Raw genomic sequence first — 115,956 nt, 5'->3', positions numbered from 1 at the left:
GTTCACGCCGTTCTCCTGCCTCAGCCTCCCGAGTAGCTGGGACTACAGGCGCCCGCCCATGCCGGCTAATTTTTTTGTATTTTTAGTAGAGATAGGGTTTCACCGTATTAGCCAGGATGGTCTCCTGACATTGTGATCCGCCCGCCTTGGCCTCCCAAAGTGCTGGGATTACAGGCATGAGCCACCGCGCCCGGCCTAAAGAATACAAACTTTTAACCAATCTCCATTCTCAGTCATTCTGCAGGGCCTGTTTTTCTCCACTGTCTAGTTCTAAGTTTTAAGGAGTTAATTGGCTTGCTTCTAATCAGTATTCCTACAATTAGGTTTGAACTTCCTCTGCTGTACTATGTCAGTACCTATTTTCCATCCACTTTCCATCTCCCAAAAGTATTTTGACCTTTTAGCTACCATTCTTTGTCCCTAGAACTTTGTACCTCTAAATGTCATTTTGCTGAAGGCTCAAGACACAACTATAGTATTGAAACATTTGTGCTATCCACCATGTTTAATCGGAAGTCCATGGACCAATATTGTAATAGAGAAAAATCACAAACAATCTAGATATCTAATAGGTTAACTGCCATAAAATATGGCAGCCCTACTCAATGGTCTCCTTATAGTTCAATGTTTATGTAAAGAAACCTTACACAAACCATTCAAATGTTTATGTAAAGAAACTTTAAAGAACGATAATTTCCATGTTTTTAAAAGATGAATATTAACAATTATATGCCCAGGCTGGAGTATTAGCTCACTTGTACTGAGCTAAAAATAGTACAACGAAAGAATACTAAGTGAATTCAAGGAGGTATGGTTAGAGCTTATGATTTCTGAAATGAGCACATTTTTATTACTAAAATTGCTTAGGAAAATAAAAGCAAAGCAAGCAGTTTAAGAGACAGAAAACCTGAGTTCTTAGTTTGACAATGCCAGTCATCATCATCTGGAAGGGCAGCAGAATTTTCAGACCAATTTTAGTATCATGATGCAGGCCCAAACTGTAAGAGATAAAGAAAAGGGGCCAGGTGTGGTGGCTCATGCCTGTAAATCCCAGCACTTTGGGAGGCCGAGGCAGGCGGGATCACCTGAGGTCAAGAGTTCAAGATCAGCCTGACCAACATGGAGAAACCCCGTCTTTACTAAAAATAAAAAATTAGCCGGGCGTAGTGGCACATGCCTGTAATCCCAGCTACTCAGTATGCTGAGGCAGTAGAATCGCTTGAACCTGGGAGGTGGAAGTTGTGGTGAGCCGAGATCGAGCCATTGCACTCCAGCCTGGGTAACATGAGCAAACCTCCATCTCAAAAAAAAAAAAAAAGAAAGAAAAAGAAAAGGATAAGGAAGCAATCTATTCAGGATGCAGTATTTTTCAAATGTGTTGGGAAACAGAGTAGGGAAAAGAGGAGAAATACATAAACATATTTAAATAGTTTAGGGGATGAAGTACTGGAGGGAAGAACATCTAGATGAAGGAAAAAAAACACAACAAACCTGAAATAAGACAATGGAAAGTAGTAAAGAGTACAATAAGTTATCCTTCGAAAAAGAGAAAGCTTCCCAAAGAGAAAAGGCCCAGTGAAGAGTTATCTTTTCTGGAGACAGGGTCTTACTTTGCACTTTATCCAGGCGAGAGAGTAGTGATGCAATCACAGTTCATTGCAGCCTTGACCTCCTGGGCTCAGGTGATCCTCCCACTCAGGTGATCCTCCCATCTCAGTCTCCTGAGTACCTGGGACTGCAGGCACCCATCACCCTGTACGACTAATTTTTGGCTAATTTTTTTGTAGAGACAGAATTTCACCATGTTGCCCAGGCTGGTCTTAACTCCTGGGCTCGCCGGGCGCGGTGGCTCAAGCCTGTAATCCCAGCACTTTGGGAGGCCGAGACGGGTGGATCACGAGGTCAGGAGATCGAGACCATCCTGGCTAACACGGTGAAACCCCGTCTCTACTAAAAAAATACAAAAAATTAGCCGGGCGATGTGGCGGGCGCCTGTAGTCCCAGCTACTCGGGAGGCTGAGGCAGGAGAATGGCGTGAACCCGGGAGGCGGAGCTTGCAGTGAGCTGAGATCCGGCCACTGCACTCCAGCCTGGGCGACAGAGCGAGACTCCGTCTCAAAAAAAAAAAAAAAAAAAAAAAAAAAAAAACTCCTGGGCTCAAGCAATCCACCTGCCTCAGCCTCCCAAAGTGCTGGGATTACAGGCATGAGCCCCAAGAGAGTTTTACTGCACTGAATGGGGGATAGAAAGCAGTACTGGCAACATTTTAATCAACTAGACTTTAACGATTTTTTAATTTTTTTTTGAGATGGAGTCTCGCTCTGTTGCCCAGGCTGGAGTGCAATGGCGTGATCTTGGCTCACTGCAACCTCTGCCTCCCTGGGGTCAAGCAGTTCTCCTGCCTCAGCTTCCCGAGTAGCTGGGATTACAAGCGCCTGCCACCATGCCCGGCTAAGTTTTGTATTTTTAGTAGAGACAGGGTTTCACCATGCTGGCCAAGCTGGTCTCGAACTCCCGACCTCAGGTGATCCACCCACCTCGGGCTCCCAAATTGCTGGGATGAGCCACCGTGCCTGCCCTTTAACGATTTTTAACAAATTAAAAGGATTAACAAAGCATTTGGGGCCAAGATTTTTAGTTGTACTCTCTACGCAGAATCTTCCTACATAAGCACTTTTATCCTTCCTACTCTGCCCTCAATAGGAACCTAGATTTTACCACACCTTGCCTTTTTGTTCTTTTTATAATCTCTCACCTATCCATCTTTTTTTTTTTTTTTTTTTTTGAGATGGAGTCCTGCTCTGTCACCCAGGCTGGAGTGCAGTGGCGCGATCTCAGCGCACTGCAACCTCCACCTCCCGGCCTCAAGCGTTTCTCCTGCCTCAGTCTCCTGAGTAGCTGGGACTACAGACGCCCACCACCACGCCTGGCTAATCTTTGTATTTTTAGTAGAGATGGAGTTTCACTATGTTGGCCAGGCTGGTCTCGAACTCTCACTGTGTTGCCCAGGCTGGAGTGCAGTAGCATGATCTTGGCTCACTGCAACCTCTGCTCCTGGGGTTCAAGCGATTCTGACTCAGCCTCTAGAGTAGCTGGGACTACAGATGCCCACCACCACACTTGGCTGATTTTTGTATTTTTTTTTTTTTTTGAGACGGAGTCTCGCTCTGTCGCCCAGGCTGGAGTGCAGTGGCCGGATCTCAGCTCACTGCAAGCTCCGCCTCCCGGGTTCACGCCATTCTCCTGCCTCAGCCTCCTGTGTAGCTGGGACTACAGGCGCCCGCCACCTCGCCCGGCTAGTTTTTTGTATTTTTAGTAGAGACGGGGTTTCACCGTGTTAGCCAGGATGGTCTCGATCTCCTGACCTTGTGATCCGCCCGCCTCGGCCTCCAAAGTGCTGGGATTACAGGCATGAGCCCCAAGAGAGTTTTACTGCACTGAATGGGGGATAGAAAGCAGTACTGGCAACATTTTAATCAACTAGACTTTAACGATTTTTTAATTTTTTTTTGAGATGGAGTCTCGCTCTGTTGCCCAGGCTGGAGTGCAATGGCGTGATCTTGGCTCACTGCAACCTCTGCCTCCCTGGGGTCAAGCAGTTCTCCTGCCTCAGCTTCCCGAGTAGCTGGGATTACAAGCGCCTGCCACCATGCCCGGCTAAGTTTTGTATTTTTAGTAGAGACAGGGTTTCACCATGCTGGCCAAGCTGGTCTCGAACTCCCGACCTCAGGTGATCCACCCACCTCGGGCTCCCAAATTGCTGGGATGAGCCACCGTGCCTGCCCTTTAACGATTTTTAACAAATTAAAAGGATTAACAAAGCATTTGGGGCCAAGATTTTTAGTTGTACTCTCTACGCAGAATCTTCCTACATAAGCACTTTTATCCTTCCTACTCTGCCCTCAATAGGAACCTAGATTTTACCACACCTTGCCTTTTTGTTCTTTTTATAATCTCTCACCTATCCATCTTTTTTTTTTTTTTTTTTTTTTGAGATGGAGTCCTGCTCTGTCACCCAGGCTGGAGTGCAGTGGCGCGATCTCAGCGCACTGCAACCTCCACCTCCCGGCCTCAAGCGTTTCTCCTGCCTCAGTCTCCTGAGTAGCTGGGACTACAGACGCCCACCACCACGCCTGGCTAATCTTTGTATTTTTAGTAGAGATGGAGTTTCACTATGTTGGCCAGGCTGGTCTCGAACTCTCACTGTGTTGCCCAGGCTGGAGTGCAGTAGCATGATCTTGGCTCACTGCAACCTCTGCTCCTGGGGTTCAAGCGATTCTGACTCAGCCTCTAGAGTAGCTGGGACTACAGATGCCCACCACCACACTTGGCTGATTTTTGTAATTTTTTTTTTTTTTGAGACGGAGTCTCGCTCTGTCGCCCAGGCTGGAGTGCAGTGGCCGATCTCAGCTCACTGCAAGCTCCGCCTCCCGGGTTCACGCCATTCTCCTGCCTCAGCCTCCTGTGTAGCTGGGACTACAGGCGCCCGCCACCTCGCCCGGCTAGTTTTTTGTATTTTTTAGTAGAGACGGGGTTTCACCATGTTAGCCAGGATGGTCTCGATCTCCTGACCTTGTGATCCGCCCGCCTCGGCCTCCCAAAGTGCTGGGATTACAGGCTCGAGCCACTGTGCCCGGCCTGATTTTTGTATTTTTATTTTGAGATGGAGTCTCACTCTGTCTCCCACGCTGGAGTACAGTGGCAGATCTTGGCTCACTGCAACCTCTGCCTCCCAGATTCAAGCAATTCTCCCTGTCTCAACTTTCCAAGTAGTTGAGACTACAGGCGCACGTCACCACACTCATCTAATTTTTGTATTTTTAGTAGAGACAGGGTTTCACCATTTTGGCCATGCTGGTCTTGAATTCCTGACCTCAGGTGGTCTGTCCGCCTCAGCCTCTCAAAATGCTGAGATTGCAGGCATGAGCCACTGTGCCCGGCCTGATTTTTATTTTTAGTAGACGGGGTTTCATCATGTTGGCCAGGCTGGTCTTGAACTCCTGACCTCAGTGATCCACCTGCCTTTGCCTCCCAAAGTGTTGGGATTACAGGTGTGAGCCACAGCACCTGGCCAATCTCTTCATCTTTTAATTACTACCTTTATCTAGGTACCATAGTCCCCTTGTTGCAGTTACTCATTTTCCTTTCCTCTGCCCTCAGTCCAAAGCAATTTTACTTCAGTGAGTAGGTGCCCCTTAACTATACATACTTGCCCCCAAAACCATCTGATTTTCTCAAGGTTTTTCTGCATATGACAGCCCTCCTTTAACCTAAACTCCACTGCTGAGTGAAGATAAAGTTGGGGATAAAAACATGGAGTCAAGAGATAACCAGGTGTAACTGACAGAACAGAAATGAGTTACTGAAACAGGAATAAGCACTTTATTTAGTGATCTGGAGGTAACCTAAAAACAAAAATCCATTATTTAAAAACTGTTCTGTGTACTAATAGTCGAGTTTCGTAGACAATCAGTTTTTTTCACTATGAACTCTTACTACTGACTTTTAAAAAGCAATGTTTATTTGGAATAACAGTATTTTTTTGAGATGGAGTTTCGCTCTTGTTTGCCCAGGCTGGAGTGCAATGGCGCGATCTCGGCTCACTGCAGCCTCTGCCTCCCGGGTAGCTGGGATTACAGGCGTCTGCTACCATACCTGGCTAATTTTTATATTTTTAGTAGAGACAGGGTTTCATCATGTTGGCCAGGCTGGTGTAAAACTCCCGACCTCAGGTGATCCCCCAGCCTCCCAAAGTGTTGGGATTACAGGCGTGATCAGGTGTTAGCGATTGCGCCTGGCCTAATACTTTTTTTTTTTTTTTTTTTTGAGACAAGTGTCTTGCCCCGTCGCCCAGGCTGAAATGCAACGGTGCAATCTCAGCTCACTGTAACCTCCGCCTCCTGGATTCAAGCGATTCTCCTGCCTCAGCCTCCAGAGTAGCTGGGATTATAGGCGCGTGCCACCATGCCCAGCTAATTTTTGTTTTGTATGTTTAGTAGAGATGGTTTTACCTGGTCTCGAACTCCTGACCTTATGATCCACCCAGCTCGGCCTCCCAAAGTGCTGGGATTACAGGCATGAGTTGCCATACCTGGCCAGGAATAATTTTTTTTTTTTTTTTTAAATTTTATCTGGAGGCAGGGTCTTGTTCTGTTGCCCATTCTCATGTGCAGTGGTGGATCATGGCTCACTGCAGCCTCCTATTTGGACTTAAGTGATCCTCCCCCCTTAGCCTCCCAAAGTGCTGGGATTACAGTCGTGAGCCACCACACCGGTGAAGAAAATCAACCATGCTCCAGCTAATAATCACCTCAGCAATTATCCTGAATTAGTGTCATTTTGCAAATTTTGCCATTTGACTTTATCTGATAACCTTAAGTTATCCTTAGTAACTTTCATATTATCCACTAAAAAAAACTAATTCACTGATGATCAAAACAAGTACCAAATGTCTGATGCTCTTTAAATTTGACTATTGCCAGGGTATGAGAGCTCCTTAAATTCTCACTGTTGCCCAGGCTGGAGTTCAGTGGTGCAATTTTGGCTCACTGCAACCTCTGCTTCCCGGGTTCAAGCAACTCTCCTGCCTCAGCTTCCAGAGCAGCTGGGATTACAGGCATGCACCACCATGCCCAGCTAATTTTTATGTTTTTAGTAGGGATGAGATTTAACCATGTTGGCCAGGCTGTCTCAGATGATCCACCTGCCTCTGCCTCCCAAAGTGTTGAGATTACAGGTGTGAGCCACCATACCCAGCCTTGAATTCTCTTTGCTATCCTAGATTTTTAGTACCTAAAGACCCAGTCTTGCTCCACAAAAAGAACACTTTACATTGGTATTCCAGGTCAGGAGGAATTCCATTTCCTGGCAAAGAAACCTATAGGCCTGCTGTTAGTTGGTTACAAATACCATAAAGACACAATCAGTTTTGCCATGTAAAATAATTTGTACAAACCCTGACAAAGTGTCTTCTAATTATCAGCATTTATGGAGGAAGGGGCAATCTACAGATAATAACCAATCAATGGACCTTTGAAATAGACATAACAAAAAATAGCTACTTTGCCAAACAAGAACAATTTTCAAACAAGGTATCCTCTTGGTGGTTTCAGATTAGGAACAGAGTAATCGTTTCATAGTTAAGCCAAAATTTAGTGTTAGAATTATATTAACGTCTATACAAATATATTAAGTATTTTTATAGCTACATCAATCATTTAATTTGAACTTCACAAACATGCTACAAAGTACTGGGGAAATATCTACCTAGATGAGGAAACTGAGGCTCAGAAAAGTCCAGGTTCTCTGCTCTTGAGTAAAAGCTGGGATTAAACCCTGGACTTGCTGAAACAATTCAGTCTTTTTGATAGCACCATGCAACATTTCCAGAAAGCATATACGGAAATAGAATACAAAGTATTACTTAACTAACTCTTAATTACTCTACATTTTGGATTAGAACCTAAGCAAATATGTTCTACTTTTAGTAAGTTTAATTAGAACTAAATTTCAATGTTTTTAAATTCAAAGATCTGATACAACTTACTGCATTTATATGTCAATCACTATGAAATTTGTGAAGGAGAAATATCTGCCTAGTTCTTATTCTTAGAGTAAGACTTAATTGCTTGTCCACAGATGAGTACCCAGAAATAAGATATAAACCATTTTCAGGGGAAAACATGCATGCATTTATTTTTAAGAATTCCCAATAAGGGGGGAAAAATTCAACATCTTTAAAAATGTGTTTATTTTTTAAAAAATCAGTTGTGTACAAAAGTGTTTCGTAGTTTTTAATTCTCAAGACAAATACCCCAACCCTCCACCCACAGCCCACCCTGCTTCAATGGTATTTCTGGTGACCCACCCATTTTCCCCTTACAGGAAGTTAACGGCTCAGAATAGACCCTCCTACAGAATTTATCATCACTAACAGATTGTTTAGAATAGAGATCTAGAGAAGCTAACAAGCAAGGTTCCCTATAATGGCAGTAGACTTCCAGCAGACACCACAACAAAGCACCATCAATTGCTGAAAGCTAAAAAATAGATATTATTTTCAATAATATTTCATTTTCTATTGGAAAAGTTTTTTAAATTACATTAAATAAGTCTCTTTCCCCCCAAAGAAATAGTCTAGCTTTTATTATGATGCCTGTAAAAAGTAGGTAACAGCAAGCAGACAAGGATCGTTAACAGCACAGTGTAATGATTTCTATCCACTCACACCTAGAATCAAACTGACAAACTGTGCCACACCTGATTATATATAGCAGCATGGTTGAAATAACCAAGCAAAAGGTGACACATTCAAGACTCCATTTAGGTGATTGCAAGTTCATGAGGGTAGATCAGTCCAATGAAGCAGTAACAGAACAAATGGGACAAGGGAGATATAGTAACACTCCCCTATCCCTATGCCACAAGATCTTTGATCTATATTGCAGCAGTGCAAATAGAACGTGTGACATAATATGTAGACACTGAAGAAAAGTCACACTTGGGAATAAAGGCTATTTATCAGTAAATACTTCAAGTTGCCTTCTTCCCAGTGACAGCAACTGGCTGATGGTAAGCATTTACTTTAAACTGGTACTAAAAAGAATGGAAACGTAATTTTAAAATCAATGGTTTGTACCCTGGAATTGAAATTCCTTGAACTAGAAAAAGCGATTAATACAACATTATTTTGTAGAAGTCCATGAAATAAAGTTAACTGTAAACAGATGGCTTCCTTTTTCATATCTAAACATTGTTTCCCTCTACATACCAGAAGGTATACCTGTCTCCAGCTGTTCCCTACCCCAATCCATCTTAAATCTTTAAAACAACAACAAAAATTCATAATTTCCTATTTTGCTACATAGGATTGTAAAACATTACCATACACCTACTGCACAGTTTTAAAAGCTCAAATCAGGCATACACTTATGCCCAAGATCTGCTTTTCACATTGGTAAACTTATTAAGCAGCCTCAACAGTAATACAGTATGCTGCATTCTGTAGTGCATAAATAAGCAAAATCTGTTTAAACTGCCAATTCTTTCTTACAGATACTTAAAAAGAATTATTTTGCATAGTTTTATGTGCCACCAACAATCATAAATGTGTATAACTTCTAAAAAATGAAAAACAATCATTCATTTCATAGATTATTCTCTTCAAAAGCAAAATACAAAATCCAAACATTTATATATCCTTGAACGTGTTACAAGGATGTAAGTTAAGTAAATCATAGTTTTAATTCCAAACATTTCGGGGTGCCAACTCAGAGCATCTAATTCAGTACCTAGTCCCTCAAATATTTATATACCACTGAATACTTATTTGGGTCCACTAACTGCCATTCATTCATTCATTCATTCATCAGTACTGAAATACTATACAGCTAATTATTTCTTCTTTTAAAAGAGGCACATACTCAGGAAACAGGCCTGATTACAACAAAAGCCTACTGGAGTATCAATGACTTCTAACAAATCAGCCTGCCCTAAATGGGATTTCACTGGATTTTTTTTTTTAAACATAATTTTTGAGACTTTTAAAACTGACAAACGGAGCCAACTCAAAAATATTAAGAATTACAAAAATAATTTCCACCAGGGTACTTTTCCCCTAGGCCTGATCTTTTAGTGTCTTTTTTTCCAAACATATTTAACAACAGAGGAAAAAAGTAATTGCTTTAGTTTCTATGTTTGGGTAACTAAATCTACCCACAGACAAGAGAATAACAAAAGCAAACAGTACAGTGGGAAATATACCAGAAAGGAAAAAAAAAATCATCACATTAAATGTAAATGAGGTAAATTTTTATAATAAAGAATCTTTTATGAAGATGTCTCAAACCAAATGTTGTACTTTCCAATTTCTTGGGCACTGGGGATGTTGAAGTGTAGTCAGATGAGCATATAACCCTATAGGGCTCACGTGCATAAAAATCAAAGCAGGATATAGCTGCCTCCAAGAGCATGTACGTATGTATGTAATGCCTGACCTTTAGAAACCTCTGAGCTCTCTCACCTTTGTCTAACCACAGGACAATTAAATATACCCTGATAATACAGGCAAAAAATAAACTGGGTAGATGTGTCTGATATTTTTAAACCCAAATTCTATGAATACTACCAAGTTGCCCTCCACTTAAAAAAAGTAATTCTAACCAATAATGGAGAAAAACCATCCACATTCTCACACAATCCCACCTTACTTCAAAATATAAAGTACAAGGTTTCAGGTATTTAAAATAAATAAAGAAAAATCTTGTTTCCTTTGGCATCTTTAGAAAATAAACTACAACAATAAAAAGAGGTGGTTGTATAAAGACATGCTTAAGCAAACATATGGGGAAAAAACAGCAACTTGTGTTTAGTATGCAATAATATCAACTATAAGAGTTTACTGTTAATTAAGAAAGCCTTACAAATTTTTGGAAGAACCTTCACATCTTTAACATTATAATATATTTAATAATGGTTCTTTTATTGCTTCTAGTATCAAGATTATTGAGAAGTCAAATGAAGTTATGCTGACGTTATGATTCAAAAATTATCTTCCAAACACTTAATGATTATAATTTAAGATAAATAACACTTAAAGAAAGCAAACCTTTTATAATATGACTTTCAATATACAGCCTTACTTTAATTCAGTCTGATTCCATTACATTTTTGTTATTTTGTATTGGTCCTAAAAATTTAAAAAGAATTGTATTTCTATATATAGAACTGCCTGCATAAATCCACTTCAACCTTCATAAAATGGTCACATTAGTGTTTGATCTTGCAAAACTAATAATTTTCAAACTTTTGAACTTAGAATGAAATGAAAATTTAATACAAATAGTCTGACTATGTACAAGAGAAGGTAAAGTTTTCAATTCTCATATTATCAGAAACATCATAAAGAAAGCTAGATTTATAACACACTTCTATTCCTATGTGCATCTGAAGTATGTACAATAAAACACCAACACAGCTTTCATGTGTCAATAGGGGAAGTGCAAGCAAGAATGACTTGAAGTATCCAATAAAGCAATCGCTATAGACCCCAAAATCAGGCTAAAAACTACTGGAAACAGCTGACTGCATCCTTGCCAGTTCTCAAAGAAAAATTTCATCGTTTAAAAAACAGGTGTCAAATTCACTGAAAAACTAAGTTGGGTTCTTTCATTAAACCTGGGAATAATGTAACACCAAGTATTTACTATTTTTGCAGGAGAAATAAAATTGGCAGTTCCATTTTTACATTACTTAGGAAAAATTTAAGAGTGTTTGAAGAACTGGGACAAAACATTCCAAACCTACTGACCTAAAAACGAAGCAAGGGATACATACTGTCCTTCAGCACATTTCCCCACCAAATACAGAGAAATTTACAATTAGAATATTAGCTGTGTGTGGCAAGGTGGGGGTGGGGAATGGGGTGGGAAGGGGGGAAACAGACACTATGTCCCAGTCTGTTGACAAGGACAAAAAGGCTCTGAATACGTCACCATCTTCAATTCTGAATAAATTTCATATTTAAGAATTCTCAAATGCTTAAAATGGTGGTCTTTTCAGCTACCCATCCTAAGAAGTCAAGTACAAGCATGCAAGTAAATTCACAGGCACAGAGGATCCATGTTAAAAACAGTTAAGGTAGCTGTGATGCAACACCAACAATTTGAATGGCCCTGACACACTCAAAGTATTATCTTAATTATTCAACAAAATCCTGAAGCAAACTCTTGCTAGTCTTGGTACACTGCTAAACACTAAAGTAGCATGTTTCTTCCATGGTTTTATCTTAGCTCAAGGAATTTTTACACTATTAAGAAAAAAAAATTAAAGTATTTCCCCTTTTTAAATTTACACAGACGTTTAATTAGCTTTATTTACAGAGCAGGGATTTTTTTTTTTTCAGTCTCCAATGGTGCCTAGATAACATCATTAGGCAAGAATGCCAGTTTAAAAGAAATCTATGCAGAATCCTAAAAATAACAGATGTTGGTGCTCCTCAAGAAGAGGCAAGCTTGACTATATCAGCAGCTCTCTATGCCTCAGTTACTCAGAAGCAATTCTGTTGCAGTCTCTACATCCCATGATTTTGAAGACAAGGCCACTATTACTGCATTCTGTAGAGAAGAAAAGGGGACAAGAAATTAAATCTCAAGGAAACACTTAAACAATACTGAATCATTCACTCTTTATATTGGGAATTAACACCTTGTTTCTTTTCTGAAGTTGATTTACATTTGCAGTGCATGAAAAGCTTCTAAAATCAATGACAGTAATCAGTAAAAATAAAAAAAATCACTGATTTCGAAAACAGAAAGTATGTTTACCAAAACTAGATTTTCTCTTATTTTCCTTTTTTTTTTTTTTTTTTTGAGACAGGGTCTTGCTCTATCACCGAGGCTGGAGTGCAGTGGCATGACTATCGCTCACTGCAGCCTGGACCTCCTGACCTCCTGGGCCCAAGGGATTCTCTCACCTCAGCCTTCAGAGTAGCTGGGATTACGGGCACTCACCACCACGTCCAGCTAATTTTTGTAGAGATGGGTTTCGCCATGTTGCTCAGGCTGCGAATTTCTCTTAATTTTCTAAACCACTTTTGTCAGTCAAGAATTTGCAATAATTTAAAATCAATCAACATATCAAAATCAACATGCCCTTATGTACTTACCCTATCAAAGCCCATAGCACATAGGTTTTCTATTTTTTTGGTGTATTCTGGACTAGAAACTGGTGCTCCAGCATACACATGTGCCCAAAGTCGAGCTGTCTGTTTGAACATTTCGGGATTTTGTTTGTACTATATGGGGGGGAAAAAATTGATTGACATGACATTACAGTTATAATATTTGATATGGTATTTCAGCTCTTAATTGCCTACAACCCTACTTTTTCCAAATAAAACAAATCTACATTTAAAATGTGATTCACTTTGCATTATAGACAACCTATGTCACTCAAGAAAAGACCACTTAACCTGAAGCTTTGACTCACAGTGTGTTGACAATAATAAAGACAAGTAACATTAATCTACTTTAATCTCCAAATTCAATAGATATAACTAGCAAAAGACTAAAATTAGATTAAGTGAGGTATTAAGAGATGTTCCAAATACTGTAGAGCAGCAAACATTATACAACTGAACACAGATTACTAGCTTATCAAAATATGTGGACATTAGAATCATTTTTTTTTTTTGAGACGGAGTCTCGCTCTGTCGCCCAGGCTGGAGTGCAGTGGCATGATCTCAGCTCACTGCAAGCTCCGTCCCCCGGGTTTACGCCATTCTCCTGCCTCAGCCTCCTGAGTAGCTGGGACTACAGGTGCCCGCCACCTCGCCAGGCTAGTTTTTTGTATTTTTTAGTAGAGACGGGGTTTCACCATGTTAGCCAGGATGGTCTTGATCTCCTGACCTCATGATCCACCCGTCTCGGCCTCCCAAAGTGCTGGGATTACAGGCTTGAGCCACCGCGCCCGGCCGACATTAGAATAATTTTTTTTTTTTTTTTTTTTTTTTGAGACGGAGTCTTGCTCTGCCACCCAGGCTGGAGTGCAGTGGCCGGATCTCAGCTCACTGCAAGCTCCGCCTCCCGGGTTCACACCATTCTCCTGCCTCAGCCTCCCGAGTAGCTGGGACTACAGGCACCCGCCTCGTCGCCCGGCTAGTTTTTTGTATTTTTAAGTAGAGACAGGGTTTCACCGTATTAGCCAGGATGGTCTCGATCTCCTGACCTCGTGATCCGCCTGTCTCGGCCTCCCAAAGTGCTGGGATTACAGGCTTGAGCCACCGCGCCCGGCCTAGAATAATTTTTTACAATGTGACCAGCTTTTGTATTACCCACAGCCCAGACTAGAATACAACTAGATTCTTCTGTTTTCTTACAGCTGCATTAGTGTACAGTGATTTATGGAAACCTCACATGCAAAGATCTAACTTATTACATAACTTGAGATGATCATAAACTCACAATAAGAGTAATTTCATTAAAAGACTTCCCATATGCATTGGGAAGAGGTAAATTTATCAAATACTTTGGAACCACCACTTAGTAAAGCAAAGTATAAATTACTAACGATTCAATTCACTTTTATTTTTCTTTTTAAAGTACTTTATATATTTAAATCTATTACATATTAAAATGATAAATCTACTTTCTACCACTGATTCATCACAAGAAAGTAAGTCAAATTATTGAACTATCTTAGGAGCTAAAAGAAACCCTTGAGTCTAACCTCAGCCTATAAGGCTTAGAGTTCAACAGGAAAGCAAAAGCTAGAATATAAGCCATGCTTTTAACAACCAAATATGAATAAATAGCACATATATAAAACATGGGAAATCCGAATTGGAAGTACTCTGAGGCAAATAACAGAATATACTGACAAGGATATATACATAAAGTAAGGAGTAAACAGATCTTCAAGGGAAAAGAAGATAACACACAAATTAAAATCTTACAGGTTAAAGAAGTTTGCCAAGAGGAAGTTTCCTCAGGCAGAGGAAATATGGCAGATTGGATACAATATGTAAAAACGAATGCAATGCTTGAAAAAGCATGAGTTTGAAGAAAAGAATTTAGGAAATAAAGCTAGGTTTGCAGAGAGTTCAGATCATGGAAAAACTCTACGAACTAAAGAATTTGGACTCAAGTAGGTGACAGTAGAGCTACTAACAAGTTTTTGTTAGTGAAGATTTGCACTTTATAAAGCTACCTGATAGCAACGTAGAAAACGGAGAAAGGAAGAAAGAGGTTGAGAAAAGATCTATCAGAGCAGTTGAAAAGAATTTTTAAAAAGTGACCTACGGCAATCAGAGTAATTACGTAAATATAGTGACAGAATGATACAGGGAATGGTTATCAACAGGAACAAAGGAGACAGAGAAAAACTCCAAAGGCTGCGACTTGGGTGGTTAACCATACGAATGTTCCTTAGATACCTGAGTGTAACACTGCCAAAACTGAACGCAATATCATAAATCCTGCGAACCTATCATTCTATGATACCATCACCTATCAATTTAGTTAAACACCAGGCTCTTGCGAGAGAGGGCAAGCCTAGGAGAGAGGGCAAGCCTACACATTTCATCAATGTATGGGTGGTAACATCAGTATAGATATGATCATCCAAGTGTGAATGTGTACAGAAAGTAAAGGTAACAAGGTCAGAACTGAGGAACTACATTTAAGAAAGACGAGTAGGAAGGGAAATAATTGTGGGAACTAACAAAGAACAGCTATGAAGTAAGGAAGAAAAGTGGGTAATATCTTAGAAGTCAAGAGAAGAAAAACTAAGGTTAAAAAAAAAAAAGAATGTTCATTATATTCCAATTGCTTAGAGCAGGTGTTGGCAAACTTTTTTTTTTTTGAGAAAGGGTTCCGTTCTGTCACCCGGGTTGGAGTGCAATGGCGTGATCTCAGCTCATTGCAACCTCTGCCTCCCAGGTTCAAGCGATTCTCCCACTTCAGCCTCTCAGGTAGCTGGGACTACAGGTGCGTCCCACCACGCTGGGCTAGTTTTGTGTTTTTAGTAGAGATAGGGTTTCACCACATTGGTCAGACTGGTCTGGAACTCCTGACCTCAAGTGATCCACCCACCTCGGCCTCCTAGAGTGCTGGGATTACAGGCATGAGCCACCGCACCCGGCCAGCAAACTGTTTCTTAACGGGTCAGGTACTAATAACTTAGGTCCAGTCTCTGATGTAATTATTTATTTTTTTTTTTTGAGACGGAGTCTCGCTCTGTCCACCAGGCTGGAGTGCAGTGGCGCGTTCTCGGCTCAATGCAAGCTCCACCTCCTGGGTTCAAGCCATTCTCCTGCCTCAGCCTCCTGGGTAGGTGGGACTACAGGCGCCCGCCACCGCGCCCTGCTAATCTTTTGTATTTTTAGTAGAGACGGGGTTTTACCGTGGTCTCGATCTCCTGACCTTGTGATCCGCCCGCCTCGGCCTCCCAAAGTGCTGGGATTACAGGCGTGAGCCACCGTGCCCGGCCTCTGATGTAATTATTAAACTCAGCCACTGTAGCCAGAAAGTGAAATGAAAAATATTTATTCCATTCAACAAATGACCAGGTCATTGGAAACTGTGCCATGCCACGTCAGTGCCATGATAGGAGGTGATTAAAATTATTAGCAGGAGGGATCATCCTTCCTGAATGGAAGGATAAAAAGATGGATACATACACCAGCATTAATCCTAGAATCTAGATGGTGGGAATATGGGTGTTCACTGTGTAATTCTTTTGACTTTATGTGTTTGAAAATACTCATGTTAGGAAAATAGCATCTATATCCAATTAAACTAGATGTTAAAAGTCTATTAAGTTTTCACTATTACACCTGACAAAATAATCCTACAAGAAAGAAAACCATTTCAAAATTTAGTTTCAATAGAGTATGCTCATGTGTTAATGTGCAAAACATTAAAGCGGTTAAAGACTCATACATAATGTAAGGAAGTCTTTCAAAAGCAGCCATCTTACCTGATTTGCTACTACAGCATCCTGTGGATCATCTGGTTCTGCAGCTGCCAATAGTGCTTGCAATGACAATAATACCGTGCGAAGAGTCATTGCAGCTGCCCTAAAATTCAAAAGATGAAAATATCCCAATTAAGAGGGCTCTGCAGGCAAAAGCAATTAAGTACTTTCTTAACAAAAATTAAAAAATTGTGGAGCTAAAAGTTACTTAGATCTTTATCTTAATTATTCAGTTAAGTCACAGACATTTATAATTATGTATGTGCCTATCATTTATTTTCTTCCTTACTTTACAATTTGCCTATTTCTTTTTTCTTTTTTTTCTGAGACAGGGTCTCACTCTGCCGCTCAGGCTGGAGTGGGCAGTGGCACTATCTTGTCTCACTGCGACCTCTGCCTCCTGGGTTCAAGCAATTCTCCTGCCTCAGCCTCCCGAGTAGCTGGAACTCCAGGCACATACCACCACACCCAGCATTTTTTTGTTTGTTTGTTTTTTCCTTTTTTCGTAAAGACAGGGTTTTGCCATGTTGCCTAGGCTGGTATTGAACTTCTGAGCTCAGGTGATCAGTCCACCTTGGCCTCCCAAAGGTCACGGATTACAGATGTGAGTTACTACACTCAGCCAGTTTTTCTATTTCTTTTTTTTTTTTTTTTTTTTTTGAGACGGAGTCTTGCTCTGTCTCCCGGGCTGGAGTGCAGTGGCCGGATCTCAGCTCACTGCAAGCTCCGCCTCCCGGGTTTTACGCCATTCTCCTGCCTCAGCCTCCCGAGTAGCTGGGACTACAGGCGCCCGCCACCTCACCCGGCTAGTTTTTTTGTATTTTTTAGTAGAGATGGGGTTTCACCATGTTAGCCAGGATGGTCTTGATCTCCTGACCTCGTGATCCGCCCGTCTCGGCCTCCCAAAGTGCTGGGATTACAGGCTTGAGCCACCGTGCCCGCCAGTTTTTTCTATTTCTTTTTTTTTTTTTTTTTTTTTTTTTGAGGCGGAGTCTCGCTCTGTCGCCTGGACTGGAGTACAGTGGCCGGATCTCAGCTCACTGCAAGCTCTGCCTCCCGGGTTTACGCCATTCTCCTGCCTCAGCCTCCTGAGTAGCTGGGACTACAGGCGCCCGCCACCTCGCCCGGCTAGTTTTTGTATTTTTAGTAGAGACGGGGTTTCACCGTGTTAGCCAGGATGGTCTCGATCTCCTGACCTCGTGATCCGCCCGTCTCGGCCTCCCAAAGTGCTGGGATTACAGGCTTGAGCCACCGCGCCCGGCCAGTTTTTCTATTTCTTAAGACAACTCAAATTCTGAACTGTCCTTGTTTTTCTTGTTGCCAAGATCCTTCTTGTTAGTTTTATTCACTCATTTTCTATCCATTTCTCTAAACACAAAGTTAAAGTGATAAATCATTAGTACCAATAGCTTGTGAGACTTTCTTTCAATGGCACTCTAAAAACAAGATACTATGAAGCAAATACATTTTTTCTTTCTTTTTTTTTTCTTGAGATGGAGTCTCACTCTGTTGCTGAGGGTGGAGTGCAGTGGTGCGATCTCGGCTCACCGGAACCTCTGCCTCCCTGGTTCAAGCAATTCTCCTGCCTCAGCCTCCAAGTAGCTGGGACTAGAGGCACATGCAACCACGTCCAGCTAATTTTTTGTAGTTTTAGTAGAACAGAGTTTCACCGTGAGAGACAGGATGGTCTTGATCTCCTGACCTCGTGATCCGCCCGCCTCGGCCTCCCAAAGTGATTGGATTACAGGCTTGAGCCACCGTGCTTGGCCATATTTTCAAGAAAATATGAAATCATTCCATAACATTTTGAAATAGGACAACATTGGCCGGGCGCGGTGGCTCAAGCCTGTAATCCCAGCACTTTGGGAGGCCGAGACGGGCGGATCACGAGGTCAGGAGATCGAGACCATCCTGGCAAACACGGTGAAACCCCGTCTCTACTAAAATATACAAAAAACTAGCCGGGCGACGAGGCGGGTGCCTGTAGTCCCAGCTACTCGGGAGGCTGAGGCAGGAGAATAGCGTGAACCCGGGAGGCGGAGCTTGCAGTGAGCTGAGAGCCGGCCACTGCACTCCAGCCTGGGCGACAGAGCGAGACTCCGTCTCAAAAAAAAAAAAAAAAAAAAAAAAAAATAGGACAACATTTTTGGCTTAAACTACATCCCTTATGATTCTAAATGTATTTATAAGGAAAGTATCTTTATAAAGCTAATATTTGTCTAAAAAATAGTATCTACTTGTCTAGTAGTAATTCTTGGCATTTCTGTTAAAAAGTTGTTTCACTGGCCAGGCTCAGTGGCTCATGCCTGTAATCCCAAAACTTTGGGAGGCCGGGGCGGGCAGTCATCTGAGGTCAAGAGTTCGAGATCAGCCTGGCCAACATGGTGAAACCTCATCTCTACAAAAAATGCAAAAATTAGCTAGGCACGGTGGCATGTACCTATAATCCCAGCTACTCAGGTGGCTGAGGCAGGAGAATTGCTTGAGCTCGCGAGGCAGAGGTTGCAGTGAACCAAAATCACGCCATTGCACTCTAGCCTGGGCGACAGAGCGAGACTTCATCTAAAAAAAAAAAAAAAAAAAAAAAAAGTTGCTTCACCAATTAATAGAGGTATGTATAAATACAATGTGGACATATTAAAAATGTTGCATGTAAAGAGAATGACCATTTTTACCATGCAAATTCGATCTTTTTTTTTTCTTTTTTGATAGGGCCTCACACCGCCTAGGCTAAAGTGCAGTAGAGCACAATCACAGTTCACTGTAGCCTTGACCTCTTTGGCTCAGGTGATTCTCATACCTCAGCCTCCTGAGTAGCTGGGACCACAGGCACATGCCAACACGCCCAGCTAATTAAAAACAATTTTTTTTTGTAGAGACAGGGTTTCACGATGTTACCCAGGCTGGTCTCGAACTCCTGAGCTCAAGCAATCCTCCCACCTCAGCCTCTGAAAGTGCTGGGATTATACGTGTGAGCCACAACAACTGGCCAATTACTCTAAACCAGCCTTTTTCAACCGGTTCCTGATTTGAACCACAGAATAGAAAAGATTAGTGACTGTTCTCTCAATTTTCCCAAGTTTGGTACATAAATAGTACTTCCCTAGATGTCTACAATAAAAGTTAATTTAGGCTGGGTGCAGTGGCTCACTCCTGTAATCCCAGCACTTAGGAAGGCCGAGGCAGGCAGATCACTTGAGGCCAGGAGTTTGAGACTAGCCTGGGCAACATGGCGAAACGCAGACTCTGCTAAAATTACAAAAATTAGCCAGATGTGGTGGCACATGCTTGTAATCCCAGTTACTTGAGGGGCTGAGGCAGGAATCGCTTGAACCTGGTAGGCAAAGGTTATATGAGTCCAGATGGCACCACTGTACTCCAGCATGCGGGACAGAGCCAGACTCTGTCCCTGGGGTGGAGGTGTGGGAGACACCTCCACCCCTAGCCAAAAAGTTAAGTTATTGCCACCAACCAACAACGGACGTCTTAAGGCAATGATCTCACAGTGTTGTTCATCCAACCAGCAGCATCAGCATCCCTTGGGAAGTTATCTCTATCCCAGAGCTACTGAATCAAAAACTCCAGGGTTGTTTTAACAGGTACTGCAGGTGATTCTGATGCACATTAATACTTGGCAAATACTGTTAATTAGGGTGGGCATGGTGGCTCATGTCTGTAATCCCAATACTTTGGAAGGCTGAGGCGGGCAGATCACCTAAACTAGAGGTCAGGAGCTCGAGACCTACCTGGGCAACATGGCGAAATTCCGTCTCTACTAAATATACAAAAATTTTCTGGGCATGGTAGTGCACACCTCTAATCCCAGCTATTAGGGAGGCTGAGGTTGCAGCGCATACCACTGCACTCCAGCCTGGGTAATAGAGTGATACTCTATTAAAAATAAATAAATAAAATAAAACAAACCAAAATGAGATACTACCTAGCACTCGTTAGAATGGTTATTATAAAAACGATGAACAAGTGTTGCTGATGATGTAAGGGAAAGGAAACCCCTGCACACTGCTGGTGGGAATGCAAATTAGTACAACCATTATGGAACACAGTATGGAGTTTTCTCAAAAAAATTAAAAATAGGGCCAGGCGTGGTGGTTCATGCCTGTAATCCCAGTACTTCGAGAGGCTGAGGCAGGCAGATCGCTTGAACCCAGGGGTTTGAGACCAGCCTGGGCAAGATGGCAAAACCCCATCTCTTTAAAATTGACAGTATTATTTTCTTTTAAGACATGAATCAAGGCCGGGCGCAGTGGCTCAAGCCTGTAATCTCAGCACTTTGGGAGGCCGAGACGGGGGGATCACGAGGTCAGGAGATTGAGACCATCCTGGCTAACACGGTGAAACCCCGTCTCTACTAAAAGATACAAAAAACTAGCCGGGTGAGGTGGTGGGCGCCTGTAGTCCCAGCTACTTGGGAGGCTGAGGCAGGAGAATGGCGTAAACCCGGGAGGCGGAGCTTGCAGTGAGCTGAGATCCGGCCACTGCTCTCCAACCTGGACGACAGAGTGAGACTCCGTCTCTAAAAAAAAAAAAAAAAAAAAAAGACATGAATCAAAACGAAAAGCCAAACTCAATCCTCAAATGTTCATTCTTGTCTTTCAACTCGTCTTTTTTTTTTTTCTTTTGGAGATGGTGTCTCACTCTGTCCCCCAGACTGGAGTGCAGTGGCGCAATCTTGGCTCACTGCAACCTCTGCCTCCCAGGTTCAAGCAATTCTTACAACACTTGAGTGCACTACTTAATTTTCCAATGGACTTTCTAAGCAACTTAATTTTGAAATCCATGGTGTTGCCTGAAACAAAATCTTATGTTATATAATTTTTAATAAAATTATTTAAAGGAAATTTACCTGAATAGCAAAGTTTTCACTCAAAGGAAGTATTTAATACTAAGGTAATTATTAAACTCATACTTATTTTAATTTGAAATAAAAACATAAAGGCATGTAAAAGAAAAGCGTCCAAATCTTCCAAGTCCTTCATACTATCACATAGGTAGTCTAACAAATATCTCAACAAGGCAAAACACTTTTCTTGAAAACTGATAATCTCGGGCCGGGTATGGTGGCTCACGCCTGTAATGCCAGCACTTTGGGAGGCCAAGGTGGGCGGATCGCGAGGTCAGGAAATCAAGACCATCCTGGCGAACATGGTGAAACTCCGTCTCTACTAAAATACAAAAAAATTAGCCGGGCGTGGTGGCGGTTGCCTGTAGTACCAGGTACTCTGGAGACTGAGGCAGGAGAATGGCGTGAACCTGGGAGGCAGAGCTTGCAGTGAGCCAAGATCGCGCCACTGCACTCCAGCCTGTGCAACAGAGCCAGACTCCATCTCAACAACAACAACAACAAAAAACAAAACAAAAAAAAAACAAAGAAAACTGATAATCTCTCAAATTAACAAAGTTGGACCCTTACCTTATTATACCATATATAAAAACTAACTCAAAATGGATCAAAAACCTAAATGTAAGAGCTAGGAAGCAAAAACATAGGGGAAAACTTCATGACACTGAATTTGGCAATGATTCCTTGGATATGACATCAAAGGTAGAAAAAACCAAAGAAAAAAATAAGGGAATATGCACGACAACTTTATCAAAGTTAAAAACTCCTGGCCGGGGTGCAGTGGCTCACACCTGTAATCCCTGCACTTCGGGAGACTGAGGCAGGTGGATCACCTAGGTCAGGAGTTCGAGACCAGCCTGGCCAACATGGTGAAACACCATCTCTATTAAAAACACAAAATTAGCCAGGCATGGTGGTGCATGTTTGTAATCCCAGCTACTTGGGAAGCTGAGGCAGGAGAACTGCTTGAACACCCAGGAGGCAGAGGCTGCAGTAAGCCGAGATCATGTCACTGCACTCCAGCCTGGGCAACAAAGCAAGACTCTATCTCAAAAAAAAAAAAAGAAAGAAAATAATAAAAATTAAAAATAAAAATAAACACTCCTGTGAAGCTGGTGTGGTGGCACACACCTGTAGTCCCAGCTACTTGGGAGGCTGAGGTGGGAGGATCACTGGAGCCCAAGAGTTCAGCACCAGCTTGGGCAACATAGTAAGACCCCACTACTTAAAACAAAAAAGCTTCTGTGTTTCAGGAGAAAATATTTCCAAATCATTTATCTGGTGAGGGCTTAATATCCATAATATATAAAGAACTCCTACAACTCAGTAACAACAAAAAACAAACCTGGTTAAAAAATCAACAGGGATGTGAACAGACGTTTCTCCAAAGAAGATATATAAAGTGTCAACACATGAAAAGATGCTCAACACCATTAATCATTAGGGAAATGCAAATCGAAACCACAATGAACTATCATTTCATATCCATTAGAATGGCTACCATAAAAAAAAAAAGTAATTGTTAGCCAGGTTGTGGAGAAATGGAACTCTTGTGCACTACTTGTGGGAATGTAAAATGGTGAAAACTCTATGAGAAACAGTACGGCAGTCCCTCAAAACAAAAAACAAAAAAAACAAAAAAAAACCACAGTTACTATATAATCCAGCAATTCCACTTATGGGTATACACCCAAAAGAACTGAAAGCAGGAACTGGAGTAGGTATTAATATATGCATGTTCATAACAATATTATTCACAACAGCCAGAAGGCAGAAGCAACTTAAGGTTTCCACGGATGGATGAATGGATCAACAAAATGTTTGGCTTTTGTATACGTATATGTGTATGTGTGTATATATATATCCTGACCTCAGGTGATCCATCTGCCTCAACCTCCCAAAGTGTTGGGGTTACAGGCGAGAGCTACCACGCCCAGCCTACTTACTTATTTATTTGAGACAGAGTCTCCTTCTGTTGCCCAGGCTGAAGTGCAGTGGCACAATCTCCGCTCACTGCAACCTCTGCCTCCCAGGTTCAAGCAATTCTCCCTAGTATCTGGGACTAATGTCGCATGCTACCACGCCTGGCTAACTTTTTTGTATTTTTGGTAAAGACAGGATTTCACCATATTGGTCAGGCTGGTCTGGAACTCCTGACCTCAGGTGATCCATTCACCTCGGCCTCCCAAAGTGCTGGGATTATATGCGTGAGCCACCGCGCCCGTCCCTGCTTATTTGAGACAGGGTCTCATGGTCACTTAGGCTGGAATGCAGTGGTGTGATCACAGCTCCCTGTTGCCTCAACCTCAACCTCCTGAGCTTAAGTGATCCTCCAACCTCAGCCTCCCACGTAGCTGGGACTACAGACTCATGCCACCATGCCTGGCTAATTTTTGTATTTTTTGTAGAGGTGGAATTTCGCCATGTTGCCCAGGCTAGTCTTGAACTCCTGGGCTCAAGCAATCCACCCGCCTTGGCCTCCCAAAGTGCTGGGATTACAGGCATGAGCCACCATGCCTGGCCTAGTAAATTTTATGCTGTGTACTTTACACAAATTTTCTGGAAAACTTTTAAGTAGGCCAGACGCAGTGGCTCACACCTGTAATCCTAGCACTTTGGGAGGCTGAGGCAGGCAGATCACGAGGTCAGGAGACTGAGACCATCCTGGCTAACACTGTGAAACCCTGTCTCTACTAAAAATACAAAAAATTAGCCTGGAGTGGTGAGACTGAGGCAAGAGAATGGCGTGAGCCCAGGAGGCGGAGCTTGCAGTGTGCCACTGCACTCCAGCCTGGGCGACAGAACGAGACTGTCTCAAACAAAGAAACAAAAATTTAAGTAATAAGTTCTTACCTTAGAGACTCAAAAATCCTTATTATAAATACTGTCTATTTCCTCTATTTGCACTGTCTTCCTATTGTGAAGACACAGTCTACTACAGACTCTAGATTACCATTGCAAGAATCAGAAACCTGAATGCAGAGGAGGTTAAAGAAAAAGAATCAGCTGGAGGCAGTGGCTCATGCCTGTAATCCCAGCACTTTGCGAAGCTAAGACAGGGGGACTGCTTGAGCACCAGCCAGCATGGGCAACATGGCGAGACCCATCTCTATAAAAAATAATTTTTAAAAATTAGCCAGGCATGGTGGTGTGCACCTGTAATAGGCTGAGGTGGGAAGAATGCTTGGGGCCTGGAAGGTCAAGGCTGCAGTGAGCTGTGATTGTGTCACTGCACTCTAGCCTAGGCGACAGAGCAAAACCGTGTCTGGCAGGGGCGCAAAAAAAAAAAAAAAAGGCAGTTTGCTCTCAAAACCCTCAAAACTGAAAAAAATCTAGAGCTATAAATTTAGATATAATTCATAACAATGTCAAAGAGAAAAAGTTGTCACTTTTCTGCATGATTGAATTTTCACAGAATGTGTGAACACAGCTCACTGCAGCTCTGACTTCCAAGGCTCAAGTGATTTTCTCACCTTAGACTACAGGCACGCAACACCACGCCCAGCCAATTTAAAAACTTTTTGTACAGACAGGGTCTTGCCACATTGCCAGTGCTGGTCTCAAACACCTGAGCTCAGGAAATCCTCCTGCCTTGGCCTCCCAAATGCTAGGATTACAGGTTTGAGTCACCACGCACAGCCAGTTTTAATAATTAATTGTAAGAAAATTAGTTCAGGCCGGGCGCGGTGGCTCAAGCCTGTAATCCCAGCACTTTGGGAGGCCGAGACGGGCGGATCACGAGGTCAGGAGATCGAGACCATCCTGGCTAACACGGTGAAACCCCGTCTCTACTAAAAAATGCAAAAAACTAGCCGGGCGAGGTGGCGGACGCCTGTAGTCCCAGCTACTCCGGAGGCTGAGGCAGGAGAATGGCGGGAACCCGGGAGGTGGAGCTTGCAGTGAGCTTAGTTCCGGCCACTGCACTCCAGTCTGGGCGACAGAGCAAGACTCCGCCTCAAAAAAAAAAAAAGAAAATTAGTTCAATAATTGAGGTCAGGTGCGATGGCTCATGCCTAGTCTCAGCACTTTGGGAGGCTGAAGCAGGTAGATATGCTTGAGTCCAGGAGTTTATAAGACTAGCCTGGGCAATGAGTTGAAACTGTCTCTACAAAAAATTAGCCAGGTGTGGTAGCATGTGTTTGTAGTTACAGTTACTCGGAAGGCTGAGGTGGGAAGACTGCTTGAGCCTAGAAGGTTGAGGCTGTAGTGAGCCACAGCACTTTAGTCTGGGTGGCAGAGTGAGATTTCGTATCAAAAAAAAAAAAAAAAAAAAAAAAAAAAAATCAAAACAAAACCTATTGATATAGTTTGGATATTTGTCCTCTCCAAATCTCATGCTGCAATGTAATTCCCAGTGTTGGAGGTGGGGCCTGGGGAGAGGTGTTTGGATCATGGGGACAAATAGCTCATGAATGGCTTAGTGCCACCCCATTGGTCATGAATGAGTTTATGTGAGAGCTGGTTATTTAAGTGTTTTGGCCTGGCATGGTGGCTCATGCCTGTAATCCCAGCATTTTGGGAGGTCAGGTGGGCGGATGACCTTAGGTTGGTAGTTTGAAACCAGCCTGAGAAACCCTGTCTCTACTAAAATTACAAAATTAGCTGGGTGTGGTGGTGCATACCTGTAATCCCAGCTACTTGGGAGGCTGAGGCAGGAGAATCACTTGCACCTGGGAGGTGGAGGTTGCAGTGAGCCAACATCATGACACTGCACTCCAGCCTGGGTAACAAGAGTGAAACTCTGTCTCAAAACAAAAAAAAGTGGCCGGGCGCGGTGGCTCAAGCCTGTAATCTTTTGGGAGGCCGAGACGGGCGGATCACGAGGTCAGGAGATCGAGACCATCCTGGCTAACATGGTGAAACCCCGTCTCTACTAAAAAATACAAAAAACAAAAAAAAAAAAAACTAGCCGGGCAAGGTGGCGGGCACCTGTAGTCCCAGCTACTCGGGAGGCTGAGGCAGGAGAATGGCGTAAACCCGGGAGGCGGAGCTTGCAGTGAGCTGAGATCTGGCCACTGCGCTCCAGCCTGGGCGACAGAGCGAGACTCTGTCTCAACAACAACAACAAAAAACAAAAAAACAAAAAAACAGGCCGGGCGCGGTGGCTCAAGCCTGTAATCCCAGCACTTTGGGAGGCCGAGACGGGCGGATCACGAGGTCAGGAGATCGAGACCTCCTGGCTAACACGGTGAAACCCCGTCTCTACTAAAAAAAAAATACAAAAAATTAGCCGGGCGAGATGGCGGGCGCCTGTAGTCCCAGCTACTCGGGAGGCTGAGGCGAGAGAATGGCGTAAACCCGGAGGCGGAGCTTGCAGTGAGCTGAGATCTGGCCACTGCGCTCCAGCCTGGGCGACAGAGCGAGACTCTGTCTCAACAACAACAACAAAAAACAAAAAAACAAAAAAACAGGCCGGGCGCGGTGGCTCAAGCCTGTAATCCCAGCACTTTGGGAGGCCGAGACGGGCGGATCACGAGGTCAGGAGATCGAGACCATCCTGGCTAACACGGTGAAACCCCGTCTCTACTAAAAAAAAAATACAAAAAATTAGCCGGGCGAGATGGCGGGCGCCTGTAGTCCCAGCTACTCGGGAGGCTGAGGCGAGAGAATGGCGTAAACCCGGGAGGCGGAGCTTGCAGTGAGCTGAGATCCGGCCACTGCACTCCAGCCTGGGCGACAGAGCAAGACTCCGTCTCAACAAAAAAAAAACAAAAAAAAAAAACAAAAAAAGTGTTTTAAGGCTGGAAGCAGTGGCTCATGCCTTTAACCCCAGCACTTTGGGAGGCCAAGATGGGTGGATCACTTGAGCCCAGGAGTTCCAGACTAGCCTGGCCAACATGGCAAAAGCCCATCTGTACTAAAAACACGAATATTAGCTGGACACGGTGGCATGCACTTGTAATCCCAGCTACTCAGGAGACTGAGGCATGAGGGCACGAAAAGTGCTTAAACCTGGGAGGTGGAGGTTGCAGTGTGCCAATATTGCACCACACTACTCCAGCTTGGGCGACAGTCTTCAAAAAAAAAAAAAAAAAAAAGTGTTTTTTGGCTGGGCACAGTGGCTCACGCCTGTAATCCTACCACTTTGGGAGGCCGAGGTAGGCAGATCACGAGGTCAGAAGTTTGAGACCAGCCTGGCCAACACAGTGAAACACCGTTTCTACTAAAAAAACAAAAATTAGCCAGGCATGATGGCATGCGCCTATAGACTGTCGCCCATGCTGGAGTGCAGTGGTGCAATCTCTCACCTCACTGCAACCTCTGCCGCCCAGGTTCAAGTGATTGTCGTGCCTCAGGCTCCCAAGGAGTAGCTGGGATTACAGGTGTGCACCACTACACGCAGCTTTTTTGTATTTTTAGTAGAGAGGGTTTTGCCATGTTGGCCAGGCTGTTTGTTCTTGAACTCCTAACCTCAGGTAATCACCCGCCTCAGCCTCCCAAAGTGCTGGGATTATAGGCATGAGCTTTTTTTCTTTTTCTTTTTTTTTGAGATGGAGTGTCACTCTGTAGTCCAGGCTGGAGTGCAGTGGGGCGATCTCAGCTCACTGCAACCTCCGCCCCTCCAGGTTTAAGCAATTCTCTGCCTTGGCCTCCCAAACAGCTGGGATTACAGGCTTGTGCCACCATGCCTGCCTAATTTTTTTTTTTGTATTTTTAGTAGATACAGGGTTTCACCATCTTGGCCAAGCTGGTCTTGAACTCCCGACCTCATGATCCACCCACCTCGGCCTCCCAAATTGCAGGGATTACAGGCGTGAGCCACTGCATCCAGCCAGCACCCGGCCTAAAACTTTAAAAAATAAATGAAAACTACAGAAACTGTATCTTTGATAATACAAAGAAATGTGTGCAATTTTGGACTGCTCTAATCTAAATTCAGTAATGTGAAAAAGTATATAATTGAAAACATTCTTTTGTTCTATTTCTTCTTCTATTTACAAAGTAGTGATCAAATCTATATTGTACTGAGATCTTCAGGATCAGTATATACAATCAACTTAAATCTATTATAACAAATCCTAAGAGGCAAACAGGAGTATGAAATTTCAAAAAATGTGTCAATCTTTATAATTTAGTAGATAATGTGAATAAATCAGTACCTCGTAAATCTATCTCCAGTAAATTAATTTTGCTCCAGTCTCAAATTAGTAAGACATAGTTAATGTGGCTATGTAAATATTCATATATTCACTGATAAGGACTCAGAAGGACCTTACTATGCAGAATAATCATGTGAATTGTTCATACCGTTGAGTAAATTTTCTGTTAAGGATCTTCCAACAGATCATCAATAATTAAACCATGTTCATTCAAACCACTAAATGCTACTTAAAGAGAAGGGAAGCTTTTATACTAAAGATTTTATTTTTTAAAGAGATCGGGTTTCACTATGTTGTCAAGGCTGGGATGCAGTGGCTATTCACAGGTGTTATCTCACTACTGATCAGTACAGGAGTTTTGACCTGCTCTGTTTCCAACCTTGTCTGGTTCACATCTCCTTAGGCAATCTGGTGGTCCTCTGTTCCTAAGAGGTCGCCATACTCATGCCCAATTTAATGTGGACACCTGACGGGCATAGCACACTTCAGCCCAGACTTGCTGGGCTTAAGCAATCCTCTTGCCTCAGCCTCCTGAGTAGCTGGGACTACAGGTGCACACCATTGTACCCAGCTGCTATAAATTTTTTTGTTAAAGTTTAAGCAATGTTAAGATACTATGCAGCTGAATGAATTTTTACATATGTATATACCCATGTAACCACCGCCTGGATAAATATACAGAGTATTTTTAGCACTACAAAGCTTCACTTTTGTTCCTCCTACTCACAACTCCTGCCCACCCTCACCACTACTGTATTTTTTTTTTTTTTTTTTTTGAGACAGTTTCGCTCTGTTGCCCAGGCTGGAGTGCAGTGGCGCGATCTTGGCTCACTGCAAGTTCCGCCTCCCGGGTTCATGCCAGTCTCCTGTCTCAGTCTCCCGATTAGCTGGGACTACAGGAGGCGCCCACCACCACGCCCAGCTATTTTTTTGTATTTTTAGTAAAGACGGGGTTTCACCGTGTTAGCCAGATGGTCTCTGACCTTGTGATCCACCCGCTTCGGCCTCCCAAAGTGCTGGGATTGCAGGCATGAGCCATCATGCCCAGCTATCGTATTTTTTTATCACCATAAATTCTGGTTCATCTTCAATTTCATAAAAATTGAACCATACAGTATGTATTCTTTTGTGTCTGGCTTTTGTCACTCAACATGTCTGAGTCTCATCCATGTTGTTTGTGTCAATGATATGCTCTTTTTTGCTGTTACATAGTGCTCCAATGTGTGATCACAATGTATCAATTTTCTTGTTGATGAGACATCTGAGTTATTTCCCGTTGGGGCTATTAATAAATTGACCATAAAAATTCTTTCATACATGTCTTTCAAAAAGTAGGCACAGGCACTAATTTCTTTTAGATATATACCTAGGAATGAAGCTGATAGGGCATATTGAAGGTGTGTGTTTAGCTTTGGTAGATATTACTGGCTTTAAGTGATTAAACCACATTCTTTGTTTTCTGTTGTTTTTTGAGAAGGAGTCTCACTCTGTCACCCAGGCTGGAGTGCAGTGTCCCAATGTCGGCTCACTGCAACCTCTGCCTCTCAGGTTCAAGAGATTCTCCTGTCTCAGCCTCCTGAGTAGGTGGGATTACAGGGGCCCACCATCACTCCTGGCTAATTTTTATTTTTAGTAGAGACGGGGTTGCACTATGTTGGTCAGACCGGTCTTGAACTCCTGACCTCAAGCAATCCACCCACCTCGGCCTCCCAAAGTGTTGGGATAATAGGTGTGAGCCACCGTGCCCTGCCTGGTTAAGCCACATTCTTACCAGCAATGCATGAGGTATTTATGTTTACAGGCATGTAGTGGTATCTAATTATGATTTTAATTTGCATTTCCCTGATGAGTAATGATGCTAAGCATACCTTATTGACCAGGCATCTGCATTCTGTGCCTGTTTGTGTCTTTTAGAAGGGCAGCATCAGGCCGGGCGCAGTGGCTCAAGCCTGTAATACCAGCACTTTGGGAGGCCGAGACGGGCGGATGACGAGGTCAGGAGATCGAGACCATCCTGGCTAACACGGTGAAACCCCGTCTCTACTAAAAATACAAAAAAAAAAAAAAAAAACTAGCCGGGCGAGGTGGTGGGCACCTGTAGTCCCAGCTACTCGGGAGGCTGAGGCAGGAGAAGGGCGTAAACCCGGGAGGTGGAGCTTGCAGTGAGCTGAGATCCAGCCACTGCACTCCGGTCTGGGCGACAGAGCGAGACTCCGCCTCAAAAAAAAAAAAAAGAAGGGCAGCATCACTGAGTGAAATTTTTGTGTTGTCATTTTCTTCTCCAGGTAAGTAGACACCATCAGTCATAGTAAGTGCCAGTGGAAAACATTAGAAAATCGTTTCCACATAGCATAAGTTGTGAAATTAAGAAATAAACCAGGGGCCGGGCACAGTGGCTCACGCCTGTAATCTCAGCACTTTGGGAGGCTGAGACGGGTGGATCACCTGAGGTCAGGAGTTCGAGACCAGCCTGGCCAACATGGTGAAACCCTATCTCTACTAAAAATGCAAAAAAATTAGCTGGGCATGGTGGCACATGCCTGTAATCCCAGCTACTTGGGAGGCTGAGGCAGGAGAATTGCTTGAGCCTGGGAGGTGGAGGTTGGAGTGAGCAGAGATCGCACCAATGTACTCTAGCCTGAGTGACAGAATGAGACTTTGCCTCAAAAAAAAAGATAATAAAAATAATATACTAAGTTGTTAAATATTAATAAAGGTATATCACTATCCCTAGATGCATTAATATAAGACCAAGATTAACCACGTATTTTCTAGTATGCCTGCTGAAAATTATTTAATGTTTACGTAATTCATTTTTCCTATGATTAAAACCCTGTATTTTTCTCTATCAAATTCCAGTTCTGAAACCTAAACATTCACATTTAAATACGGATATGCACTAAATGCCAATTATACCTCAGTAAAGCTCAGGGAATAGTGTAATGAATTCATGAATATCTAGTCTCACCTATTTTATCTAATGTCTTTGGTATATTTTAGTATTTCAATTGTACAGATACAAAACAAGATTATTCACCTGCCTTAGGAAAGGGAACAGTTGATGTAAAAAAATGTTATGTTCTGCCCGGGTGCGGTGGCTCAAGCCTGTAATCCCAGCACTTTGGGAGGCCAAGACGGGCGGATCACGAGGTCAGGAGATCGAGACCATCCTGGCTAACACGGTGAAACCTTATCTCTACTAAAAAAACACAAAAAACTAGCCGGGCGAGGTGGCGGGGGCCTGTAGTCCCAGCTACTTGGGAGGTTGAGGTGGGAGAATGGTGTAAACCCGGGGGGCGGAGCTTGCAGTGAGCTGAGATGCGGCCACTGCACTCCAGCCTGGGCGACAGAGTGAGACTCTGTCTCAAAAAAAAAAAAAAAAAAAATTATGTTCTTGCACATCAGATTAGGAGAAAATGTTTTGATATAAAAATTCAATTTCTCTCTCTCTATACACACACCATAATCTTTCAACTAGCTATATAGGGGGATAATTACAAGTAACAGTACTGTTGGCTTAACTCTGGGCAAAAAGAGAAGTCAGTGGGAAGTTTTCATCTCCAAGCTTTTTCTTTCTTTCTTTTTTGAGATGGGGTCTCACTCCGTTGTCCAGGCTGGAGTGCCATGGCATGATGTTGGCTAACTGCAACTTCCGCCTCCCAGGTTCAAGTAATTCTCCTGCCTCAGCCTCCCAAGTAGCTGGGATTACAGGTATGCACCACCATGCCCAGCTAATTTATTTATTTTTGGTAGAGATGGGGGTTTCACTACGTTGGCCAGGCTGGTCTCGAACTTCTGACCTCAGGCGATCTGCCCACCTCCGCCTCCCAAGGTGTTGGGATTACAGGAATGAGCCACTACACCTGGCTGCAAGCTTTGTTTTTAAGGTTGTCATTCCGGGTGCTGAGAATAGCCTGAGTAGGGAAAAGCCAGAAGCAGGGAGGCAGACTAATGCAATCATCCAGGCTAGAGGTAATGCGTTTGGAAAAATGTGGTAGTAAAGCTGCTGTTAAGATGTTGGAGGTTTTGCCAATAGATCCGCAGACAGGGCATGGGGTGCCAGAGAAAGAAACGCCAAGGATCATGATGTGATTTTGGCTTGAGAAAATGCAAGGATGTATTTGCCAATAACTTAGTTGGGGAAGACTATAGAAACAGGTTTCAGGTTAGGAGACTATCAGTTCAGTTTATGTTTGATACGTTCATTATATAGTCAAGTAAAGATGATAAGCAGGCAGCAGGATAAGAGTCTCAAGTTCAGGGAAGATAATTTGTGAGTTTGCAGTATATAGAGGTGAAGTTACGATGAAATCAGATGAGCTTACCAAGGAAGTAAGTGCAGCTAGAAAGCAGCAGAAATCCAAGACTTATCCCTGAGGCATTCTAATACACAAAGATCCGGGGGATATGCAAGGAACTGGTGAAGGAGTCTGGGAGTGAGCGTGGTGGGAAAGTTAGAACAGAAAAACTAATTTCCTAGAAACCAAATGAAAACAGTAAAATGTCTCTAATACTGCAAATACGTACTCATATCACTGAATCTTAGAGCTTTTAGAGGCCTTGGCGATAACCTAATGGATTAAAAACACTGACACTTAAGACGTTCAATAAATTGGCAAGTCACAAATCAAAAGAGTAACAGAGAAGATAAAAAGTAAGTCTATTCCACACGACTTTATGTTTGAAAGTCTTGATCTACATGCAATATAGAATATATTGAAATATAGATCAAGAAACCAGATCCCAAAAGATGATCTACCGAGGGACAGGATTTACTCAGATATACTACCGGAACAGAAAAAAACAAAACGAAACCTGTAACTCTAGTCTGTTCATCCAGTTAATAAGTAAACCAAATTGGCCATACACTAAATGCTGTCATTCCTATTTCATTTTCTTTCAGGTACCTTTTTATCCCCCCTTTCTTAACAAATCAAACACATAGCTTAGGCCAGGTGTGGTGGCTCACGCCTGTAATCCCAGGACTTTGGGAGGTCCAGGAAAGAGGATCACCTGAGGTCAGGAGTTCGAGACCAGCCTGGCCAACATGGTGAAACCTCATCTCTACTAAGAATACAAAAATTAGCTGGGCGTAATGGCGCACACCTGTAGTCCCAGCTACTCGGGAGGCTGAGGCAGGAGAATCACTTGAACCTGGGAGGCAGAGGTTGTAGATCACGCCACTGCACTCCAGCCTGGGCAACAAGAGTGAAACTCTGTATCAAAAACAAACACCACCCAAAAAAACATAGCTTAAAAATTCTAGTACCAACAGTAATATATAATCTTTAGAAGATCAGGTAGCCAGGCTGGGCCCATTAAACACAGTTTTGGCTCCAAGTGTTCTTACTAACTGCTGTTCTGTTTTGTTCTGTTATACCTTCTCTTGTAAAAGAGTAAAATCAGAAGAAAAGGTCGTAATACACACTCACTCAACTGATTTTTTCTAGTTTTATGGTTTTCTCCCACTCCAATTAATTTTTATACCTTTGGTCTTAGTTTTTCCATTTATAAAATCACGTGCTAGGCCGGGCACAGTGGCTCAAGCCTGTAATCCCAGCACTTTGGGAGGCCGAGACGGGCGGATCACAAGGTCAAGAGATCAAGACCATCCTGGCTAACACGGTGAAACCCCATCTCTACTAAAAAACACAAAAAACTACCTGGGCGAGGTGGCGGGCACCTGTAGTCCCAGCTACTCGGGAGGCTGAGGCGGGAGAATGGCGTAAACCCAGGAGGCAGAGCTTGCAGTGAGCTGACATCCGGCCACTGCACTCCAGCCTGGGCAACAGAGCGAGACTTCGTCTCAAAAAAAAAAAAAAAAAAATCACGTGCTAAATAATTAACTATCATCTTTATCATTGTTAGACTACACAAAGCTTCCAGCCTGGGCAACAGGAACCCTGTCTCTACAAAAAAATACAAATATCAGCCAGGTATGGTGGTATGCGCCTGTATTCCCAGCTACTTGGGAGGCTGAGGTGGTAGGACTACTTGGGCTTTAGAGGTCAAGGCTACAGTGAGCTGTGATTGCGCCACTGCACTCCTGCCTGGGCAACAGGGCAAGACCCTGTCTCAAAAAAACAAAAAACAAAAAACAAAAGCAAAGCTCTATTCTAAGCGAATTACATAAAGTAATTTATTTAATCCTCTCAGCTCTATGAAGTGAGTGTCAACCCATTTTGCAGATGAGGACACGAAGGCACACAGAATTTAGGTAACTTGCTCATGACCATGCAGCTTGGTAAATTGGACAGCGAAGATGTGAACCTGGTGGCTCCAGAGCAGAAACTCTTAAAACACTTAATGCTGTGCAGAGCAAATCAGACAAAAAATGTGAAAGCACAATACTGCTATCCAAATGAAGACATCCCCTACAAAGGTGCTCCTTGTTAGAATTCATAAACCAAAGTCATAACTGTGCTCAAACTGTGCTCAATTAACACAACTTGCAACAATTTTGTAACTTACATTCCATCTAAGGGGGATATGACTACTTCAATACTTACTTTCTACTTTTTTAGTCTTTACAAATATCTTCTTAAGATAGCAAATAATCTAATTTACCAAAATAACAAATGAAATCCAAGACTTTTCAAAGTGTAAAGCTAGCATCTAACATTATCTAACAAGTCTCTATTTAAATATGGATTGTGATCTCAATTATATTGCATTTTCAATTATGTACTTGAGACTTTATAAAGTTACTGTCCAAACAAGATAAAGTATAATATATGTTTTGAGGCAATTACACATTTAGCACTCTTATAGTCTTGGTATTCACATGAGAAGGAGAGAAGGTGAATTCAAAATCTCTTACCATTGATCTTTCAGGATATCCAAACAAATAGCCCCTGTGACGGAACTAATATTAGGATGCCATATTTTAGTGATAAACCGGACCTAGAATATAAAGCACACTTGAGTTTTTCAGTAACAGAAATAAAACAGTTTAAGCAGAACTACAAGAAAAATGAAATCTTCAAACTAAAAAAAGAAAGGTCCCTATATCTATTACATCATTTTGCCTAGGTGAAAGAAGGGATGTAGAAGACAAAGGATCCAGTAAGCTGAATGTTGTCTTTAACATATATTGTTTTTAAACTCTTTAAATGTTCTTCCTTTAAACAAACCCAACAATTACTAGGAGATTACAATTTACCTAGAATAATGGTAGATCCTATGAGAATTCAACAGAGAATAAAATCCATTTTGGTAAATAAAATAGTACATAAAATAAAAACATAAATAGTAAATGGCACCTTCTTCATGTGAGGCAGGGTGCAGAATAGATTTGAGGAAAAAAGTAAGCAAAACCAGTGAACGAAAGCACAAATAGTAAGTGACTGTGCTTTTTTTTCTGTATAATTTTTTCTCAAATTATTTTTATTGAAATACCCATTATGATGTAGCAAACACTGAGGAGATACTAAGGCTTAGAGTTTAAGAAACCTAATCAAACAGCTAAACAGAGCACAATGTAAACTCCCACAATCTGATTCCAGATTCTGAGTCTAATCATCTCATTATTTGTCTCATTATGGAAGAAGAATAAATCAACAAGTGAAAATTAAGAAAATGCTAAAATACCATGACATTAAAAAGTTCATCAGCTCTTACTCATGAACTTTTGGAGGGTCTTGTATTCTTATCTCTGACACATATGACAATGACCAGTTGAGCCCAAATTCTTTGACACTTAATAGATTAATTACTATGTGCCAATTAATGTATATAGTACATTATGTACATTAATATGTAATGGCACATTAATGTTCTAAGAACTTCACAAAAATTAGCACTCATACACTGTAATCTCAGTATTTGGGAGGGGGAGGCAGGAAGGATCCCTTTAGCCCAAGAGTTTTGAGACCAGCTTGGTCAACACAGTGAGACCATGTCTCTACAAATAAGAAAATTAGCTAGGCATGGTGGCACACACCTGTACTCCCAGCTACTAGGGAGCTGAAGCGTGAGGATCACTTGAATCTGAAAGGTTGAGGCTGCAGCAAGCCGTGATCGTGACACTGTACTACAGCCTGGCTAACAGAGCACAACCAACTGGAAAAAAACTGACTTTAATATATGCTCCTCAGCTATTTATGGAAAGAAGCTAAGTTTCCACTTTTCTCTTCTCTTTGTGACTTCTTGATTTGTCTGCACTATTTCTACTTCCTTACCTCCTGCTCACTAACTCATATTCAATCTAAAAAGGCACTTTAATTCGCCAATGACTTTAAAATACCGAAAACTAACAAGATACTTTCCATTCCTTCATTCTTGCTATGCTTGATTCTTTTCAGTCTTAATAATCTTACTACTTTCTTTTTTTTTTTTTTTTGAGATGGAGTCTCGCTCTGTTGCCCAGGCTGGAGTGCAGTGGCCGGATCTCAGCTCACTGCAAGCCCCGCCTCCTGGGTTTACGCCATTCTCCTGCCTCAGCCTCCAGAGTAGCTGGGACTAAAGGCGTCCGCCACCTCGCCCAGCTAGCTTTTTTAAAAAATTTTTTAGTGGAGACGGGGTTTCACCGTGTTAGCCAGGATGGTCTCGATCTCCTGACCTCGTGATCCGCCCGTCTCGGCCTCCCAAAGTGCTGGGATTACAGGCTTGAGCCACCGCGCCCGGCAATCTTACTACTTTCAATGATACCTACTTCTCTCCATCCACCTTCTCATTAAAGGAGACAATCATTCACCATCTAGGTTACTAGACAGTCTCCTTACTTTACTGCCTTCCCTTCTGTTACCTCCAATTTATTTTCCCAACCGAAACTAAAGAGAGCCCTTTGAAGCAAATCTGATTTGCATCACCATGCTGCTTTAAGGACCATTAATGACCTCTCATTCCCTTCACGTGGACCCACTCTCTCTTTTTTTGAGAAGGAGTCTCGCGCTGTCGCTCAGGGAGTGCAGTCGTACGATCTCGGCCCGCCAACAGGGCGAGATGGGGTTTCGCCATGTTGGCCAGGCTGGTCTTGAACTCCTGACCTCAGGTGATCCACCCGCCTCAGCCTCCCAAAGTGCTGGGATTACAGGCATGAGCCATCACGCCCAGCCAAGCCCACACTCTTAACCTGGCCCTAGACTACCCCTGAAATCTCAGTTTTTTTTTGTTGTTGTCGTTTTTTTTTTTTGTTTTGAGATGGAGTCTTGCTCTGTCGCCCAGGTTGGAGTGCAGTGGCACAATCTTGGCTCACTGCAAGCTCTGCCTCCCAGGTTCATGCCGTTCTCCTGCCTCAGCCTCCCAAGTAGCTGGGACTACAGGCACCCGCCACTACACCCAGTTAATTTTTCTGTATTTTTAGTAGAGATGGGCTTTCACGCGTTAGCCAGGATGGTCTCGATCACCTGACCTTTTCATCTGCCCACCTTGGCCTCCCAAAGTGCTGGGATTACAGGCATGAGCCACCACGCCCGGCAGAAATCTCAGTTTTTACCTCTACCCCCCACTCCACTCTCCTGCTCAAAAAGTCATAATAAACTTTTCCCCTGCTCTGGGCCTTCATACATACTTACTTTCTCAGTAACATACCTCTGTGCCCTCTTCTCCCAACTAACTCCTACTCTTCAAGTTTCACTTTCCGTATCACTTCTTCCTGATTTGTTCCACACACCTGTAGTTTCCTTTGTCATAGTATTAATTACATTTCTGTGATTGCTGCCTTGTCTGGTCTTCCATAAAAGACATTGTATCCATCCTACTTAATAAAGCATCCCCAGATATAAGCGACTCACACTAAATGAATGTGCACTTAACCTTACAGCAAAAATGTTATTATAAGGCTAAATATCAAATACAGTGCAAGTTAAGACAGTAATATAGGGCTTATGTACAACAAACATTTCTCCCTTTTTCCTTCTTTTTTTTTTCCACAGAGAAGGTCTCACTCCTATAAGCCCAGGCTTGAGGGCAATGGTGTAATCTTGGCTCACTGTAACCTCAACTTCCCAGACTCAGGTGACCCATCTTAAAAGTAACTGTGACTATAGGCACACACCATCACACCCAGCTAATTTTTTTATTTCTAATAGTGTTGGGGTTTCACCATATTACCCAGGTTGGTCTTGAACTCCTGGGCTCAAGAGATCTGCCCGTCTTAGGGTCCCAAAGTACTAGGATTACAGGCATAAGCCACTGAGACCACATCAAACATTGCTTTATAAGAGATATAACCGCACATTTCACATCTTAATACAGGTTGAGTGTTTTTCTTTCTGTTTTTTGGAGGCGGGGTCTCACTCCCGTCGCCCAGGCTGGAGTGGAGTGGTGTGATCACGGCTCACTACAGTCCTAACCTTCTGGGCTCAGGCAATCCTCCCCTCTCGGCCTCCCAAACTGCTGGGATTACAGGCATGAATGAGCCACAGTGCTTGGCCTATGCTGAGTATTTCTTATCTGAAAATCTGAAATCCAAATGCTTCAATGAGCATTTTCTTTGAAAGACATGTAGACAATCAAAAAGTTTCAGATTTTGGAGCATTTCGAATCTCAGATTTTTGAATTTTTAATAATCAATCTCGGCCGGGCGCGGTGGCTCAAGCCTGTAATCCCAGCACTTTGGGAGGCCGAGACGGGCGGATCACGAGGTCAGGAGATCGAGACCATCCTGGCTAACACGGTGAAACCCCATCTCTACTAAAAAAAAAAATACAAAAACTAGCCGGGCGTGGTGGCGGGCGCCTGTAGTCCCAGCTCCTCGGGAGGCTGAGGCAGGAGAATGGCGTAAACCGGCGAGGCGGAGCTTGCAGTGAGCTGAGATCCGGCCACTGCACTCCAGTCCGGGCGACAGAGCAAGACTCCGCCTCAAAAAAAAAAAAAAAAAAAAAAAATCAATCTTCATTTACTATTCAATGAGTTCAATTCATAAGCAATCATATACCATAATGTCAGTAACTCAAGGAATTCACAGCATTTTATAACTTTAAAACAATGTGGTGGCCGGGCACAGTGACTCATGCCTGCAATCCCAGCACTTTGGGAGGCCGAGGCAGACGGATCACAAGGTCAGGAGATCCGCCTAACTGGTGAAACCTAACTAACATGGTGAAATCTAAAAATACAAAAAATGGCCAGGCTCGGTGGCTCAAGCCTGTAATTCCAGCACTTTGGGAGGCTGAGACGGGCGGATCACGAGGTCAGGAGATCGAGACCATCCTGGCTAACACGGTGAAACCCCGTCTCTACTAAAAAATACAAAAAACTAGCCGGGCGAGGTGGCGGGCGCCTGTAGTCCCAGCTACTCGGGAGGCTGAGGCAGGAGAATGGCGTGAACCCGGGAGGCGGAGCTTGCAGTGAGCTGAGATCCGGCCACTGCACCTCAGCCCGGGCGACAGAGCAAGACTCCATCTCAAAATAAAAAATAAAAAAATAAAAAATAAAAATAAAAATACAAAAAATTAGTCGGGCGTGGTGGCGGGCGCCTGTAGTCCCAGCTACCATAGTCCCAGCTACTCGGATGGCTGAGGCAGCAGAATGGCGTGAACCCAGGAGGTGGAGCTTGCAGTGAGCTGAGATCGCACCACTGCACTCCAGCCTGGGGGACAGAGCGAGGCTCCATCTCAAAAAAAAACCACACACAAAAAACCCAATGTGGTTTAGTATTTTCAACAAGATTAGAAAATATAATTTTGGCCGGGCGTGGTGGCTCACACCTGTAATCCGACCACTTTGGGAGGCCAAGGCAGGCGGATCATGAGGTCAGGAGATTGAGACCATCCTGGCTAACACGGTGAAACCCCGTCTCTACTAAATATACAAAACATTAGCGCCTTTAGTCCCAGCTACTCGGGAGGCTGAGGCAGAATGGCCCGTGAACCTGGGAGGTGGAGCTTGCAGTGAGATCGCGCCACTGCACTCCAGCTTGGGCAATAGAGAGAGACTCCGTCTCAAAAAAATATATATATATAATTTAAAAACACTACTGGAGATGTCAGAAGGATTACAGTTTAGTGAAGTGAGTTGAAGATATATGAAGTATATCTTGCCTTTTGTTTTAATTTTACTTTTTTACTCCTCCTGGGCTGAGGTGAATCTCCCACCTCAGCCTCCCTAGTAGCTGGGACTACATGTGTGCGCCACCATGCCTGACTAACTTTTGTATTTTTTAGTAGTGACCGGGTTTCACCATGTTGGCCAGGCTGGTCTGGAACTCCCAAGTGATCCGCCTGCCTCAGCCTCCCAAAATGCTAGGATTACAGGCATGAGCCACTGTGCCTGGCCTTTTTTATTTATTTTTGAGACAGGGTCTTACTCTGTCACCTTGGCTGAAGTGTAGTGGCGCAATCTCGGCTCACTGCATCCTCCAGCTCCTGAGCTGAAACAATTCTCCTGCCTCAGCCTTCTGAGTAGTTAGGACTACAGGCGTGTGCCATCACTCCCGGCTAATTTTCGTATTTTTTGTGGATACAGGAACAGGGTTTCACCATGTTGCCTAGACTTTTCTCAAACTCTTGGGCTCAAGTGATTCACCTGTCTCAGCCTCCCACAGTGCTAGGATTACAGGTGTGAGCAAAAAGCAGGATATGGCATTCAGCATTGCTTTTTAAAGAAGGGTCTTCTATACAGAATTCTCTGTAGATACATATGAAAAATGCCAAGACACAATTAAATTACTGAACTAATTCTTACTCTGTACTATAACCTATAGTTAGAAATAAATAATTTTGAATTTGGGCTGAGAATGGTGGCTCATGTCAATAATCCTAGCAGTTTGGGAAGCCAAGGCAGGTGGGTTGCTTAAGCTCAGGAGTTCGAGACCAGCCTGGGCAATAAGGTGAGACCCCGTCCCCACTTAAAAAAAAAGAAGAAAATAAAAAAGAAAAAGAATAATTTTGAATTTGCAGATGACCCACTAAAGAATTTAATCTTCAAGGGCCAGGCGTGGTGGCTCAGAAGGCTGAGGTGAGAGATCACTTGAGCCTGGGAGGCAGAGGTTGCAGTGAGCCATGATCACGCCACTGTATTCCAGCCCGGGCAACAGAGCAAGAACCTGTCTCAAAGAATAAAATAAAAATAAAAATTTGTAAAAACAAAAAAATTTAATCTTCAAGATTATCTCCATGGCCCAGCACAGTGAATCAAGCCTGTAACCTCAACAATTTGGGAGGCCAAGGTGGGAAGACTGTTTGAGGCTATGAGTTTGAGACCAGCCTGGGCAATGTAGCAAGACTCTGTCTCCATTAAGAAAATAATAATAATGTCTCGTTATTTTTATATACAAAACTAGTACTAGCATTGTCTGGGAACTTCAGAACACTCAATAGCTTTGGAAAGTACTCAATAAATAAAAACAGAAATCTGAACACTATGTAACAACAGATACTAAAAGTTCCCAGACAGAAACGAAGGAAACTATTCTTAAATTATCAACAATGGCATAGCATCAACGATAACCTTATCTCCTCCTACGGGATGCACTGTACATTTCATTCACTCTTTAGTTTAACAAACACTTCAGCTTCCACTTCATGGTAGATTTAAGTTCATATTTCCATTTGTAACTTCCAGTTTTAAGATCTGAAGATATGTGAAGTGTGTTTCTTGCTTTTTTTTTTCTTTTTTTCAGATGGAGTTTCACTCTGTCGTCCAGGTTGGAGTGCAGTGGTGTGATCTCAGCTTACTGCAACCTCTGCCTCCTGGTTTCAAGCGATTCTCCTGCCTCAGCCTTCTGAGTAGCTGGGATTACAGGCGCGCACCACGACACCTGGCTAATTATTTTCAGTAGAGATGGGGTTTCATCATGTTGGCCAGGCCAGTTTTGAACTCCTGACCTCTGGTGATCTACCGTGCTTGGCCGTATCTTGTTTTTTATTTTATTTATTTTTGAGACAGGGTCTCAAAACATGTATTATTAAACCAGCTTTAACTCTCTTATCATACAAAAGAAAATGCTATTTTATTTTGAATATGCATGTACAGATGAGCATATTCTCATTAAAGATTATTAGTATTGGTATGTATATACAACTTAACATGTAAAAAATATGTTGATAACACCAAGAAAAAAGAGCAAAATTCACAACTTTATTTTTTTTTTGAGACAGAGTCTCACTCTGTAGTCCAGGCTGCAGTGCAGTGGCACGATCTTGGCTCACTGCAACCTCCGCCTCCCAGGTTCAAGCAATTCTTGTGCCTTTGCCTCCTGAGTAGCTGGGACTACAGGCTCATGCCACCATACCTGACTAGTTTTTGTTTTGTTCTGTTTTTTGCATATTTAGTAGAAACAGGTTTTTGCCATTTTGGTCATGAACTACTGAGCTCAAGCCATCTACCTGCCCCCTGCCTACCTAAATGCTAGGATTATAGGCATGCAAACCATCGCATCCGGCCTACAACTTAATCTATTCGAGCAGGACACACCATTGGGCTAGAATTTTACTAATGATTTTTTCACTAGCACAATACACATTACAATTTAACACTAGAAATCATATTGGTTGTATGCATTTAATCAAATTCCTTCTACAGTATTATCACCTGATTTAAAGATGTATTTTCTCTGTTTAGAAGTAAGCCTACTCTTCTGGTCAATGATATATTGCATAATAATAAACAAAATATTCTGTGACCATGGTAAGACAAATGTGATTTTCTTTCTTTCTTTTTTTTTTTTTTTTTTTGAGATGGAGTCTCGCTCTGCCACCTGGGCTGGAGTGCAGTGGCCGGATCTCAGCTCACTTCAGCTCACTGCAAGCTCCGCCTCCCGGGTTCACGCCATTCTCCTGCCTCAGCCTCCCGAGTAGCTGGGACTACAGGCGCCCGCCACCTCGCCCGGCTAGTTTTTTGTATTTTTTAGTAGAGACGGGGTTTCACCGTGTTAGCCAGGATAGTCTCAATCGACTGACCTCGTGATCCACCCGTCTCGGCCTCCCAAAGTGCTGGGATTACAGGCTTGAGCCACCGCGCCCGTTCACAAATGTGAATTTTTAATCTTTTCTCAAATTTTAGCTGCATAGTAGTAATGAAAATATAACCAGCTACTTTGATACTTTTACCTCATAAGACTTAAAATTAAGCCTGAGTCCAAACATATGTGAACACACAATTCAGCAAGAAATTTACATAAATATTCCCCATTCTTCTCATTTTACTTACCAATCAGTAAAAATTCAAATCAACATAGTATACATCTAGAACATATTTATCATGTTCATTAACATTTACTGCAAGAGCATAATGCCACAAGTGGGGTATGTACCATATTTATTTTCTTGTTTGTTCTTTATTTTAAAATTTTTTATTTTATATATACCATATTTAAAGAACACTAAACTGCAACTATGACTAACTGGTTGAAGTCACAGTAATACAAATTGGAGTTGAACCTAAGATGTTTCTAAACGTCAAAGCTACCTCCAAATGGAACAGCTGGAATTAGAGATGTAGAGAGATCTTTCTTTTTCTTTTTTTTGTGTGTGACTAGAGACAGGGCCTTGCTATGTTGTCCAGACTGAACTCAAACTCCCAAGCCCAAATGCTTCTTCTGCCTTGACTTCCTAAAGTGCTGACATTACAGGCGTGAGCCACCATGCCAAGGCAGGTAACAGTGGCCTTAATAGCAAGATGTAGTAGTAGCAAAGACGTCAGACATACTTCAGTTCTTATGTTTTGAGTCTATTTTTCTCATTTTAATAAAACAGGGGTGTGGGTGTGGTGGCTCATGCCTCTAATCCCAGCACTCTGGGAGGCCAAGGTGGAAGGATAACTTGAGCCCAGGAGTTAAAGGCTGCACTAAGCTATGATTGTGCATGCCACAACACTCCAGACTGAGCAACAGAGTAAGACCCTGTCTCTAAAAAAAGTGGGGATGAGGTGGGAGAGATTTAATATAATATTTATTTCAAGAATTAAATGAAGTTACAGGTCGAAGTGCCTAAAACAGAGCCACAATTATGCAATTACTTTGAAGCTATTATATCCTATAAAGGCTACACCTTTACTGAGACATAATTCACCCACTTAATGTGTACAACTTCCTTTTGTTTTCTTTTTTTGAGATGGAGTCTTGCTCTGTTGCCCAGGCTAGAGTGCAACGGCGTGGTCTTGGTTCACTGCAACCTCTGTCTCCCAGGTTCAAGCAATTCTCCTGCCTCAGCTTCCTGAATAGCTGGGATTACAGGCACGTGCCACCACACCCAGCTAATTTTTGTATTTTTAGTAGAGACGGCGTTTCACCACATTGGCCAGGCTGGTCTCGAACTACTGACCTCAGGTGATCCACCCACCTCAGCCTCCCAAACTTCTGGGGTTACAGGCATGAACCACCGTGCCCAGCAACTGTACAACTTGCTAACTTTTAGTATATTCACAGACTTGTGCAACTATCACCACAATCTATTTTTTGACTATTTTATCACCTCAAAAAGAAATCTGGCTGGGCACGGTGGCTCTCGCCTGTAATTCCAGCACTTTGGGAGGCCGAGGCAGGAGGATCATGAGGTCAGGAGATTGAGATCATCCTGGCTAACACGGTGAAACCCCGTCTCTACTAAAAATACAAAAAATTAGCCGAGCATGGTGGCGGGCGCCTGTAGTCCCAACTACTCAGGAGGCTGAGGCAGGAGAATGGCCTGAACTCAGGAGGCAGAGCTTGCAGTGAGCCGAGATCACGCCACTGCACTCCAGCCTGGGCGACAGAGTGAGACTCTGCCTCAAAAAAGCAAAACAAAACAAAAGAAACCCTGTAACCATTGGCAGTTACTTCCCCATTCTTCTATCTCTAAGCCACCACCAAATTCCTTTCTGTCTCGTCTCTAGGATTTGCTTTTTCCAATATTTCATAAAAATAATACAATGTGAAGCTTTTGTGTCTGGTTTCTTTCACTTAGCATAATGTTTTCAAGGTTCACTGATACGTTGTAACATTTATCAGTACTTCATTCTTCTTTATAACCAAATAGTATTCCATGGTATGGATATACTGCATTTTATTTATCCATTCACCAGATGACGAACATTTTTGGTTGCTTCCATTTTTTGGCTGTAATGAATAGTGCTGGTATGAACATCTGTGTACAAGTTACTGTGTGGATAAATGTTACACCTAGAAGTAGAACTGCTGAGTCACAAGGGAACTCTAAGTTTGCCATTTTGATCGAACTGTTTCCCAAAGAGGCTGCAACATTTTACATTTCCCCCAGCAATGTATGAGAATATGAATTTATAGAGAAAATTTAAGTGTCAATACTACTGTATTTTAAAATGCTGTTACAAAGGAAAGCCAACAGACTACTTTGGAAAGGGCCTCCCTCACTTGGGGTGGCAGTCATTGGTTAATGCTGTCTAACATTTACCAAGTGCTTACTACTATTCCAGGCACTTGTAACTTACATTTCATCAAATATCAGGCACCATCAACTATTTAACATAACATTGTTTTATGTACCCTTACGATACAGTTTGGATTTGGGTCCCTGCCCAAATTGCATGTCAAATGGTAATCCCCAGTGTTGGAGGTAGGGCCTAGTGGAAACTGGATCATGGTTTCTTATGGCTTAACACCATCCCCCTTGGTGCTGTCATCATGTTAGTGAGTTCTCATGAGATCTAGTTGTTTTCAAGTGTGTAAGCATTTTCCCCAACTCCCTCTTGCTCCTTTTCCTGCTATGTAAGACATGTCTGCTTCCCCTTGGCCTTCTGCCATGATTATAAGTTTCCTGAGGCCTCCCCAGAAGCAGAAGCCACTGTGCTTCCTGCACAGTCTACACAACCACGAGCCAATTAAACCTCACCCAGACTGGAGTGCAATGGGCGCATCTCAGCTCACCGCAACTTCCGTCTCCCGGGTTCAAGCCATTCTCCTGCCTCAGCCTCCCAAGCAGCTGGGATTACAGGCATGAGCCACCATGCCCAGATAATTTTGTATTTTTAGTAGAGTCAGGGTTTCTTCATGTTGGTCAGGCTGGTGTCAAACTCCCGACCTCGGGTGATCCGCCCGCCTCAGTCTCCCAAAGTGCTGGGATTACAGGCCTGAGCCACTGCGCCCGGCCTTAAACCTCTCTGTTTATAAATTACCCAGTCTCAGGTATTTCTTTATAGCAGGGTGAGAACATACTAATACACTTTGGGAAACAAAAACCTCTGCCAAATAAATTATGACATGCCATCCACCAAAAGATGTATCCTGATTTCACAGATGTTAAAAATGTGGGGAAAAAATAGATCATAGAATTAATGAAATACAGTTCTCTACACCGATTAACTTCTTTAGTCTTTGTAACCTTATGAAAAGATTTTGCAGGTGAAGAATCTGAGACACAGAGATTACATAAGAAAGATCTGAACTCTGGTTGATTGTTCTTAAATACTCACAGGTTGAGAGATTTTGTCCTTACTTTTTCCTTATCACAATAAAGGAAGCAGAGCCCAGTGACTTAACATATGGGCTTATAATAGCCATATGGAATCTGGTTCCATTTAACTTCTAAGCCTCAGCTCACTCATTTATTAGGGTAGTTATAAAGACTTTTGGGAAAAGCATATAAAATTCCTAGCACAAAACAAGTGACAGCTGCTACCGTCATTATTTAATAGTAAAAATAAACTTTTTTATTAATAGTATACATATTATTTTACTACATATAGTAAATAGTAAAATAGAGAATGGTTCCTCTAAGAGTTCTTTTCTTCCTTTCTCCTTATTTCCACGAAAAAAACAAAAAACAAAATAAAACAAAATCCAAGGCCAGGCACAGTGGCTCACGCCTGTAATCCCACAGCACTTTGGGAGACCAAGGCGGGCAGATCACAAGGTCAGGAGATCGAGACCATCCTGGCTAACATGGCCTGGACCCGGGAGGCGGAGAATGGCCTGAACCCGGGAGGCGGAGCTTGCAGTGAGCTGAGATCGCGCCACTGCACTCCAACCTGGGTGACAGAGCAAGACTCTGTCCCCAAAACAAAAAACAAAACCCAAAAACAAACAAACAAAATTAGCCGGGCATGGTGGCAGGCGCCTGTAGTCCCAGCTACTCAGGAGACTGAGGCAGGAGAATGGCGTGAACCTAGGAGGCGGAGCTTGGAGTGAGCTGAGATTGCGCCACTGCACTCCAACCTGGGCGACAGAGCAAGACTCCGTCCCAAAAAACAAAAAAAACAAAAACAAACAAACAAAAAAAATCCAAATGTCCATCAACAGCTGAATGAGAAAACAAAATACAGTCTATACTTAGAATGGAATATTATTCAGCCTTAAAAACAAATTCTGACACGTTTTAACACGAATGAACCTTGATGACATTATGCTATGTGATATAAGCCAGACACAAAATGACATTTTATGATCCCACTTACATGAGATTTATGAATTAATCAAATTTAGAGAAACAAAAACAGTGGTTACCAGAAGCTGGGAGCAGGGAATAATGGGGAGTTATTGCTTAATGGGCATGAAGTTTCAGTTTGGGAAGGTGAGAAAGTTCTATAGATAGATAATGGTAGAGGTTAAACAATAAAGTAAATATACTGCCACTGAACTGTACACATAAAAATGATTACAATGATAATTTTATGTCATGTATATTTTATTATAATAAAAAAATCAACCAGGCTTATCAGAAAATAGATGTACATAAACAACAGACTAATAGGCACCCCATAATGCTAGGTGAGCCAAAATCACCCTGGAACTTTCATTATCATACCTGTTCTTAAACTGGAACAACCAATAGGTTGAATGAACAAATTCTAGAACATTCTGAGTGACTGCTATCATATGCTCAAGGGACACTATACTATTGGAAACTACTGATAATATATAGGTGTATAAGACATGGTCCTTGACTCAGGAGCATAAAAGCTAGAAAAAGACACATATCCAAAATAATACATGAGTTGGAACTATATTTGTGTTGCCACTATATAAATTGTATAAAATGCTATTGAGAGAGGAGAGGGAGAAACATTTGATGAACTCAGCTTAAAGAAGAAAGTGATACTCGGGCCTCATAGAAAACTAGAATTTTAAATAATGGTGATAAAGATTTAAGCGAAACTGATAGAAAGCTGTGGAAGAATAAGCATCATCCACAAATAAACAATCTAAGATGGAAAATGAGACCCACATTGTGGGTGGAAGTGGTAGAAGATTAGAGTGGGAAACAAGATTGGGGTCAGGTTCCGGGAGGTTTAAAGTGCCAAGCCATGGAGTTTAAACTTTATTCAGGGAAAGAAAAGCAGCATGATCAAAACTGCACTCTAGGAATATTTCTAGACCAACAGTGCAGAGAATGAGTAGAAATGGCAAAGATGGAAGGGTGATTAAATAACAGACAAAATAGGGAATAAAGTTGAATGCCTAAAGTGCTGATGACAGTAAAAGCAGAGACATAAAGGAAGTGGTTCAATCAAAAAATAAGTTTAGGTTGGGTCCCCATGTTGTACATAATCTTAGGGTATTCTATTCTCCCTTTCAACATTTATCACAGTTGCAATTCCATGCTCAGTTTTTTTCCCCACTATAATGTGAGTTCTATGAAAGGAGGAACAGTGTAAGTCTTAGTTACTGCTATATTCCTTGGCACAAAGTACTCAAATAATGACTGAATGTACAAGCTAGTCTCCTAAAACACATACTTCTTTGAGTCAAGTAAGAACCTCTGTCTATGTGTAAAAGGGCTCTCTAAATTTGGGAACACTGACAAGTATTTCTAGATCTAGCATATGAGCCATTGTCAGATGTACATCCTATTCCAGTTTTGAGCCATTAATGGCTGCCTTTGAGTAAGTTTGCTTTTCATTCTAATTTCAGAAGCAAGCCATCTGCCATTACCTAAAATACTGCCCATATCAAATTTACACAGTAAACAACTCATAAAGCTGTGACTTTAATAAGCCCTAAAATATATATTAATAAAAAGAGGTCAGAAATATAAACTATTTTATAAGTTCATGCACAAAAATAAGCTTACAATACCTTAGGGGGATTAAATGGGTATGTTTCTGGTATTTTTATCTCTAGTTGATATCTTCCTCCTAAAAAAATGGGGAAAACAAAGTTAAGAATGCTGCTCAATTCAAATATGTAAAACAAATATACTGATGAACTTTTCAGAGCAGCTATTTCATATTCAATTATAAAAATTCATTTTAAAGTTGAAACCCAGAAAGTAAGTAATCAAAAGCACTAGTTTTTAATTTAAAGGTTGTTTAAAGCATACAGAATATCTACTTCATACAACTGTATTAGTTTATAAGTGAGTAACAAGGCTAGAGATAAATACATTAAATCTAGACAATGCAATGTCAACATTTCATCAGGACAATTAACTATTAGAGTTCTAATCTTCCACTGTGTCCTCTAATTCACCCTGTTAAGAATTGCTAAATAGCAAACAAACAAAAAAAAGGTCAGAAAAAAAAAGAAGAAAGAAAGAAGGCAAGGAGGGATGAAAGTATAGATGATACAAAGGACAGAGATTATGCCATAAACAAAACTCTACTTCTGGTTGGTTCTTGCAAATGAAATAAGGTCCCAATCTTTTCATTTGTGCCCTAAATTAAATGTCAATACTTACTTGTTAACATTTTATTTTTGCAATTAAATTGTAATTACTTTTGTACCAGCCTAATAAAAACAAGCTGGGTCCATGGCTAATGCCTGCAGTCTCAACACTTTGGGAGGCCGAGGTGGGAGGACTGCTTAAAGCTAGGCCAGGAGTTTGAGTACAGCCTGGTCAATACAGCAAGACCTTGTCTCTATTTCCATATAAAAAACTTTAAATATATCTTTTATTTTTTAAACAAAATTCAACAAGAGAGATAGACATAAAGACAAACTATTCCTTTATTTATTTATTTATTTAGATGGAGTCTTACTCTGTTGCCCAGGCTGGAGTGCAGTGGAGCGCAGTCTCTGCTCACTTCAAGCTCCACCTCCTGGATTCACGCCATTCTCCTGCCTCAGCCTCCCAAGTAGCTGGGACTACAGGCACCCACCACCACGCCCGACTAATTTTTTGTGTTTTCAGTAGAGACAGGGTTTCACCGTGTTACCCAGGCTGGTCTCGATCTCCTGACCTCGTGATCCACCCACCTCGGCCTCCCAAAGTGCTGGGATTACAGGCGTGAGCCACTGCGCCTGGCCCAAACTATTCCTTTAAATGGGTTTATAAAACGCAAAATTTTACCAAGGAGCTTTTCTAACCAGTAATGTACAAATAGAAAGCAACTTTTTGTTTTGTTTTGAAGTTACCTGGAGCAACTAGCAGCTATACAGCATTTTAAAAAAGCTTATCTAGGCCGGGCATGGTGGCTCATGCCTGTAATCCCAGCACTTTGGAAGGCCAAGGGGGCGGATCACAAGGTCAGGAGAGTGATACTATCCTGGCTAACATGGTGAAACCCCATCTCTACTAAAAAATAGAAAAAAGTAGCCAGGCATGGTGGCAGGCACCTGTAGTCCGAGCTACTTGGGAGGCTGAGGCAGAAGAATGGTGTAAAGCCGGGAGGTGGAGCTTGCAGTGAACCCAGATTGCGCCACTACACTCCAGCCTGGGCAACAGAGTGAGACTCTGTAAGACCAGCCTGACAAACATGACGAAACCCCATCTCTACTAAAAGTACAAAAATTAGCCAAGTATTGTGGCATGTGTCTATAATCCCAGTTACTCGGGAGGTTGAGGCACAAGAATCGCTTGAACCCAGGAGGTGGACATTGCAGTGAGCCAAGATCGCACCACTGCACTCCAGCCTACGTGACACAGTGAGAATCTGTCTCAAATAATAAACGGAACAGAACAGAAAAAAGAAAAGAAAACTCTGAAGGGGTAAGTCTTACACTGGATGAGAGGCTGGATTCAATTCTTAACTCTTAAGATTAAGAGTTTAAGCATCTTCTAAGATTTTATGACCAATTACTAATAACAAAATACTATTACAAAATATAGTAAATAAAACTGTTCTACTGAAATATTTATATCTAAGACTATGAGATTTTATTTCAAGATAATCAAAGAATACATTAGATCAAAGATGGCCATGAGCCGATAGTTATTAAAGCTGGCTGAAGAGGTTGTATTATATTCTCTTTTTTTTTTTTTTTTTGAGACGGAGTCTCGCTCTGTCACCCAGGCTGGAGTGCAGTAGTGCCATCTTGGCTCACTGGAAGCTCCACCTCCCAGATTCACGCCATTCTCCTGCCTCAGCCTCCCGAGTAGCTGGGACTACAGGCGCCCGCCACCACGCCAGGCTACTTTGTTGTATTTTTTAGTAGAGACAGGGTTTCACCGTGTTAGCCAGGATGGTCTCAATCTCCTGACCTCGTGATCCACCTGCCTCAACCTCCCAAAGTGCTGGGATTACAGACATGAGCCACCTCGCCCGGCCTATTCTTTTTTATATATCTGAAACTCGTAAAATAGGCCGGGCGCGGTGGCTCAAGCCTGTAATCCCAGCACTTTGGGAGGCCGAGACGGGCGGATCACGAGGTCAGGAGATCGAGACCATCCTGGCTAATACGGTGAAACCCCGTCTCTACTAAAAAATACAAAAAAACTAGCCGGGCGACGAGGCGGGCGCCTGTAGTCCCAGCTACTCGGGAGGCTGAGACAGGAGAATGGCGTGAACCCGGGAGGCGGAGCTTGCAGTGAGCTGAGAGCCGGCCACTGCACTCCAGCCTGGGCGGCAGAGCAAGACTCCGTCTCAAAAAAAAAAAAAGTAAAATAAAAAACTGTGTGCTAGCAGCATTATTATCTTCAAAATTCTATACACGCAGTTCTTTAAAAAGTCAAACAGGAGACTTTCTTCAGTATATTCTAGACTCTCTCAAATATATCTCCTCACTACTCCATTGTTATCAATGGATGGATGACTATGAATCTGAGGAAAAAATAAAAGTGGTACTATTTTCTTCAAGCCCTTTTTGGTTTGAATCCTTCTTTTCTTCTTCTTCTTCCTCTTTTTCTTTTTTTTCTGAGACAGCGTCTCGTTCTGATGCCCAGGCTGGAGTGCAGTGGTAAAATCTTGGCTCACTGCAACCTCCACCTTTCAGGTTCCAGCGATTCTCATGCCTCAGTCTCCTGAGTAGCTGGAATTACAGGTGCCCACCACAACGCTCAGCTAATTTTTGTATTTTTAGCAGAGATGGGGTTTCACCGTGTTGGTCAGGCTGGTCTTGAACTTCTGACCTCAGGTGATCTGCCTGACTCAGCCTCCCAAAGTGCTGGGATTACAGGCAAGAGCCATTGTACCTGGCCTCTCTTCTTGCTATTTATGAGATGGACTCTCACTCTGTTGCCCAGACTGGAGTGCAATGGTGCGATCTTGGCTCACTGCAACCTCCACCTCCCAGTTACAGCAATTCTCCTACCTCAGCCTCCTGGGTAGCTGAGACTACAGGTGTGTGTCATGCCCAGCTAATTTTTTAATTTTTTAAAGTAGAGATGGGGTCTCACCACCCTGGCTAAGCTGGTCTCGAACTCCTGACCTCAAATGATCTACTCGCCTCAGCCTCCCAAAGTAATGGGATTACAGACATAAGCCATTATGCCTGACCACTAGTTCTTTTTAATAGAATCTCATTAATGCATGAGTTGAACTAAATGCCTGAATCGCAGAACATATAGTAACAATAATGAAATTTAAAGAAAAGTAGTGGAAAGAAAAAAAAAAACTGACAGGTAAGAGAAGGGTACCTGAAGAAATTTTGTGGCTATAACTGTCTATACCCAGAATTAGAAATGCTAGCTTCAAATATAGTTATAATAAATTTGGCTTCAGCACTACATAGGCTTTTCTTTTTCCTTCCTAAGAACTGTTTTTTTCTGATTAAACTCCAGATTACCATCTCTATAACCCATTATACAAAGTTCCTCATTAATGGCCAAAATAATCTCTTAGGAGCAGTGTGAGGGCCCAGAGATATTATATAAATAATGCTGGACTCACGAGTCTCTAAAATCTTATTTCTATCCCTTATGTTACATGCTCTGACAACTTTCAATATACGACCACTTAGCATTAATCACAGCATCATCTGATCAGGGTAACACGACTAATGATAACTATATTATTCACATTTTAATAGTTTTTACTATAAAACATTAACTTCTAGAAGAATAGCTTTTAATATTAAAAATTAACAATCTTTAAATTTAACTTAACCCAAAGAGGAGATGGGGAAGGAATGAGAATTTTTAAGCTGTCAACAATGATTCCATAAACCTAAAAGAAATTTTAGGAAGAAAAGCTCAAGAACTAAACTGTTCCTTTGTCACTGATTATTAAGACAAAAGAAGTGAAGAAAATTGAGTTAAGTAGTATCTACAATATGTCATTTTCCCGTGAGTATTCTACTTCACAATCTGATTCTTTAAATACTATAACACAGCTGCCTCATTACTTAATAATGGTTATAAATAGTTTAACATTCCACATGTAAACTTTTGCCTTAGCATTTAAGTTTAGATTTTTAAAAACTCAAAAAACTGCAACATCCTTGCAATAAATATTTAACCTATCGTTATATTTAAAAGAAAAAGCATTAAAGTTTATGCCCTTGAATGGTGCTTTTCCTTAACAAAATGAACTTCTCTCAACAGTTTTACATAAAATAATAGAATTAAAGTTACTCTACCTCAAACATATACCAAAAAGCATATTAAATCTAATCTTATCAAAATACTCATTCAGCAGCAGCAGAAATAGGCACTTTTTTTTGAGATGCGGTCACCTTCTGTTGCCCAGGCTGGAGTGCAGCGGTGCGATCTCAGCTCACTGCAACCTCCATCTCGTGGGTTAAAGGGATTCTCCTGCCTCAGCCTCCTGAGTAGCTGGGATTACAGGCGCACACCACAGCGCCCAGCTAATTTTTGTATTTTTAGTAGAGATGGAGTTTCACTACGTTGGTCAGGCTGGTCTTGAACTCCTGACCTTGTGATCCACCTGCTTCAGCCTTCCAAAGTGCTGGGATTACAGGCATGAGCCACCCCACCCAGGCAGAAATAAGCACTTTTAAATGACCAAACTTTTGGCCCCATTCTCGGTATCGGGAAAAAGAAAAGAAAAAAAATGACCAAACTTGCTTCTAACCAATAAAGAATATATCTTTTTTATTTTTTTGAGACAGAGTCTTGCTCTGTCGCCCAGGCTGGAGTACAGTGGCGTGATCTCCGCTCACTGCAACCTCTGCCTCCTGGGTTCACACCATTTTCCTGCCTCAGCTTCCCGAGTAGCTGGGACTACAGGTGCCCGCCACCACACCCGGCTAGTTTTTTTGTATTTTTAATAGAGATGGGTTTCACCGTGTTAGCCAGGATGGTCTCAATCTCCTGACCTCGTGATCCGCCTGCCTCCGCCTCCCAAAGTGCTGGGATTACAGATGTGAGCCACCGCACCCAACCATAAGAATATATCTTAATGTATCTTAATATATCTTAATGTATATAAGTATACATTATCCATTTAAAAAAATTAATCTGCCTATTAAATATTGCTTCTATCTAATTTAGCTCAGGAAGTGCCTTGTTTATAAAAATCAGTTAAAAAATTTAAAACTTTGCTGGCAGACCTCTAGAATAATGTCATTGCCCTACCATCTTCCAAAAATACTTCAAAACAACCTAAAACAAAAAAATTCAAGAATAACTATAAGGCTTGTCTTCAAGAAGAAACTAATATATTATTACATAAAAACATCTGCAAGGCCGGGCGCGGTGGCTCAAGCCTGTAATCCCAGCACTTTGGGAGGCCGAGACGGGCGGATCACGAGGTCAGGAGATCGAGACCACCCTGGCTAACACGGTGAAACCCCGTCTCTACTAAAAATACAAAAAACTAGCCGGGCGAAGTGGCGGTGCCTGTAGTCCCAGCTACTCGGGAGGCTGAGGCAGGAGAATGGCGTAAACCCGGGAGGCGGAGCTTGCAGTGAGCTGAGATCTGGCCACTGCACTCCAGCCTGGGTGACAGAGCGAGACTCCGTCTCAAAAAAAAAAAAAAAAAAAAAAAAAAAAAAATCTGCTATTAGGACAACCACCTGATTTTCGTTAAGATAACTAAAGGTCTCCTCTACATTTAATGATTGTAAAAAGGACTAAATGAAATAGCATCCATGAAAATGGCCAGACCAAGCAAGGCAGATAGGAAGCACTCAATAAACAGCATAAAAAATTAAATATCTAGAAATGGCTCACATTAACTATAAAACAACAAATAAAATTTTATCACTTAAGAACTGGTACAAGGTTGGGCACAATGGCTCATGCCTAGAATCCCAAGACTTTGGGACACTAAGGCAAGAGGATTGTTTGAGGCCAGGGGTTTCAGACCAGCCTGGGTAACTTGGCAAGATGCCATCTATCCAATAAAGAAAGAAAAAATAGGCCGGGCGCGGTGGCTCATGCCTGTAATCCCAGCACTCTGGGAGGCCGAGGTGGGCAGATCACAAGGTCAGAAGTTCAAGAAAAGCCTGGCCAATAATGTGAAACCCCGTCTCTACTAAAAATACAAAAATTAGCCGGGCATGGTGGTGGGCACCTGTAGTACCAGCTACTCGGGAGGCTGTCAGGAGAATCGCTTGAACCCGGGAGGCGGAGGTTGCAGTGAGCTAAGATCGCACCACTGCACTCCAGCCTGAGTGACAGAGCGAGACTCTGTCTCAAACAAAAAAAAAAAGAAAAAAAGAAAAAAATGAGGCCGGGCGCGGTGGCTCAAGCCTGTAATCCCAGCACTTTGGGAGGCCGAGACGGGCGGATCACGAGGTCAGGAGATCGAGACCATCCTGGCTAACATGGTGAAACCCCGTCTCTACTAAAAAATACAAAAAACTAGCCGGGCGAGGTGGCGGGCGCCTGTAGTCCCAGCTACTCGGGAGGCTGAGGCAGGAGAATGGCGTGAACCCGGGGGGCGGAGCTTGCAGTGAGCTGAGATCCGGCCACTGCACTCCAGCCTGGGCGAAAGAGCGAGACTCCGTCTCAAAAAAAAAAAAAAAAAAAAAGAAAAAAATGAATAAACAGAATTGGTATAATATGCTAAAGACATTCTAGGGTCTTAAAAAATCCGGATTAAAAACAAAAAAAAAATTCAAAAATATTAGATTTTTAAAAAGTGTTTTGGGTAGCCAGGTGCAGTGGCTCATGCCTATAATCCCAGTACTTTGGGAGGCTGAGGCGGGTGGATCATGAGGTCAGGAGATCGAGCCCATCCTGGCTAACAAGGTGAAACACCGTCTCCACTAAAAAAACACACAAATAAATTAGCCAGGTGTGGTGGTGGGCACCTGTAGTCCCAGCTACTCGGGAGGCTGAGGCAGGAGAAAGGCATGAACCCAGGAGGTGGAGCTTGCAGTGAGCCAAGATTGCGCCACTGCACTCCAGCCTGGGCAACAGAGCGAGACTCCATCTCAAGAAAAAAAAAGTGGCCGGGCGCGGTGGCTCAAGCCTGTAATCCCAGCACTTTGGGAGGCCGAGACGGACGGATCACGAGGTCAGGAGATCGAGACCATCCTGGCTAACATGGTGAAACCCCGTCTCTACTAAAAAATACAAAAAAAAAAAACTAGCCGGGCGACATGGCGGGCGCCTGTAGTCCCAGCTGCTTGGGAGGCTGAGGCAGGAGAATGGCGTAAACCCAGGAGGCGGAGCTTGCAGTGAGCTGAGACCCGGCCACTGCACTCCAGCCTGGGCGGCAGAGCGAGACTCCGTCTCAAAAAAAAGAAAAAAAAAAAAAAAGAAAAAAAAAGTGTTTTGGGTAAACTGTTCATTACAGAATTATAGAAGCACTCAAAAGTATTTAGTTGGTGGCCGGGAGTGGTGGCTCATGCCTGTAATCCTAACACTTTGGGAGGCCAAGGCAGGCATATCACCTGAGGTAAGAAGTTCAAGACCAGCCTGGCCATTATTGTGAAACCCCGTCTCTACTAAAAGTACAAAAATTATAGCCGGCATGGTGGTGCACGCCTGTAATCCCAGCTACTTGGGAGGCTAAGGCAGGAGAATCGCTTGATTCTGGGAGGTGGAGGTTGCAGTAAGCCAAGATTTCACCACCACACTCCAGCCTGAGCAACAGAGAGACTCAGTCTCAAAAAACAAACAAACAAAAATTAACAACAAACACACACAAAGTATTTAACTGGATGTGGTGGCATGCACCTGTAGTACTAGCTATTGAGGAAGCTGGAGGATTACTTGAGCCTAGGAATTCAAATTTATAATGAGCTATGACCATGCCACTGCTCTCCAGCCTGGGTAACAGTAAAACTTTGCATCTAAAAAAATAGATAACAAAACAAAATAGACATCACCACCACTTCCAATATTAAGTGAATTCTGATTTACATAAAGTGATTAAAAGCACAGGCTTTGAAGGCAAAGCCTATCAGTTGTGCTAAGATGGTTGACCTTAGACAAGTCACTTCTCTGAACTTGTTTCTTCATCTATGAAACAGCAATCATTGTATTTACCTAATAAGATTTGCTGAAAGGATTAAATGAGAAAATACATGTAAAGATTGTATAATTAGGGTTACCATATATTCTGTTATGTTTTCCAATAAACAAATATTTGAATAGCTATTAATGCAAGAGCCTTGGTTATATGCTGTATAACCTAAATTTACAACAATATTAACTAACGAAGACTCACCCAATAATAAAGTAAAATGCTATAAGGTTTATTTCTGTATCTTACCACCCAACTCCATGGTCTAAAGTAGCTACAGACTTAATTTGTGAATACCAAGTTCAGCAAAGCCACCTCCTTTCTATGTGTCTTGAAATGATCACTAAAAGCTTTCCTGAAAAAAGAAAACATTTGGACTACAGCCTGTATGAAGACATATGAGTGAATGAAATGCTAAATGAGAGAAAGAAGAACTTTAAAAACAAAAGCAACATTTCACCAGTGAGATATTTAAGGCAAGGTCTGTTTTAGATACCATATGAAGGGTAACTAAGTGTCTATAGTCCATATAATGCGGAGGTTTACCATGCCAGATCTTTTATTCTATTAAATTCTAACCTATAATACCTGTAACAAAGCTCTGCTAAACTTTTTGTGGAAAGAAAAAAATTAGCTAAAATTCAGTAAGAAATACCAGTCTATATTAAGTATCTAAATTTAGTATTTTTTAAATTGCTGTTTATCTAAACCAAATGAAGTTACCCTCCATATAATTTATAGATGTTTAAGATTATTCTGATTTAATGTTTTAGACAAGTTCTAATACGCACAATATTTTGATACAGAAAAAAGTACTTGCCTTCATATGGTGTGTCTGGAGGTCCTGCTATTTCTCCTCTTAATTCTGTAAAATTCTCATCTACAAGATCTACTTTAATTTGATTTTTGCTCGTCTTAAAAATAAACAGAAAATAAATGTTAGTTATGTCAGCAAGAAAAACGCCTAAAGTATTACCTATAAAAATTTTTGAAACCCCCGGTTTCATAAACTTGATTATCTGCTCTAGTAAAATAAGTCTGGCTTTTCTAGGACTTAATTATTCAGTTTTAAGAATATTTAAAACAAACTAATAAATTTTAACTTCAATGTTTTAAATGAAATAACACCACTTTGAACAATACAATGGCTTCTTGAATTTCTAGGAATGTTATCAGAGAAAAATAGTATAAAACCTATTTTACGTTTGCCAATTCCATGTATATTAGGTCTAAAGTGATTAATCATCCACAGACGAACGCTAAGATACTATATTCTGAACTATACCCCCAGGATACATGAGTTCTGCTTATATAAACAGAAAATTCAGGGTAATTAAAAGCCATTTAGGCCATAAACTCTCACTTGAACTTACCATAACAACTCTAAATGTTTAGTTTAACTGACTGAAAAAGTACACTATCCACCAGAATGGTGAAAGCTCTAGCTATCTAACAGATTCTCCTTTCCATGAAAATTCCAAAGGACAGCCGGGCGCGGTGGCTCAAGCCTGTAATCCCAGCACTCTGGGAGGCCGAGACGGGCAGATCACGAGGTCAGGAGATCGAGACCATCCTGGCTAACATGGTGAAACCCCGTCTCTACTAAAAAAAATACAAAAAAACTAGCCAGGCAAGGTGGTGCGCACATGTAGTCCCAGCTACTCGGGAGGCTGAAGCAGGAGAATGGCGTAAACCCGGGAGGCGGAGCTTGCAGTGAGCTGAGATCCGGCCACTGCACTCCAGCCCGGGCGACAGAGCGAGACTCCGTCTCAAAAAAAAAAAAAAAAAGAAAATTCCAAAGGACTAAATGCCTCAAAAGAATCTAAGGCTTTCTTCAATTTGTTTTTCTGCTTAGTTTATTAAAATGGCATCTACCTACTTCCAAAAATCAGATTTCTACTTTAAATTTATCTACATTGACTTATTTTGCACTTTATACTACTCCAAGTACTTTCCTATCTATAGCATTACTGAGTCCCTTAATCTTATGACAGTCTATTCTCAGAGCCATGATAACCTTAAATGATTCAGAAAACCATTCCAGTGGGATTCGCATTAACATTCATAAGTGCCTGCCGGCAAATGGACTCTCCACTTATATTCTCAAACTTATGTTAAAAATACAGTAAATCCTCTCCTCTCAATTTTTTAAACCAAAATCCCTAGAGTACAAGTTATATCTTCTTTTTTTTTTTTTTGAGACGGAGTCTTGCTCTTGTCACCCAGGCTGGAGTGCAATGGCACGATCTTGGCTCACTGCAACCTCTGCCTCCTGGGTTCAAGCAACTCTCCTGCCTCAGCCTCCTGAGTAGCTGGGATTACAGGCACCTACCACCATGCTCAGCTAATTTTTGTATTTTTAGTAGAGACGGGGTTTTGCCATGTTGGCCAAGCTTGTCTCGAACTCCTGACCTCATGATCCTCCCGCCTCAGCCTCCCAAAGTGCTGGGATTATAGACCTGAGGCACTGCACCCGATCTGTATCTTCATTTTTTTGGTTAGGATTCCATATTGTTACCTGATTGACACAACATATCTACTCTTATGAAACAAAGCCTCATTCAAGATTTCAAAAGTGAAGTTTTTTGCTTTTAGACTGACTTTCTTAAACTTGATTACTGGATGAAACGGTGTAAGAATTACTGTTTTAAAGGTCTTTGGCTTCCTCCTCCAACCCAAAAAAATACACAATTTTTCCTCTTTTACTATGTTAAATATTTTTTAGTACACAATGTTTAGTTCAAAAACAATACATGACTTAAAATCCTAATTTTTCAAAGTTCACATCATTCCTAATTAATCCTGTCTTTTAATAAAAACACAGGATTTAAAAACTTACTTTCTAATTAGTATTTTTTTTACATTTTTCTGAAAATATTTTAATCCAAAAACTAAATTTAACTATAAATATGTACAATAAGAAACTACTTCTTAGGCCCCAAAAAATCATTAACAACCTTGGTATTTGTGGTAGAGGAGAAAATGTACATTTTAGCAACAGTAAAAATACTTTGATGGCCAGGCACGGTGGCTCACGAGGTCAGGAGATCGAGACCATCCTGGCTAACATGGTGAAACTCCGTCTCTACTAAAAATACAAAAAAATTAGCCAGGCGTGGTGGCGGGTGCCTGTAGTCCCAGCTACTCGGGAGGCTGAGGCAGAACGGCATGAACCCGGGAGGCGGAGCTTGCAGTGAGCCAAGATCGCGCCACTGCATTCCAGCCTGGGTGACAGAATGAGACTACATCTCAAAAAAACAAAAACTTAATTGGGTGTGGTGGTGCACACCTGTAGTCCCAGCTACTCGGCAAGCTGAGGTAGGAGAATCGCTTGAACCCAGGAGGCAGAGGTTGCAGTGAGCCGAGATCGTGCCACTGCACTATGGCATGACCTGAGTGAAAGAGCAAGAGACTCCATCTCAAAAAAAAAAAAAAAAAGAAAGAAAAGAAAAGAAAATTGTCTAAATTATGCATAAATAATGTTAAAAAGAAAATTGGAGGCATTTAACTTTCACTGACCAATTTAAGAAGCCAGTGTTAACTTAGAATACACTTACATTTCTCCTCTTAAGGCTTCTTACAAGAATAATCATCTTGCTAATCATCAATGCTTTCAAACATCTCGATAGCTTTCCATAATCTTCCCTCCAAAAAGTAGTATGTAAATAACCCAAAGATGTTAGCACACTAAAGGATCTGATTAAAGTTTTTTGGGAAAGGAGGGGAGGGAGATTAGAAAAGCTGCTTTTTGGGACTGCCCAAATCTCTGGCTAATAAAATGCTAAATAATTATTCATTGGCCGGGCACGGTGGCTCAAGCCTGTAATCCCAGCACTTTGGGAGGCCGAGACGGGTGGATCACAAGGTCAGGAGATCAAGACCATACTGGCTAACACAGTGAAACCCCATCTCTACTAAAAAAATAAAAAATAAAAACTAGCCGGGCGAGGTGGTGGGCGGCTGTAGTCCCAGCTACTCGGGAGGCTGAGGCAGGAGAATGGCATAAACCCAGGAGGCGGAGATTGCAGTGAAGCTGAGATCCGGCCACTGCACTCCAGCCTGGGTGACAGAGCTCCATCTCAAAAAAAAAAAATTATTCATTTTCATACTTCTGTCCTTATTTCTGTCTACATCATCCCCAAATTATTATTATTTGTTTAAGACAGGGTCTCACTCCCATCACCCCGGCTAGAATGCAGCAGCGTGATCTCAGCTCACTGCACCTCAACTTCCCAGGCTCAAGTGATTCTCCCACCTCGGCCTAACCAGTCACTGGGACTATAGGTGTGCACCACCATGCCTGGCTAAATTTTTAAATTTTTAGTAGAGACGGGGTTTTGCCATGTTGCTCAGGCTGATCTTGAACTCCTGGGCTCAAGTGATCCACCAGCTTTGGCCTCCTGCCTTGGCCTCCAAAGTGCTGGGATTATAGGTGTGAGCCACCACGTCCAGCCCCCAAAATGGTAAGTCAGAAAAAAATTGCTCTTTTTTTCACTCTAGAGAAAGAACATAACTACTGTATGAAAAATGTACTAAATAAGCTCAAGAAAATACCCATCATCATGATGAATTACATTACGAAAAAGCATTCTGGTCAGGTGCGGTGGCTCATGCCTGTAACCCTAACAGTTTGGGAGGCCAAGGCAGATCACTGAGTCAGGAGTTTGAGGCCCACATGGTGAAACCGCATCTCTACTAAAAACAGGAAAAATTAGCCGGGCATGGTGGTGGGTGCCTGTAGTTCCAGTTACTTGGGAGGTTGAGGCAGGAGAATCGTTTGAACCCAGTGGGTGGAGGTTGGAGTGAGCTGAGATTTCGCCACTGTGCTGCACTCCAGCCTGGGTAACAAGAGAGAGACTCTGTCTCAAAAAGCCAAGAAAAAAAAAAAAAAGGAAAAAAAGCATTCTATAGAGTTTAGACTAGGGTCTTTATTTGCAGATAACTAAAGATAAAAAGAAAACAGAAAGTTAAGTCAAAAATTCTTCAAAGCTCAATTTTCCATCAAACAACAATTATTCTTTATACCACCACAGTTTAATTCAAACATCCAGTTATTTCAAAATCTAAAACTCCAATTCCACTGCTCCCACAAGCGAACTTAAAGTCTCACTTTAAGAGTCAGGAACTATAAGCAAGACATGGAGAACGGTGAAAGATGACAGTATTACAAAAGGGATGGCCTTTGGAGTAAGACATATGTCTTATGTGCTGAATCCTAGCTCTGTCGCTTACTTGTGGTATTCATTCAGGTACACCACTTAACACCTAACTCTCGATTTTATTACTGTAAAATGAGAATACTTTCAGAATTAAGTTTCTTGGATAGAATTAAGCAGCATAGTTCCCTTTTCCCTAACAACATTAATTATAAAAACCTTTAATTTGGCTGGGTACAGTGGCTCATGACTGTAATCCCAGCACTTTGGGAGGCCAAGGCAGGTGGATCATTTGAGGTCAGGAGTTTGAGACTAGCTTGGCCAACATGGTGAAACCCCATCTCTACCAAAAATACAAAAATTAGCCAGGTGTGCTGACAGGCACCTGTAGTCCCAGCTACTCGGGAGACTGAGGCAGAAGAATGGCTTGAACTTGGGAGGTGGAGGTTGCAGTGAGCCGAGACTGCACCACTGCATGTAGCCTGGGTGACAGACCTAGATTCTGTCTCAAAAAAAAAAAAAAAAAAAATTAAAGCCCGATTTTACAAAATTAATTTCACAGTTCTGTTTCCACAGTCTAAGAAAAAATGTAGTATCTAAAAATAAATAACAAAACAATGTGCTATTCACTTCAATGACTGCAACAACCAAGGCAGCTGAAGCTTTTGGGTGAAATTCTGAAGAACTGTGTTATCACTGTAAATCTTTCATGAGGATAAGTGAGATTGTTTTTCTAAACTTTCTTCTCCCACCTCAGCTAAACACATAGTGGGACCTCTGGTAGTCTTTTTTTTTTTTTTTTTTTCTGATGTTCCCTGGGGGTTTCAAGGCATTTCTAATGCACAAAAGGAATAGAGATATACAGAAGCTATAGCAGCTAGGCCAGGCAGGGTGTCTCGCCCCTATAATTCCAGCACTTTGGGAGGATGAGGCAGGTGAATCACTTGAGGCAAGAAACTTGAGACCAGCCTGGCCCATATGGCAAAACCCTGTCTCTACTAAAAATACAAAAATTAACTGGGCATGGTAGCACATGTCTGTAATCCCAGCTACTCAGGAAGCTGAGGCATGAGTATTGCTTGAACCCGGGAGGCAGAGGTTGCAGTGAGCCAAGATTACACCACTGCACTCCAGCCTGGGCTACAAAGCAAGACAGGAGAGGAGAGGAGAGGGGAGGGGAGGGGAGGGGAGGAGGGAAGGGGGGGGGGGGGAGGGGGGAGGGGGGAGGGGGGAGGGAAGGGGGGAGGGGGGAGTGGAGGAAAGGAGAGGAGAGGAAAGAGAAAAGAAAAAAGAAAAGAAAGGAAGAAAGGAAGGAAGGAAGGAAGGAAGAAAGGGAAAAAAGGAAGGAAGAAAGAAAGAAAAGAAAGAAAAGAAAGAAAGAAAGAAAGAAAAAAGAAAGGAAAGAAAGGAAAGAAAGAAAGGAAGGAAGGAAAGGAAGGAAGGAAAGGAAGAAAGGAAGAAAAGAAGGAAGGAAGGAAGAAAGGAAAGGAAGGAAGGAAAGGAAGAAAGGGAAAAAAGGAAGGAAGAAAGGAAGGAAGGAAGAAAGGAAGGAAGAAAGGAAGGAAGAAAGAAAGGAAGAAAGAAAGGAAGAAAGGAAGGAAGGAAGAAAGAAAGAAAGAAAAAAAGAAGCAATTTTTAAATCAACTATTTTATTAAGATATACATGAAGCATACAAAATAGCACATAATGTTGAAGCTAATTTGAATGAGATTTAAAAAAATTATTGTCAACAACCAATAGTGAAGAACTCAAAGCGGTTCTAATATATTTCCAAGGTCACCTCTCAGTGAAATGATATTGTCATTGTTACCACCATCATTGTAAAAATTCTTTCAAATAATGACTAGGGTCTAATATATGCTATCTCAAATGTTACTAAACAAAACCTAAGTCCCTGCCCACTTGGGGCTTACACTCTAGTGGGAAAAACTAAACACTGGAAGATTTTATCATGTAAGGACTAAATACAAAGTATATTGTTGTGTAACCTTTTTAAAACTTACTAGCTATGAACAAGTTAATTAATCACTTTGTACTCCAGTTTCATCCTCTGTCAACTAAGGATAAGATAGTTCCTCATAGGGTTCGCTGGTGAATTTAACGAATAAAGTATATAGAACAATGCCTGCACACAGTAAATGCTGAGTTTATCACTGTAATATGCTGACTCTTGATAATGATGTTAGGGCAGAAAACTTTAACCCAAAGCAAATATTGTATTTTTTTAAAAAGAATAATTAACAATATTAGCCTCACTTCTATTTATTTAAAAAAAAATGCTCTAAAATGAAATTAAAATCCAAATCTTAAATAAGACAAATAGAATTCTAAATGCCCCTAAATGCCCCCTAAAGTTATAAGTAATTCTCACTGATACAAAGAAATTACTATTTGTTTCCTAATCAAGCCACAACTATTTTAGGAGCCCTGCTCATCATTATCACGCATATAAAAGTGAAATTTAGTTCTTCCTAATTTGTTGGAAATAATACTTTAAAAGCTTAACAGTTGCCATTATTTTCTCATAATTTAATATAATATCTTTCCCCTATTATTCAAAGGCCTAAGAAACAAACATAATTTCTACCTTCTAGGTAGTTAAATTTATTTTTTTATTTTTTATTTTTTTGAGATTCAGTCTTCTTGTGTCGCCCAGCTCACTGCAACCTCTGTCTCCTGGGTTCAAGGAATTCTCCTGCCTCAGCTTCCCAAGTAGCTGGGATTATAGGCGCCCGCCACCACGCCCAGCTAATCTTTCTGTATTTGTAATAGAGACAAGGTTTCACCATGTTGGCCAGGATGGTCTCGAACTCCTGACCTCCGGTGATCCGCCTGCCTCAGTCTTCCAAAGTGCTGGGATTACAGGTGTGAGCCACCATGTTTTCTGAGGCTTATGGCACATAACAGTCCCAAAGCAAAAATGACATGACAACAAAGGGATCGGGAGAATGAAAAACTGAGGTCATGGAGACACATGTATGATCCTTACTAAAAACAAGTTCTAGACTAGCAGTATCCAATACAATATAACGTAAGCCACATACGTAAATTTAAAATTTTCTGGTATTCACATAGAAAAGACTACAAGATGGCCGGGTGCGGTGGCTCATGCCTGTAATCCCAGCACTTTGGCAGGCTGAGGCAGGTGGATCACCTGAGGTCAGGAGTTTGAGACCAGCAGAGGCAGGAGAATCGCTTGAACCCACCAGTCAGAGGTTGCAGTGAGTTGAGATCGCACCACTGCACTCTAGCCTGGGCGACAAAGCAAGACTCCATCTCAAAAATTAAAAAAATAAATAAAAATAGTACAAGAGACCGGACATGGTGGCACACTCCTGTAAATCCCAGCTACTTGAAATTCTAAGGCAGGAGAACTGCTTGAACTCGGGAGGCGGAGGTTGCAGTGAGCAGAGATCGCACCACTGCACTCCACCTGGACAACAAAGTGAGACTCTTCTATAGCAGCTAGCTATTTTTTTTTTTTTTTTTTTGAGATGGAGTCTCACTCTGTTGCCCAGGCTGGAGTGCAGTGGCGCGATCTCAGCTCACTGCAACCTCCACCTCTCGGGGATTCAAGTGATTCTTCCGCCTCAGCCTCCTGAGTAGCTGCGATTACAGGTGCCCGCCACCATGCCTGGCTAATTTTTGAATTTTTAGTAGAGATGGATGGGGTTTCACCATGTTGGCCAGGCTAGTCTCGAACTCCTGACCTTAAGTGATCTACCCGCCTCAGCCTCCCAAAGTGCTGGGATTACAGGCATGAGCCACCACGCCAGGCTGCAGCTAGTATTTTTAAAATCACACCTGTAATCCCAACACTTTGGCAAAGGAGGGAGGATCACTTGAGCCCAGGAGTTTGAGACCAGCCTGGGCCACATAGTGAAACTCCCATCTCTACAGGGGAAAAAACAAACAAAACAAAACACGTGCGCCTGTAATCCCAGCTATTCAGGAGGCTGAGGTAGGAGAATCACTTGAGCCCAAGAGGTCAAGGGTGCAGTAAGCTATGATTGTGCCACTCCACACCAGCCTGCGTGACAGAGTGAGACTCCATCTCTTAAAAAAAAAAAGTTAAGTTCTGGACTTCTGTCAAACTTTACACAACCTACAATGAAGAGTAATTCAAGTTTGAATTTATCAATTCCATGAATATTTACTGAGTACTTGCTATTTGCAAGGCATTGTAACAGATACTGGTAGTATAATGATCAACTAGAAATTTTCTCTACCCTGTATTAATAGTTATTTCATTCTAAGGTACTGAACAACTAATTATATAATTTTTAAACAAAATACAGGATACTATGAAGAACATTTAGCAGAGAGAAAATTTAGAAAGAGAAAGCTTCCTTGAGGAAACTAATTTTAAAATACTTTTTACTTTAGGTAAAGCCAGCACTTAAGGCAGAGTGTACACGCTGTGCAAAACAGAGGCAGAGGAGGACTTGACAGGTTTAAAAATTGAAAAGCCGCCAAAGTGACTATAATACAAAGAATGAAAATGTAGAGATGAGGCAGGAGAAGTAGTCAAGAGCCAGATTATTCAGGGTCATGAAGAATAATAAAAATTTGAAGTATTATAACAATCAGATCTGGGTCTTTTAGAGATTACCCGGCTGGAGTAGGGGGAAATGGCTGGAGGGGCATTAGAGAAAATACTTAGGAATCCAGTGAGAGATGCCAATAAGGTCCTGTGCAATGAAAAGAAGTAGATGAATTAAGGCAGACAGGAAGTCAAATCTAAAGGACTTAGTTACTAACTAAAAGCGTATGATCTTAGAGGAGAGGATTTTTTGCTGGATGGATGACAGTATAATAAACTAAGATAAGGAAACAAAGAATTGAGGAGTCAGGGTTTGAGGAGGAGGGGAAAAATCAGTTTGAGATATGTTGGATACAAGGTATCTGTGAAAATACAAAGAACCAAGTAGGCAAATGAAAATGCAGGTCTTGAGTTCAGGAGTGATCTGGTCTGCAGATATAGTGAGAAAGATAGGAAAGACCAGGCGCCATGGCTGACACCTGTAATCCCAGCGCTTTGAGAGGCCAAGGTGGGCGGATCATCTAAGGTCAAGAGTTCGATACTAGCCTGGTCAACATGGTGAAACCCCGTCTCTACTAAAAATTCAAAAATTAGCTGGGGGCATGGTGGTGCATGCCTGCAATCCCAGCTACTCTGGAGGCTGAGGCAGGAGAACTGCTTGAATGCGAAAGGCGGAGGGAGCAGTGAGCCGAGACGGAAAGCACCATACTCCAGCTTGGGTGACAAAGACTCCTTCTAAAAAAAAAAAAAAAAGGGGGGGGGGGCGTGCACGCGGTGGCTCACGCCTGTAATCCCAGCACTTTGGGAGGCTGAGGCAGGAGGATTGTTTGAGCTCAGGAGTTCAAGATCAGCCTGGGCAGCAAAGTGAGATCGCCGTCTCTACAAAAAAGAAAAAGAAACTGGGTGATGATGTCTATTACGCTATTTTCTCAACTTCAGTACAAGTTTAAAAGTTTTAACAGAGTTAAAAAATAAAAACAGGCCAGGCACGATGGCTCACACCAGTAATCCCAGCACTTTGGGAGGCCGAGGCGGGTAGATCACCTGAGGTCAGGAGTTAGAGACCAGCCTGGTCAACATGTTAAGACAGACACACGGGGAGGATACCACATGAAGACAGATAATTGGGGTGATGCATCTACAAGCCAAGGAACACCAAAAACGTTGGCAAACCAACAGAAACTAGGAAGAGGCAAGGAAGGATTCCCCAGAGGTTTCAGGGGGAATTTGACCCTGATGACACCTTCATTTCCAACTTCTAGCCTCCAGAACTCTGAGAATAAATTTGTTTTATTTTAAAAACCCAAGTATTTACAATACTATCAAAAAAAAAAAAAAAAAAAAGGCCAAGTGTGATGGTACACACCTGCAATCCCAATACTTTGGGAGGCCAAGGTGAATAGACTAAGCTTGAGCCCAGGAGTTCGAGACCAACCTGGGCAACATGGCAAAACCTGGTCTCTACTAAAAATATAAAAACTAGACAGGTATGGTGGTGCGCGCCTGTAGTCCCAGATACTCAGGAGGCTGAAGCAGGAGGGTCACTTGAACGCACGAGGCTCTCACAGTGAGGATGGAAGAAAATTCCCTGCATGCTTCTGGCAGGGGGAAGGGGGAAAGTAGCCATTCTGAAGTAATTCCAAAGTATTCCGTTCTTCTTAGAAAGGCCTGCCTTCCAGAGAAAAGATTTTGCCAGAGGTTAACCAACTGGAGTTTTATCAGAGCTAACTGACCTGAGGGAAGTGAAAAACCCAATCCCAGCCTTCCAATCTCATCTAAGGAGGAAGTGTGAACTGAGAAGCAACTGTGAGTATCACAGCCCAGGTACACAGATTCACTAAAAGACTAAAATCCAATTATGCAACAACAGAACACTGAAACCTTACCATCAAGAGGAGTTTTTTTAGTTGTTGTTGTTTGGATTTTTGGGACAGGGTCTTGCTCTGTCACCCAGGCTGAAGTGCACTGGCACGATAGGCTCACTGCAAACTGCCTCCCGGGTTCAGGTGATTCTCCTACTTCAGCCTCCTGAGTAGCACCTGTGAGTACAGGTGCACGACACCATGCCCGGTTAATATTTGTATTTTCTGTAAAGACAGTTTTGCCATGTCTCTATTTGTCTACAAATCTCGAATTCTTGGGCTAAAGCAATCTGCCGGCCTCGGACTCCCAAAGTGCTGGGATTATTGCTGTCAGCCACCATGCCTGGCCAAGGAGACTTTTGTATAACAACAGGACGTTACTCAAAGAACTGCATTTGTGCAACACTTGCAAGGAATTAAAAAAATAAAAAAGAAAAAAATGTAACTGCATGTCTCAGACCTTATTTAAGAAGTCTCTATGGAACCCCAAGACAACAAAGGAAACAAAAATAAGAACACTGGAGGAAATATTAGTTCTCACACCTACAGCTACAACAAATAGTAATACAAAACACAGCCCAATTCTAAGTCAGATAAACGTAATGCCTCACACTAAAGGCTTATTTACCTCAGTTACTTTTACCTAGTAAAACATGCACAGCATTTTTTTTTTTTTGAAACAGGGTCTCACTCTGTCCCCCAGGCTGAAGGGCAGTGGTGCCATCTCAGCTCAATGCAACTTTTGCCTCCGGAGCTAAAGTGATCATCCTGCCTCAGACCCCTAAGAAGCTGGGCCTACAGGCATGCACCACCATGCCTAGCTAATTTATTTTTGCAGAGACAGGGTTTTATCATGTTGCCCACGCTGGTTTTGAACTCCTGAACTCAAGCAATCCGCCTGCCTCAGCCTCTCAAAGCGCTAGGATTACAGGCCTGAGCCCCCATGCCCAGTCCATGCCCAGCTTTCAACAAAAAATTACAAGGTGTACTGGAGGACAAAAAAATACAGTTTGGGCCGGGTGCGGTGGCTTATATCTGTAATCCCAGCACTTTGGGAAGCCGAGGCAGGAGGATTCAGCCCAGGAGTTTGAGACCAGCCTAGTCAACACAGCAAAACCCCACCTCTACAAAAAAACCACAAAAATTAGCCAGGTATAGTGGTGTGTGCCTATAGTCTCAGCTACTTGGGAGGCTGAGGTTGGAGGATCGCTTAAGCCCAGGGGTCTGAGGTTATAGCAAGCCATGATTGTGCCACCGTACTCCAGCCTGGGTGACAACAATTTTAAAACAAATTTTTTTTAAAGGGCCGGGCATGATGGCTCACGCCTGTAATCCCAGCACTTTGGGAAGCCGAGGTAGGTGGATCACCTGAGGTCAGGAGACCAGCCTGACCAACATGGTGAAATCCCATCTCTACTAAGTTCTTTGAGTAACGTCCTGTTCAACAAAAAGAACAGTTGAGTGTGGTGGTGCGTGCCTGTAGTCCCAGCCACTTGGGAGGCTGAGGCAGGAAAATCGCTTGAACCTGGGAGGCAGAGGTGGCAATAAGCCGAGATTGTGCCATTGCACTCCACCTTGGGCAACAAGAGAGAAACTGTCTCAAAAAATAAATAAATAAATTTTTTTAAAAAGGAAAGTAATTGTATAGTACCCATCATTAACACAGATAAACAATGATTTTAAATGCTATTATTTTCCCTTAACAAAAACTTAAATTCAAGGACATTCTGAGTTTTCCCTCAAACTTATTAATCTCTTTAAGAGAAGACAAGCTGGGTGCGGTGGCTCACACCTGTAATCCTAGCACTTTGGGAGGCCAGGGCAGGCAGATCATGAGGTCAGGAGATTGAGACCATTCTAGCTAACACAGTATAACCCTGTCTCTACTAAAAATACAAAAAATTAGCCGGGCGTGGTGGTGGGCGCCTGTAGTCCCAGCTACTCGGGAGGCTGAGGCAGGAAAATGGTAAGAACCTGGGAGGCAGAGCTTGCAGTGAGCAGAGATTGTGCCACTACACTCCAGCCTGGGCAACAGGGCGAGACTCTGTCTCAAAAAAAAAAAAAAAAAAAAAAAAAAAAAAGAAGACACCAGGGCTGGGTACAATGGCTCATGCATGTAATCTCAGCACTTTGGGAGGCTGAGGCAGGTGGACTGCTTGAGCTTAGTTCGAGACCAGCCTGGGCAACATGGTGAAATCCTGTCTCTACTTAAAAAGAAAAAGAAACAAAAATTATCTAGGCGTGGTGTTGTATACCTGTAGTCCCAGCTACTCAGGAGGTTGAGGTGGGAGGATTCCTGGAGCCTGGAAGGCAGGGGGTGCAATGAGCTGAAGTTGTACCACTACACTCCAGTCTGGGTGACAGTGAGACACTATCTCAAAAAAATAAATAAATAAATAAATAAAGAGAGGCGAGTGGATCACCTGAGGTCAGGAGTTCGAGATCAGCCTGGCCAACATGGTGAAATTCCATCTCTACTAAATTAGACGGGTGTGGTGGCACACGCCTGTAATCCCAGCTACTTGCAGGGCTGAGGCAGGAGAATCACTTAAACCTGGGAGGCGGAGGTTGTAGTGAGCCGAGATCATGCTACTGCACTCCAGCTTGGGTGACAGAGGGAGACTCCATCTCGAGAGAAAAAAAAAAAAAAAAGAAAAAAACAGAGAGAAAGAGAATACAGCAGGTCCCTGGATAACATCATTTCCTTATAACATTTATGAGGGAAAAAAAAAATTCCCACATGGGCTGCTGTCTTATGTGGAGCTTGCCATGTTCTCCCCATGTCTTCGTGGGTTTTCTCTGGGTACTCAGGTTTCTTCCCAAATTCCAAAGATAAACATGTCAGATTAACTGGCATGGTTAAACTGTACCAGCATGAGTGACAGTGGGTGTGTATGTGAGTGCGCCTGGTAAAAGGATGTTGGGAATAAGATTATTTCCAGGATGCCAAAGAATTAATCCATCATTTACTTGCTAATTGCAAAGAGAGTAAAATGTACCTTTACAAAGAAATCTTGTTCCTACCTTAATCAAATGATTGAACAAGTGACCAAGCAGCACTAACAATGAGACAATCTGATATTACACATGTACTAATATGATTCAATATGAAGTACACAACATCACTTGGGGTCTTCTTACCAAAATGTTTAACCTGAAGCTAATCAAACCTTTACACCTAAACTTGGAATCACAGACATGAGGATTTTCAGTATTAATGAGAAAAAAAGAAACGTATGTGGAGGGGTTAACAATCATAAATTTTAAAAGACCCAAGAATATATAATTATATACAATCTGTGAAAGTTACATAGATAAGACTTTTTTTTTAAGTTAACTGAAAAATAAGTTTGGTGTTTTTTTTGGAGACAGGGTCTTACTCTGTCACCCAGGCTGGACTGCAGAGGCTGCAGTGAGCCATGATCATGGCACTGTACCTACTGGGCTCAAGCAATCCTCCCACCTCGGCTGCCCAAGTAGCTGGGACACAGCCACATGCCACCACATCCAATTATTTTTTTCTATTTTTTGTCGAGATGGGCTTTTGTCATGTTGCCCGGACTGGTCTCAAACTCCTGGGCTCAACTTATCCTCCTGCCTCAGCCTCCTAAAGTGCAAGGATTACCAGAGTGAGCCACCATGCCCAACCAAAATAATATTATTTTTAAGAGGTGCATGCTCAAGTTTTTGGTAGTAAATTATATTCATGAGCGCAACATGATCTTAGCTAGCGGGGATACAAGTGTACTGTCCTTTTGACTTTTCTCTTCAAAATTTTCTAGATAAAAAGTTAAAAGGTGGCTGGGTGTGGTGGTTCATGCCTATAACCCCAGCATTGTGGGAGGCCGAGGCAGGTAGATGGTTTGAGCCCAGGAATTCAAGATCAGCCTGGGCAACATGGTGAAATCCCACTTTTACAAAAAAATATGAAAATTAGCAGAGTGTGGTGGGATGTGCCTATAGTCCCAGCTACTCAAGAGGCTGAGGTAAACCAGGAGTTTGAGGCTGCAGTGAGCTGTGACTGAGCCACTTGCACTCCAGCCTGGGTGACAGAGGGTCTCCCAAATACTTATAACTTCTCTTCAGCTCCCTATTCAACTCTAGCCCCACACTACAATAATCTCTTGCCTAAGCTACCTGAAAAGGTTTCCTAAATGATCCTGAGTTCATTCTTGCCCCTCTACCCTCTACATGGCTAGTTGTCTAGTCAATTTTATTTTTTCCTTCTTCCCTACTAAAGAAACTCTCATTTTAATTGAGGAGTACTGTACTCAGCTAAAGAAGATTTCCTAGCCTCCCTTAAACCAAGAAGAGGTTATGATATGCCATTTTGGTTAAAAAAATAAAAACAGTTGTAGGACAGTTCAACAGGAAAAGAAAAAATAAAAATAAAAGTTGGCCAGGCAGTGGCTCATGCCTGTAATCTCAGCACTTTAGGAAGCCAAGGCAAGAAAATCACTTGAGGCCAGGAGTTCAAGACCAGCCTGGGTAACATGGCAAAACTCAGTCTCTACAAATAATTTAACAATAATTAACCGGGCACAGTGGTGTCTACCTGTAGTACTAGCTACTCGGAAGGCTGAAGTAGGAGAACCACTTGAGCCCTGGAGTTCAGGGTCACAGTGAGCTATGATCATACCACTGCACTCCAGCCTGGGCAACAAAGTGAGATCTAGTCTCTAACAAATACAAACATTATACATAGGAAAAAACAGTAAAATGGTTTTCCATTATTCATTGTATAATGATTATTAGCTATCTATACGTGTACAGAGTTGATCACAGTCACTCTAATTTATCCTGTAAGCATCAGTTAACGGTTATTCCCAAGAAACTCTTTCCCTGACGCTAGAATACCCAACTTCCACAGGTCCCCTTACTTAAAGTCAACAAACACACTTATTAGCTGTTCAATTTCTCACTGCCTTACTGAGCCATAATTTATTCCATAATAGCAAGGATCATGTCCATTTTATTAACATAGGTGGCATTCAGTAAGTATGTGAATAAAAAATGTAAAGTTACACTAAAGAATTGAACCACAGATGATGTCATATATACTAAACAGATGCCCAATGAGATCTTCAAAGGGGAAAACTACAAAAAAAAAAAAAAAAAGATTCCCTTCCCACTATCTTGTTCCCCAGTTTTGGGCTTGGATATTCCATCACCCTAATTCAAGACCTGACTACATTATTAACATAACTTATATGGAACAGAAATCCAGCTTTACCTGGAGGCCACGTTTATCAACATATTCAACTCTTCCTAGTCCTAGAAGCAGGATGAAACTTTCACAATGGTTGGGGATGAGCTCCCTAGAGTTTAGGAATTCCTTAAACTCATTCAGGAAAACAAGTGCCTCCTGCTTAGCAGGCAATGTGCTAAGCAATGGGGAAAGGAAGATCGGTGAGAAAGAACTCTGCTCTCAATGACTCACATTCACAGTTCCTATAGGCAGATGGAAAGAAAGGACCTAACAATATAAACGCCTAAAATTTCATCCAACACTCAATGACCACTCAGTATGTATCACTTTCAGAGATATACACTCAAAATTCTCACACATGTACACCATCAAGAAACTGGAAATAACTGAATGTCTAATAGACAAGAGGCAAAAACTGTGCTATATTCTATACAACAAAAACTAAGTCACTACAGTGATTTAAGAAAAAGCATAAAATGTTTCATTATCAGCTCACTGAAAAGCAACAGCATCGGACAACCCACAGTTGGGTATGACAAAACCAAGTAAGGTGGTTCACTTGAAACAAAGAAGCCTAAAAGCAAGACACCCAGTTTTGAGAGAAAAGAGTACATAGACTAGCCAGTCCTACATTTCTAATCACTAGAAAAATCCATAATCACACATTTGCTAAAAGTAACAAAAGCCTGCCCCAAACCTATGCTAAGAGCACTTTCAGCAGCAGCTCCTCAAAATTAGATACCTATCAAAGACTTTTTTGGTGTGCTAATTTAAATTACGAAGGCTTCTACATTCTAGGTACCCTACAAGGTGCTAAAGAGAAAAAAATGAGTATGAGTCCTTAAGGAGCTTAACCTATCAGGAGTAGAAGGACATATGCACAATTATCAATAATAAGATAACTGCTCTCATGAAGTCTGACTGACAATGAAAAACAGAAGGAAACTTTGGCTTCAAGAAAGGCTTATCAGGGGTGGCATTTTAGGATAAGTAGGTTTCGAAAGGCAAAACAAAAAAAGATAAGGGCTTATTCCACACAGATGAAACAACTAAATAGCAAGCAATTTTGTATTGCTGAAGGTTTGAGGGAGAGTGAAAGTCTGAGGTATGTGTAGGAATGCAAGTGTGTATCTGTGACTTGACAGGAAATAGGTCAGGAAAGGCAGGTCAGAACAATAGTATAAAGGTTTTGACTTTATCCCCATAGGCAGTAGAGAACCTAACAGAGAATGACATAAAATCGTATTTTTAAAATTAAATCCAGTGGCATGGCACCATTAGGGTTGACTAGAAAAGCTGGGAGAGGCTGGGTGCGGTGGCTCACACCTGTAATCCCAGCACTTTGGGAGGCCAAAGTGGGCGGATCACAAGGTCAGGAGTTCAAGATAGCCTGACCAACGTGGTGAAACCCTGTCTGTACTAAAAACACAAAAATTAGCCGGGCGTGGTGACATGCGTCTGTAATCCCAGCTACTGCGGAGGCTGAGGCAGAATTGCTTGAACGCGGGAGATGGAGGCTGCAATGAGCCGCGAGCGCTCCACTGCTCTCCAGCCTGGGCAATAAAGTGAGAGTCCGTCTTAAAAAAAAAATGGAAGAAAAGAAAAGCTGAGAGAGACTGAAGGCAGAAAAATAAGTATACATAAGCAAACTTTTATTCTATTTTACTCTTTAAAGACAGGGTCTTAGGCCGGGCGCGGTGGCTCACGCCTGTAATCCCAGCACTTTGGGAGGCCGAGATGGGCGGATCACGAGGTCAGGAGATCGAGACCATCCTGGCTAACACAGTGAAACCCCGTCTCTACTAAAAATACAAAAAACTAGCCGGGCGAGGTGGCGGGCACCTGTAGTCCCAGCTACTCGGGAGGCTGAGGCAGGAGAATGGCGTAAAACCCGGGAGGCGGAGATTGCAGTGAGCTGAGATCCGGCCACTGCACTCCAGCCCGGGAGAAAGAGCAAGACTCCGTCTCAAAAAAAAAAAAAAAGAAAAAAAAAAAGACAGGGTCTTTGGCTCTGTAAAGTGCAGTGGCAAAGTCAAAGTTCACTGCAGCCTCGATCTCCCAGGCTTAAGGGATCCTCCCACCTCAGCATCCAGAGTAGTTAGGACTACTGATGTGCAGCACCCACTCCAGGCTTTTTTTTTTTTTCTTGAGATGGAGTCTCACTCTACCTCCCAGGCTGGAGTGCAGTGGCACGATCTTGGCTCACTGCAACCTCCGCCTCCTGGGTTCAAGTGATTCTCCTGTCTCAGCTTCACAAGCAGCTGAGATTACAGGTGCACGCTGCTGTGCCCTACTAATTTTTTGTATTTTAGTACAGACAGGGTTTCACCATGTTGCCCAGGATGGTATCGAATTCCTGAACTCAGGCAATCCACCTGCCTTGGCCTCCCAAAGTGCTAGGATTACAGGCGTGAGCCACAGTGTCTGGCCTCATTTTTTAAATATTCTGTAGAAACAGGGTCTCACTGTGTTGCCCAGATTGGTCTTAAACTCCTGGGCTCAAGCAATCTTCTTGCCTCAGCTGTCCAAAATGTTGAGATTACAGGCTTAAGCCACTGCAAGTAGCCAGGAAACGTTTAATACAAATAGTCTATCTGGGCTGGGCACAGTGGCTCATGCCTATAATCCCAGCACTCTGGGCGGCTAAGGCTCATGAATCACTTGAGCCTAGGAGTTCGAGACCAGCCTGGGCAATATGGCAAAACCCTGTCTCCACAAAAAGTAAAAAAAAAATGCCAGCTACTTGGGAGGCTGTGGTGGGAGGATCACTTAAGCCCAGCAGGTTAAGACTGCGGCGTAAGCTGTGATCACACCACGGCACCCCAGCCTGGGTGACAGATTGATTGACTGACTGACAGATAGATAGATAGATAGACAGATAGATAGATAGATGAATACCATATTTCAAATAAATAAATAGTCCATCCTGAGATATAAAAACCTGACCTACGGTATTAACAAAAGGAATAAAAAAGAGAAAACAAACATTCCAAAGACAAGTGGAGGATGAAAGGTAAATCAGTGACAATATTTTATAAGGATAGTAACAGAGGTTGAAGGAAAATCAGAAAAGAGCAGTATCAGAGCAACCAAAGGAGGAGAGTTCTAAGATGGAAACGGAAATGCTGAAGGAACATGTACAAAATAGACGATGACGAGAATTTACTCTGTATTTGATAATTGGGAAGGTACTGCCTGAAGGAACAGTTTCAATATGACATGGTAGAGAGAGAAACCTGAGTACAGAAGTTAAGAAAATGAATTAACTTTTAAGAACCAAATATAGAAGAATAGCTTTAAAAATATATAATAAAATAAAATAACGGGTCCTCCGGCACAGCGTCCCCAGAGCAGGAGGTCAGGTCAACCAGCGACCTGGATCCGAGAATGCCTTTATTAATATCAAAGTAGGAAAAGACTTCTTAAAATGCAAAAAAAGCACCATGTAGGAAAAGATAAAAATCTGACTACCTTAAAACTAAACATCTGTAAGACAAAAAGGAGAACAATAAGTAAAATACACCAGAAAAAATTTGACTACTTTAAAATTAAACTGGGCCAGGCACAGTGGGTGACACCTGTAATCCCAGCACTTTGGAAAGCTGAGGCGGGTGGATCACTTGAGATCAGAAGTCAGAGACCAGCCTGGCCAACATGGTGAAAAACCCCATCTCTACTAAAAATACAAAAAAGTAGACAGGCATGGTGGCCCACACCTATAATCTCAGCACTTTGGGAGGCTGAGTTGGGAGGATCCCTTGAGTCCAAGAGTTCAAGATCAGCCTGGGTAACATAAGGAGGTTCCCATCTCTACAAAATTTTTTTTAAAAATTAGCCAAGAGTGGTGGCTCACGCCTGTAGTCCCAGCTACTCAGAAGGCTGGGCTATCACTTAAGCCCAGGAGTTCCGGGCTGCAGAGAGCCATCATGGCACCATTGCTCTCCATCCTGGGTAAGAGTGTGAGACCTGTCTCTTAAAAATTAAACTTCTGAGCCAAGCGTGGTGCCTCACACCTATAATCCCAGCACTTAGGGAGGCTGAGGTGGGCACATCACGAGGTCAGAAGATTGAGACCATCCTGGCCAACACAGTGAAACCCCATCTCTACTAAAAATACAAAAAAAAAAATTAGCTGGGGGTAGTGGCATGTGCCTGTAATCCCAGCTACTCAGGAGGTTGAGGCAGGAGAATCACTTGAACCAGGGAGTCGGAGGTTGCAGTGAGCCGAGATCATGCCACTGCATTCCAGCCTGGCAACAGGGCAAGACTCTGTCTCAAAAAAATAAATAAATAAAAATAAAAAATAAACTTATAAAAGACAAGGAAGATAGTTAAATGAAATAAACCAGTCACAAAAGGACAAATAATGTGCTCAGAGGGTAATTCTGCATAAGCCAACTCGAAAAGCTGTACAAAAAAAAAGCAGAAGTGTCCCAGGAGCCCTATTCTGACAGCCGTGCATGACATAACCCTTGAGGGCTTGATCTACCCAAGTGAAATTGTGGGCGAGAGAAACTGGATGGCAGGCAGCTCATAAAGATTCACTAGGACAAAGCACAGCAGAACAATGTTGAAAACACGGCTAAAACTTTTTCTGGTGTCTATAAGAAACACAGGGGTTTGATGGCTGCAGTGGCTCATGCATATAATCCCACAACTTTGGGAAGCAGAAGCGGGAGCATCACTTGAGTTTGACATCAGCCTGGGCTGAGACCTCATCTCTACAAAAAATACAAAGATTAGTCAGCCATGGTGGCGTACCTGTAGTCCCAGCTACTTGGAAGGATGAGGTGGGAAGATCACTTGAGCCCAGGAGGTTGAGGTTGCAGCAGTGAGCCATGATTGCACCACTGCACTCTAGTCTGAGTGATAATAGAGCAAGACTCTCTCTCAAAAAAAAAAAAGAGAAGCTGCTCATGGGCAAGAATGTTATTTTTAACTTCCAGAGTTTCCGTTTTAAACAAAAATAAAGAAAGCATACTCAGAGTTTTTTTTCTTTTCATTTTTTAAAGGGACAAATAATGAATGATTGAGCAGTCACACAGATTGAGATACAAAGTAGAATGGTGACTGCCAGAAGTTGGGTGGTAGGGGAATAGGGAGTTAGTAATATTGGGTACAGAGTTTCAGTTTTGCAAGATGAGAAGTTCTGGAGATGGATGGTGGTGATAGGTACACAATGTCCTTAATGCCACTGAACATTTAAAATGGTTAAGATGATAAATTTTATGCTATGTGTATTTTACTACAATTTTTTAAAAAAGCATAAAAAAGATAAGCCAAAATTAAAAATCAAGCCACATAATGTAAGATAGACAATATCATATAAATAACATAAAGAATTCCTACAAATATGGCCAGGCGCAGTGGCTCACACCTCTAATCCCAGCACTTTGGGAAGCCGAGATGGGCGGATTGCCTGAGGTCAGAAAGAGACCAGCAAGACTCTAGCCTTACTCCAGAGCAAGAACTGTCTCAAAAAGAAAAAAAAAAAAAAAAAAATTCCTACAGATCAAGGAGAAAACTACAAACCACCTTTTTTTTTTTTTGAGATGAAATTTCACTCTTGTTGCCCAAGCCAAACCACCCAATTTTTAAAACAGCAGTTCAAGAATATAAACACGGCCAGACATGGTGGCTCACGCCTGTAATCCCAGCACTTTGGGAAGCCGAGGCAGGCGGATCACCTGAGGTCAGGAGTTCGAGACCAGTGTGACCAGTATGGCAAAACCCATCTCTACCAGAAAGACAAAATTACTCAGGCTTAGTGGGGCATGCCTGTAATCCCAGCTACTTGGCAGGCTGAGGCAGGGCAACTGCTTGAACCCGGGAGGCAGAGGTTGCAGTGAGCCAAGATTGCGTGCCACTGCACTCCAGTCTGGGCGACAAAGCGAGACTCCGTCTCAATTAAAAAAAAAAAAAGACTAAACACTAAATTTACAGAAGTCTAATGGCCAATAAACACAAAATATGCTTAATATCTCTACTGACTAGGGAAGTAAAAATTAGAATAAACTACCATTTCACATTCATCATAGTGACAAAAATCTAAGTCTTAAAAATGTAGGCCTGGCGCAGTGGCTCACGCCTGTAATCCCAGCACTTTGGGGAGGCTGAGGCGGGCAGATCTCAAGGTCAGGAAAGTGAGACCATCCTGGCTAACACGGTGAAACCCCGTCTCTACTAAAAAATACAAAAAACTAGCTGGTGGAGGTGGCGGGCGCCTGTAGTCCCAGCTACTCGGGAGGCTGAGGCAGGAGAATGACGTAAACCCGGGAGGCGGTGCTTGCAGTGAGCTGAGATCCGCTCACTGCACTCCAGCCCGGGTGACAGAGCGAGACTCCGACTCAAAAAAAAACAAAAACAAAACAAAAAAAACCACACACACACAAAATTGGCCGGGCGTGGTGGCGGGCGCCTGTGGTCCCAGCTACTTGGTAGGCTGAGGCAGGAGAATGGCGTGAACCCGGGAGGCGGAGCTTGCCGTGAACTGAGATCGCAACACTGCACTCCAGCCTGGGCGATGGAGCCAGACTCAGTATGGAAAAAAAAAAAAAAAAAAAAGTCAGCGCTATTGCACTCCAGCCTGGGCAAGAGTGAGACTCCATCTCCAAAAAACGGGGGGGGGGTTCTAGTAACTACTTTTTTTTTTTTTCCTTTTTTCCTGAGATAGTCTTACAAAAAATAGTGACTATTTTTTTTCCGAGACAATCTCCCTCTGTTGCCCAGGATGGGGTGTAATGGCACCATCTCAGCTCACTGCAACCTCTGCCTCCGCAGTTCAAGCAATTCTCCCACCTCAGCCTCCCAAGTAGCTGGGATTACAGGCATGCACCACCACGCCTGGCTAATTTTTTGTATTTTTAGTAGAGACGGGGTTTCTCCGTGGTGGTCAGGCTGGTCTGGAACTCCTGACCTCAGGTGATCCGCCTGCTTCTGCCTCCCAAAGTGCTGGGATTACAGGAGTAAGCCACCGCACCAGGCCAGAACTCTTTTAGTGGAAATGTAAATTTGATTCAATCATCTGGAGAACAATGAAGCAAAATCCAGTCACGCAGAAGCTGCAAGTATGCTCAGATCTTGCAAATCTACTTCCGAGAAAAACTCTCATATGTCCCCCCAAAAATTGTAAAAATGTATAGTACATCCTTTTATCTAAAAGTTGGAATTAAATGCCATCAATAGAAAAATAAACTTTAAAAACTAACATGGATACAATATAGAGAACTAGCACAACATGCACTATCACAGATCTTTAAAAAATAATGCTAAGAGAAAAAGTTTCCAAGAGATGTACATTACAATCATCTATAAAAACTTTTTTTTTTAAAAAACTTTTAAAAAAAAGCAAAAAGTATTTCATTTTTAAATTCAGGAGATACTATCTTTAACAGTAAAAACAAAAATATGAAGGGGAAGAATATACACTGGCTTCACATTAGCAGATACTCCTAGAAAGAAAAAGTGGAATAAGAAAAAAGTTATCCAGTGAGCTCTACCTCTATATTTTACTGTATTTGGGTAGAGGCAGTTTACCCCACAGTATGAGAAGATTACAATCTGTTAAATATGGACCACAGATATAAAGATGTTCATGTATTACTTTTAAAACTTCTAAGTATAAAGTATTTCATAGTTTTAAAAAAATCTTCAAAAATGTAGGGAGGAAGCAGCAGATACGAGTGTAACTCTTTCCACCAAAACCACCAATATTTTGGAGGCAGAGACCTGGTTTCAAACCTCTGTCCCACCACCAAGTTATTGATACTGAGAAAGCTACTTAATTTCTTCCCAGCTGCAACTGTTGGATCTGTGAAACAAGAATACTATCAATCTCATAAAGCTGCCATATATAAAAAATGTCACACAGGCAGGGTGCAGTAGCTCATGCCTGTAATCCCAGGACTTTGGGAGGCTAAGGCAGGAGGACTGCTTGAGTCCAGGAGTCTGACACCGGCCTGGGCAATATAGTGAGACCCTCGACTCCACAAAATATTTAAAAAAAGAAAATTTAGCCAGGTGTGGTGGCTACTAGGAAGGCTGAGGCAGGAGGATCCCTTGAGTCCAGGAGTTCAAGGTTACAGTGAGCTGTAAGGTCTTGCTTTGCTGCCACTGCACTCCAACTTGGGCAACAGAGCAAGACCTTGTGTCTTAAAATCAATCAATCAATCAGACAGTAGGCATTTAACTGTAGGCAGTTATTCTGAATTTGTAGTAAAAGCAAAGAACTAAAGGGAAGAGAAAGGAAAAAAGGGTTTTGTAGTGGTGTTTACAATTAATTGATCATAACCAGTTACAGACTTTTTTCCTTTTCCATTTCCACTGCTTCGTTGGACTAGCCTTAAAAAAATAAAAAATTTAAAAAACAGCATTTTCAATGAAATAAAGTTCTCCCACCTTTTCAGATTTACATAAGAGAGTAACATGGATGTCAGATGAATGAGACCACTTATTTTCTGGCTCCCAAAGCCCACTGAAGAAGAGATTTGCAAAGGAATCTAAGATTATATACCATAGGATCAGAATCTAGATTCTTTGGTCTAGTTTCAGGAAACCAGAGCCACGTCAAGAAATCCAAAATAATCCCATTATCTCTATATCATCTGACAGTTTCCCAAATAAACTTTTTCATTCAGGAAGGTAACATTTTAACACAAACTTTTCTCCAATTTATAACCGTCTCCTAAAGAAAGATTAAATAAATCACATCTGGAGAACAGAGCCCACATATATTCCTCTGTATTAATATATCCCCTCTTATCCACAGGGGACACACTCCAAGATCCCTATTGGATGCTTGAAACCACAGATAGTACTGACCCTATACATTTTTTCCTATATGTACATACCTATGATAAGGTTTAATTTATAAATTAAACACAGTAAGAGATTAACAATAATAAAATAGAGTAATTATAACATACTGTAATAAAAATTATGTGAATGTGCTCTCTCAAATACCTTATTGTACTATACTCACTTATTTTTGGACGATGGTTGACAGCAGGTAACTGAAACTGCAGAAAATGAAACTGCAGATAAGGGTGGACTACTTGGCTACCAGCCCCATGGATTATTTGCACACAGGTGACAAAGAAACACTATTAGAAGTACTATAGCCCTCATATTGAGCTTTTCTTGAGGCATATTTACATCCAGTAATCACTAAACCATTGAACAATACCTTTATAATTCATGAACAATAAGCACAACAGAATATGAAAACATAGCTAATTCTGACATCTAACAGCTATCCGTTTAATTATGGCCCAAGATTGTTCTAAGCACTGTAAAGACTCCCCTAATCTTCCCACATTTTTACAGATAAAGATAATCGAAATACAGAGCCAGTACTTCAGGTTTTAAGAAAGGCCAGGACTCAAAGCAAATCTAATTCTAAAGCCCATGCTCTTAATTACTAAGCTAACTTCACTAAACTATGCTTCAGGAGTTAAAAATCTCTACCTCCTTGGCAAGTTTAAGTTCTCATACTAAGAGGGGGAAAAAAAAGACACATTTAAATAATACTGCATTGTTATCCTCTTCTGTAAAGTTGTATTAGCAGTCAGCTTTTATACTAACGTTTATGAAAAGGATATTCCCACAAACCAACTACTTATTATGACTCAACTGGTATGCAAAAAGCCTGGGTTCAACCATTAACCAGCTGTTTCTCTGAGCAACAATCAACCTCCTTGGGCCTCAGTTTCCTGATTTTATAGATGAGGAGTTTGGCCTAGATCTATTTCAGCTCTGAAATTCAAAACATTTTAGTACATTTTCTAAGACACTATATTTTTCTTAACAGATTTTGAACAGCATCTTTTGAAAACTTTCCAACTTAAAATACATAACATATACTCACATCTGTTCTTTTACTCAAACATACTCAAAACTAATCTGTGTTATTAGAAGTCAGGAAAGTAACTAGAAAGGAAGGAGGATTCCTATGGTACTGGGAAGGGTCTGTTTCTTGATTTGGGTGCCAGTCACACTTTATTATGTACACGTTTTACTTTGACATGAAAAAGGGTGGTTTTCCTCCCCAAAAGGTAACTATGAAGAAAGTTAAGAACATGATCTGGCCGGGCGCGGTGGCTCAAGCCTGTAATCCCAGCACTTTGGGAGGCCGAGACGGGTGGATCACGAGGTCAGGAGATCGAGACCATCCTGGCTAACACAGTGAAACCCCGTCTCTACTAAAAAATGCAAAAAAACTAGCTGGGCGAGGTGGTGGGCGCCTGTAGTCCCAGCTACTCGGGAGGCTGAGGCAGGAGAATGGGGTAAACCCAGGAGGCGGAGCTTGCAGTGAGCTGAGATCCGGCCACTGCACTCCAGCCCGGGCGACAGAGCAAGACTCCGTCTCAAAAAAAAAAAAAAAAAAAGAACATGATCTAACTCTACAACTATGTTTGAGTATATAAGGGCTGTGCAACCTTTCTGTTCTAAATATGTAAATGTGTTTCTTGAATAATTGTATCAATAATCTCTTTGTTCCATAGTTCCAATTCATGTGCCTAGAGAAAAGTTTATTTACTTAAGAATTTCAGCCAGGCGTGGTGGCTCACACCTGCAATCCCAGCACTTTGGGAGGCCAAAGCTGGCAGATCATCTGAGTTCGGGAGTTCAAGAACAGCCTGATCGACCACCATGAGAAACTCAGTTTCTACTAAAATACAAAATTAGCTGAGCTTGGTGGTGCATGCCTGTAATCCCAGCTACTCAGGAGGCTGAGGCAGGAGAATCGCTTGAACCCAGGAGGCAGAGGTTGCAATGAGCCAAGATTGCGCCATTGCACTCCAGCCTGGGCAACAAGAGCAAAACTCTGTCTCAGAGGGGAAAAAAAAACAAAAGAATCGCAATATTACCAGAATTCCTTTGGGACTGTCTCCTGAAATTTGAGGTCAGTCTTAACTTTCCTCTAGAACTCAGCTCAAGAAGGCTGGGTGAGGTGGCTCATGCCTATAATCCCAGCACTTTGGGAAGCTGAGGCAGAAGGACTGTGTGAAGCCAGGAGTTCAAGATAGCCTGGGCAACAAAGTGAGACCCCATCTCTACAAAAAGTAAAAATTAGCTGGGTGTGGCGGCACGTACCTGTAGTCCCAGCTACTCAGGAGGCTGAGGTGGAAGGCTTGCTAGAACCCAGGAGGTCAAGGCTGCAGTGAGCTATGACTGTGCCCCTGGGCGACTGAGGGAGACCCCGTCTCAACAACAACAACAACAACAACAACAACAAAAGCACCTAGCTCAAAAACCCCCCTCATACAGTCATACAGGCCGAGCATGATGGCTCACGCCTGTAATCCCAGCACTTTGAGAAGCCAAGGCAGGTGGATCACCTGAGATCAGGAGTTCGAGACCAGCCTGGCTAGAAACCCTGTCTCTACTAAAAATAGGAAAATTAGCTGGGTGTGGTGGCACGTGCCTATAATCCCAGCTACTGGGTCAAGCAGTGGAACTACCTGACCTGGGAAGCAGAAGCTGCAGTGAGGCGAGATCACGCCACCGCACTCCAGCCTGGGTGAGAGAGTGAGATTCCATCTCAAACAAAATAAAACAAAAAAACTCCAGGTTGGGTGGCTCATGCGTGTAAGCCCAGCACTCTGGGAGGCCAAGACAGCCAGATCACCTGAGGTCAGGAGTGTGAGATCAGCCTGGCCAACATGGTGAAATCCAGTCTCCACTAAAATTACAAAAAATTAGCCGGGTGTGGTGGCGCATGCCTGTGATTCCAGCCATTTCGGAGGCTGAGGCCTGAGAATCACTTGAAGCCAGGAGGTAGAGGTTGCACTGAGCCGAGATTAAGCCACTGTACTCCAGGCTGAGCGACAGAGACTCTGACTCAAAACAAAACAAAAAAGAACCTCCCTCATTCATATACTCTCAGAATCCCAAAGAATTTACTCTTTGCCCCTCCCATTTTTAATCTATCCTTTGTCTGTCCTGTATCTCCAACCAGTAAGCCTTTTGGGACTGTGGTCAACATGTTCAATAACTGTCAATAATGTATTCACTGGGAAATAAGAGTACATAGTCTGGGCTGGGCATAGTGGCTCACACTTGTAATCTCATCACTTCGGGAGAGCGAGGCAGGTGGATCACTCGAGGTCAGGAGTTTGAGACCAGCCTGGCCGACATCATAAAACCCTGTCTCTACTAACAATATAAAAAATTAGTTGGGCATGGTGGGGTGCGCCTGTAGTCCCAGCTACTTGGGAGGCTGAGGCAGGAGAACCGCTTGACCTGGGAGGCGGAGGCTGCAGTGAGCTTGGATCATGCCACTGGACTCCAGCCAGGGTGACAGAGCGAGATTCCATCTGAAAAAAAAAAAAAAAAGAGTCCAGGCATGCCAGGCATGGTGGCTCACCATGTAAGCCCAGCACTTTGGGAGGCCGAGGCAGGCAGATCATCTGAGGTCAGGAGTTTGAGACCAGCCTGGCCAATATAGCGAAACCCTGCCTCTACTAAAACTACAAAAATTAGCTGGGCATAGTGGCTGGGCACGGTGGGTCACACCTGTAATCCCAGCACTTTGGGAGGCCAAGGCAGGCTGATCATGAGGTCAGGAGATCGAGACCATCCTAGCTAACACAGTGAAACCCCATCTCTACTAAAAAAAAATACAACAAATTAGCTGTGCGTGGTCATGGGCGCCTGTAGTCCCAGCTACTCGGGAGGCTGAGGCAGGAGAATGGCATGAACCCGGCAGGCAGAGCCTGCAGTGAGCTGAGATTGCGCCACTGCACTCCAGCCTGAGCGATAGAGCGAGACTCTGTCTCAAAAAAAAAAAAAAAAAAAAAAAAAAATTAGCTGGGCAGGGTGGCGCATGCCTGTAATCCCGGGACTCCAGCCATTCCGGAGGCTGAGGCATTGGTTGAACCTGGGAGGCAAAGGTTGCAGTAAGATCGAGACACTGCACCCCAGGCTGGGTGACAGAGCCGAGACTCCGTCTCAAAAACAAAACAAAACCACAACAAAAAGGAATCTCTCTCATACAGATACCCTTAGAATCCCATAGTATTTACTCTTTGCCCCTACCATTTTTATCTATCCTTTGTCTGCCCTGTATCTCCAACCAGTTAAGTGTTTTGGGGCTATAGTCAATATTTTCAAAAACTGTCAATAATGTATTCACTGGGAAATAAGAGTATATAGTCTTGGCTGGGCAGTGGTGGCTCAAGTGGTGGCTCATGCCTGTAATCCCAGCACTTTGGGAGGCCGAGGCAGTTGGATCACTTGAGGTCAGGTGTTCAAGATCAGCCTGGCCAACATGGTAAAACCCTGTCTCTACTAATACAAAACATTAGCTGGGCGTGGTAGGGTGCAACTGTAATACCAGCTACTCAGGAGGCTGAGGCATGAAGGTCGCTTGAATCCGGGAGGCAGAGACTGTGGTGAGCTGAGATTGTGCCACCATACTCCAGCCTGGACGACAGAGTGAGACTCTGTCTCAAAAAAAAAAAAAAAAAAAAAACAAAAAGCCCAGGTGCAGTGGCTCACGCCTGTAATCCCAGCACTTTGGGAGGCCAAGGCGGCAGATCACAAGGTCAGGAGTTCGAGACCAGCCTGGCCAATATGGTGAAACCCGTCTCTACTAAAAATACAAAAAGTACAAAAAAAAAAAAAAGCCAGGCATGGTGGCACACGCCTGTAATCCCAGCTACTCAGGAGGCTGAGACAGGAGAATTGCTTGAACCCGGGAGGCAGAGGCTGCAGCGAGCCGAGATGGCGCCACTGTACTCCAGCATGGGCGACAGAGGGATACGCCGTCTCAAAAAAAAAAAAAAAAAGTGTATAGTTTTTAAGAAGGGATGACAGGCCAAGCACGGTGGCTCATGTCTGCAATCCTGGCACTTTAGGTGGCCAAGGCGGGAGGATCACTTGAGCCCAGGAGTTCGAGACCAGCCTGGGCAACATGGTGAAACCTCGACTCTACAAAACATTACAAAAATTAGCTGGGCAAGGCCGGGCGCGGTGGCTCAAGCCTGTAATCCCAGCACTTTGGGAGGCCTAGACGGGTAGATCACGAGGTCAGGAGATCGAGACCATCCTGGCTAACACGGTGAAACCCCGTCTCTACTAAAAAATACAAAAAACTAGCCGGGCGAGGTGGCGGGCGCCTGTAGTCTCGGCTACTCAGGAGGCTGAGGAAGGAGAATGGCGTGAACCCGGGAGGCGGAGCTTGCAGTGAGCTGAGATCCGGCCACTGCACTCCAGCCTGGGCGACAGAGCGAGACTCCGTCTCAAAAAATAAATAAATAAAATAAAAAAATAAAAATAAAAATTAGCTGGGCATGGTGGCAGATGCCTTTAGTCCCTGCTACTTGGAAGGCTGAGGTAGGAGGATCACCTAAGCCTGGGGAGTTAGAGGCTGCAGTGAGCTGTGATCACGCTACTGCATTCTAGCTTTGGTGACAGTGAGACTCTGTCTCAAAACAAACAAACAAACAAACAATAAACAAATAAAAAGGGAAGAAGCTAGGGGAGCCCAGATGTGTCTAAAGCTACGCCCAATGGACAGAGCTCAAAGTCTTTGTAACAGTGTAAACAAGGAATTCACCCCAAACATATTACCTGCACAGACTTTTATTTTTTTTAATCCAATCTATAGGCTTTCCTTGCTCAACCCATTTCAGAACCCATAAAAAATACTATTTAAATATTACATAAAACTGTAACTTGCATAACTTTCAAAAACACTTTTGAAAAGCAAAACGAAAATAAAAACTTTAAAAACCACTTTTCTACTCTTTACTTGGAGACAGTGTGTTGCTCCGTCACCCAGGCTGGAGTACAGTGGCACAATCACCGCTCACTGCACCCTTGACCTCCCAGACTCAAACAATTCTCCTGCCTCAGCCTCCCAAAGTGCTGTGATTACAGATGTGAGCCACCACGCCTGCCTCTAGTCTTAAACAACTATTCAAATTCTCATTACATTCATTTTTGGTAGAGAATTTTATCTTTTTATTAAAATCAAAAGGGAGAAATTTTAACAGAAAAACATTAAAAAGGGGAACAAACTTAAAAGTTTTAAAAATAAAACATTTAAAGCCAGTATATATTTTTTTTTTTTTTTTTTTGAGACGGAGTCTTGCTCTGTCGCCGGGGCTGGAGTGCAGTGGCCGGATCTCAGCTCACTGCAAGCTCCGCCTCCCGGGTTCACGCCATTCTCCTGCCTCAGCCTCCCGAGTAGCTGGGACTACAGACGCCCGCCACCTCGCCCGGCTAGTTTTTTGTATTTTTTAGTAGAGACGGGGTTTCACAGTGTTCGCCAGGATGGTCTCGATCTCCTGACCTTGTGATCCGCCCGTCTCGGCCTCCCAAAGTGCTGGGATTACAGGCTTGAGCCACCGCGCCCGGCCCAGTATATATTTTTTGTGTCTTTACTGTCCAGGTCCATTTATTCTTTAGATAAATTATCTTACACATCTGATACAGTTAGTTAAGTCTCAAAGTATTCTTTTTTTTTTTTTTGGAGACAGAGCCTTGCTATGTTGCCAGGTTGGAGTGCAGTGGTGCCATCTCAGCTCACTGCAACCTCCATCTCCCCGGTTCAAACAATTCTCCTGCCTCAGCCTCCCGAGTAGCTGGGACTACAGGTCCATGCCATCACGTCCAGCTAATTTTTGTATTTTCAGTAGAGACAGGGTTTCATCATGACGGCCAGGATGGTCTCGCTCTCCTGACCTCGTGATCCACCTGCCTCGGCCTCCCAAAGTGCTGGGATTACAGGTGTGAGCCACTGCGCCTGGCTGTGTTCTTCTTATATAATTAATAAATAGCCAGGAATTATTTTCTTTTTTCATTTTTGAGACAGGGTCTTGTGCTGCCCAGGCTAGAGTGTGGTCACATGATCACAGTTCACTGCAGCTTTGACCTCATGGGCTCAAGCATCCTCCAGCCTCGGCCTCCCAAGTAGCTGCCACTATGGGCACATACCACCGGGCCTGGCTGATTTTTTAAAAATGTTAGTAGTAACAAAGTCTCACTATGTTGCCCAGGCTGGTCTTGAACTCCTGGCCTCAATCGAGCCTCAGCCTCCTAAAATGCTGGATTACAGGCATAAGCCACCCCACCTGGCCCATAAATACTCTTTTAAAGAGTTTTGTCAGACCAGCCTGGCCAACATGGTGAAACCCCGTCTCTACTAAAAATAAAAAAATTAACAGGGCATGGTAGTGGGCGCCTGTAATCCAAGCTACTCAGTAGCCTGAGGCAGGAAAATGGCTTGCGCCCAGGAGATAAAGGTTGCAGTGAGCTGAGATCGTGCCACTGCACTCCAGCCTGGGTGACTGAGCAAGACTCTGTATCAAAAAAGTTTTGTCTACATAGTTCTCAACATATGGCAGTCTGGGGACATTTTTAGTTAATGCATCCAGCAAGAAGAGATAGTGGGGACATAGACTGGGGGTTTGCGGTGCTACCTGCATATACTGGTAGAGGTCAGGGATATTGCTAAACATCCCACAATGCACAGGAGAGCCACTCAACAAATAACTATCTGCCCAAAATATCAATAGTGCCAAGGTTAAAAAACCCATGATCTACAGAAATCAAAAGGCTTACTTTCAGAGATTTACAACTACTTTTATTATAGAATAATCTAGATCAAGCTAGATCAAATACATTAAAATTTTAAAGGAAAACAGATACAAAAATCTATTTAAATGATGAACGAAAACTTAATGTACTATAGTAATTTTCATGAAACCAATTTGTTTATGCCATAGATTTAAACACGCCCTATGAGACCAGAAAATGTTGGCCAGGCGCAGTGGCTCACTCCTGTAATCCCAGCACTTCGAGAGGTCGAGGCAGGCAGATCACCTGAGGTTAGGAGTTCAAGACCAGCCTGACCAACATGGAGAAACCTCGCTTCTACTAAAAATACAAAATTAGCCAGGCATGGGGGCACATGCCTGTAATCCCAGCTACTCATAAGGCTGAGGCAGGAGAACTGCTTGAACCCGGGAGGCGGAGGTTGCAGTGAGCTGAGATCACGCCATTGCACTACAGCCTAGGCAACAAAAGCAAAACTATCTAAAAAAAAAAAAAAAAGAAAGAAAGAAAATGTTACCAAAGTGCAATTACAACATGAAAAACCAACAGATGCCATACAGCATAAGACCAACAAAAGTAAGTGAACTGATTTAAGGGTGTTTTATTTCATCAAGTTTCAAATTTTAAAATATTCTGTATGTCGAAATTCAAGTAAATCTGGCTGGGTGTGGTGGCTCACGCCTGTAATCCTAGCACTTTGGGAGGCTAAGACAGGCGGATCACTTGAAGTTAGGAGTTCGAGACCAGCCTGGCTAACATGGTGAAATGTCGTCTCTATTAAAAACACAAAAATTAGCTGGGCGTGGTGGTGGACACCTGTAACCCCAGCTACTCGGGAGGCTAAGGCAGGAGAATCTCTAGAACCTGGGAGGCAGAGGTTGTAGTGAGCTGAGATGGCACCACTGCACTCCAGCCTGGGCAAGATAGCGAGATTCCTTCTCAAAAGAAAAAAAAAAAAAGAAATTCAAGTAAATCTTAAAGCAAATTATAGGTAACACTTATTTCAATGAGTTTAAACTAGCAAACTAAACTGTGTTTAAATCCTTTAACCAGTAATACAAACCAGGCTCGATTTTTTAATTTAATTAAAAGCATGCCTATCCTTGGCGAGTCATGACAGCATGGTACAATAAGAACACAAACGGCCGGGCGCGGTGGCTCAAGCCTGTAATCCCAGCACTTTGGGAGGCCCAGACGGGCGGATCACGAGGTCAGGAGATCGAGACCATCCTGGCTAACACAGTGAAACCCCGTCTCTACTAAAAAATACAAAAAACTAGCCGGGCGAGGTGGCGGGCGCCTGTGGTCCCAGCTACTCGGGAGGCTGAGGCAGGAGAATGGCGTAAACCCGGGAGGCGGAGCTTGCAGTGAGCTGAGATCCGGCCACTGCACTCCAGCCTGGGCGACAGAGCGAGACTCCGTCTCAAAAAAAACAAACAAACAAGCCGGGCGCGGTGGCTCAAGCCTGTAATCCCAGCACTTTGGGAGGCCGAGACGGGCAGATCACGAGGTCAGGAGATCGAGACCATCCTGGCTAACACGGTGAAACCCCGTCTCTATTAAAAATACAAAAAACTAGCCGGGCGAGGTGGCGGGCGCCTGTAGTCCCAGCTACTCCGGAGGCTGAGACAGGAGAATGGCGTAAACCCGGGAGGCGGAGCTTGCAGTGAGCTGAGATCCGGCCACTGCACTCCAGCCTGGGTGGCAGAGCAAGACTCCGTCTCAAAAAAAAAAAAAAAAAGAACACAAGCAGACCTAGATCCAAATCCCAGGCTCTGTGTTTGCAAACAAATAATTTAACTTCTCTAAATCTCTATTTTCTCATCTAGGAAATAGAAAATCTAAAGAACTGTTCTTAAGAATTAGCAATAACGTATAAACAAACGACACTAAGAACAACTAGCCATTCTACAAATGACAACTAATTATTAACAGCAGCAATAACTAATAGTAAATAATACAACCTATGAATAAAACATTGATTATGGGTTTATATCCTCACAATCAACAATTTACTCATGTAATCCTACTCATAAATTATAAAACATAATCCTACTCATAAATTATAAAATGTACTTTACATCAATATTCCATGCCTAACAACTTTGGAATATTATTTAAAACTGCTTAAGGCCGGGCGCGGTGGCTCAAGCCTGTAATCCCAGCACTTTGGGAGGCCGAGACGGGCGGATCACGAGGTCAGGAGATCGAGACCATTCTTGCTAACACGGTGAAACCCCGTCTCTACTAAAAATACAAAAAACTAGCCGGGCGAGGTGGCGGGCACCTGTAGTCCCAGCTACTCCGGAGGCTGAGACAGGAGAATGGCGTAAACCCGGGAGGCGGAGCTTGCAGTGAGCTGAGATCCGGCCACTGCACTCCAGCCTGGGTGGCAGAGCAAGACTCCGTCTCAAAAAAATAAATAAATAAAATAAAATAAAATCAAACATCTAAAACAAATAAAATAAATATTAATAAATAAAAAGAAACATCTGACAAATTTCCAAACACTGTCTTAAGGGAAAGAGGCCAACTGGTGCCTTTGAGTAAATCACATTCCTATGACACAAAATTCAAAAAATATCTATACCCCATGCCCCAGAGACCCAATCCTTCTACACAGAAAGCAATCAATTTTACCAATTTCTTGTGAAACCTTTTGCCTATACAGACAAATACACATATTCCCCTCTTTTTAACACAAATCGTGGCCTCTTCCACACTATTCTGCATCTTGTTTTTCACATTTATCTTGTTGGCTGTATTTTAATTAACACCCTCCAAGAATGGTCACTTATAATCTCTCATAACCAGAATCCAGTAAGCGTCAGCTATCTTTACAAAGGCACTTACAAGGCCACCCCAAAAAGTCCTTAAATCAACCAGTGTTCTTAGTAAACACAAGCATACAAGCACATGAAATAAACTTTGGTAAAGTGCAGATTTACGAAAAAAGTGACATGATGAAATACTTATTTGATCAGCCATTCAAAAGACTGGATTTACACCCTTAAAAAGGAAACACATGGACTATACTACAAGTCTTCACTGAGTTGAAAATAACAATCCACTTATAGAACTGGGGCTACTAAAATATCAAAAAATACTGGCGAAAATAAGCCATTTATTGGTTATATTTATTGCAAGATTAAATGATGTGACTCTTTCCTAAATGTTCTTTGCAACTGATTTTCCCAAAGGAAGTTTCCTTCCATATTTACACAGGTACTGTTCTAAACAAAACAAAACAAAACAAACAAAAAACCTGTCTGCATTTCCTGTTTTCTTCTTCTGAAACACTTTTGATGCTTATCTGAAGTAAGGCTTCATCATCCCTTACGTATAAAGAGCAGTGTTTTTTTTTGTTTGTTTTTTGTTTTTTAACAATATGCATTACTAGAGAGCAATACAAGTATTTCTGGTCATCTTCAACTTAAGTACTAAGCACCTCACAGTGAAAAGTCAACTCATAAAAAGCAAAGAGACCATATTAATTACCAAGGCAGTAACTTACCACTTGTAACAGAAAATAAAGCACTAAAAGTCTATTAAGTTTCAGGCTTGTACAACCTTATTAAACAAGAAATGTTTTAGGTTGTTGGCAACAATATTAGCTGCTATCTTCCATTAGGAGTATGTATGTCAACTAACCTGGAATACATTTTCATATTAAATAAGTTAAAATTGCTGTTTCACTGTATCAGTACAGACACTTATTGACTCCTTCTGCATTGTACCACAAAATACAAAGTCATCCTTCCATTCAGAGTTTTGGCATATGAACAGAGAGGTCAGAGTTCATACACATGCTCTGTAAAACCGATCATGACTTACATACTACTACTTTCAATAAGTCTGTTGTCATTTTTGAATTTTAAGTAATTTTTCTCCATGTATACTCATCACATATTTAGAATGCTGAATTTAACAAATCATTATTGACACTATCAAAGTACTAACCGTAAAAGAAAAACACAAATAGCAATGATATATTCAATAATGGTATGTGAATCTTGAAAATAATCATTTTCTGTACTACTTTTTGTTTAATTCATGTGGGGAAGACAATCTGGCATTCTTGTTCATCTTGGTACGACAAACTGTACTAATACTTGCATAATTTTGAGTCAAATTACTAGAGCATTGTGAATATCTTACATAAATAAACGCAGTGCTAATGTATATAAATTCTGCAGGACTTAAGACCAACGACAGGCAATTTTTTTGAAAATCTGTTAAGTCGTGATAAATCTACTCACTTAATAAGGAGAGGAAATAATGTATTAATCTGGTGAAATCTCACATTTTTAATAGGTCTACTTTTCAAAAGTAAGAATCAAGTTACCTATGAAGGACATCATAATGAAGTTTCGTGGCACAACACGAGTCACAGAGGCATTTAGGACAGTCTCTCTGATCGGTAACTTGTAAACAATATTTTGAAATAAGCTACTCATACATTCCATTATTTTTTTCGTAACTAAAAGTATTTACGTGTCTTTAATACACCAAACACCTCGCCTTTGCTCACTCAAAAAAGATTGTGATGTCAATAAAAAATGAGGCCTAGGAACTTGGGGGTTAAGTGGAAAAGAGATAATTATCTCATTTGGAATTAACCTGCTAACTCAGGTGAAAATTCCCTTACCCCCGCCACCAAATAAGACAGTATTCTGTCTCCCTTTAACTCCTAACACCCAACTAAGAAGGACTAACTCTGAATGTCCTTCCTTTCTAATCAATACCTTTGGACTCACCGCTCCTCCCCTACGAAAAGAACAGTGAAGGCCTGACAGGCAATAACCCCGAATACCCTCAAAAGTGTAGGCCTTTGAGCAGTACTGCTCTTCGGATCCAGTTACCACCTTTCCCCTTCCCCCAACCCACTTCCCGGGTTTTCTCAGGCTCGGCCTGCTCCCTCCCCACCCCACAGCCACATTTCCAGCTGTGGCCACCGCTTCGGGTTCTCTCGTGGGCTTCCATCCCGCCGAGGATCTCCCCCCTATCCATCAGCTCCCCAAACCGTGTTCCACCCCAGACCACCCGCCCGCGAGACCGTTCATCCTAGCGCTCTGGGAGGGGAGGGGAAGGCGGCGGAAGGAGGAGGGGAACACTGCTGCTTCCTCACAGGCAGAAGGGCGGCCGCAAGGAGGGCCACCCAAGGACTACCGGGGATATCGGGGTCGCAGCTGGGAGGACCCTCCCGCTCCAGGCAGAGATGGGGGATATCCGGGAGTTCATTTCTGACCTCCTCGCTCTTCAGCACCTCCTTGAACTCCCGCTTGATTCGCTGCACCGCGATGTTGGCCATGTCTCCGCCCGCAGCTGATTCGTACCCGCCTCCTCCGCCACCGCTACGACCACCGCCACCGCCGCCACCTCTTCCTCCACCGCCTCCTCCCTCGGCGATTCAGACCCGAGCACACGAACACTGCCACTACCACCCCGGCCGCCGCGCTCGCCTCAGTGTGGAATCACCTCCGCGCCCGGCCACCAAAATGGCGCCGGGTCGGCGCATGCGCACGACGCTGACCCGGCCGGGCGGCGCAGCCGCTCCCGTTGTAGCCCCCATACGCCGGAGCCGCGAGCTCGCGTCTCGGCTGGGGCTGCGGCCGCGTGGCTCCGCCCTGCCGGCGTCTGGGGCCGCGAGGGCGCGGCTTCCAAGCTGGCCGGCCCTAGCCGGCCCGCCCGGTCCTACCCGGCGCCTCCGCTCCCGTTTAAACTCGGATGCTGTGGTCGGGGCTTCCAGCGCTGGCCTCTGACCGAAGGTTCGGGCGCAGCCGAACGGGTTCCCGAAGCCGCACTCGGCTGGAACGCCGCCCTGACTCAGCTAGACCCCGGAACCCGGAGGCTGAACGCCGTGTCTAGCGCAGGAAAACGCTCTCGCGGATCTCGGTCCGGCCCATTTTCAGTTGGTGTAGCCCCAGAAAATCCACTGCAGTCGTTTTTGTTCTGCAACATTTATAGTACCACGATTATTCCCATCATCTCAGGTAGCACAGATTATTGAATTAAGGCTGGTTATTGTTGGATCAGATTGGGTTTGAGACAGGTACTCCGTGGAGAGGCCTGAGGGTGGGTTTAGAAGTCAGATGTTGATCTTTGACCTATTTAATACCGAGCTTGACACACACACACACACACCACACACACACTCACTCCTGTTTCCATCCCTAGAGTGTGGGGTGGGCCTAAGACTGCGTTTCTAACAAGTCTCTCAGTTGCTGCTGCTGTTGGTGCTGGTTCGGGGACCACACTATGAGAACCACTGAACTGAAGCATGTGAAAACTCATATATATTAACTTGAAAACTGGAGAAATAGAAACAATTATAGTGCCCTTCAGGGGACTGGGATGGGGGAGGGGGAGCCTTATTTCTGTAAACCTAGGCCTACAAAGGTGCTTGGTGATAGTAGGCACTCTATAAATATTGAATGAGTAAATGAGTACAGATAAAAGTAAAACGCTTTTGCTGGCGCGGCGGATCGCTTGCGGTCAGGAGTCCGAGACCAGCCTGGCCAACATAGTGAAACCCCGTCTCTACTAAAAATACAAAAATCAGCCAGGTGTGGTGGCAGGCGCCTGTAATCCCAGCTATTCTGGAGGCTAAGGCAGAAAAATCGCTTGAACCTGGGGGGCGCAGGTTGCAGTGAGCGAGATCGCGCCACTGCACTGCATACAGCCTGGGCCACAGAGCAAGTTTATGTCTCAAACAAAACAAAACAAAAAGTATAAAATATTTTAAGTAGAAAGTAAGTTTGAAAGTGGTTTCTGGTCGGGCGCAGTGGTTTATGCCTGTAATCCCAGCACTTTGGGACACCTAGTGGGGGCAGATCACTTGAGCCCAGGAGTTGGAGACCAGCCTGAGCCCCATGGTGAAATCCTCTCTCTAAAGATAATAATTTTTTAAAAAGAAAGTGGTTTCTAAGGTGCATAGTAATAATGGTTTGGTACTGAGAAACATTTTGAATAGAACATTTTGGAACAAGTAATAAGGGTGTCATTTTAGAAGTTTATACTTCATGCACTTCCTTCACCTAGCCAATCAGTAAAATATCTATTATAAAAATATCACAAAGGCCGGGCGCGGTGGCTCAAGCCTGTAATCCCAGCACTTTGGGAGGCCTAGACGGGCAGATCACGAGGTCAGGAGATGGAGACCATCCTGGCTAACACGGTGAAACCCCGTCTCTACTAAAAAATACAAAAAACTAGCCGGGCGAGGTGGCGGGTGCCTGTAGTCCCAGCTACTCCGGAGACTGAGGCAGGAGAATGGCGTGAACCCGGGAGGCGGAACTTGCAGTGAGCTGAGATCCGGCCACTGCACTCCAGCCTGGGCGACAGAGCGAGACTCTGTCTCAAAAAAAAAAAAAAAAAAATCACAAATACATGGTCTTACCAAAAGTAATTAAAATTGTGGTGGCAAACACGGAAATAGCCACTGGAGGTGAATCAGTGGAGGCACACGGCAAAAGAATTTCTTAAACTCCTGCCCCGGGAACCAAGAGGAGATTTTAAAATTCCAGTCTCTCCCATGGCGGCTGTCTTGCCGGCTTTTATTTCCTCGTCTACGAAATGAGAAAACTGGATTAGATTATCTCTTTAAAGTTTTAAGAGTTCAGAATTCTAAAACATCATCTCAAAACATTTCCCCTAAGTGGGCTGACATAAATTATATAAACCCTTCTAGCAGAGCCCCCTAGTGGTCCTAAGAGGACTCAACCATATACATAGGTCACGGTACAAGGAATTATTGACATAATGTAAATCACGCAGTGCTATATGTATTTGTGTATTTGTGCCAGTAGACTTTAAAAAAATTATTTTGAAGAGTGCAAAAACTTTTTGAGCACTTTACATTATCACTGTCCAATCCTAATCTTGGAATGTGAAGAAACTTGGAATACTCAAAGGCGGACCAGTTAGAAGGATCCAGGGCAAGCACCATGACTTATGCCTGTAATCCCAGGACTTTGGGAGGCCGAGGCGGGCGGATCGCTTGAGCTCAGGAATTCGAGACCAGCCTGGGCAACATGGTGAGACCCCCCGTCTCTACTAAAATACAAAAACTTAGCTGGGTGTGGTGGCGTGCACCTGTAGTCCCCGCTTCTTGGGAGTTTGAGGCAGGAGAATCACTTGAACCCAGGAGGCAGAGGTGGCAGTGAGCGGAGATCACGCCACTGCACTCCAGCCTGGGTGACAGAGGGTGACTCTGTCTCAAGAGAAAAACCAAAAAGAAAAAAAGAAAAAATCCCCCCCCCCCCCAAAAAAAGGGTCTGGTAATTTCTTTTTTGTGTCTTTTTTTCCCCCTTCTGTGGAGAACGGGGTCTCGCTATATTGCCCAGGCAGGTCTCAAACTCCTGGGCTCAAGCTATCCTCCCGCCTCTGCCTCCCTGATAGCTGGGATTACAGGTGTGAGCCACTGCATCTGGCAAGGGTCTGGTAATTTCTTCATGGGAGAGGGTTTGCTAATCTTTAAATGCACATAATCACTGATTCTGCAATTTCACTTTTAGGAATTCATTCTATAGTCCTTCTAATGAGACAACGGCATATTAACTGATGTGAAACAATCTCCAAGATATATTTTAAGTCAATAAGAAACACCATGCGAGGCCAGGCATGGTGGCTCACACCTGTAATCCCAGCACTTTCGGAGGCCGAGATGGACAGATCACTTGAAGTCAGGAGTTGGAGACCAGCCTGACCAACATGGTAAAACCCTGTCTCTAGTAAAAATACAAAAAAATTAACTGGGCATAGTGGCGGGCGCCTGTAATCCCAGCTACTCAGGAGGCTGAAGCAGGAAAATTGCTCAAACCCAGGAGGCAAAGTTTGCAATGACCCCAGATTGCACCACTGCACTCCAGCCTGGGCAACAGAGCCAGACTCTGTCTCAAAAAAAAAAAAAAAAAAAGAAGCACCGTGCTAAATGCAGTGTGGTAATGTGGTATCCTGAATTGGATCCTAGAACCAAAAGGACATACCTAGTGAAATATAAATAAATTCTGTAATTTAGTTAATGGTATTGTAACAATGCTAATTTCTCAGTTTTGACATAGCCATATGGTTATGTATGATGTTAACATTAGTGGAAGTTGAGTAAAGAGTATACAAGAATCTCTGTACAGGGCCAGGTGCGATGGCTCGCACCCGTAATCCTAGCAGTTTGGGCAGCCAAGGCAGGCAGATCACCTGAAGTCAGGAGTTCGAGACCAGCCTGACCAACATGGAGAACCCCATCTCTACTAAAAATACAAAATTAGCCAGGCATGGTGGTGGTGCATGTCTGTAATCCCAGCTACTCGGGAGGCTGAGGCAGAAGAATAGCTTGAACCTAGGAGGCAAAGGTTGCAGTGAGCCGAGATTACGCCATTGCACTCCAGCCTGGGCAACAAGAGCGAAACTCCATCTCAAAAAAAAAAAAAAAAAAAGACTCTCTGTATTATCTTTTCAACTTTCTTGTAATCTAAAATTATTCCAAGGCCAATCGTGATGGCTCATGCTTGTGCTCTCAGCAACTTGGGTGGCAGAGGTGGGACGATCACCTGAGGCCAGGAATTCTAGACCAGCCTGGGCATCATAGAAAGACCCCATCTCTAGCCAGGTGCGGTGGCTCATGCCTGTAATCCTAGCACTTTGGGAGGCCAAGGTGGGCAGATCACGAGGTCAGGAGTTCGAGACCAGCCTGGCCAGCATGGTGAAACCCTGTCTCTACTAAAAATACAAAAAATTCGCTGGGTGTGGTGGTGCATGCCTGTAATCCCAGCTACTCGGGAGGCTGAAGCAGGAGAATCACTTGAACCCAGGAGGCGGAGTTTTGCAGTGAACTGATATCGTGCCACTGCACTTCAGCCTGGGCGATATAGCGAGACTCGGTCTCAAAACAAAAAAAAGACCCCCATCTCTACAAAAAATGTAAAAAACTAGCCAGGGATGGTGGCACATGCCTGTAGTCTTAGCTGCTTGGGAGGCTGAAGTGGGAGGCAGGCTTGAGCCCAGGAGTTTCAGGCTGCAGTGAGCTATGATTGCACCACTGCATTCTAACCTGGCGTCAAAGTGAGACCCTGCCTCTAAAAAAGATAAATAAAATTATAAAATAAAATTATTCCAGGCCGGGTGCGTTGGCTCAAGCCTGTAATCCTAGCACTTTGGGAGGCCGAGACGGGTGGATCACGAGGTCAGGAGATCGAGACCATCCTGGCTAACACAGTGAAACCCCGTCTCTACTAAAAAATACAAAAAACTAGCCGGGCGAGGTGGCAGGCGCCTGTAATCCTAGCTACTCGGGAGGCTGAGGCAGGAGAATGGCGTAAACCTGGGAGGCAGAGCTTGCAGTGAGCTGAGATCTGGCCACTGCACTCCAGCCTGGGCAACAGAGCGAGACTCCATCTCAAAAAAAAAAAAAAAGTATATAAAATTATTACAAAAGAAAAAGTTCACTTATTAAAGGGTATGACACAGCCCATATGTATCTAGTATGCCATCATATTTGTGAGGAGAGAAAGGAATATGCTTGTGTATATGATGCTTGTGAATCATAAAATATCACTGGAAAAATGTTGAAGAAACTGATAACAGTGGTTACCTCTCAGAAAGGAACTTAAGTACTTTGGGGGAAGCAAAGTGCGAGAATTTTCACCATGTCTCCTGCTGTATATTTTATCCATCCAAAAACAAATTTTTAAAAATGTGTTTCCAATCATGGAGAACATAGCTCTTCAGTAATATGCTCTAATTCTGATTAACTTCATAACTAAATAATTAAATACATATTTATTGAATGCCTACTATGTGCTAGGCCCTGGAGGCATATCAGTGAACAAGGGATTAAAATCCCTGCAAGTGTGGAATTTACATTTTAGCAGGGATGAAGAGAATTAACCTCAAACTATAGTCTGCAGACGCCTGGGGAATCCCTGAGATGTTTTCAGGCAGTCAATCTACCCAACCTCTGCCTCCGGGGTTCAAGAGATTCTCCTGCCTCAGCCTCCTGAGCAGCTGGGATTACAGGCGCATGCCACTATGCCCGGCTAATTTTTTGTATTTTTAGTAGAGACAGGGTTTCACCGTGTTAGCCAGGACGGTCTCGATCTCTTGACCTCATGATCCACCCACCTCGGCCTCCTAAAGTGTAGGGATTACAGGCGTGAGCCACCACGCCCAGCCCTTGCTTAAACTATTATAATGATACTAAGACATTATCTGTCTTTTTTCCACTTTGACATTTGCACCAATACTGTAAAGCAATAGTACTATACAATTACTGTACTAGTAACAATTAATGTAACACATTCACTGTTTAAAAAACTGCCAATTTCACTTTGGAATATCTTTTTTTTTTTTTTTTTTTTTTGAGATGGAGTCTCGCTCTGTCACCCAGGCTGGAGTGCAGTGGCCGGATCTCAGCTCACTGCAAGCTCCACCCCCGGGGTTTACGCCATTCTCCTGCCTCAGCCTCCAGAGTAGCTGGGACTACAGGCGCCCGCCACCTTGCCCGGCTCGTTTTTTGTATTTTTTTAGTAGAGACGGGGTTTCACCGCATTAGCCAGGATGGTCTCGATCTCCTGACCTCGTGATCCGCCCGTCTCGGCCTCCCAAAGTGCTGGGATTACAGGCTTGAGCCACCGTGCTCGGCCACTGGAATATCTTAATGGAACCGTAGGAATTATTAATTGTATTAAACTTAGTGGAGACTAAAGCAGCTCCATCTTGGATGCTAATCTGCCACATTAACTTCCAATTGACCCCAGTTCCAGAAATGCCTCTAAGATTTATATTTTATCCTTTTAAAAATTTTTTTAAGTTTTGAAACAAACTCTCACTCTGTCGCCCAGGCGGGAGTACAGTGGGGCAATCGTAGCTCATTGCCGACTCAAACGCTTGGGCTCAAGCAGTCCTCCCACCTTGGCCTCCCAAAGCACTGGGATTACAGGTAAAAGACATCACACGGGGCCTCTAATTCATTTGGAGTTAATTTTTTTTTTTTTCTTCCTTTTTAGAGATAGGGTCTTACCCTGTCAACCCAGGCTGGAACACAGTGGCATGATCATAGCTCACTGTAGCCTCAACCTCCTGGGCTCAAGTGATCTTCCTTCCTCAGCCTCCCATGTTGCTGGGGCCACAGGTGCACACCAATATGTCTGGCTATTTTTTAAAATTTCTTGTAGAGTCAGTGTCTCATTATGTTGCCCAGGCTGGTCTTGAATTCCCAGGCTCAAGAGATTCTCCTGCCTCAGCCTCCCGAAGTGCTGAGATTACAGGCGCCCTGCCATTTTAATTTTTTTTTTTTTTTTTTTGAGACGGAGTCTCGCTCTGTCACCCAGGCTAGAGTGTAGTGGCCGGATCTCAGTTCACTGCAACCTCCACCTCCTGGGTTCAAGTGATTCTCCTGCCTCAGCCTCCCAAGTAGCTGGGACTACAGGTGCATGCCACCACGCCTGGCTAATATTTCTATTTTTAGTAGAGACAGGGTTTCGCCATGTTGGCCAGGCTGGTCTCAAACTCCTGACCTCAGGTGATCCACCCACCTCGGCCTCCCAAAGTGCTGGGGTTACAGGCGTGAGCCACTGCGCCCAGCCCCATCCCAAGCTTTTAATATAGAAAGTTATTGTAATCTTTTCTTCCCAGACAAAGCTTTATATTGAAGAAAAGCAGCTGTAATTATCAACATTTATGGAAGTTCAAGTCACTATGTTAGATGCTAGGAATGCACAGAGAAATAAAATACATACTCTGCTTATGAAATTAATAACTTATTGGGGGCTGGGCAGAGTGGCTCACACCTGTAATCCCAGCATTTTGAGAGGCCAAGGTGGGAGAATCACTTGAGGCTAGGAGTTTGAGACCAGCCAGGGCAATATACTGAGACATCATCTCTACAGAAAACTTAAAGATTAGCCGGGTGTGGTGGTGCACACCTGTAGTCCTAGCTACTCTGGAGGCTGAAGTGGGAGAATTGCTTGAGCCCAGGAGTTCAAAGCTGCAGTGAGCCATGATCACACTACTGCACTGCAGCCTGGGCAAGAGTGAGACTTTGTCAAAAAAAAAAAAAAATGAATTTATTGCAGGAGCCTGGGCTCAGTGGCTCGTGCCTGTAATCTCAGCACTTTGGGAGGCCAAGGCACAAGGACTGCTTGAGTTCAGGAGTTCAAGAGCAGCCTGGGCAACATAAGTGAGTCCCCATGCTAGGCATGATGATGTGTGCCTATAGTCCCTGCTACTCAGGAGGCTGAGGCAGGAGAATGTCTTGAACCCAAGGAGTTTGAAGCTGCTGTGAGCTATGATCGCACCACTGCACTCCAGCCCGGGTAACAGAGTGAGATCCTGTCCTCCACCCCCCCAAAAAAAAAATAAAAAAGAAAAATCTAGTTTATTGGAGGAGATAGAACATTTCATTGTAAGACAGATACAGGATAGCATATGCCAATTTTTAAATAAGTGGCAAAGAAATTGTGTGTCTTGGGAGTTCAGAGGTTGTGATTTTAATAATGGATTTTGTACATATATGTGTATATATATATATTTATATATATATATATATATTTTTTTTTTTGAGACAGAGTCTTGCTCTGTCACCCAGGCTGGAGTACAATGGCACAGTCTTGGCTCACCGCAGCCTCTGCCTCAGCTTCCTGGGTAGCTGGGATTACACGTGCACACAACCAAGCCCGGCTAATTTTTGTGTTTTTAGTAGAGACGGGGTTTCACCATGTTGGCCAGGCTGGTCTTGAACTCCTGGCCTCAGGTGATCCACCCACCTCGACCTCCCAGCGTGCTGGGATTATAGGCATGAACCAGCACACCTGGACGATTTTGTATATTAAGATACCAATCAGCTGAGCACAGTGGCTCATGCCTGTAATCCCAGCACTTTGGGAGGCTGAGCAGGAGGACCGCTTGAGGCCAGGAGTTCAAGACCAGGCTAGGCAATATACAGCAAGACCCTGTCTCTATCAAGAGGAAAAAAAAAGAGAGAGAAAGAGTTAGCCAGGTGTGGTGGTGTGTGCCTGTATTCTCAGTTACTTGGGAGTGAGGTGGGAGGATCACTTGAGCCCAGGAGGTCAAGACCACAATGAGCTAGGATCACGCCTATCTCAAAAAAAAAAAAAAAAGAAAGAAAGAAAAAAAAGAAAAGGAAAGATACCAATCAGTATGTACGCAAATGTTCATAGCAACATTATTTATAATAGCCAAAAAGTGGAAACAGCCCAAATGTCTAGCAATGATGAAAACATGGTATATCCATATGATGGAACATTATTCAACAATTAAAAGAAATGAAGTACTAATACATGCTATAACACGAATGAACCTTGAAAACATTATCCTAAGTAAAAGAAGCCATCACAAAGGGACACGTATTGTATTGTATTATTCCATTTATATAAAATATCCAGAATAGGGAAATTCATACAAACAGAAAGTAGGTTAGTGGTTGCCTAGGCTATGGGTAGGAATAGAAAGTGATGTGACTGCTAATGGGTACAGGGTTTCTTTTTGGGGTATTAAAAATGTTTTAAAATTGATTATAGGGGCGGTTGCACAACTCTGTAAATATACTACAAACCATGGAATTGTACACTTTTTTTTTTTTTGAACAGAGTCTTCCTCTATTGCCCAGGCTGTAGTGCAGTGCCTTGGCTCACTGCAACCTTTGCCTCCTGGGTTCAAGCGATTCTCCTGCCTCAGCCTGCCGAGTAGCTGGGATTACAGGTGTGTGCCACCATACCCAGCTAATTATTGTATTTTTAGTAGAGACGGGGTTTTCCCGCTTTGACCAGGCTGGTCTCAAACCCCTGACCTCAGGTGATCCTCCCACCTTGGCCTCCCAAAGTGTTGGGATTACAGACGTGAGCCACTGCACCCGGGTGGAATTGTACACTTTAAATAGATGGCTTGTATGGTATGTAAATTGTATCTCACTGAAGGTGTTATTAAAAATAAAAATAAGGCCGGGTGCAGTGGCTCAAGCCTGTAATCCCAGCACTTTGGGAGGCCGAGACGGGTGGATCACGAGGTCAGGAGTTCGAGACCATCCTGGCTAACACAGTGAAACCCCGTCTCTACTAAAAATACAAAAAAAACTAGCCGGGTGACGTGGCGGGCGCCTGTAGTCCCAGCTACTCGGGAGGCTGAGGCAGGAGAATGGCGTAAACCCGGAAGGCAGAGCTTGCAGTGAGCTGAGATCCAGCCACTGTACTCCAGCCTGGGTGACAGAGCGAGACTCCGTCTCAAAAAGTAAATAAATAAATAAATAAATAAAATAAATAAAAATAAAAATAAAATCTCGCCCCATCACTTCTTTAAAAAAATGTGAATTTTATTGTATGCGAACTACATCTCAATAAAGTAGTTAAGAGAGAGAGAGAAAGGAAAAAAAATACCAACCAGTAATCCATAAACAACTATTGTCTGGACCAAATGAGCTGTTTCCCTTAGCTTTATAGAATCCCCAAAGTTTTTGATTATGTACTGAAACTCTGCTAAGGAGGATTAATACTGGCAGCTCTCAGTAGGCTAGACTGAAATGGAGAAGAATTGGCGGAAGAAAGCCTGCCTGGTATCTGTTAAAATATTCTAGAACAGCACTAGCATCAACTAGGAAATTGTTAAAAATGTAAATTATTGGTTCCCACTCCTGAACTACTGAATTAGTTCTGGGATCCAGTAATCTGCATTTTTATTCTCCAGGTGATTCTGATGCAGAGAAACATTTAGGAAGCACTGCTCTAGGAGATAAGTTATGAGTACCTGAAAGAGGGTGGCAATAAAGTGAATAGAGAAAAGCTTATGATGTGTAGGCAGATTATTTCCAGTATGTCTTGCCAACTATTTGGATTTAAAGGGCAAGGGTAAGGAAGCAAGCAAAGAAAATGCACAGGTTTCTTTGTATACATTTGAGCTGATACATGAAGCAAATCCTGTTAATTGCCTACCCAAATCCATTTCCACCACCTGTCCATCCCCCTTCTTTGCCGAGGCCCAGTTTGTTCATGTGTTCATTCTCCATGTGACCCCCCTCCCAAGATCCAAAGGTGAATGTTGATTGGCCAAAGAATCATAGGTGTCTTAAGTATTTTTGTGGGTAATTAAATTAGGTATGAGCATATGCCATAATTCTGGCCAGGGAGCCATGAAAAGAAATCTGATGGGAGACCCATATAAGAGAAGAAGGCTTCCAGAACACAAAACAGTTATTTCTTTTCCCTGCCTCTGGATATCAAGCTGAAACTGCAACAGCCATCTCATGACCACAAGAATACTATTTAACAATGTTGAAGTTCTATACAGTTCAAAATTCCAAGAAAAAAAGTAACATTTGTTGAGTGTTCATTTAATGTCAAACACACTTCCAAGTGCTATGCATATGTATTAAGTTATAAAATGTAAATTAACTCATTTAAACTCACAATAACCTTATTTGCCATGAGGAAACTGAAACAAAGCAAGTTAAGTAACTTACCCAACCCCTAGTTAAGCACTAGGGACTGAAAGAGAATTCTCACAAATCTTTTGACTACAGAGCCTACACCCTTAACTTCAGTGCTCCAAATTATAATGATCAGGAAACGGGACAAAATTATCTTGTTTTCTTTCTTTCTTTTTTTTTTTGACAGGGTCTTGTTCTTTCATCCAGGCTGGAGTGCAGTGGTGCCCTCACAGCTCACTCCATTCTCGACCTCCCAGGCTCAAGTGATCCTCCTGCCTCAGCCTCCTAAGTACCTGTGACTACAGGTGTGAGCCACCACACCTGGCTAATTTGGAGTTTTTTTCTTATTGCTGAGTTTTAAAAGTTGGTTGTGTATTTTAGATACAAGATACCAGATATATACAATATATCAGTGTATCTGTTATATCAGATATATGTTTTGCAAATTTTTCTTCCAGTTTATGACTTTTCATTCCCTTAACAGTATCTTATACAGGGCAAAATATTTTAATTTTAATGAAGTACAATTCATCTATTGTTTCTTTTATATACCGTGCTTTTTATGTCGTATCTAAAATTTTGCCAGGCATGGTGACCCAAACCTGTAATTCCAGCAATTTAGGAGGTCAAGGCGGGAAGATCCCTTGAGCCTGGGAGGTCTAGGCTGCAGTGAGCCATGATCACACCACTGCACTCCAGTCTGTGTGACAGAGCAAAACCCTGTCCCCTAAATAAATAAATAAATAAATAAATGCCAGGTGCAGTGGCTCACACCTGTAATCCCAGCACTTTGGGAGGCTGAGGCAGGACGATCATTTGAGCCCAGGAGTTCAAGAACAGCTTGGGCTAGATGGTGAGACTCTGTCTTTGCAAAAAAATTTAAAATTAGCCAGGTGTGGTGGAGACAGCAGCTATCATCATACCAGTGCACTGCAGCCTGGGCCACAAAGCAAGATCCTGTCTCTAAAAATAAAAAATAAAAATGAAAATCAATGCCAGATAAAGAAAACATGGAATACTATATAGCCATAAAAAAGAATGAGATCATGTCCTTTGCAAGAACATGGATGGAGCTAGAGGCCATTATCCTTAGCAAACTGAGGCAGGAACAGAAAACCAAATACCACATGTTCTCACTTATAAGTGTGAGCTAAATGATGGGAACATACGGACAGATGGACAGGGACAACACACACTGGAGCCTTTCAAGGGGTGGAGGTTGGGAGGAGGGAGAGGATCAGGAAAAATAACTGATGAGTACTAGGCTTAATACCTAGGGTGATGAAGTAATCTGTACAACAAACCCCATGCCATAAGTTTATCTATATAACAAACCTGTATGTATAGCCCTGAACTTAAAAGTTTTTTAAAAAAGGCCGGGCGCGGTGGCTCACGCCTGTAATCCCAGCACTCTGGGAGGCCGAGGCAGGTGGATCACAAGGTCAGAAGATCGAGACCATCCTGGCTAACACGGTGAAACTCCATCTCTACTAAAAATTACAAAAAATTAGCTGGGCATGGTGGCGGGTGCCTGCAGTCCCAGCTACTCCGGAGGCTGAGGCTGGAGAATGGCGTGAACCCGGGAGGCGGAGCTTGCAGTGAGCCGAGATTGCACGCCTGCACTCTAGCCTGGGCAACAGAGAGAGACTCTGTCTCAAAAAAAAAAAAAAAAAAAAAAATAAAAAAAAATTTAAAGCCAACCCAAGGTCACCTAGATTTTCTCCTATGTTATCTTCTAGAAGTTTTATAGTACTGAAAGATGTAAGGTTAGTGTCTAAGTGCATGTTTTTGCAACAAGATGTCCAGTTGTTTCAGCATTATTTGTGAAAAGACTATCTTTTTTCCACTGAGTTGCCTTTGCTCCTTAAAAAGATCAGTTTACTGTATTTGCATGGATCTATTTCTGAACTCTCTATTCTGTTCCATTGATATATGTATTTGCCTTTTCTTTCTCCAAAACCACACTGTCAATCTTTAAAGTCTTTTTTTTTTTTTTTTTTTTGAGACCTCTATCGCCCAGGCTGGAGTGCAGTGGCGCAATCTCGGCTCACTGCAAGCTCCGCCTCCCAGGTTCACGCCATTCTCCTGCCTCAGCCTCCGGAGTAGCTGGGACTACAGGGGCCTGCCACAGCGCCGGGCTAATTTTTTGTATTTTTAATAGAGACGAGGTTTCACCATGGTCTCGATCTCCTGACCTTGTGATCCGCCCGCCTTGGCCTCCCAAAGTGCTGGGATTACAGGCGTGAGCCACCATGCCCAGCCAAGTGTCTTTAAAGTCTTTAAGTGTTTCTCCAATTATGTTCTCCAACTTTGTTCTTCTTCAGTATTGTGTTGGCTATTCTGTGCTAGAGCATTTTTTAGAGCATTTTAAAATAAGGCTGCCCAAGGATCATCTGACTCAGAAAATCTAACTCTGACTAATAATTGATTAGGGACCAGATGCCTTCCAATCCTCTAACAGTAGAGCTTAATTTATAGAAATGAACAGGGATGCAATAATTTTTTTTTTTCTTTCTGTTGGTAGTGAGGACGACCATTTACAAAGGTTTTGTTTTATTGCCCTTTAGAACACTGATCAGTTTTAGGGCCGGGCGCGGTGGCTCACGCCTGTGATCCCAGCACTTTGGGAGGCCCAGGCGGGTGGATCACGAGGTCAGGAGATCCAAACCGTCCTTGCTAAAACGGTGAAACCCTGTCTCTACCAAAAATATAAAAAATTAGCCAGGTGTGGTGGCAGGCACCTGTAGTCCCGCTACTCGGGAAGCTGAGGCAGGGGAATGGAGGGAACCTGGGAGACAGAGCTTGCAGTGAGCCGAGATTGTGCCACTGCACTCCAGACTGGGCAACTGAGCCAGACTCCATCTCAGAAAAAAAAAAAAAAAAGAAAGAAGAAAGAAAAAAGGGCTAGGCACAGTGGCCCACTCCTGTAATCCTAGCACTTTGGGTGGTTGAGGCAGGAGGATTGCTTGAGGCCAGGAGTTGAAGATCAACCTGGCCAACAAAGTGAGAATCCAGCTCTAAAAAAAAGAAGAAAAAAGAAACACACTATTAGATATCAAAGTATACTCTTTTTTTTTTTTTTTCTGAGACAGAGTCTCACTCTGTCGCCCAGACTGGAATGCAGTGGCACAATCTTGGCTCACTGCAAGTTCCGCCTCCCGGGTTCACACCATTCTCCTGCCTCAGTCTCCTGAGTAGCTGGGACTACAAGCGCCTGCCACCACACCTAATTTTTTTTTTTTTTTTGTATTTTTAGTAGAGACAGGGTTTCACTGTGTTAGCCAGGATGGTCTGGATCTCCGGACCTCGTGATCTGCCCGCCTCTGCCTCCCAAATTGCTGGAATTACAGACGTGAGCCACCGCGCCCAGATATCAAAGTATACTTTAAAGCTGTTAAGAATCAAACCAGGGCTGGGCATGGTGGCTCATGCCTGTAATCCCAGCACTTTGGGAGGCTGAGGTGGTGGGATCACCAAGTTAGGAGTTCGAGACCAGCCTGGCCAACATGGCGAAACCCCGTCTCTACTAAAGTAAATACAAAAAAAAAAAAAAAAATTAGCCAGGTTTGGTGGCACGGGCCTATAGTCCCAGCTACTCAGGAGGCTGAGGCAGGAGAATTGCTTGAACTCAGGAGGTGGAGGTTGCAGTCCGCTGAGATCGCCCCACTGTACTCCAACCTGGGTGACAGAGCAAGACTCCGTTTCCAAAAAAAAAAAAGGAATCAAACCAGACAATGTAGCCAGAACAGGCAGAGTCACCATTAATAAAATTTTGACATGTGATAAATGTGGAATTTAAATTTGGTAGATAAATAATGAATTGTTTAATAAGCAGTGTTAGGATAATTTGGGCAAGCCAACCATATCTTCCACCCTACAACGTGCACCTTGCACAATGGCTATGTCATTGTGTTTACTGCTTACTAGACATTACCAGAGATGCTATTTTCATGCTTCCATACCATTGCTTGTGCTGTTTTCTCTGCCTGGAATTCTTTCTCCCTTTCATACCCTTGTTGAAAGCGTGTCCTTCTTTTAAGATCCAAATTAGTCATCTGTAACCTGGGCAACATAGTGAGATCCCATCTCTACAAAAAATTTTTTAGAAAAATTAGTTGGGCATGGGGGTGCACTGTTGCAGTCCTAGCCTCTCAGAAGGTTGAGGTGGGAGGATAGCTTGAACCCAGGAGTTCAAGGCTGCAGAGAGCTGTGATCTCACCATTGCACTCCAGGCAGGGCAATAGAGTGAGACCCTGTCTCTAAATAAATAAATAAAAATAATCTGTGAAACTTGCCTGACTTCTGCAAACAAAGTTACATCCTCTTTCATATAGCCATAACATCTGCCACATATCTCTGCTATAGTACTCATCATGTTCTGTTGCAGTTATTTATTCATATTTCTATACCCTTTACTAGGCAGTAAGCATTTTATAATCAGAAACCAAGTCTTTTCATTGTTGTATCCTGATACCTAGTACAAAGTGCTTCATAATGAGTGCTCAGTAAGCATTTGATATGATAGGGTTAATAATGAATGAAATTAAATGTGATGGTACTTTGAGAGTATAAAGTGATAAATAAATGAAAGGCTATCAAAAGCCCATGTGGTAGTCATGACCATGGGCTCTGACACCAGATTGCCTCAGTTTGAATCTTATCTCCCTACTTACTAGCTGTGTGATCTTAGGCAAATGAGTTAACTTCTCAATACTTTAGATTCCCCATCTAAAATGTGTCTAATAGTGATTACTACATAGGATTATTAGGAGGATTTTAAAAGTTAACATAGGCTGGGCACAGTGGCTCACATACTTTGGGAGGCCGAGGCAGATGGATCACCTGAGGTCAGGAGTTTGAGACCAGCCTGGCCAACATGGTGAAACCCTGTCTCTACTAAAACTACAAAAATCAGCTGGGTGTGGTGGTGAGTGCTTATGATCCCAACTACTTAGAGGCTGAGGCACGAGAATCGCTTGAACCCAGAAGGTGGAGGTTACAGTGAGCCAAGATCGTGTCATTGCACTCCAGCCTGGGGCACAAGAGAAAAACTCCATCTCAAAAAAATAAAAATAAAAATAAATAAATAAAAGTTAACAGGCCTGGCACGGTGGCTCAAGCCTGTAATCCCAGCACTTTGGGAGGCTGAGACAGGCGGATCACGAGGTCAGGAGATCGAGACCATCCTGGCTAACACGGTGAAAACCCGTCTCTACTAAAAAATACAAAAAAATTAGCCGGGCGTGGTGGTGGGCGCCTGTAGTCCTAGCTGCTTGGGAGGCTGAGGCAGGAGAATGGCATAAACCCAGGAGGCGGAGCTTGCAGTGAGCTGAGATCCGGCCACTGCACTCCAGCCTGGGCGACAGAGCGAGATTCCGTCTCAGAAAAAAAAAAAAAGTTAACATAGACTTCTGCTTCTAGGAAGAAATCGAATAGATGCACTTTTCCCTATTTCTTCTATTAGTTGTAACTAAGATCCTTGGACATTCAATATAAAACAAAATATAAGAAGACACTTAAAAGTCTAGCAGAGGTGCTCGCTTCGGCAGCACATATACTAAAATTGTGAATGATACAGAGAAGATTAGCATGGCCCCTGCACAAGGATGACACGCAAATTCGTGAAGCGTTCCATATTTTTGCATTATTCGTGACACTTCAAGGTATCTGCTTCTTGGGGGGGAAGAGGGAATAAAAAAAGAGGAAAAAGTTAAAAAAAAAAAAAAAGTCTATCAGAGAAAGCAGACCAGCTAGACACCTTGGTACCCAAAGAACAACATGATACTGAGTTCCCCTGGTTTTCTTTTACTGCATATTTCCCACACTGGATACTGAAAAAGCAAGCAACCTAGAAACAGTAATGGCCACAGACAGAAAAAAAAAAAAAAAAAAAGAAGGCATAAGAAAAGCCTGGCCGGGCGCGGTGGCTCAAGCCTGTAATCTTAGCACTTTGGGAGGCCGAGACGGGCGGATCACGAGGTCAGGAGATCGAGACCACCCTGGCTAACACGGTGAAACCCTGTCTCTACTAAAAAAAAAAAATACAAAAAAACTAGCCGGGCGAGGTGGCGGGCGCCTGTAGTCTCGGCTACTCTGGAGGCTGAGGCAGGAGAATGGCATAAACCCAGAAGACGGAGCTAGCAGTGAGCTAAGATCTGGCCACTGCACTCCAGCCTGGGCGACAGAGCGAGACTCCGTCTCAAAAAAAAAAAAAAGAAAAGCCTGCATAAGCCCCACCCTCCCCTCTGTTTTTTTTCTTTTGAGACAGGCTCTCACTCTGTCATGCAGGCTGGAGTGCAGTGGCACAGTCATAGCTCACTTCAGCCTTGAACTCCTCCCTATCTCAGCCTCCCAAGTAGCTGGGACCACAGGTGCAAGCCACCATGCCCAGCTAATTTTTGTATTTTTTATGGAGGCTGGGTTTTGCTATGTTGCCCATGGCTGGTGTCGAACTCCTGGGCTCAAGGGATCCACCCACCTCGGCTTCCCAAAGTGTTAGGATTACAGGCATGAGCCACTGCATCTGGCTAAGTCTGCTCTCTCTAACCAAGGGCCAAATGATCAGGAAAGGAGTAGCCTAGCAAGACAGAAAACCTTTAGATCAAGCTTGTCCAACCCGCAGCCCACAGGCCACATGCAGGCCAGGACAGCTTTGAATGTGGCCCAACACAAATTTGTAAACTTTCTTAAAATACTATGATATTTTCGTGCAATTCTTTTTTTTTTTGTTTTTTTTTTTGAGACAGAGTTTCTCTCTTGTTGCCCAGACTGGAGTGCAGTGGTGCGATCTCGGCTTACTGCAACCTCTGCCTCCCTGGTTCAAGCAATTCTCCTGCCTCAGTCTCCCAAGTAGATGGGATTACAGGCACCCGTCACCATGCCTGGCTAATTTTTGTACTTTTAGTAGAGACGGGGTTTTGCCTTGTTGGCCAGGCTTGTCTTGAACTCCTAACCTCAGGTGGTCCACCTGCCTCGGCCTCCCAAAGTGCTGGGATTATAAGCCCGAGCTACCACACCTGGCTCCTCTTTTTTTTTTTTTTTTAAGCTCATCGTCTATTATTTGTTATTGTATTTTATGTGTGGCCTAAGACAATTCTTTTTCTTCCAGTGTGGCCCGGGAAAGCCAAAAGGTTGGACACCACTGCTTTAAATAATAGTTGCTCTACTCTACTAAAGCATAACAGAAAAAAACAAAACAAAACAAAACAAAAAACAAAAAAACCCAAACCATGGCCACCTACATGATTAGCAGCAAAAGCCCACTGGAGAGCGTAGACTTCCATTCTTTCCAAGCTGTGATGTGTCAGCCCAGCTCTCCTGTAGGGTAGTGTTAGAGAAAGCCAAATGGAAAGCCTGGACTTTCATCTCTGCCTGGTGGTAAAGAATATTGAATGCCCCACGGTGTCAGTGGAGACCACACAGGGAGCCTGGACTTCAGTCCGCATCCAAGGCACCCTTCTTCCTTGTAAGTGATGTCAGAGGAAGCCTAGTGGAAAGTCAGGACCACTAGGTCCTTTCCCCACCTCTCAGTGGTAACAAGGCCACACATATCCTTACTGTCTCAGTGGAGACCATGTGGGGAGCCAGCACTCCCACCCCCACTCAGCAGTAATGAAATGTCCCTTCTTTCACCCATAGTATCAACAGAGGAGAACCGGGACTTTCACCTGGTTTCACCTTTACCCACCCAGTGTTAGAGGTAGGGCTGATCCCAACATGAGATTTAAATAATTAAATAAATAAGATCTATTCCAAATTCCCAGGTCTCAATTAAAAAGTCACTCATCATACCAAAACCCAAGAAGATTTCAAAATGAATGAGAAAAAGACAGTTAATAGATGCCAGTACCAACATGTCACAGATGTTAAATTATTTGACAAGGATTTTAAAGTAGCCATGATAAAAAATACTCCAACAAGCAATTATGAGCATGCTTAATGCAAATGAAAAAATAGAAAGTCTTAGCAAATAGATCGGAAATCTTAGAAAAGAAATAGAGTATATAAAAGAGAACCAAGTAGAAATTTAGAACTGAAAAAATGAGGCCTGATGCAGTGGCTCATGCACTTTGGGAGGCCGAGGCGGGTGGATCATTTGAGGCCAAGAGCTCGAGACCAGCACCAGCCTGGCCAATGTGGTGAAACCCTGTCTCTACCAAAAATACAAAAAAAATTAGCCAGGTGTGGTGGCCGGTGCCCGTAATCCCAGTTACTTGGGAGGCAGAGGCAGGATAATGGCTTGAATCTTGGAGGCAGAGTTTGCAGCCAGCCGAAATTGTGTCACTGCACTCCAACCTGGGCAACAGAGGGAGACTCCATCTCAAAACAAAACAAAACAAAAACAAATAAAAATCTTAATGGGTGGGCTCAACAGAAAGAATGGAGA

At 42.9% G+C, this 115,956-nt stretch overlaps 1 protein-coding gene and 1 non-coding gene across 6 annotated transcripts; one reads left to right on the top strand and one right to left on the bottom strand.

The window, feature by feature from the left end:
• Window positions 1-7,726: 7,726 nt before the first annotated feature.
• Window positions 7,727-96,731, bottom strand: UBE2K (ubiquitin conjugating enzyme E2 K). Of its 5 annotated transcripts, XM_033214023.1 has the most exons (7): window positions 96,387-96,731; window positions 58,625-58,718; window positions 49,346-49,404; window positions 35,255-35,337; window positions 16,477-16,576; window positions 12,665-12,793; window positions 7,727-12,113 (listed from the first exon to the last, which is right to left on the bottom strand). In XM_033214023.1, exons 1-7 carry the CDS (start codon window positions 96,447-96,449, stop codon window positions 12,039-12,041), a joined length of 603 nt encoding a protein of 200 aa, XP_033069914.1. In that variant the 5' UTR covers window positions 96,450-96,731; the 3' UTR covers window positions 7,727-12,038. The 5 variants fall into 5 exon arrangements, with proteins under 5 accessions (XP_033069914.1, XP_033069916.1, XP_033069915.1 ...); XM_033214025.1 differs by lacking the exon at window positions 58,625-58,718 and having other exon boundaries at window positions 96,387-96,675; XM_033214024.1 differs by lacking the exons at window positions 49,346-49,404; window positions 58,625-58,718 and having other exon boundaries at window positions 96,387-96,685.
• Window positions 96,732-113,103: 16,372 nt separating this feature from the next.
• On the top strand, window positions 113,104-113,211 carry LOC117086420. The gene has a single exon (XR_004438333.1). It is a non-coding gene; the product is annotated as a U6 spliceosomal RNA (small nuclear RNA).
• The last annotated feature ends 2,745 nt before the right edge of the window (window positions 113,212-115,956 follow it).

Source organism: Trachypithecus francoisi, unplaced genomic scaffold, assembly GCF_009764315.1.
Source record: "Trachypithecus francoisi isolate TF-2019V2 unplaced genomic scaffold, Tfra_2.0 Lachesis_group1, whole genome shotgun sequence".
NCBI lineage: Eukaryota > Metazoa > Chordata > Mammalia > Primates > Cercopithecidae > Trachypithecus > Trachypithecus francoisi.
This window is presented reverse-complemented; position numbering and strand designations above follow the sequence as displayed.

Coding starts and splice junctions, on each gene's coding strand:
- UBE2K (XM_033214023.1), bottom strand. CDS start 96,449: ATGGCCAACATCGCGGTGCAGCGAATCAAGCGGGAGTTCAAGGAGGTG. Junction 35,338..49,345: donor ACCCATTTAATCCCCCTAAG/GTATTGTAAGCT, acceptor TTTATATTCTAG/GTCCGGTTTATCACTAAAAT. Junction 12,794..16,476: donor ATGCTGTAGTAGCAAATCAG/GTAAGATGGCTG, acceptor CCCCCCATATAG/TACAAACAAAATCCCGAAAT.